The sequence below is a fragment of the Labrus bergylta genome, chromosome 9, assembly GCF_963930695.1.
Source record: "Labrus bergylta chromosome 9, fLabBer1.1, whole genome shotgun sequence".
Classification (NCBI taxonomy): domain Eukaryota; kingdom Metazoa; phylum Chordata; class Actinopteri; order Labriformes; family Labridae; genus Labrus; species Labrus bergylta.
In genome coordinates, this window is record NC_089203.1 from 15,232,358 (window position 1) to 15,356,209 (window position 123,852).

At 39.6% G+C, this 123,852-nt stretch overlaps 13 protein-coding genes across 21 annotated transcripts; 4 read left to right on the top strand and 9 right to left on the bottom strand.

Moving 5' to 3' along the window:
* Positions 1-5,505: 5,505 nt before the first annotated feature.
* On the bottom strand, positions 5,506-18,016 carry rnf38 (ring finger protein 38). Of its 3 annotated transcripts, none has more exons than XM_020645820.2 (12): positions 16,576-18,016; positions 12,444-12,496; positions 12,082-12,263; positions 10,837-11,278; positions 9,675-9,815; positions 9,328-9,564; positions 9,054-9,215; positions 8,840-8,943; positions 7,954-8,035; positions 7,731-7,852; positions 7,207-7,306; positions 5,506-6,565 (listed from the first exon to the last, which is right to left on the bottom strand). In XM_020645820.2, the coding sequence occupies exons 1-12, from the start codon at positions 16,868-16,870 to the stop codon at positions 6,503-6,505; spliced, it is 1,983 nt and encodes a 660-aa protein (XP_020501476.1). In that variant the 5' UTR covers positions 16,871-18,016; the 3' UTR covers positions 5,506-6,502. The 3 variants fall into 3 exon arrangements, with proteins under 3 accessions (XP_020501476.1, XP_020501477.1, XP_020501478.1); XM_020645821.2 differs by having other exon boundaries at positions 9,376-9,564; positions 16,576-18,014; XM_020645822.2 differs by having other exon boundaries at positions 17,904-17,992.
* A 768-nt stretch (positions 18,017-18,784) lies between these two features.
* LOC109993028 (zinc finger CCHC domain-containing protein 7) lies at positions 18,785-24,714 on the bottom strand. The gene is made up of 8 exons (XM_020645842.3): positions 23,904-24,714; positions 22,876-22,928; positions 22,349-22,459; positions 21,725-21,895; positions 21,418-21,453; positions 21,181-21,285; positions 20,716-20,833; positions 18,785-19,342 (listed from the first exon to the last, which is right to left on the bottom strand). The coding sequence occupies exons 1-8, from the start codon at positions 24,256-24,258 to the stop codon at positions 18,855-18,857; spliced, it is 1,437 nt and encodes a 478-aa protein (XP_020501498.2). The 5' UTR covers positions 24,259-24,714; the 3' UTR covers positions 18,785-18,854.
* Positions 24,715-25,491: 777 nt separating this feature from the next.
* Positions 25,492-28,638, top strand: LOC109993051 (paired box protein Pax-5-like). The gene is made up of 7 exons (XM_065958384.1): positions 25,492-25,633; positions 25,799-25,964; positions 26,317-26,514; positions 26,590-26,630; positions 26,712-26,810; positions 28,216-28,359; positions 28,461-28,638. Exons 1-6 carry the CDS (start codon positions 25,591-25,593, stop codon positions 28,356-28,358), a joined length of 690 nt encoding a protein of 229 aa, XP_065814456.1. The 5' UTR covers positions 25,492-25,590; the 3' UTR covers position 28,359; positions 28,461-28,638.
* A 1,801-nt stretch (positions 28,639-30,439) lies between these two features.
* On the top strand, positions 30,440-36,028 carry LOC109993010 (signal-transducing adaptor protein 1). The gene is made up of 10 exons (XM_020645816.3): positions 30,440-30,790; positions 30,903-30,974; positions 31,712-31,828; positions 32,017-32,073; positions 32,598-32,794; positions 33,038-33,169; positions 33,447-33,516; positions 33,784-33,886; positions 33,969-34,151; positions 34,292-36,028. Exons 1-10 carry the CDS (start codon positions 30,689-30,691, stop codon positions 34,447-34,449), a joined length of 1,191 nt encoding a protein of 396 aa, XP_020501472.1. The 5' UTR covers positions 30,440-30,688; the 3' UTR covers positions 34,450-36,028.
* Positions 36,023-45,796, bottom strand: ankrd13d (ankyrin repeat domain 13 family, member D). The gene is made up of 16 exons (XM_020645818.3): positions 44,893-45,796; positions 44,625-44,760; positions 44,407-44,531; positions 44,067-44,112; positions 41,727-41,870; positions 41,398-41,587; positions 41,165-41,231; positions 40,753-40,834; positions 40,550-40,611; positions 40,327-40,457; positions 40,074-40,231; positions 39,792-39,905; positions 39,332-39,504; positions 39,065-39,144; positions 38,033-38,257; positions 36,023-36,566 (listed from the first exon to the last, which is right to left on the bottom strand). The coding sequence occupies exons 1-16, from the start codon at positions 44,974-44,976 to the stop codon at positions 36,503-36,505; spliced, it is 1,881 nt and encodes a 626-aa protein (XP_020501474.1). The 5' UTR covers positions 44,977-45,796; the 3' UTR covers positions 36,023-36,502.
* A 484-nt stretch (positions 45,797-46,280) lies between these two features.
* On the bottom strand, positions 46,281-60,237 carry kdm2ab (lysine (K)-specific demethylase 2Ab). The gene is made up of 23 exons (XM_065959144.1): positions 60,036-60,237; positions 59,568-59,609; positions 57,125-57,263; positions 56,926-57,004; positions 56,767-56,817; positions 56,235-56,409; positions 55,884-55,990; positions 55,666-55,759; positions 55,287-55,440; positions 55,061-55,176; positions 54,057-54,183; positions 53,678-53,952; positions 53,462-53,539; positions 52,845-53,105; positions 52,570-52,698; positions 52,354-52,440; positions 51,943-52,164; positions 50,503-50,532; positions 49,194-50,248; positions 48,321-48,484; positions 48,022-48,168; positions 47,642-47,857; positions 46,281-47,548 (listed from the first exon to the last, which is right to left on the bottom strand). The coding sequence occupies exons 2-23, from the start codon at positions 59,601-59,603 to the stop codon at positions 47,367-47,369; spliced, it is 3,924 nt and encodes a 1,307-aa protein (XP_065815216.1). The 5' UTR covers positions 59,604-59,609; positions 60,036-60,237; the 3' UTR covers positions 46,281-47,366.
* Positions 60,238-62,327: 2,090 nt separating this feature from the next.
* stx3b (syntaxin 3b) lies at positions 62,328-77,371 on the bottom strand. 3 transcript variants are annotated; one of them, XM_065958701.1, is made up of 11 exons: positions 76,958-77,371; positions 71,375-71,449; positions 71,144-71,243; positions 70,776-70,850; positions 70,595-70,665; positions 69,974-70,082; positions 69,810-69,883; positions 68,500-68,634; positions 67,302-67,412; positions 63,094-63,185; positions 62,328-62,984 (listed from the first exon to the last, which is right to left on the bottom strand). In XM_065958701.1, exons 1-10 carry the CDS (start codon positions 76,985-76,987, stop codon positions 63,108-63,110), a joined length of 858 nt encoding a protein of 285 aa, XP_065814773.1. In that variant the 5' UTR covers positions 76,988-77,371; the 3' UTR covers positions 62,328-62,984; positions 63,094-63,107. The 3 variants fall into 3 exon arrangements, with proteins under 3 accessions (XP_065814773.1, XP_020501481.1, XP_020501480.1); XM_020645825.3 differs by lacking the exons at positions 62,328-62,984; positions 63,094-63,185; positions 67,302-67,412 and adding exons at positions 63,637-65,549; positions 65,955-66,071; positions 67,673-67,783 and having other exon boundaries at positions 76,958-77,370; XM_020645824.3 differs by lacking the exons at positions 62,328-62,984; positions 63,094-63,185; positions 67,302-67,412 and adding exons at positions 63,637-65,552; positions 65,955-66,071; positions 67,673-67,783 and having other exon boundaries at positions 76,958-77,369.
* Positions 77,372-79,259: 1,888 nt separating this feature from the next.
* Positions 79,260-82,498, bottom strand: ran (RAN, member RAS oncogene family). The gene is made up of 7 exons (XM_020627056.3): positions 82,397-82,498; positions 81,489-81,528; positions 81,215-81,299; positions 80,316-80,441; positions 79,993-80,180; positions 79,738-79,908; positions 79,260-79,632 (listed from the first exon to the last, which is right to left on the bottom strand). Exons 2-7 carry the CDS (start codon positions 81,519-81,521, stop codon positions 79,588-79,590), a joined length of 648 nt encoding a protein of 215 aa, XP_020482712.1. The 5' UTR covers positions 81,522-81,528; positions 82,397-82,498; the 3' UTR covers positions 79,260-79,587.
* Positions 82,499-84,318: 1,820 nt separating this feature from the next.
* ndufs8b (NADH:ubiquinone oxidoreductase core subunit S8b) lies at positions 84,319-88,710 on the bottom strand. The gene is made up of 7 exons (XM_020645832.3): positions 88,564-88,710; positions 87,792-87,840; positions 87,643-87,708; positions 87,440-87,529; positions 85,471-85,643; positions 85,131-85,259; positions 84,319-84,852 (listed from the first exon to the last, which is right to left on the bottom strand). The coding sequence occupies exons 2-7, from the start codon at positions 87,838-87,840 to the stop codon at positions 84,721-84,723; spliced, it is 639 nt and encodes a 212-aa protein (XP_020501488.1). The 5' UTR covers positions 88,564-88,710; the 3' UTR covers positions 84,319-84,720.
* A 137-nt stretch (positions 88,711-88,847) lies between these two features.
* On the top strand, positions 88,848-97,745 carry tbc1d10c (TBC1 domain family, member 10C). Of its 4 annotated transcripts, none has more exons than XM_065959138.1 (10): positions 88,848-88,972; positions 89,338-89,471; positions 91,315-91,414; positions 91,502-91,636; positions 92,055-92,161; positions 92,378-92,492; positions 92,720-92,785; positions 93,341-93,530; positions 93,715-93,872; positions 94,315-97,745. In XM_065959138.1, exons 2-10 carry the CDS (start codon positions 89,338-89,340, stop codon positions 97,276-97,278), a joined length of 3,969 nt encoding a protein of 1,322 aa, XP_065815210.1. In that variant the 5' UTR covers positions 88,848-88,972; the 3' UTR covers positions 97,279-97,745. The 4 variants fall into 4 exon arrangements, with proteins under 4 accessions (XP_065815210.1, XP_020501483.2, XP_065815211.1 ...); XM_020645827.3 differs by having other exon boundaries at positions 91,502-91,609; XM_065959139.1 differs by lacking the exon at positions 89,338-89,471 and having other exon boundaries at positions 88,931-88,972.
* On the bottom strand, positions 97,445-104,432 carry rad9a (RAD9 checkpoint clamp component A). Its single transcript, XM_065959142.1, has 12 exons — positions 104,179-104,432; positions 103,995-104,065; positions 103,797-103,870; positions 103,620-103,668; positions 102,469-102,583; positions 102,209-102,308; positions 101,553-101,659; positions 100,990-101,096; positions 100,694-100,758; positions 100,318-100,416; positions 99,293-99,536; positions 97,445-97,905 (listed from the first exon to the last, which is right to left on the bottom strand). Exons 1-12 carry the CDS (start codon positions 104,210-104,212, stop codon positions 97,789-97,791), a joined length of 1,182 nt encoding a protein of 393 aa, XP_065815214.1. The 5' UTR covers positions 104,213-104,432; the 3' UTR covers positions 97,445-97,788.
* Positions 103,918-113,093, top strand: zgc:113229 (uncharacterized protein LOC550612 homolog). Of its 2 annotated transcripts, XM_065959141.1 has the most exons (8): positions 103,918-104,072; positions 105,279-106,673; positions 106,753-106,904; positions 107,689-108,091; positions 108,254-108,389; positions 108,482-108,672; positions 109,443-109,693; positions 112,613-113,093. In XM_065959141.1, exons 2-7 carry the CDS (start codon positions 105,858-105,860, stop codon positions 109,686-109,688), a joined length of 1,944 nt encoding a protein of 647 aa, XP_065815213.1. In that variant the 5' UTR covers positions 103,918-104,072; positions 105,279-105,857; the 3' UTR covers positions 109,689-109,693; positions 112,613-113,093. The 2 variants fall into 2 exon arrangements, with proteins under 2 accessions (XP_065815213.1, XP_020501485.2); XM_020645829.3 differs by having other exon boundaries at positions 109,443-113,093.
* On the bottom strand, positions 112,182-119,348 carry p2rx3a (purinergic receptor P2X, ligand-gated ion channel, 3a). The gene is made up of 12 exons (XM_020645819.3): positions 118,922-119,348; positions 117,283-117,418; positions 116,750-116,821; positions 116,215-116,284; positions 115,942-116,038; positions 115,753-115,830; positions 115,480-115,621; positions 113,709-113,845; positions 113,514-113,607; positions 112,610-112,675; positions 112,434-112,511; positions 112,182-112,319 (listed from the first exon to the last, which is right to left on the bottom strand). The coding sequence occupies exons 1-12, from the start codon at positions 119,044-119,046 to the stop codon at positions 112,191-112,193; spliced, it is 1,224 nt and encodes a 407-aa protein (XP_020501475.2). The 5' UTR covers positions 119,047-119,348; the 3' UTR covers positions 112,182-112,190.
* Positions 119,349-123,852: the final 4,504 nt, after the last annotated feature.

Consider the following 123,852-nt stretch of genomic DNA (forward strand, 5'->3'; position numbering starts at 1 on the left):
ACAATCATGCATTTGCATATTAAAGGGGGGCTGTGGTTGAGATGTCAGAGATGTAAACGCCTTTCATCTCCCATTCAAACCAACCCCCATTTTCCACAGGCACTCCGTATGTGCACCGATTGGTGCCTGTTTTAACGTAATGTTGATGAATTTATGGAAAATACAATTGTGAGTCCGTATAATGTGTTTTAATTGAAAACTAACCGGACGCTCTGTGTGAGAAAGCCTGACTAGAGTTAACGAGCCTGCTTAGACTTAACGAGCTCAGACCGTATAAAGCACGTGGCTTCCATGCTGCAGAGCAGCTGCAGGAGCAGCCTGGACATTCAAGTTATATGTTTGTGCGTTAATGCAGAAAAGAGTACGTTTGTTCATATTTACTTGATGTAGTTTCATATATGTACTTAACTAAAGTTATTATCTTCATTGTATTCCAGTTAAATTGCATCAAGTTTTTATTTGATACATTTGCAAGATTGATGCTATTGCAAAAGGGACATCATATATTGTATATGTTATGATACACATTAGTAGGTGTAACCTACATATATATTTTTTGCTTCTTTCCTTTAGAACCACACACACACACGTATATAAACACACATACACATGAAGATACGTAGATTGATTCTCATAACTACACGAAGCCACGAATGAGACACGAGATATGCCAATCTCCCTTGTTCGAAGTGGCCTATGTAAATCTACATGTCTGTCACGGAATAAAACCCTTGAGCTGTGAATCCTCTCTCCTGTCCTGATTCTCTGACCGGAATCATTTTCCATATCTGCCGACCCAAACTGAAGAACTTTCTAAAGGTTCAATCTTTATTTCCCTCCGTGCGTTTTCGTGTCTGACTTCATGTCCGGGTTATTCTGATCTGTCCCGCTGGACACATACACATTGCGTATTTGGAAACGCAACAGAGCGTGTGGCGTTTCTGGCATGCTCCGCAGACGGACTCGCTCGCTGTGGAAACACAATCATTGACTAGAGTGGCAGCGAATGGTAGCGTAGTGCGAGTGCGACCGACAGCGTCGTGGAAATTTCTGTCAGGTCAGCAGTCAATTTTTTCCCAAAAAAAATTTCCATCAGCCCTGTTGTCAACGTTTTTTTTCATGTAAATTTGATTTATGTCCTCGGTCAACATTTTTCCATGAAAATTTTTGCCAGGTCAGAGGTCAATGTTTTTTCATACAAATATTCATCATGTCCACGGTCAACATTTTTTCATGTATAACGACATATAACTGCAAACAATTTGATAACACTTTGAATATATGTTGACAAAACCTAATGGTTAGATTATAAAGATTATAAAGATTATAAAGCATTGTGAAATGAAAGTTGTTTTATTGAAACATTTACGTTAAATCTACTGAAAATTGTGAATTCAAAGCAGTTTAACAACATTCAAAACTTCAAACTGCTGGCCTCATACAACCCTGGACATGAAATGAGTGAGTGAGAAAGTAAGTCACGAAAAATATTATTTGTTCCCTTACCCAAGTTAGAGGGCAGACAGTTTTAGGCAAAAAAAAAAAAAAAAAAAACATCACTTCCACTTCAATGATCAGCAGCAGAAGCAGGTTTAGGGAGTGGGTGGTTATCACAGCAGAGGCAAAGAAAAAGAAGAAGGGTGGAAGAGGAGATGCTTCAGAAACAAGACAAGATGAGAGTAAGAGAGTAAGCCGAGGAGAATGCTTGAAAAAGAAGGGGAGCAAAGTAGCAGAGGAGTGGGGAGGTGAAAGAGTGGAAGATAGAGAGGGTTGATGATGCAGTGAATTAGTAGAAGAGATAAAGGTGAAGAAACAAAGAGTTGGACTGAAGGATAAGAGGACAGTGAGTAGCCAGGCCTCAATTGTTTCTTATTTAATTAATTATAAACACAAAATGTGTACAGTATCAATCCGCAGCAGCTGACTTTGCTGAGTTATAGGTTGAAAACTTGCGTCATCTTTTGCTGTTCAACTACAGTATGTGCTGCCACTACACGATAAAATGAAATCTAACCAAACATTTTTGAGGTCTTTTCTTATAAATCTTTATGTTTAACCAAACCTCAAAATAAACAAACTCAGTATTCAAATATGTTGTTTATTTGAGTACAAACAGGCTCTTTAATAGCTCTGATCAATATGTTGCCTCTAACCTCTCACTCAAGATTTGACTAGAGCCAGAGAACTACCATAGAGTGAACAATGTCTCCTTCACAAGACTTAAAAGAAGTCATCGCAGAAACATCACCACAAACTCAGTAATAATGTAACTGAATGTAGAGAATCTGAAAACTGTTCCCAGGTACTTGTGTAAGCTTTGTCACATTCTCTGTAAGCTGCTTTGTCTCGGTGAAAAACAAAAAACAACAATGACATTTGTCGTTTTCTGAGCCTCAAGCAGCTGTGTGCACGAGGCTCACAAAACTGGAGACATTTGTGATGCAAAGCCTGGAGGAGACATCTGCCTTTTGGAATTAACCGTAGATACTGTATTAGAATTTACAGTAAGACAGTTTCAGTTTGTTAATCCACACAATGCATGAGCCAACGGGCGCTCTATCAGGGAAACAGCTGTGAGCAGTCGGAGGGAGAAAGAGGAGATGTGAACATCTACAGCGGGGAAACATGCGGGTGCTGACAGAGGGAGCTGAGATGTACTTTAATTGCATTGCAAGTTTAAAATTATAAGGAACTTTAAGTGGATAATACATTTCCTTTTTTTAAGTTATCTATAACTTCCTGTCTGTAAACAAGGCTCTGTTCCCATATCTTAACTTTGGGTTCTTCCTGTTGCTTCATGTCATGTATAGCAGGAGTGTTTCAATTCTGTTTTCCCCTGCTGGTCATTTGAAATAATTTAAGTTTTGCTCTTTATTTTTCACTGTATTTTCTGATTGGTCATTTTAAGTCATGAGAGTCTAGTTATGAGGGGCTCCATTTATTTTCCATGTGGTCGGCCTGCAGCACAAGCCAGCTTTTTCTTTCCTTCCTGCCTGTGTGCCTTGGAAAGCATCCCTTGTACGTTTAGTCGCAAGAACAGATGTTTATATCTATGCATACAAACTATTTGTTATATTTGATGCATTTTGTATAGTTTAAAGACAGATCATTTACAAGCTAAAATGCTAATGTTTAAGTAAGTATCCTTTAATTGGCGCTTGTTTTATTTTGTATTTTTCAGTTTTACAATGAAAGAAGCTTCATGAGTATGACGACAACAGTGAAGCATTTGAATTTACTCCAGCCTCTCATTTCTCGTGAAGTCTGTAAGCTATCTGTCAATCTGTGTAAAGACACACGTTGAGGACAGAATACTTCACATACAATTTTCTTAGTTTCCGCACTCATGACATCTAAACTAGACGTATTAGTAGCCTATGTAGGAATAATTCCACTGTGTCTTTTCAGACAGGTTACGATCATTAATGTGTCACGTGTCATAATTATTTCTAACATGCTCAACAATAATTATTACTTTTAAGCATAACAAATGATGTGCTCATTTGTTGACTCAGAGAATTTGGCACTTTTACCCACGTTCTCATTCAGTGAAAAGTTAAATGAATGACATTGTTGCATGTTAGCACTGATTCAAAATAAAATGAAGAAATGAATAGTGATGCACATCAGGGCTCTCATTTATCAACAGTGCATAGGCATGCATGTGGGATAATGGTAAGAATAGTAGAATTGATCAACTTGTACTTTTACTTAGGAATGTGTTTAAATATGAGCACAACTCTGATCATGCTTTCTCACAGAATCTAGTCGTAGACCATTCAAACTACAGAAAGCGTTATGAGTGTCAGAGCATGCATTACTCAATCTCAACATTCATGTAAGTTTCAGAGTTTTCTGAAATTAAAAACACTCAATAAGTCATTTTATCTAGTTTGAAACAGACAAGTTGCATAATTTGTCTCGAAACCTTAAAAAGACAGCTAAGACAAACATTTGAAATAATGTAACGAGTCTAATTTTGCATTATTAGAAGATTCAGCAAACCGTGCACTGCTGAGCCCGTTTCAACAGAGTACGCTGATCTGTCTGGGTGAGCTTGTTCTGTCGTCACTGTTTGATTTTTTTCTCGGACGGAGATGTTGAAAATGCGCTGTACAAGGGTGAAAATTGTTTGGTAGGCCTATGTTATCTTCTAGTTGCAGATACGTCTCTCCTTTGTGCTTAGGCCTATCTTTTTTTTGCACTTATCGTTTAATATCAAACCTCGTATTCTTAAAGGATGGTGCGACATTTTACACATACATACAGCAGAAATCAAGTATATCCTATATGTCTCTCTGAGTCACGACTGCCTACAGTGAGTGAGAAGTGTGAGTCCCGCCAGCTGTATTGTTGTCAGAGCCGTGTTTACGTCATGTTTACATGGACGGGAGGACTATAAGCCATTTAAGTCAAGTGCTACAGAAAAGAAGAATAACATACTCACTGCTTATTTGGATGCCACGTAGGCCTAAGTGTCTTTAGTATGGAAGTGGATTAGGGCTACTGAAAACAATTTTATGGTTCTGACTTCTTTTTTTTTAGGATTCTGATTTTAATCTGAGAATTCTGACTTTAGTCTGCCACTTGCGCTTAATGGTGCTTAATTATGGTGCATATAAATCAATAACTTCTTAGTGTGAATTCCGGGGGGGTGGGGGGGGGGGGGGGTGGAGGAGGAGGTGTGCCGCTGGAGGAGAGCAGAGAGCTTCAGAATAGTTTGTCTTTGTTTAATGCTGGTGCACAAGGGCGACATCTACTGGATCAAAAAGTCGCACATTATTCCTCTGAAGTGTTTTCTCATCTGATCAACAGAATATATACAGATGTCTTCTTTAGTTAGTAACTTGCCCACTAAGTGATACAAATAATTAATGTTTTTCCACTTTGCGCGAGAGTCACTAATCTTGTGTTTATTTTATTTATATAGCCTATTGACCGTTTTTTATTCAACCTGATCCTACTTCCATTTCTGTTGCTATGAACATCCTTTTCTCTGCTCTGTTTGTCATTATTATTCCAGGGAGGTAGGCTAAATATATTCCCGTGTTCATGTGTTATCACCACCGAGGCTATTGTTTATTGGAGGCGTTTTTGAATGCATGTTCTCTGACATGCATGAGCCTACTGGTTAAGAACACGTGGGATTTATCAACACTGATTCCGTTCTGATGTGCGTCTCCGCATGTTTGATAAATATGGATGTTTTTGTACATTATTGATAAATGAGGGTCCGGGAATTTAGGGCAACCCAAGAAATGGTTGTTAAGAAACCAAGACATGACACTTTGACCTCAACTGGGGCAGATGTGGAGTGATGATTGTCTGAAAGAGAATCAACGCCGCCCAGTGGCCGCTTGAAGTCATTACATCTCCAAACCAAAGAAGAGACCTTCAGTCAGTCTCTTTTTTTTTACATCACCACCACTTCAAATCTATTATTGGTCCTGCACAACCAAGAGGCCTAAAGTATACAGTTTAAAAAAAATAATCAAGTTTGCAAAATTTAAAAAGTTCATATCAAGCCTTTTATTTGGTATACAGATATTCATAGATTTATACAGTATATATAGATATATGTATATATGTAACATGTGCCACAGCAAAGTCATAGACAAACTTATATCTACTTATAAAAAGTAAGGAAAAGAAAAATATATCATGTGCTTTATTTCAAAGTAGTGCTGTGAAGCGTGTGTGATGAATGATGACCAAAACTGGAATGATGAGGTAACTGCCAGGCAGGAAAACAATCACTTATAATGGTTTTATTATAATAATAATAATAGTAATATTAAAAAATGATAAATTTAATTGTAATAATGATCATCAAAATATACTGAAACAAATGGATCAAATAGGAAACCAAAAAGTATAGTGGCAATATGGACCCTTAGTGTCAAACTAGAGAAAAGGATTTAAGTCTATAACACAAACACACACACGCACACACAGAGTATGCATACAGACAGTGCATTATCGTACAAACAGGAAGTAAAGTCACTCACTCAAGAGAGCAAAAACTCTTGGATGTCATTAACTCTCGTCTGGTATACAAAAAGGAACTCAGGCATGCTGGACATCTAAAAATTGCTCTCTAACACTGGCACACACACAGACACACACACACCACAGCACTGCATTACAGGGCTGACCAAACAACGCTTGTGGTGCCTTTACATGTACACACACACACACACACATACACCAAGGTAGTCAGGCTGAGTTTCATTTACTAAAAGATGTGAGGGCCTGCATCCATGTAAACAGGAAAAACGGACAGAAATGACATTGAGTAACATAACGAAAACAAATCAATATCAGGTTAATGTGAGGAAAAGTGTAAAGATTTAAAGCATAAAAAAAGCAGGAGGTGCTGCACAAAAACACAAGGAAGTGGTGTGTGTGTGTGTGTGTAAGCAAGTAAATGTGTCTCATTATAAATGGAGCAGGTAGTGCTGAATGTGACAATCTATTAGGAGTGTCTGGCGCCCTCGTGTGGTTACTCCGAGTCTCTCTGCACTTCAGAGGCGTCAGCCCGACAAATGGGACACGTCCTGTTGGCCTGAGGTCAGAGAAAGCGCACAGAAATGATTAGGTTTTGTTTTTGGAGGGAATTTTTCATTAATTACATTAAAACGTCCTTTCATAAAACTAACAGACTCATCGCTACACTCCCTAATAAAAGGCTTCAAAGACATTGTAATTTCTACCACAATATTCCCACTGACACTCAGAGTAATACCTCACGCCCTTAAATCATAACACTGTTTTGATTTACACAAGAACTTGTTGGTGTTCAAGAGCCAGCTTGAGCTGTTTCAGTGAGACATCATGTGTTGGTGTTTGTGTGCAGCATCTTCAGATGTTCTCGTCTGGAGGTGGAGTACTGTTTACAAATTGTCATGAATGTTATTGCTGAATTTAGGAACATTAAAAAAGGCACACACTATGCTCTATGCTTATATCTTTGTCTGTCTAAATCTAGTGTCACTAACTTATTGAATAAACTTGGAGTGTATTTCATGGCATTAAATAAATAAATAAAGGTTCTCTGTGGTGATCAAGATTAAATGATCCAATCTCTAAACAAAACATTTCATGAAACACATTTCTTCATCAAATAATGTGTGGAGAGCTTTGGGTGTATAATATACATTGAGTACATTGTGAGTGAGAGTTTTTTTGGGGGCGGTGAATGCTTACCCTAAGCCACTTGTCGACACACTTCCCGTGGAACTCGTGGCTGCAAGGCAGGACTCGCAGCAGTTGGCGGGACTCAAAATCACTCATGCACACCACACACCTGCAACACAACAGATGTTTACATGTCAAATACGGCAACACAACCAACCAGCTGATTGTTGAATGGGTAAGATTAAAGCATTTGACGGGAAAAGAGGGGAAACTTCATGACTTAAACTTTTGTTTTATTCTCTCAGGGGAAATCATCTCCTCTTAGTTTTTCTCATTCCTATCCTACATAACATGCATTGGGTTTGAAAATCTCAACTACGCTTCCAAACAGTTTAAGCTTACTGTACTCATCCAGAATAAACTCAATCATTTCATAAACTCTGTCACAAATACTTGTGAGCCTCTTTGTAAAATATGTAAATCAGCAAAAAGCATTGTTTTGGTGATCCCAAGGAGCTTACACGGTGCCTCGTGAGAATAATTCACGCAATTAACAAATGATGACCTGGTAGTTTCAAAATGGCTGCACTCACAGTGTTTGCTCAGACTGATGGTTATTTGGATTGAACCGGTAGGAAGGGAGCTGTTCAATGTCTCCCTTTGTCAATCCTCTGAGTTTGGCCTCTCCCAGACGCTCAGCCAGGTTTAGGAGGGCCTGTGAGGGAAATGAAACAGAAGAATCAGACACTTTCTCATTTAAAAAAATTCAATAAAAAACATACAAAAGAATAAAAGAAAGAGCAAATAAAGATTTACCTCGTAATTTTCCACTTCTCCATCGTCTACATCCAGCTCCAGACTGATTGCAGGACCTGTGGGCTGGACTGGCAGCATTGAACTACAGAGGCAGACATAAAACAGAGAGGAATTCAAGTTCTATTCTTCAAAGGAGACCAAAACCAGTCCTCTGTTATGTTTGCCTGAGTACCTTAGAAATTCATCATTCCTGTCTTAAATGATTTGTATGTTTGATGTTCCTCTTACCAATACTTGTACTCTTTAATAGACATCACTTTTATACGACACTTTTGAAATATTTCAAATTCTTTACACAATTTAGATAATACAATGGACTTATATGGTGCTTTTCTGAATACTCCAAGATGAAAAGAACAACAAAACAACGGAAACAATAAAAAGATGAAATAATATAAGAGAAGGAGGATGAGAACAGAGTTTTTTAGTGGCTGTAGGCCATGTTGGAGCAGGAGTGAGTTACAGTGGAGGAGGGACAGGGCCTTCCAGGGAGGGGGGTGGGTTAGGTGGTTTGCTTCAGCAGACCTGAGAGTGCGGGTGGGAGCAGGTAGGGGGGAGCAAGGTTATGGAGGGCTTTGTATGTGATAATAAGGATTTTTAAGTGGATATTCTGGGGGATGGGGAGCCAGTGGAATTTATGCAGGACGAGGGTGATGTGGTCAAGAGTGCAGGAGTGTGTGTGTAAAACTCATCAAATTGAGATGTCTAAAAAAAAAAAAAAGGCAGGTGGAAACTTAAAGCCTAAAGTGATGATTTGTTCTGTTGTATCTGAAGTTAAACGTAATGATCCACACCGTGCAACAGATGTCAAAAAGAAAAACAATCTAAGAAATCTAAGATTGTCTTCATTACTCTTGTGTAAGTGACAACATTTTGATCAACTTACAGGAAGTAAGGCAGGAGGCTTGGGTGGTAAGGCGAAGGTGGCAGTGGTTGTTGAGAGCGGTACCGTCGCCCTGGGAGACGCCGAGGAATAAAGTTTGGATAGGACTGAGGGGGAAAATGACAAAACATACATATCACTCATTTGTCTTTACTTCATACTTCAAAGTGATTTAAAAAAAAAAAAAAACACTAAATATAATCATTGTATAACTCACCACTCCGAAGAACTCCTGAGGCAGGGGGTCATGGGACAGGAAATGAAGCTGTGTGGAGTGTGGAGTGAGGGCCGGGTGGGTGGCAGGAGGATAGTGGAGCCCAGCACCCAGAGACAGGTGTTCTCCAAGCAGCTCCACATCATTCTCTATCCTCTGTAACGGCTGTGATTTTGGAGATAAATGTGAAAAATCAGAAGTTTAAATATACAATATTACCATCTCAGATGTGATCACAACAAATGGTGCAGTTCAAAACAATCAGAGCATTGCCTACCCGATCAACAAAGGGTAGGCAATGCATGACATATGCATCCCCACTCACCGATCGGGCCTGCTGTGTGGGATAGGGTCCAAACTGTCCAGGCTGGGGCAGGTGAGGTGGATGGTGGGACAAGTGTGTTGGGGGATGGGGAAGGTGAGGAGGGGGAATGAGGAAGGTTGGGTCACTGGACAGCAGTGATGGAAATGGGTAAGGCATAGGTAAGTGCTGAACAGAACATGTCTGAAGCACCTAGAAGAGACACAAAAGAAATAATACGTTACAAAAACTCATCAGTAGCAACATTCAACCAAAACTTACGCTGGAATCAATGTCTGGCTTAAAAACACCAACACACTCACAGGAGGAGGGACACTGCACACAGGATAATGCTGTCCACTGAAGACCACTGAGCATGCTGGGATCTGCTGAGGGGCAGAGCGAGGTGGCAGGCCTGGTGGAGCTCCCGGAGGAGACACAGGATACGATACTGGTACTGAGCCCTGAATATGGAGATTAAAGAGTCAGAGATCCTGCATTTAGTAAACAGTCTGTGAGTAAAAGCTAAGCAGCTGAAGTAAAAAAAAAAACAACAACAACCCAAAAACACATGTAACACCGTTTGGATACAAAATAAAGCATATCAAAACCAATTTGATCAGTGTCAACACAACATTTTTATCTCCAAAGTAACTTTTTTCTTAACAAAGGAATTTTGTTGATAACCTTTTTGGGGGTTTGGATCTTATTATGCTCACAGCAAAAGGTCTTTCAGTTTCAGTTCAGTTTTTAAACTATTACCTATCAGTAGATATTATTTCTGACATGTACATTATTCAATTATTTTTTGCCTCTAAAAGGCAAATAATGAATTGAGGTACACCTCATTTCACTTTCACCTGAAAAGGACCTGCAGATTGAAATTTACATTGTGACCAACTTCACAGTAAATTGTTCCTATCAAATCCAATTAGAAGTTAAAAGTGTGACATTGTAACTCAAGACATCACCAATCATTGATTTTCAACTTGTTGGTTATGATGCTTTGACATTATTTTACAGACTGGAAATCAGCCAAACACGCCAGGCAGGCGTATAGCATCAACCTGCATCTGTTTTTCATCTAAGATAAGAGGAAATTAACTTACTGCTTTCCAGAAGGAAAAAGGCCTAAGTATAACATTCATACCTTGCAAAAAAAAAAATACAACAAGGGCAAGAGATTTTTGTAATACAAGTCAACAGTCATGTTGCTTCTTTTTTTTTTTTTGCTAAAACAAAGGGCAGCATAGTGCATCTTCATACGGACACCCTGAAACAATCCAATGTTCATTTGCTTGCAGTGTCTCCAGAAGAAACCTCCGGAATCAGAGGGAGACAAAATGCACAAGTGCAAGAAAGTCTTTAAAAATCAAACTGTAAACATCCCATTGTGTTTTATGTTTTCAGAGGTCTACTGGAATAATGTCATTTCATTTTAACTGTAAATCCAGATTATCTCCCCCCCCAATAATATAAAATCACCTGCTCATGGAGGTCCAGCACCATACTGCTCTGCTGCTGAGATGGGTGGGGGTGTGGGTGTGGGTGCTGTGGATGGGCTGCAGGATGCAGCAGTCTGGGAGACAGGTTTGGTGACTGGTGGAGTGGCCTTGGGGACGGGTTTGGAGGATGGTGGCTTGGGCGCTCTTCAGGACCGAGCCCCGGCCCCGGTCCTGGCCCTCGGGGGGGTTGCTGGCTGTAGGGCAGGTAACCCTGGGGTGGAGCAGGGTGACGGTAGTTCTCATCCTGGTGGCCTGAAGACGGGACGTGGTGGGAGTGCAGGTGATGGTGGTGATGGTGGGCATTGGGGTGATTATGGTGGTGGTGGTTATTGTTGCTGTTGTAGTGGTGGTGGTTGTTGTGGGTGTGGTGGTGATGGCGTGTCAGACGGTCTCTCCGGCCTCGCTGGCGTCTCATTGGAGGGCTGATAAAGAGAAAAAAGAAATAAAGAAAACGCAGAAGGAGCTGTGTAGTCATTTGTATTACCTGAAATACTGGAGATGTTATCTCATGTAATTTATATAAAAGTGTTAACAGAATATCATACAGCGATGTTTTGGTGCTCTCCTATAACATCAACAAAATCATAATGAACAGTCTTTTTAAATAATCAACCAGAAAACTGTTTTTTTTTTAAATCATCCACACATATCAAATCCTTGTAATATCATCACCCACATTACAACTCGATCACAAACAATTAGATCGTTAATGTAGGTGTGTCAGTAGCAGTGAGTATGTTTATATGTAATAAGCCTGAAACATATTATTAAAGATAAGGAGCGGTACAGAGAGGAGCTGTGACTGGCGCTTTACTTCACATCAAATAGATAAAGACCCTGATTGAAAACAGACTCAAAGTTGGGCTGTAACAAATTATTATTACTTTTCCTATAAATGATTACAACAATCATGACTTGATGAGCCAGTTCATCATTGTAATATAAAATCACATCAAGTGACAAGTTGACATCTTGAAATGTCTTGTTATATTTTGTATACAGAAGATCTGAAGTGATTAATCTATTGCCTAATTGGATAACATCACCCAAAATCATCTATCCATCACATCAGTTTTTTGTACTACCCTCAGTACAATCCTTGTTTTGTTTTTCCATATATTAGATTTAGCACTTTTAGTATGTAGAATTCTGCAGACAGCATTAGTATATTATTGGATTAATTAATAATGAAAATATTTTTGACTTATAATTATGTCACACTCACCTGCGTCGGTTTCGAAGGGGAGTGTGGCATCTCTCTGGCATGTAGTGGGGGTGTGGTCTGCGACTGGGAGGCAGCTCCCAGGGACGAATGGGAGAGGAAGGGGTTGATGGAGGGGCGGAGTTTAGATCCAACATGGACTGCTGGGAAAGACGCTGCCTTTTTGGGCTTGGGCTGTCTTCCATCTGCACACAGAGGTAAAGGAGGAGGGGGACCAGAAGCAGGGGGAGGGTGGGTCAGGGAACAACCAAAAAGAGGATAGACAAAAGGGGAGAATGAATGAGAAAAGAAAACAATGACATTCAATCCTATTCAAAGCAGGAGCAGAGCAGACGTAACAGGCATGGGTCATGTTTCACACTTACTTTGTCCCGGTCGTCGCTGCACACATTATCCGGATGAAAGTGTAGCACTCCTCCTGCAGGCCACAGAGAAGAAAATGATATAATCAGATAAGTTAAGACTGAGAAAAACACATCACAAGACACATGGACCATGCTCTCCAGGCCAGCAGAAAATACACCACACAGGCTTTGTTTTCCCCCCCCCTCAATTTGAAGACCACTGGATGCCAAAACAGTTGTACTCTTGATGACGCCCGGATGATTTTATTTTACAGACTTTAAAATGAAAAAAATCCAACAGCAGTAACAAAAAAGTACATCTAACTTTTTTTTTTTTTTTTTTTTTACAAACAGAGCTGTGGTCCTCTGTGAGGCTTCTGAATTTCCTGCATTAAATGTGCAGACAAGAAAGGAAGCCATTTCTAGGAGATGTCACACTGGACCCTTCCTCTGTGGCTCTCACAGTACAAATCATTCCTTCTGATCTACCATGAAAAAAAATTGAGCACCGACTCTCAGAAACAGACACACAGACATCCACTTATCAAACGTGTACACAGAGCAGAGCATCTTGTTGGCTTTATACATGTAACATTGTCTGAGGCCAGAAAAAGGACTTTGGTCTCCAGTCATCAGCTCACCATGATTATTCTTTGTTAACAGAACGGATTGCCAAAATGTGATTAACAACTGAGCTAGCAACCAAAAGAAAACCAAAATTAAGATGTCTAGGTCACTATCCAAGACAAAGCTGTAACCTGGTTCAAGCGTGTCTGGTTGTTTTCTGACACTTTATAGAAATGATTCAAGCTGAATAAACACAGAAATATTGAAAAAATAAGAAAAACAGTTCCACAAACTGGAGTGGTCCCATAGAAATGATCCATAACTGAAAGCCTGGCTTTAAGTCTGCCTTTCTGAAGGCATCTGCCATGCTCAAGTCCCTGAGCAAGACACTGAACCATTATTAGCTCTGAAACAACAGCTTGGAGCCCTGTTTCTTTTCCATTTCATCTTGTATCTCCATGTGGTTAACTAGCAATACTAATATTTCTCCAAAGATCAATAAATCATCACAAAAAAAAGACTCCCCGATGATGTGAAAGATTTGTATGCCCTCAAAAAAAAAAAACACTGAAATGCTAGAAAAAAAAGGGAAAAATCTCTGAATAAAGATATAATAGCAGAAACATAATCTTGGACAAATGCAATGCTCTCTCAGCTGTATATCTGTCAGCCCACATGTGCAATCTGGATGCAGCATGTGCATGCAGACATTTCAGCAGCTTAAGAAGGATGTCCTTGAACTCAGCTGACAAGAGTTTCCACTGAGCAGTTCCCCAAAAACCTTTAATCACCAAAAAGAGGAGGGGGAATCTCTCCTCCCCTCATCTCTTTCTGCTGCTCCCTCCATGCCTTCCTCATCCACACAGCCCCCGTCTGACTCCTTAGAAACAACAGATCTGAAAGCAGCCCCCCCATCCCCTTTCTTGTCTTTGCGATGCCACTCCAGAGCCAAGTGAAGTCTGGCGATAGTGACAGCTCAAAGGCGCCCTGCTAGTGGCTGTGGAGAACAGAGGGACTGTCGCTTGACTCACTAGCCCACAGTATAGCCAACCCACTGGCTTGCATCTTAATTCATCTACTCTCCCTGGGGTTTTGTTCAGGCCTCACAGGGTCCTGGGCCTCAGTTATCCATGTGTTTTGAGGAGAACTAGGTCTGTTAATGCAGATTCACCCCAGGGAGCACCAGGAGAGAGGATGGTGAGAAAGCCTGGATCAATTCTGTTGGTGAGGCCCTGTTCCCTCAGAGCCTGGCTGCTGGGGGAGACTAACCATTTTTAACAAAGAACATCAATTCAGATCAATTCAGATGGGCCATATAGTGATGTTTAACATTATCAGCTGTTGTCATAAAGAAATGTCTCTTACATTGAGATACAAACACTTGTCATTTACAAGAAACAACCAGAAATAGAGAACATTAAAATATATTTTTCACTGATAATCTGTTGAGATCTCATGTGATAACTGGACTAGAGCTTTAAAACTTAGATGCTACTGTATTACATTAGAGCGTTAGCAGGTCGATGAATGCAACAAACACTAAAATAGATAAACTGGCTTTGACACCAGGGGTGGGAAAAGGGAAGAAAAATAGACGAGAAGGTGAGACATGGGGACACATTTTTAAACACAAACAATCCAACCCTGTCTCCTTCTATATACCGCGATGTCAAAGACGTTATATAGTGACGTAAAAAAAAAAAAAAAAAGGACAGGTAAACAAGACATCGGTAATGCAATCGAAAATGCAAAAACTTACTTAGCTAAACACAGAAAAACACACACATCCCAGTCATTCAGGAAGGTGATTTGCAGTTGTTTGGTAGAAGGATGTAGATCACACAGCTGGTCTCACATAAGACCCTCTGTGTTGTGGCCCAATTTGGGAAGTATGTGTTTTTGTGTTGTCCCCTCTTCAGGTTATTTTGGGTGTTTGGCAGAAGTGCTGCTATTACAAAAGAGGCCCATTAGAATCCTGCTTTCATTCATTCAGTGCACTGTTTCGCCTTTGAGGGAACTCAATCTGGTATTACAGAAGTCACTTTCCTTTAGTCAGCAGTGGAAACTTGCTAAACACAAAACACACTGATGTCACTGAGTGCATTTACACGGGCACAAGTATATAGTGAAAGTTCTGATTTAGAATTATTACGGGTATGTGCTTTGCATGCAAACAACGTATCATGCTTTTATAAACCTGGATTTTTCAACTGGAGTCAACGTTATAAACCATGATACTGCGGCATAAAAACACCCTTTTCTGGTTTCTGAATATTTTGAACATGTTAGTACAAAACAAGGTTGACGAGATGTTGAGAAATGAAACCACAGCTGCACATGTATGAACAGGAACCTTGCTATTGTCATGATCATGTGTACAGAGAGAGATGAATCAAACAGGATTTTTTTAAGTTTAAATCATCATACTTAGGATACGGCATAAATGAAGGGGCACAGGGTTCATGCAAACATTCATGCATTTTAAAATCGCCCAGGGCTTTATCGATGTTGTAGTTAAAATGTATTCTCAGGAAATTTGATTTGTGTTTTCTTAGTTTTTAATAGTCTGAATGAGTTTGGATCGGTGAAGGAGTAGTTAGTTTTGTTGGCACTAAAAGCCAATTGAAGTATTGGCCAATGGTTAAGGCAGAAACAAGGTAAGTAAAGTAATAGAGAAAAACTATTTTATACATTTACATATGTTGCTGTTTACACGCTGCTTTGAAACTGCACATTCTTAAGTTTTCCCAGACTGTTTTACTATAGAGTCAAACATACATGTTTGAACTCTGTAGGACAATACAGAGGTTTGCACAGACTTGAATATTAGTTGAAGCACGTTTAGGCTCATGGTTGACATGTTTGACGGTAAACTACAAGGAAGAATGCATCAAAGCACTGAGTGATCTGAAACAAATAGATATAATCTTTATCAAGACATTTAATTTCAAGGTTTGTTTCAAGTCTCCAAACTGAGAATGTGAGCCGCCTTAACCTCTAGACATTTTTTGTCCCCTGATCCGATAAAAAAGAAAATGTACTCTATAGCTCATATTAGTTAAAAAATGAAAATACTAATGAATAACCATAAGATTTTTTGTTTTAGAAGCATGTGTCTAAATTATTGTTTAACTCCAAGCAAAGCAATGTATTATTTACGTCACTGATAACCTATAATGTTATTTTGTCTGGGACACAAGAGTTATATGGCCAGCAGGCCTTCAGCATCACCATGTCTGGACTATCCACAGAAAAAAAAAAACATTAGTTTTTACTGAGGGCCTGTTTAAAGCTCAGCACTGACGTACTAAACAAAGTTCAGGAGCCTGGTTTGCTCTGTTAACTTGGGTAAATGTTATTCAAACCTCTACAGGAGAGACCCCACTACAACACCTGACATGACATATAGCTGGCCTTTCAAGCAACAGCTGGCGGTGAGAGCACCAAGCCTTTCAGGTAAATGTTTCAAAGCCTGTTAAACTGGTAGTGGTCTGCTTGCATCCCTCAGGAGGTGTGTACCCTGTATGTGTGTGTGATGGTGCATGTGGCAGGGCTGCAGGGCCCTGTTTACTGAAAGCCTGCTTACCGGCCCCTGGGTGTCTGTGAGCTCCGTGCGAGGAGTGGCGCTGCGCCCCCGCTGACAGGTAGCTCCCCTGGGTGTGCTGCTGCTGCTGCTGGGTCTCCGGGTAGCTGCGACCACCACCGTGGTGCGGCGCCCAGCCGGGAGTGCTCTGCTGCGGGTAGCTCACCCCTCCCCCGCTGGCGTTCATCATGCTCCCGTTTCCAACCGCGTTGATGCTGCCGTTGCTTCCGACGTTGCCGTTCAAGCCGAAATGATAGAAGCCAGACCGAGACCGAGACCGCGTCCTCGGGGGGTCCATGGCCGGGGAGGAAAAGGAGAAGAAGGAGGAGGAGGAGGAGGGCGGCGGTGGTGGTGGTAGATGATGAACGTGATGAAGGTAGGCTGAAGAGATGGACGTCCAGAAACGGGGAATAGCCTCCTTCTGTATCTACTCTGTTGCCTCTAAACACTACCAGCTGCTGAAATGTGCATTTTTAAAGCTTCAATGTAAAGAGAAGAGACACCTGGAAGCCCCTCATGTGTCGCACAAGCACCATCTGCATCCACCACATCCACCCCTCTTCTCTCCCTCTCTGTGTGTCTGTGTCTGTGTGTGTGTGTGTGTGTGTGTGTGTGCCAGGCAACTGCACGGAAATTATTTCAACACTTTCAAACGTGCAAAAAGTGTCCAAATGGTATCGCAGTTACATCAGCTGGTGATAAAACAAAACAACAACACTCAAAATGCTGTTTTCTCCAAGTTGGTTATGATTGGTTTCCGTCGTTTAAACAACACAAACAGCTGCGCGAGTCTCAGGTTCTCTATTGTCTTTTCACAGAGGATCACTCCGGCTCTCCCCCACGGCTCATTTAAATGTTTTTAAAGCGCAATTTGGGGGCCCACACTGACCTATGTGTTAACGAGCAACTTCAACTAAAGTAAATACAAGTCGCTCTTCCCAAGTTAAACACTTAAATCCCCCCCAAAACACAAGCAAGATGGCTAAATGTCGAAGCCTTAGCAAAACTACAGGAGCCCTGATGGCTGCCACCGAAAATAAGTTGTTAGATTATGATTAAATTGTCGGTAAAAATGCTACGGGTGTCGCGCTGTGAGTAATAAAGTTGCTCCCCTTCGCGATGCTTAACTATACCAACTCGTTCATTAGCATATTGTCTATTTTTTTCAGCTAGCCCCAAGGCTAACAGGAAGCGGATTCTAGAGGGGAAAACAAGTCCAACAGTGCCGACATTACAAGCTAGCAAACGTCGCACCGTGTCGAGGTTTGGATAGCCGCTACACACGGCTGAAAGCGGATTATGTTAGACCGCGTGAGAAAATAGATATCTACCTTATCCGTCAAGTGAGGTGGACAGTGTTTGTCCCATTTAAATCCCCTCTCGCGTTCGCTATCGAGTGTTTTCTCTGGTCAGCGGGGAGTGTAGGGGAAGATCAATCAATGGGAGTTTCACATCTCTCGTCAAGTCAACCCCAATCGATTGAAGATAAAGTGCAGTCCGTCACTGGTTTATTTCGCGCCGTGCTTGGAAAATCTATGGCGTGAACCCAAACGCCCCCTCCCAAAAAAAAAAAAAAGAGGGTGTAATGATTTCAATAACTATCAGAGCAATGTTTGTTAAATGAGAAGCATCAATGTCGATGTTTAAGTAGCAGCCTGTTTTCTGAGTTGACTACTCTAGTCTGGCAAACCCCGGGCAGCTGCTCCGTTCATTAATAATTCAGCAGCTTCATACCAGAAATACTATAAGACAAGGCTTTAAGAGCGATTGTGTTCACACAGCTTTTCAAATAGACCAGTCCTGCATGGGCGGATGCTTAAAGCCGTAACCGATGTACTAAGAAACTGCGAAACGCCAATTCCTGTGTCTTCACAATCTCGTATCACGCTATAAAAACGATCCTAGAGCAAGCAATAAGACAGGAAATTCATGTGTTTTGACTTTTTTTTTTTTTTTACATTATAAATACTTCTCTTAACAAATATCAGTCTGGGATCTGTTCCTTTGATGTGATAACAAATAATTATAATTAAAGAAAATGATGTTGCTGCAGAACTAGCCTTATTTTTAGCTGAAAAAGTGCAATACATCAGCCGTAAAGCAACACATTGAAAAAATGTTTTTTAGAGACTAGGTGAAAAAAAGAGTATAATTGTAGTAGATGTGAATACTAAAGTACAGTGATAGTGATAAATGAATGAACAAACAAAAGACAGGTACAAAATTGTTTACTATTATCCAGTCACATTCATTACCCTTAAACATGAAGAAATAGTCACACTTCATCGTCTTCTGTGACGTACTCTTTGTTTTGGGGAAAGAAAGTTTTCGCTACTGATATCTACATCACCATGGGGATATAAATCCCCATGTTTAAGCCCTCCTCTCTTCTTCCATCTCTCTGCCTCTCTGCTCTTCCTGCTCCTTCTGTCACCTGCCTCATCCCTCCTCTTCTTTTGTGGAGGGGATGGAGACTTCTGACCATGAAGAAGAGACCTGGAGGGGTCTGAAGGGCAAACTTCATCATCAAATTTTCCCTTGGATCTCCCCAACAGTCCTCCTTCTCGTCTTGCTTGAGCCTCTCTCCTCAGCTTTTTCACCTCCCGTCTCTCTCTGCGCCTCTCTGGCCACGTCTTCCTCCTGCAAGCCTGGCTACACGCCACCTGCTTTGTCTTGCTCCTCCCTTGAACAGCCAGATTCTCCTCACCACTCTCTTGTGTTAGTTCAGTCTGCTGATCTAAGAAAGGCAGGCATCCAGCACTTATGAGCTCTGCAAACACAGCATAGATAGAAAAAAATGAACTGGATAATCTCTCCAAACCTGAGGTTTGGCTGAACAATCAGTTAAAAGAACCTGTTGTTAACAAATGCATGAAGTAACGTTTATAATTAACAAGAGATCAAACATAACATGAAAGGGTTCGCTCAACTAGACAAACCAAAAAGAGGAGTCTTTGTGTTGGTTTTTACAGCCTGCAACTTTTCTGATTTGATTCTCTCTCATTGCTTTCTTTGACGGAGTTGTCAGTCGCAGTAGGCAGCTGTTTTTAGTGAAAAAAAAACTCTAATGAAGCCAAACACTTTACCTGCCCAACAACAAAGAGTAGACAGTCTATGTAAGCGAACAGCTGGTGAATATAATGATGCATTAAGTAAAAACAGACAAATCACAGCTTAAGGCAGATTGAATACTGATTATAAACTAACTGTCAAATCATTAGGTACATGTGGCTTAATCTAATGCAGCCTAGTACATACAGTATATCCTGAAATAAAGAACAAACGTGAACAACCTTTCCAAATCTTATTCCCACGAAGGCTGTCCTCAAAAAATCGATATTGCAATATATCGTCATGTGCTCCTTGCAAATACATGTATCGATTCAGATGTTACAGAATCGATACGGCTGCAGAGCTGTGATGACAGTTCAGAACAACAATTGACCTATAGCTCTGGGATTCAAATATTTGAATGTACATATTTCTAGGATCTCTGAGGACCTGAACTGAAGTGTTTTCAGTTGTAGGATCCTGATGCCTCCGCTGGTATTCTCAACGATAAAAAAAACAGCTGTTGTAGTAAATTCTGTGTAGGACGTGGTTATTATCCAAAATCAATGTATATCACGATATGTGTCGTATCGTGGCCTTTGTATCTTGATATTTATGGTATTGTGGGGTTGTAGGAAATACCCAGCCCTAATTCCCACTGCTGTCAGTAGGTTAAGGAATCTTCCCTTTTTTTCTTTGTTGCGTTCTGTTGTTTATTTATTCGTGTGGAACTTTTTGTGCAGCAGTCTTGGCCAGGACTCTTTTGTAAAAGAGGAATAATTCTGGTTGAATAAAAACACCATTGCCACCCCATCAACTGGAGGTTGTCATTATTTCAGGTCAAATCAGGCTATACACATCCAAACTAAAAGCTAAAGTTACTACATTAGGTAACCAGAGAGAGCAACAGCTGGTGTGCACTGCAATCAAACAGAATCATGAAAGAGGATGCTTGGACGGCCTGGTCTGTTTTCGTTTATATCAGATGAGATTAAAACCCTGAAATCCCCCCTTAAAAAAATAACTAACCACAATTAAAATGACACAATTTAAACAGTATCACTGCACATGAAACATTTTACGCTTTCTCACCTTTTGATCCTTCATGCATCCTTGAATTATGTTTCAGGATGTCGTTGATTGAGTCATAATGGATAACAAAGGGCAGTGAGGGAAACATCCCGCTGACCATCCTCCTTTTAGAGCACTCCTGATACAGACAGAAACACAGGCACAGATGGAGGGAGGGCCGACAAAAACAGTGCTTTCACTTTTAAAAAGTATTTAAAAGAGAGAGAGAAGATTACATTTAAAGTGAGGGAGCAGGAGGAACAAAGAAAGACAGGAACTAGTCCAATCCAAAAAAAAGATAGCGGACAAGAGACGGAGTGCATGCTGCACAGAGGTGTACACAGAGGTGGAGAAAATCGGGGGGAAAAACGACATTGTAACAAAAAAGAAAGAAATAAAAGGGATACACCTGAGGGCAGGGGAAGATTAAGCCAGGATACCAAAGAAGATGAGAAAAGTCAGAGTGAGATTTCTGTTGTGTCTTACATAACCATAATGTCCCATCTTGGAGCAGTTGTAACAAAAAGTCAGGTATTCCTTTTGTTCTGGGGTGTGGACTGTCGATGGCCTTACTGGAACCTCTAGTTGGATCTGCTCAAACAGACATTTTTAAATATGGAAATAGGTCAATAGTTGAGTTATTTTATTAATGCAAACCCATGCATGCCAACTCTAAGTCTCACCAATACTTTTCAGTGCAGTAAAGTACAAAATTTAACTCACAGTCAAGTGGTATTGTCTCCACAAATCAGGGCAGGCCTGAAGTCAACCCAGGAGACAAAAGGTAAAAGTTACTCATTTAAAACTACAAAAAAAAAAAACAACACTGTAGAACTGCAATGAAGAAGTGAAAACGAAAAACTGCTTGACGACGTCAAAAAACACTTCATACATTAGGCCCACACATGCCTGAGGCACAGTGTCAACACACCGCTGACAAATGCTTTCAAAGTTTCCTTTAACATGTAAACACTTTCTTTTTAACATAAACTGTGACAGGGGCCATATCCAGGTGCTAAAGGACGCTCACATCAGAGAGATGCCCTGCCATCCTGCAGCGCTTGCAGTGTTGATTCCAAACTGGGGGTCTTTCACAGGGTCTGAAGCAATGAGAAGGCAGTCCACAGCTGGAGCAGGGACGGCGCGGACAGTCCCTCAGGATATGGCCCTGGATGCCACAGAGGACACAGGTGGGACATTTCTGAAGGCAAATAGACAAAAAAAAGAGAGTTAAGATGGGATTTTGTTGATCAACCTCTAAAAGTACCTTGGACCCACACTGACAATCTGTTTGTGAAACAATAGAGACATATAGGGAAGGTAATACACAAGTTCATGGAGCTGTATATATGGGTCATCATTTAAAAAAAAAAAAAAGGACCACAGGATGAGTCTAGAGCAGCAGGGAACAAAGTTATGCATTAACCAAGATTAAATAAGCCATAATGGTAAGCATCTTACTTAGATACTATAATGTGCCCTGTCATTGAGTCTAGTAGGTTTTGTAAGCGGTTTGGGCATGGGCAGTATTTATATCAGAATCAGGGTCATCAAGCAACATCTGTATCAAACTCTTGCAATGAATTTTCTTCCACAGAGCTGTTATGGTAAAATTAATGAAAGAAAAGAAGGGCAGACATGGGCGTTTCTTTACCTTCTGATAATAGCAGCTTTTTGCGAGATGTCCCATCCTATTGCAGATGTTACAGGCCTGAAAGTTACCAGGCACCCAATAGCGGAAGGGCTGAGACTTCTCAGCACCACACTGTAAAGAAAAATGACAAATACTAATAAAAACCAGTCATTAAAACAAAGTACACACTGTTATATTAGACCACAGCCACCTTAAACAAACATGTATGGACTGTATTTCAGAAATTCACTGAGGACTTCATGACTCAGAATTTCATTAAAAAAAAAATTATATATATAAATAATGTTCAATAATATATACAATAAATACCTGCATCGCTGAAAGAAGTTGTTTTTTGTTTATTATAAAGTCTGTTTTCGTTTTCTTTATCTACTTTTTATACAAGCATAAGTTTGAGTTTATTTGAACACCATTTTATAAAGTTTGACCAAAAATACTGCTGCTCAGCAGAATACGAGAGTACCATGACTATCCTGAAAAACACGAGTTCCACAGAAACATGAAAGCTGACAGATATCAGTAGTTACCTTGTCCTTCTCTGATACTTGCCAAGTGTCCATCTCTGACTTCACATTCTGATCTATACAAGAAAAAAATACATGACACAAGATATAAGTTTCACTATAAATTGTATAATTATGTGGTTCGCAAGATGTCGCACAACTCCCCCCAAATTGCTTTTATAAATCAAGAATAAAACTCCATAAGGTGAAGTTAAAGGCTCTGCTCCAGTGGAGCTACTGGCTGACGTGATGAGATGATCTGGTAGAGCAACGAGGCTCCCTGCTGTGAGTATGAGTGTCTCGATTAATGTGAATCAGAGCATTTCTGAAAAATCTGAGTGAAAACTGAGCAAAAAGCCTTGTCAACATTAAAAAATAAATTGCAATCCTATATGTTAAAACAAATACATATGCAAGTCCCCTTTGTCAATTCATGTACTAAATGTATCTACAGAAATGTATTTAATCTCTATTCAAGCTGATGTTCATTTTTATGTCAGAATCTGCTGGTGTAAAACTTACATACAGAGAAACTATCATTACCGAACTGAAAACCCATTCAAAGCAGCATTAGGGGAGCCAAGGATTAGTCAAAGTGTGTTATCGAAAACCATGTAGGTCTATGTTATCGAAACCCTCAATTTAATAAAAAACAATAATTTAAACTGGGGGATGAAATTTAACAACGTCCATGTAAATACAATTCAACTGAAGAAGCTTTTCGGAGGAGATGTGAAACGTCTTTAAAGCTCATCCTATACCAATGAGTAAGCACAGCAGTGGTAAACAAATTTACTACACAAACAGTCATCCACGACTCCATGATGTGAACTGCTGATCTCCATCGGTTTACTTTAAATACATGATTTAGGGTATTTGGACGTTGATTGTTTCATATACAATAGCGTGCCAAAACAGATCATTCGGCATAAGTAGCTGGGCATTCTTGTTCATTTCCCTTTTCACCTGCAGTTTTACATGTTTGTCCCCAAAGGTTACAACCTTTGAAACAGCATTATAGACTTAAACACAAGTGCAAAACCAAGTCTAACCTTCATCTCCAGAGTCATCCGCAGAGTTGTCCCAGTAGCTCAGGTTAAGATGAATACTTGAGTCTCCCACCTGCTCCTCACTCCCTAGGATCATCCACTCCTCAACAGGCTGGTCTCTGTCCTCCTCCTGGTCTCTGTCCTCCTGGTCTCTGTCCTCCTCCCCCTGCAGGTCCAAACTGGAAACAGGACTCGGGTTGTTGTACACCAGTACGAGCGGAGGAGAGCTATCCATGCTCGGCCGAGGAGACTCTTTACAGATTTTGTGACGTCTCAGGCGACTAACCTTGATCTCATCTTCTCCTTCTGAACTACAAAACTCCTCAATGAAGAAACGATCTTTGTTTTCGTTGTCCATCGCGCAGCAGCAGCGCCACCCAACGACGACTCACTGAACTGCTTTAAGATAGCGGAAGGATAATTTAAAACAACACTAATTAAGGCAATTGCTAACGAGAAGAAGTGACTTGCCTGTCGGTTACATTACACTCTTGTATGTTTGTTGAAATTGAGTTATTAGGGGGGGGAAATCCGGGATGTATGACACGTGGGTTCACATCAGCCCAGCCGGTGCTATGCTAACCTCGACTCTTCAGCTAGTAGCTAACAAAACAAAGAGAAAGGAAGTCACTTATGGTAATCATTTGTGCGCTTATCCCTTCTAGTTTACCTTATCTCGGTGTCACCTTCACACAGCATACCATACTAAAAGTCCCTCTGTAAAACTACTTCCAATATGTTTACATGTTTGAAGCCCTTCGCCCGGCGTTTCCGGGAGTTTAAATGTTGGTCAACCAAAAACCAATCCCGGCGTTTGAACTCAAAGAGCTTGGCTGTTTTTTTTTTGTTTTTGTTTTTTTTTTTGTGTCTCCATGAAGATATGTTGTGAAAGTTTGCTGTGAAAACTCTTGCTTTAACAAAGTGAGTTCATTACACGCAGCCCTATTTCGTTTCACCTTTTGTGATGAGTTGATCAACACAATATGGGTTGATAACTATCTGGATAATTGTCTGACTTATTTTTCTTATAATTATGTTCAAGCGTGTCAAATTGTTTTTTGTTTTTTTTTGCTTCCTTTCTTTTTTATTATGTGCGTTATTTTAATTTATGTTTAATTTAATTGTTTTAATTTATTTTTGGATTATTCTGTGGTTGGATGTATTTTTTTTTAATTTATCAAGTATGCCTGTGCTATTTTTCTACACTTCCTGGCAGGTGGGGAAATATTTTAATGGGCTTCAATGGCAATGCGTTGCCATTTTCAGTGAAGCCTGTTGATAGGACCTCCTCTTGCTTTTTGTTTTTCATACTGAACAGGGAAATTAAAGGAAAATGCATGGACAATAGGATTTGGTCTTGGTCTAAAACCCTGGCAGCTATGTGATCACAAGAAGTGTCCAAAGAGCAAAATGACATAATAAAACCACTGAACCACTCAAGCAATTAAGACAGTAAAAAAAAACAAAAAAAACACATAGCCATCCACAAATACGCTCTCTTGAAGTCTGCCCCCCCCCCCCAAAAAAAAGCGCACGTAGTCTACACAAACACCAAAAACACACACCAACCCCAAGCCAAGTTTTCTTATTGAATTTCTTTGAAAGAATTCTAACCTCAGTCCAACTAAACTTTGCAACAGGCACCGTGTCAAAGTTAAGGAGGGCGACAGAGTTTTACAGGCAGTCTGTGATGGAGGCACACTTTGGACAGGTGCCGCTCATCGTCACTCACAGTAAGGATGTTTCTAGTTGAATTAAAGTTTTCTTGTGAGGTTAATATTTACAGTCTTATGGGTTGAACTCTGCAATGGTGGAGGTGCCTGATAACGGAATGCTGGTTGCAGCCGTGCGTCTTGGTGTGATGTGGGTGATGTCTCTGATCTTGCTCTGTTTCTCAGGACACGGCGGGATGAACCAGCTCGGCGGTGTCTTCATTAACGGGCGCCCGTTACCGCACGTAGTGAGACAGCGCATTGTGGAGCTCGCCCTGCGGGGTGTGCGTCCCTGTGAGATCTCCCGCCGCCTGCGCGTAAGTCACGGATGTGTCAGCAAAATACTGACCAGGTAAGTTACACAAACGTTTTTTTTCCACGTAAAATTAATTGTAAATCCTGCATTGTTGTCACTAATTTGCTTAATTTAGCCAAATATTTGATGTGCTGTCCTGTTGCCTACTATAATTAGGCCTAATTTGGGCCTATTTCTATTTATGGTTATCCATTACGCATGACAAATATTTCTTTCAAATATAAAATTAATCTAAAGACGTGGTTATTTCTCACTCTTTGAATCAATAGACAGGCTTACTTGCTTTATTACAACGTATAGCCAGCCTACATAAATCAAATCAGTATCCATATTTTACAAAGATCTGTTAAAATCATTTACAGATAGGCTATCACTACTTTGAATGTAGGTTCAATGAGACAGGAAGCATCAGACCAGGAGCTATCGGAGGCTCTAAGCCTAAAGTCGCCACTCCCAAAGTTGTGCAGACGATCCTGCATCTGAAGCACTCCGACCCCACTATGTTCGCCTGGGAGATCAGAGACAGGCTGCTGCTGGAGCGAGTGTGTGATCAGGACAGCGTGCCCAGTGTCAGCTCCATCAACAGGTAGATAACTGCGTTTGTGTGTCACACAGAGGTAATTAAAACAAGCATTGAGTGAGTTCCTTTATGTCTTTACAGGATAATCAGAAACAAAGTCCAGTTGCAGTCTTGTGAAACCGGTAAATTCTTCTTCTTTTCTTCTCTAATTTGGGCTTTCTGTCTCTGATGTTTCCTTTAACTGACCTCTACATTATCATCAGCATCGTCTGTTGCTAAGGGACCAGCTTATTCCTCAAAGCCTACCTATTCCATCGGTGGTACTCTGGGAATAAGGAAATGCAGCAGAAAATATAAAGAAGGTATTTATTTTATATATGAGTGTAATGTGGGTGTTTGTGTTTGAATGTGTATAGATATGAGCTATATTACATGTTGAGCTTTTTATACAAAGAGCACATGTCTCAGGTGGAAAGTAAGATAAACAATCAGGACAGCACTCCAAATTTGTATTTTTAATTGCCACAGGAACGTTTTGAGCAGACAGGGGGAAAGTACTCATTTAAATATGTAAAAAGTATGTACATTATCCTTTAGTCTTTTACATATAGTCTTTGCTTATTTTGTGTTTATTGTTGATATTTAATATTATACTTTTGTACATAGTGTTGGGGTTTTACAGAGCTGATACGTGGGCGACAGTTATGTTGGGTTTTATATATAAAGCAATATCAACTTTAGACATTACTTTATGTTGGTCTTACTTAGTCTTTGTAACTTCCTCTTTACAATTTGGAAGCATAACAAGCAATAATCAAAGTGTTTTCTGAGATCTAACTTGATTTTTTACGTTTATTTTTCTTCCAATTTGCCTTTATATTGTCCACAATTTGGTTTATTTGTTCACTGCAGTGAGCAGCTCTTTCAATTTTGTTGTACTGTGGAACCAGAGTGTCCCTCAATATCATCCTCAAACGTCTAGTAAAATGTGTCCTACATACTGACATCTTTGAGTGTGTTAGGATTTTTCTGACACTTTTCTACAAACTCAAATCAGGAAGTTGAAGAAGAATGTTTGTTCCATCTTATTTAACAATAACCTCATCTTTATATTCAGTCATCTCCTTTAATGTACTATTTGGGTTTTTTTTTTAATTGCCTGTTGTGAAGCACTTTGTTTCCTGTATTGAAAAGTGCTTTACAAATTAAATTGTTTTATTAAAGTATTATTATTATAGCTCAGTAAACTCTGTGAAAGTTGTTATTTTCTACACCCATTCTATTCAGTTTGGTTGTTTTCAAAAAACGATTTTAAGCAGAAGAAAAGTAAGAAAAATGACATAAAACACATTGTTTCAGAAAAAGAATGTTACACTTTATACAACATGTTGTTCAGATGGATGCAGAGCAGAGATCACAGAGGCTTCTCATCAGTGGTTTCAGACCACACAGTAGACCGATGAGTGAAGCTGGTGGTCTTGTGTTAATATTATTCTCCTTATAACAACCTCCGCAGCAGGAGATCCACCTCAGCGCTCCATGCTCCTGTCCTCCCTCTCACCTCAGCCTCTCATTACAGGCTTGCTTACACCTTCACTCCTCCATCACTGCATCCATTAGAAAAGGAGAGTGAGGAGATACATGAGCACTTAGAGATACGTGTGTTTTATCATTCCACTAATAAGAACACGTGATGATTGCAGTGAGAGGATGGATGTAGGAAGATATAAAAGTGTGAACCTGGACAAAAGATGTTTTGTTTTACAGATGGTGATGTCTCCTGCAGTGTTTATGGCATTCAGCCATGTTCCTGTAAAGACACCTTTAGGTGGTCGGACCCCTGCCTGACCACTTTCTCCAGCCTGGCCTTTAACTCAAACCTGCCAGCTAATCATCATCAAAACCTCTAAGGTCAGTCTCCATTTTAATATCAGCATATATATATTTAATATATATATATATATATATACATGAAAAAATAAAGGTTGTCTCTTGTCTGTCCTCCTCTTCAGGGCTTCCATGTTTTTATAGCTCAACAGGGCTGCTAAAGACAACAAAAGGAAGAAAATCATCTCCTTAAATTCTGCAAAAAGATCTTAAAAGTAATGGATTAAATAAATAACAATTATCACAACATGACTGACATCAAGGTCAACCTATGTTTAAATAAAACTGAAATGCCATACTTTACTTTTTGTGTTTTATTTGCATTATTTGGAAACAAACAACAGAGCTACATATTAGTGCCGCCCCTGTCACCCTTGTGGCCATTACCTCCTCAGCCAGCGGTTGAGAGGGACCATCATTAGGGGCCCCGTGATAGATGACAGGGACTGTTTTCTCTACTTATTGTACATTTCCCCACCCCGCATGAGAGATTAGAGGTGGAGATAGGAGATCCCAGAGGGACCAGCAGGGTCAGCAAACACAGCGGAGAAAGAAATCTGTGGCCAACAGTGGGCATCAGTCTGTGGGAGACATGTAGAGAACAGACATAAATCTGCTAACATTTCTACAGCACATGCACATTGCACTTTTGTGTTTCATAAGATCGACAGCTTAAGGTAGAGTGTAAAATTGTTTATGTTACTGGAAAAAAAAAAAATCTTAAACACATGTAGCCACTCCCTAAATAGAAAGCAAACATACACTACACATTTAAAAATTATCCTGCATGCCTATCCTACATTCTTATTGAATTAAGCTACTAGCTCTCAGAAGGAAAAAGAAAAAAACAAATAAATCATTCACATTTATGATGATCAAAAATAGCTTTGCGAAGCATTTTTTGGAAACAAAATGTATACAACAAACTTACAAACACCTCTTTAATCATTATCTAAATGGCCAAAAGGGTCTAAACATGTTCTCAGGTGCATACAGTAGCAGGAACAAAAAATGAAAATGAAATCAAAAGTCCATGGCACACTGAAAATAACTCTGCTATATATTTTATAGTGTGCGAACAACGTGTTTCGCCTGTAGCTTCCTCAGGTTCGCCCAGCACCAGTTCAGCCTGGGCGAACCTGATTGAAACTTTTGACCGCTTACATCATGTTTGCTCTCCAATTGTAAAGAACCTTTGTATAGAGTCTGGGTGTGACTTTGACTTTGCTCTAAACAACCTTTTCAAGTCATTCTGGAGAATGTTCCATGAAGAGGGGGGGCAGCAAAACTAAACACTCTTTTCCCGAGTTCTGTGATAATGATGTTTGATTCTAAAATCCAACTACTTTGTAAAATACTGGACATGATATCATGTTCCTCCTTTTAAGTCAAATAAATGTATGTAAAATGTTACAAGAGAGTATGTGTTCATGTGTCATATTTGTAGATGTATTATGTTTAATTCCTGTATACAGATGAAGAAATGCACATCATGTTAGCACCATGTTTATACTAAAGCCTCGCAGGTCTACCTGATACACATTCAACTTTATTTCTAAATCACATTTGTCTTTGTTTTTTTATAAAGGGAAGTAATTTTAGTAGTATATTAAAATAGCACAAATATGGGCAATGATAGTATAGATCTTGAATGAAATAAAACATTTTGATATTAAATTAAAATTTTCAAATTTATCCAACTACTCAACTCATGATTTATAGCTTGAACAGTGATGGTTGAGTCCTTGTGTGTGTACAATATACTTTTTTTCAGTTTGAATACTGACGGCATGAAAAAAAAAAAAACATTTCACTGACTCACAAGTTCAAATGTTTGGTAAATTTTGCTGATTTCATCGGCGCAATAGAGAGATACACATTAACTACACTCATCTGGCAATAATTCATCTGGCTTGTACATTAAGAATAAGTTCTGGGATCGCTGGGTGTGTGTGTGTGTGTGCTTGCTTTATATTTGTCTGAGTGTAAAGCTGTTTTGCTTGTTCAGCTAGGTTCAAAGTACAAAAGTTGATTTTTATTTGGGATTTGTTCACTGACTACTTCCTTCTTTATAAATCACTGCAGCATTTCCTCATTCCCATAATGAAGACAGCTCAGCCACCAAAGGAACGGGGAGTATAAACTCACCAGGGCAGATTTATTGACCAATAATCACATCAAATAAACTGAAGACTGAGCTAGAGTTCATTACTGCCCTGAGAGCTGGTCGAGTAAACACAAAGGAGTCAATCTTTCACTGGAACCACCTGAGGAGAACATTTAAGACTGCACAGTGACGGAGGCCGTTGAACGAAACCAGACCAGAAGAACTTATAAGAACAAGTGCTGTAAGATGTCATTGCACCCCAGAATGGTCTTCAAGCGGAGAGAGACCATCACAGATCTGCCTCTCTACTACTCTGGATGCCTGCAGAAGAAAAGCTCCAAAGAGAAGGTGAGGAAACCGACTGCTAAAGACAACTGTCATGGTTCAGTGACAGTGTTACATTTGGAAATTAGAAAGTGGCAACAAGTGCAGACATTAAATTGACGGATGTGATTTTCAGGATTTCAAGAAATTTTTCGGAGAGCTCCGAGGAACCACACTGTTTCTGTATAAAGATGACACACAGGCTACAGTAAGCAGTTTTATTTATTTTTATTCACTGAGTTTTAGCAAGAGTGTGATTTACAAAATACCATTATTAAATGATCAATTTAACAATTCATTTAAGAGCTGTTTTCCCCCCTTTTTTAAAAACGTTGCTGTACATATATAAACAACACAACTTCAGAAGGTCAACACTTTTTTATTTAGATTTTTTATATTCAGGTCTAATTACAGATTTTTTCCTCACCTGTTTATAGGTTCTTGTTTAAATTTCACATATATTTTTATCCCTGCACAGGTTATGTACATTTCTTGTAAACGTCTATTTTTTTTAATTGCACAGTTTAAGTTTGATTCATCTAGGGGGATTCTTTAAATCTTGTTTTCAGGTTAATATATTTGTATGGGAGTGGGGCGTCGGTTTTGTGGTTAATTTGTAACAAATGTTTCATGTCATGTACGTCTTTGTAACCTGCTACTGGATGCTTTGAATCTCCCTCGGGATCAATAAAGTATCTATCTATCTATCTATCTATCTATCTATCTAAGATGTATGGTGTTAAGCCTTTTAAATCAGGGCGATTCCGTGGAAGGGCTTTTACAAGTGGGTGATATACTAACAGAAAAGGTGCATTCAAGAACAGATTTGTTCTACTTAGATCACAGAAGAAGTTACTTAGTTCTCACATTATGTGATGCATATTTCAATATTTCTTTTTGAAGTGTTGATTTGTACTTGTTTTAGTTGAAATGTTTGCTCTCCAGTACACAGACAAGATGGACCTGGAGAAGTTGAAGTCCATGGAGCTGGAGAATGCCTTTCAGAAGAAGGTGCCGCCAATCTTCACTCTCTTCCTACACTCAGAGGAGGTGCAGCTTAAGGTGTGTTGAAGCTCAATTTTCTCCTTTTTTCAGCCTGTAGTTGGTCTTGGGTTTACAAAGAAATTTGAAATCATATGGGCATTGGTTTTAATTTGTCGGCTAACTTATATCTGACCCCGTCCAGTTGTTAAGTTTTCTTTCTTTTGTGAGCAGCTAAAAGAAATAAAGTCTGCTGTGTTACGGTACAGATGGACAATCTTGACGCAGGAATGGAGTGGAGGGGCTACATCCTGACTGTCACCAAAGTAAGCAGCACACCTATAAAACCATAAAAACACAGTAGCTGCTGATGCTACAGAATATGCTAAGTGTGCAGAAAAAAAGCAATAACAAATCCTTAATGTCTGACCTTCTCCACAGAGAGACATTGACCGTTCATACAATACATCCTTTTACTGACTTTTCTTTTCTTTTCTTTTTTAATATTACATTCTGTGTGTGCTGTATGAGCAAAAAAAAGAGCAAACAGGGAAAATAGCAGAGTCTGGTTAATTATTATGCAATTATATGGCTCATGGAGCTTCAGGGGACAAACTTCCTCTATGGACTAATTATTAAAATGATAATGGCACAAAGGAAACAACAAGGAAGCTGACATTTGATAATGCAGATCCAGATACGCAAAGTTTCTGTTGTATAATAGGGATTATATAATAGGGATATTATTCATGATTCATTATTAAGATTCAACTGTCTTTATTTTTAGGATTATTTCTACAATTAAGAGAGAAAAATTCAGGTTTTGACCTTGAACTCTGTCTTCCCGTAGAAAGAGATTCCCAATAAGATGCAGCTTCTGCCCGGTCAGAAACTGCAGCTTGAGGAGGTTATGGCTAAGGAGAGGAAAAGAAACAACCCAACACAGCGTCCACCCCTTCCACCCCGACCCGCCTTCCTGCAGTCGGCCTCTCCCTCCCCTCCACCACCCAAAGACGAGCCTGACCTCACCTCTTCAGAGATGCCTGTGTATGTTAGAAAAGACTGTCTCCATGAGTTTTTCTGATCAGATTCTTCCCTCTGGGTTCATCATTATTCTGACTAACTTCAGAATTTACAGTCTCTTCAGCCTTTTCAGAAAACAAATACATATAAGCCTGTTCTCCCTACACTCACCACCATGTGATGTGTACTTCATCTCTGCTGTCTTGACCAATAGAACGGCACCTTTATGACCTCCACAGGTGATGAGGAAGTGTTTCTTTATTGCAGCTGTTTCTTTAACGTGTCTCGAAGCAAGGCTGAGCAGATGTTGGAGGAGAACCCTGAATGTGGAAGCATTATCCTCCGCCCATCAGCTCTGGCCAACAACTACGCCCTCACCCTCAGGCAGCAGAAGCAAAGGTCTGACCCTACATCTTTGTCTCAGAAAAAAGGAGGAAGAATGAGTGAGGATGGATGGAAGAGAGGGAGGGAGGGAGGGAGGGAGGGAGGAATGAGAAAAGGAAGGTCGATGGATGGATGGATTGATGGATGGATACCTGACAGACAGACAGACAGATAGATACTAAACATGATGTTTGTTTCTGTCTGTCTCGTAAAATGTAAAAAAAAAAAAACGTTGCTTATGAAAGGCCCACTCAGCAGAAGGTAAATGATCCTCGTCTTTCCTGTGTTTCAGTGAAGGTATCATGAAGAACTACAGAGTGACCTCCACAAACTCAGGCTTTGTCATTGAGCTGGATGATCCTGTAAGTTGCATAGAGAAATGGTTGTTTAAGAAGCTTCCATATCCGCTGATAAAAAAAAAAAAGTGTTAAATTTTTGTATTAATTTGTGTGAGACTAAGAGTGGATCAGGCTCCTTTTATCTTACAATGTTTTTTTATGCTTGAGTGGCTAAAAAAACGTGAACCTAAACATATTCAAGTACAAATCAAATAAATCCTGCCTTCTCACAAACATCAACAAACCTGCTCTTTCTCTTGACATTTCTTCCATGTGTCCTCCTCTCTGTAGGTGACAGTCTTCTCCCTGAATGATGTGGTTGACTACTTCCTTGAGAAGACAGCGTATCGTCTGCAGCCCTACAGAGCATTTCAGCCCTATGACACTCGAATTGGTGAGAAGAGTCACAACTGTTTAACAGAGTTCTAATCCCCTGACATGTACACAACTCCTAAAACTGTTCATGTGTTCATCAGATGTTTCGTATGCTCCAAAGTGTATCAGCACCACTTCAACTCATCCTAAAGAGGTACCAAAGGCCCAGGTGGCCCCTATGCAACGTTCAGAGACCAAAGAAGAGTTTTCTCCCCGTCAGAGCGAACCAGAGGAGGGGGATTACATGGTTCCAGATGACAGCAGACCTGATGACATAAAGATAGGTGAGAATGAGTGTGAATATTTGTATTAAAAAAGCAGCTTAGTTTTTTTTTTGTTTTTTTTTTATCCTATGGGTTTAGGTAGTATGATTAAATAAAGTCTGTCTAAATGAATGACAAGTGTATGCTTTTGTCCAAACTAGTTGAAATGGATGGAGAGCTACGGAAAGCTTTGAAACTACGGAGGGAAAACATCTATGCTGGAAATAACGAGGAGGAAGTTGTGACTAGTGGAAATCAAACCACCAAAAACGCCTCCCCAAGAACAGCAACCTGGAGTAAAAACAGTTCTGTAGTGTAAGCTCTGTGCGGTCTCTCACAGATCTGCTGATTTCATGTTTTTTAGTTTTAATATCTTTTACAGAGTTAGAATTGTGCGGTGGTTTCATTCAAATGGGAGAGGTTGTTATTTCCAAAGCAGGGGTAAAAAGCAACTGGGGAACGCTGGACAGGCTTTTCTCTCTTTACACCTGGGACACACCTAATCACAGGAGCTCGTCTTTTCAACTCGAAACTGTCCCCGTTTCAGATTTCCGTTGTTTATACGTATATACCTGACATAGCCTGTGTTAAAAGTTCAAAATAACTCTACATACTGGCGGCAGTAGCTCAGTCGGTAGGGACTTGGGTGGGGAACTGGAGGGTCACCGGCTCAAGTCCTGGTGCGGACCAAATATGAAAGTTGGTCTGGTAACTGGAGAGGTGCTAGATCACTTCCTGAGCACTGCCGAGGGGCTGTGGTAGGTACCCCCTACCCACCACCAGCTCAGGATCGCCCGCTGTGGGCTGCTCCATCACTCTGACATCTCTCCATTAGTGCATGTCCATATGATCCTGTTTGTGCATTTGTATATTTCAGCCTGTGTGTGTGTGTTGAATGAATTACAGAGTGTAAAAACAGAAATCAATAAAGTAAATCTTAATCATAATCTTAATATAGCAGCAGAGGAAAAGCGACAGGATCTCAAAAGTAATTGTTTAATCTTTGGCTATAGTTTTATATTTCAGTGTGGAACAATCTTGCCATCATTATGTTGCTGTTTAAAAAAAAGTAAAGCAGCTGATTTAACAAATGAGCACACTTTGAGGTGAAGGGAGGTATAGAGCAGTGATGCATGCTCACAAAGAGATCTATAAATCTCTGAACGGAAATGGCAACTACAAGATTAATTAAAAAAAAAGGTGATTCTACACTTACTACGTTTTACCACGTTGCTGGGAAAAATAGTAGGTTTTATTGGCTAACTTGGGTTAGATGGATCTTTGCCCTGACACAGTAGCATAAAAGTTTTTATACTCCAGTTTTGCTAAAGAAAAAATGGAAAAATTAGTTTAATAAAATAAAATTAATATTAATTGTTTTAAAGTTATTTAAAAAAAAAAGAAGAGAAAAACGTACAGAGACTTAAGTCACAGCCATAAGACTGCATGAGCAAATGGTTTGATTAAGCTGTCATGTTGATTTATATTTTCTCATTGCAGCAGCCTAACAGTAAAACACGTCATCTTATTGATGAACAATTCTTTACAAACGATTATGCTGTTATTGTTGTAATCATGGCAGATGGTTTCGTTTTATTATTTGGTTGTTACAAAATGAAGAGTGTAATGATATTTATCATGCACGAGAAAACGACATTGCCGACATTTGAGAGGCAGAAGCTAGCAGGATCGTCCAAACAGCTTCACACTAGGTCACGAGTTCAATCATTAAAGCTCTGGGTTTCAATAGCACCACGTTCTAAGCTTGTTTTGTCCAATAATTGTCTTAAAATTATTTCACACAGAAATTGCACGTGAGTGTGAATGTATGGAGCAGATTAATAATTTGTATACTAAAACACCTTTGTTCAGATAAATAAAACAAGAGCTCATTCCAGGATGGTCATTCTTTATTTATTTTTTTACACAGGAGGAAGCCAACAAAATGATTCAAATGTTATAATCATGTATTTATAAGTTATTCCATTAAGACTGTTTTTTTTTTAAATATCGTTATCACGGATCATGTTATAGGTTTAAAGTTTAAGGATCATTCACCACTCAAAGACAGCAAGACTGCAACGAATGTTCAATCAAAATAAGAAAAACAAAGACTATCCCTTTTGTCTGCTCCTTCAGTGCAGTGTGTTTCACAGTTACTGAGTCCATCTCTTCTTAGTTTAACTTGCTCCCACACACACACCTGTTTCACACACACTTCTTATAATCTGGTCCTTCACACTGTGTTATAGCAGCCTTCGCGTAAAGAATACAAATAAAATATCTGAAATAAGTTAATAAAAATAAAAATGAATAAATAAAGAGGATCGCTCCCCAATGAAGGCGGTTGCTCCATTGCTGTTGTTATGACATTACTTCTCGGTGAGTGAGAGCTGCAGGATCCTCTCCAGCTCATCCTCTTCCTCCTTCTGCTTCCTACAACACACACAACAAAAAGCAAAAAAAACAATAACAGTTATAACAGGAATAAGTTGATCTTTTATTAAAACACCAGGGCGTCCTTACCATAACTGAGGTTGAATTTTAAGCCAAGAAATGGAAATATTGCTTATTCTAATGTTCTTCTTTCTCTTATCAGTTGGATGGTGTAGCTCCTTTTTTCTTCTTTTATAGAAAAACCTTCCTCAACGTACTCTACATTCACTGTGCCAACCCTAAAAAATGGTTAGAATTCACAAAATGTCCTAATTTGAGTTGATCATTTATTACATCTTCATAGCTATCCTCGGTGTGTTGTTTTAATGTAATAAAGTGTAAGAATTATTTGTAGTTATCGGTATCTATGGGTTATAAATGTAAGCCGTATAGTGTTATTCAGTCAATTTTAAGCCCTTGTTGAAAAAAAAAAATGGTTTGCTGGTCTAGTCTTCATACCCCTTCTGAAAAGACAGCTAGAAGTGTTAGCTGCCATATTGGAATCATTTCAAAGGAGAAAAGATCACTGCAGGTCAAAAGTCGTTGATCATTTGTGTGTCACAAACGCAGTGCTGCATTAGAAAAAGTGAAAAATTAACTGCACCAAGTAAATCAATCTCTCTCCTTTTCTCAAAACTGACATTAATCAGTCAGCTATTACATATCTCGCAAACAACCCACTGGAAGTTCCATTTTAACAACCCAGGTGATGTCATCAGTCGACATGCTTGAGTTGAGGGGGAAGGACCAGAAGAAGGACCATGCAGTAGGGTAGATAGTATTGCTGTTGTCACTACCTGGTTTAGCTCGTATAAACAGAGCCTGGGTGTGTGGAAGGTGGCAAAGCTGTTTTGGTTGCAGGGGCATAAGGGCCATAGGTTAAGTCATGTAACTTAACTGTAGGGCATAGGGGCATCATTGGGATGAGGGGTTTGTTCACTGAGTGATTATCTTTTCATTAGGACACAAGTACCTTGTGTTCATTTCAAATGTCTCTCAGACAACCCAGACTTCAGGACTACTCAGCGCGTCTGAACCATGACTTTATTATTCTGTCTGTGCAGTAAAGTGCTCAACAAATAACATGAATCAGACACACAAGAGTTTCTTTCTTTCTCCTTTGATTTTGATGTTGTGAGATTTTGACAGAGTCACCAAGTCATCAAGTGTCACTCGACTCATTGAGAGCTGCAGTCTACTCTTTCATCTCTGACAATGCACAGAACCTCAGTAAATATATACACACAAATGAGGAGGCAGAAAAGAGGGGAACCACATGCAGTGTTGGTGCAGTGGGGAAAAGTGGGCAGATTAAAACTCTGGATGTCAGAAATAGCTCCTTATTCTGAGTCATTCACCTCCTGGCTTAACAGCGCCAAGCTGAGGCCGAGCTGTATCAACAATGACCATTTTGCCTCAGTTAATTTCACTGATGTCACATTGTCCCAAGTATTCCTCCCCCTTACCTGTCCAGCTCCTCCTGCTCTCGACACGACATTTCCATGGCGATGCGCAGCTGTTCATCAAAGTTCGAAGCCAGGCCTAAGTTTCCTGACAACCGTGGATCCGTCACGGCGCTGAAGGAGAGCGGGGAGTTGGCGACGGGGTCCAAGGGGGAGACGGAGGAGGGGTCCGCTGTGTCTTCTTCCTCTCTGCTGGCCAATGAGATGGACAGAGACTCCTGGATTGCCCTGAGAGACGACACAAATAAGAATATTGAGACTTAATCTGAAGTATCATTACATCTTCCTTAACAGGAGAGCAAATTGCTTCACTTCATTAGAGGATGCTTGGGAGCTGCAGATCTCTAGAGAGGGCGGAGAGAAAAGGCTAATCACTGAACTCTATTTAGAGATGTTTAATTAAATGAATTCTAAAGCCAGTGCATTCCCTGCATAGGGGAAAATCATGAGTTAAACCACATTCACAGAAGAAAATACAACTCCCCATTTTACAACTTCAGAAACTAATCTGACACTGAACAAAATCATTTCTATAAACAGATGACATTTAAAAATGAATCCAGAATATTTACCTGCCTGTCTTTGCTATTAGGGGAACATTAAGGATGACTCAACATGGCCTAGAGCAGGGGTGGGCAACTGGCGGCCCTGGGGCCACATGTGGCCCCCATCAACCCTCAACGTGGCCCTCAGGTCAATTTTTACAAATCAATTAATTGGAAACATGACAAAATCTGCCATGAAATCATGAAAACTTGAAATATGTCCACAATAATATTTGATCACTAGTATATGTTGAGTTAAATTTGAGACATAATTGACTGTAATCGTTTTTGTATTCTACAATTTGGTCCCCTGGCAGTGAGAATTAAACAAATGTGGCCCTCGCTGTGACCTAAGTTGCCCACCCCTGGCCTAGAGAATAACTAATATGATTATTAAACTGGATTTCACCAAGAAACTTCTCTCCCGCTTGAGCAGTTTGAACATGCCTTTGAAAGGAACAAAAGAGGTAAAGTATGAAGGTCAGGTCACCTCTCCAGCTGAGAGTCTTCCTCGTACAGTGGACTCTGGGGCACTGGGCGACTGTTGGTCAGGGCCTCCCAGATGGTAACCTAAAATAAGTGTGAAAAAGGAGAGTAGCATTATTTACCTGTACTGACAAACATTGTCCAGTACTGTTTGTTAACTTGTCCTGTCATTTCATAAGCTTGCAAATAACCAGCCAATAATCTTCTGATGCGTTACAGAGTAAAAGAAAAGGCCAAAAAAAACACATCATTTCTCATGTCCGAGTCTGACCTGGTCACTCTCTGTGCCCGCGTCCAGCAGGCTCTGCTGGATAGCGAACTGCAGCAAGTTGTCATCTTCGTCCCTCATGGGCTCGCTGCGGCCTGGACCGAGGGTGGTGTACTCTGCAGGGGGCTCGAACACTGAGGGGTCCACTTCACAGTGGAAGAGAGCAGGAGACTGACCTGATGGGTGGTTACAACATTAATGTTACAGCAAGTACGGTTTTATTGATGGCAAACAATTACTTTCAGTTTTGAAATGGAAAAAAAAGAAAAACATGTCTGCCTTACTTGATATTTTGAAAACTACAGACTAAAGTAAGTGCCTACTAGAGATGAAACTACCTTCTCACTCCTGTTCTGCTGTAAAAATGTGGGTTTCACAACCAGGCAAAGTTGTAATGCTATTATTGAAATAATTCAGGTATGTGTGTCTTATTTACAGAGTTCAAAATAAAGTATATATTTACCAGCTTCCTCTGGGCTCTCAGGTTCGTTAACCGTCACAGAGCTGACTGGCTCGTCACAGCCACAAAGGTTACTGAACGTCACTCTGGCATTCAACACGTGAAACAAAGGAATCTCTGGAGGAAAGACAGGCGTTATAGAAAGATTTTGAAATGGCTGATTTTCTTGAAAGTCTCAACATTGAGTAAAAATCATTGATCATAAAAAGCTGGTAGGGGAATCAATAGGCTAACTGCATTTAGAAAAAACATGGCGCCACACACAGCCAAATCTCTAACACCAACCTATCTTGACAGGGAAGCCTGGCGGTAGGCGGAGAGTGATGAAGTCACGCAGTTTGGCAAAGTGGGCGTTGGAGATGGCCATGAGGTCGATGATGGGTGTCACCTGCTCAGCTAGAGACAGAGGGTGACTTTCACTTAGCCACAGTGTGGCTTTAAACCTGCAGATTACAAAGAGACAAGAGGTTAAGATAAAGAACTGATCAATAAAGAAATGTTTAAACAGATAAACAGTGTTTCCACCACTGCATCTCACTTCTGGACTTTGCTTGTGAGCTCAACGGGACGTCCGATGTCCCGCCCATTCAGGTTGAACTCTGGGTCGAAGTATTCCTCAGCTGTGATGGCTGTCGGGTTGTGAGGACTGGCACACTGGGACACGTTACTCTGATAAAAAAAATATGGCGAGGGAGTTACAAGTGACGAGTTCATCGATGAAAGCTGCAGGTAGTGTGGGTGGTGTGTGTGGAGACTCTTACCCCGTTGTGAGCTGTGTGCTGTTCAGCAATCCCCAGGAAGGACTGCAGGGGAGTCTTAGAGCCTGAGTGGGAATAAGACAGACAGATCATAGTCATCTGCTGTGAAAATGTGCCAGTACTCGAACTCAAAACGAAGAAAAGAGATTCATAATCAAATGAAGAGAAACTGACTTTGTACTATGAGTCAGAGGCTCTGTGTTTACCTTTGCTCCTTGACTTGTCCTGGTCTGATAGATGCTCTGTTCTTGACCGAGTCACCAGCTCCACATTGGTGGCACTGTAAACCTGCACATAAAAGTTTTTTGTTTTTTTAAACATGATGTTTTTTTTGGTCCAGTCCATTGTGTACAGTAAACCGATCTAGTGCTATTCTTGGTTAATTGGTTAGCGCTTGTTAAGCCTTCACTTCTCTCCAGCTTCACTCCCAAATATGGTCACTTCTAGCTTCAAAAAACATTAACTGCCTAAATGTCTACTTAAAGCTTCAAAATGGTACATAAAAATGTCATTTGCAAAAAATATATATATATATAACTTATATTTAGAAATTGTAAGCTTGTGAAAAATGTGTATGGTGAGTACGTGATTAACTAACTTTGATCAGCAGTCAATTACCTTGGCTTCATACCCACTGACCACTTCACTCTTTTCTGAACGCCAGCCCCAAATACCAGACTTGTTCCTGATGAAGCAAAGAGATAAAGTACAGCACAGAGATGATCAATTCAAAGCCTTTTAAGAAAAAAGAAGAACCTGAACCCGAAACACTTAAAGCAGATATCAGCATATACCTTGCACAATCACAAATAATTCAAATGTTATATCAATGAACTTTTTGGGTTTGTTACCGTTCAAAGGCAATGTTTCGTGTGTTGAGGTGCGTGGAGACAATGGGTGATGTGATTCTCTGTGCTGTGTTCTCCTGCGAAGGCTGCATGGCTGCCAGAAGGGAAGGTGCATCGCGGGGAGACAACACAAGAGGCTCTGTGTACACCACCTGCTTCTCGTGGTCCACCTCCATCACCACTGCACCGTCATCTAAGAAGAAACGCACAAAGATTTTAAAAACAAAAAAAACAAAAAAACGTGATTTGTTTTGCTTGATATGAGGCTCAAATGGTCTTTCAAGGCATTTCTCTCCATCTATTAATATCATGCGTTTAGGGAGCACACACACCTCCACCCTTGAAGATGTAGCTGCGTCGTCCTTTCAGCCAGGTCATGTGTTCAAAGCCCAGGAGGGTGGTATCCACGCGGAGACACGAGCCACTCTTCCACACCCGGTAGACGTCACTGGGACACACCTTCGAAACCAAGGGCACTGAAAAGAAGAATAAATAAAAGACACATTTTCAAACAAAAGGCAAAGAGCGTGAGGGAGCCAAACAGCAAAAGGGCAAAGATAGGAGAAATAAAAAGGGAGATTTTCATTGGAAGATGAAACATTTTTAAGAACCAATTATTTAGCTAATTAGCACCTTAGCTGATATAAACCCTCAGGATTAACTAGCTGACACTAGTTTCAGAAATACAAATGGCCTCTATCAGTAAGGAAGTATTATATCTAAGATTATCTAAGATATCCAAAGTTTTCAAAAACAATAAAGAGGCAATGCTACACAGTCAAAAAGTAGACAATAAAGTTTAGTAACAAACCCCAAAGCGTTTGTTCAAAATGTCCCCAGGGAACTCACTACGCTCCCGACAAAGCACTAAAACAGCTCTAGTCAAGGTTTCCACTGTTTGGCCCCTTGCTGCTGACTGTGGGTTGTACTATTTTAATTCTCGCCTTCAGCTCAGCCTCTGATACAATTGACCGTGATGTCATAATTAGCTGCAGCTGAAGTACACTCTTGGCATCAGTGGTGTGGCGCTGGACTAGTTTGTTTCCGATCTGTAGAAGGTCTTTTCCTGTAATGCTTAGAGATGCTTCTTCCTCTTGTGTTCTTCTTCTTTCTTGTGGGATCCCCCAGGGGTCTATTTTGGGTACCCTCCTATTCACATGCTGCCCCTGGGAAAATCCTTCGTAGGCCTGGCACAAACTTTTATTGTTATGCAGATGACACTCACTCTACGCCTTGTTAAAACCTGGCACCTCTGATCTCACACAAATCATGTCCTGTCTGGCAGATATTGAAAATCGAAAAATGTTCTACAGCTCAACCTCAAAATCTGAAGTGTCTGAAGTGCATTTTATTAACCCCTCTGACCCCAGTATGAGCTTAATTAATAATCTCTCCTCCAGTCTGGGTGCCGTATCTTATAATGTTTGACCAAGGGGTCATTTTTGACACAGAACTATCTTTTGATAACCAGGTGGCAAAAGTGATGCAGTCCTGCTTCGCTCAGTTAAGAGCGAACCCTAACCTAACCCTAACTAATCAAAATCAGGTCATTCCTTTCTCCTGGTGGATTACAAAAGTCATCCATGCATTTATCTCTTCCAAACTTGACTATTGTGATGCTTTTTATTCTGGCATTACCAAACGTAGCATCTAAAGACTGTAGTTGATTCAAAATACTGCTGCCAAACTTTTAACGTACACTTAGAGAAATTACTCCATTCCACCTGTCCATACTGCCCTTTACGGGCTACCTGTGATTTTTATAATTGTTTCTAAGATTTAATTTATTGTTTATAAAGCCTTAAATGGTCAAGCCCCACCCTATCTATGTGACCTGCTAACTCCCTGTGAGCCGGACGGCTGCTTGAGATCCTCTCCGCCGTTCCTAAAACCTCGACTGGTCACAAAAGGTGAACAAGGTTTTGCAGTTCGGCCCACCAGTTGTGGAACTACCTGCCTGGAGATGTCAAGAAGGCAAATTTCATGTCCTCTTATAAATCACTTCTTAAATCTCACTTTTATTGGTTGGCTTTTTTTAACTGCTGACGTTGTTGTGTACTTCTTTAAAAGGGTTTTAGTGATATAAATGTTTAACTGATGTTTGGGTCTTTTTTTAACCATAGGGAGCGTAAGAGCGTAGAGCAGCAAGCATAAACCAGCGAGTCTCATGAGAGTGGATGAGGGCATGGGGAGCTCTAACCTTAGAGCTGGATTCTCACCCTGGCTCTGCCTAATTATTTGTTGCATTATTCATCGATTTGTGTATTTTTTTTTAAATTATTTACTGCTTTTTAAATTGTAAAGCACTCTGTAACATTGTTTTCAAAAAGTGGCAAATAAATGAAATTATAATTATTACATTGAAAACCTATCAACATTTCTTTCTCTTATTCAACAGCATTGTATAGAAAATACATTAGAGACAATATTCTACTGAGATATAATCTTTATTGTGAATATTAGTTGATGATGAAAGTAATGTTTAAACTACTATTATGCAGATTAAAGTAGGCAAAGTAATCCAAAACAAGAAACTACATTAAAACTATGTAACTTATTAGAGTAAATAGTCACATCACTCAAATCTTCCATCTAACTGCAAGTGGAGCTGACCAACTACTACTGGAGCAGAAACTAACCTCTGGGAAAACACATACATGACCCACACTCACCCCAACTGGTAAACTCCCACTTCATCTCCACATAGAAGTCCCGTGCCTGACGAAGAACAAGGAACATTTGATCAAAATAAACAAAACAAAATATCCAGCCATGTGATGTCTGACTAGATCAGGCTTGGGATTGTGCACAGTTTTAGATCAAACAGTTGCTAAAATGAAGAGATGAATTAGGGACAATGTCTATGAAAACTATGTCTTCTTGCGAAAAGCCTTTCAACAAATATTTACCAAAAGTCTGAGGCGTGGCAGAGGTTCGGGTGTAGTGCTTTGGGAAACAGGAGAGTTGAAGAACTGGAGGCTTAAAGTTTTAATCAAACTGAGGCAGTTCTACCTGTCTTAGTTTGCTGAGCAGCTCTGGGATGCCTGACAGTCTCTCTGTGGCACGTTTGAAGTCTCTGTACTGAAGCACTAGCTGAACCAGCTCAGGGTCTCCTGTGCTCACCGCCTCCTGCAAGACTGAAACATGCATCCACGTTAAATGACAGTGGGGGGTGCTACTTATCTCCATCTGAACAAATGCAAACTGGGAGCAGCAACGGGAGCACTCACTGGTCCATCCCTGTGCGTTGCTGTGTGTGGGGTCTGCAGTGTGCCTGAGCAGCACCCGGGTGGACTCCAGGTAGCCCAGACACACAGCCAGCTCCAGCGGGGTGCGCCCCCTCGGATCCAGGCGCTCAACATCCTGCTGCAGAACCAAAATTATAAGCAGCATCAGCGCAATGCAGTGCGACCTACCGAAAGCAATTTGTAAAAAAATAAAAATTTAAAAAATTTAAAAAACAACCATCAGCTGCTCCATAGCCCCCCTTTTACTCACCTCTTTCTTCTGCAGCTCTCGATCAAGCTCCAGGTACTGATTGTTCCAGACCAGAAAATGCAGGGGAAACGCTTCTTGAGCCATTGCTTGTCGTGCACTTGGCAGTTTTAGCAGCAGTAAAAGCTATATTTACAATATGACTTGTGCAACCAGCAGATTGCACTGACACCACAGCAGACAGGAGGAGCAGCAGCAGCTCAACCAACACAGCTGCTTAGCAGGCTAGCGGAGTTAACACCAGAAAAAAATAGGTAAACTGGGTTCCACTGGGGGAAAAAAACAACAACTTGTCAGTCAAAAAAAATAAATCTAAGCAAATAGAAAAGTTTAGTCGCCAACAATATTTGTGTGATTATTTTCCGTGCCTATTTAAAATTAGTGGGCTGAGTTAACCCAGCTAACCCAGCCCACTAATTTGATGTAGTTAACCTTAACTAACAGCTAGCTGAGCTACCGTGAGCTAACTTGCTAATAACAACACTGTTTCCTGATCTTCCTGGCACCTGATTTCCATTATTCACAAAGCAAGGTAATTAATAAATCCGGCCAACACATGTATTTCCAAGTTCCTCCATTATTATCACGAATAGTTCAGATTATTTAAGGACCGCCGTGTAATAAAGTCAGCTAGCTACCCCGCTGCTACCGCGTCCATCCACACTGTTTACATCTCAGTGTTGTTACGGTCTGTCAAAATATAGCGAGATACGGCCTTTATTCCAGTTTCACATCCAGGTCGCACTCGTACGTGGCATCTGGTGAAATGTTGGTAATGAGCTGCTACCAATAGTACCCAGTCATACCTGTGAATAGATAATAAAAACCCATCCACATCTGCCTTACTGTGCCAAGCGCAGCGTCTCTGTGGTCGACAACACACGGAACAGCTGTAGCAGAGTTATTTGTTTATTTATTTATTTATTGGGCGTCGCTTTATTTCCAGGTTATGGAGAACAGCAGGGTGGCGCCAGGGAGGAGCAGATATCTGATGTGATCCTTCAGTGGAAATAAACTATTAGAAAAAAAAGCAAAGCAGATATCAAGAGCTTTGTTTATCATTTTTTTTATTTTTCTTGAAAAAGAACACAAACAACTTAAGTGGAAAAAAAAAAAAAAAAAAAAAAGGCTACTGAAAATACTTACAGTGCAACAGGATTCCCGTTTTGATAATCGAAAAAAAAGGGGAAAAAAAACATTTACACAAAAGTATATTTTTAATATACTTATTATCATTTGAAGGGATATGACCGGGAGAGCCTGTCTGGGAGGAAATCTTTGATACAGAACCAGTACACTAAAAGGTAACAAAGACATGAGCAACGCCCCCTGCCCCCAAAAACAAAATTATACATCTCTACATTGAATCATATAGGTCATGAAATTCAGTGAAAAGTTCCAACGTTTTTTTTTTTTCACCCATGAAAATAAACCAGAATTTATGAAAGAGGGGTGGGGAGCAGTTTCATCTAGAATAATAACATGTTTACTCTAAATGTATTCTCTGTACAAAAACAAAGCAAAAAGAGTTTGGAAATAATAGCACCTGAAGACTAACATTTGTTTGAAGATGCACCATTTATCTGACACCTAATCCTTGGTTTACCCCGAACACTTAATGCAACCTGCCCTTCTGCCGGGGTGAGGTCTTGTTGCCACATTGATTGCTTTCTCACAGTCTTCTGCTATTCCATTGCTCCCACTCAGTATTTGTGTTTACTATTCAATTCTACCATATGACTACTATAGCACCCAAGTGCCTTTTTATACCGACAATACAGGCCACTCCAGTCCCTCAACATGCAGGTTGTGATGAGAGACATGTGACCTTCAGTCATCTGTAAAAAATAAACCTAAACACTTAGATGTTGTGCAGATAGCATCCAACAACATAACGCTTGCTTTCTTGAATCTGACAAAGATATTCATTAATTTGGAGCTGCCAAAAGTAGCCAAAATAAAATTAGTCAGCTAATAATAAATAAGACTTTATGGGGCTCAGCTAAACAAAAGAATGCAGGAAACTTAGTATTTTCTTATCTCTCTTTGTCAAGGCTTGAGTTTATGACAGAGTCAAGACTGGCATCTCTCCAAAGAAGAAGCGATCCCCTTGGTTATCCCAAGGATGTGAAGATTATTACAGTTTATTAATTGCCCATGTTGTCCCACTTCTGCTGGCAATGGAAAAAAGGTTTTCTTCTCCACATCGCAGTAATCCCAAAAGAACATAAAAAATAAAGCTCCTTAGTCTCTTTATTGGTACACGGGGAAACATGTATGCAATGCTGGTCCAGCTGTGAGGACCCCCTTTAACACCATTTCAACACCACTTAATGAGTGAGTTAGCATTCGCAGTTTAGACCCCACCCTTCCGTTTACATGATACAGGCCGATGTTAACTTCCTTGCCCACCTGTGTCGTTTGTGTCACACAGGATCCACTCTCTTGCCATTGCATTCCTGCAGTCAGAGGAGAATTTAGGATATCCTCTGAATCAGTTTTTCATCTGACAGGCAGTAGAGCGTGTTGACGGACAGCTCAGAGATGAAGGCCTCGCAGGCCATGCGTGAGACACCTTTGCAGCCTCGCAGGTCGAGCAGAGAGATGCAAGAGAGACGTCGGAGATACTTTAGACATGTGTCTGTCAGTTTACTACAGCCTGGGAGAGAGAAAGACATAAAGAGACATCAGAGCCTGTGCAATAAAAATAATCCAACATTTGTTGTATTAGATGTTACAGAAAATATCTCACCTCCCAGGTTGAGTTCTGTGAGAGTATTGCGAGTGGATGAGCCCACTGCAGTCAGCAGGTTGATGGAGTGGTCTGTAAGGCTGTTGCAGTGGGAGAGGTCTAGTTTTGTTAATTGGGGCATGTGGCGGATCACCAGGCGCACAGTGGAGTCGCTAATGTCCAGGCCCGCTAGTCGCAAACACTGCATGGTCCGCAACTGACTGCGATTGTCACAGCCTGGAACATAGAGATTATTTGGGAGGTGAAGAAAAAAAGAAGAGTTTGTGTAAAAAATAGAGACAAAAAGAGGCTTCAGAGGTCACTACTGAAAAAAATGGAAAGCTGAATTAGATGGACATCTAGCTATTAACAAGCACACTGGGAGGCATCTCTTTCCTCACCTGGAGGGCTGACTAGATCCCTGATCTGAGTGTCTTTGATCCCGTCTGCGTACCGCAGATCCAGAGAGCGAAGGAGAGGGCAACCAGAGGAACAGAGAGCTGAAATAGATGACCAGGAACAACCTGCGAGCATCAGATCCTTCAGCCCTGTGAAATCAACAACACAGAACTTACCAGTGCGAACATGTCTCTTCAAAACGATATACAATACAAATATTTTGCTTCATTATGTCATTTATTAAATAGCATTGAACATATATTTTATGAAAAATGTGTTGGTGTTGTTTGTGATAACATACCAGGCAGCCGGCCAACAAGCCAGTTTAGCTGCTTTTTAGAGATATTGGTCCAAGAGAGATCGAGTGTGATTGGCTGTCTCTTTATGATGCCTGTTAGGGCCTGAGGAGTGATGGTGCGTTTGATGCTCAGGTCGATCCGTGACCAAAGCCGCTTGTCTAAACACCTGAGCAAGAGCAGGCTGATTAAAAACACGTTCATTTATCCTGTCAGCTATACATACAGCCATGTTACACTGACAGAACTTTACACAACCTGACACTTTTTAGTTTGCAATAAGAAAAAGACAAACATTTTTTTTTAAATACTAAACTTTAGTAAGTTATGATGGCTTTTTATTGTGTTCACATCCTCAAAATTATTTTTGACTTTTATTAAATTTACTTCTCAACACTTGCAAAAAACAATAAAGGGAAAAATACACAACTATTTCTAGTTATTTTCAATAGCTGAGATGGCATCATTACTGTATTTTGATGGTAGCCTATTTAATTATCAAAATCAGACATTTTAATCAATTATAAAAAAATGATACAACCGATACAGTTGGTTAACTGGCTAGCAGAGTTAACAGCAGAAATAGGTAAACGTTGAATGGAAGTGTTTCACTGGGAAAAAAGCTACTTCCTTAAAAGAATGAAGGTCCTGATCAAAAGCTATGAAGCTGATCCAATCAAAATAATGAGAATTAACACAAAAAGTTAAAGTGGAATTAATACATTTTTTTTCTATTGCCATAGGAGTCAGATTTTTTAAAGGGCAAAAGTTACTGTGACCCTTCTTTTCCCTTCTCTCTCTTAAATAAAAGTCAGCAAGGAGAAAGGTTTGAGTAGACCATTCTTCCCTTATTACAATTATATTAAAAAAGGTCTTACCATTTGTACCAGTTTTTGCAGACAGCCATGCAGACACAGAGGTCTGCTCGACTTAAGTAGCGGAAGACAGATACCCACACCTCCCTCTCGCAGCCTGGCCCGCTCCCACTGCTCTCCCTGTCTGCCTCGCCCCCTCCTTCCTGTAGTGCGGACAGAGGGACGCGGTGATGAGGAAGCTCAGAGGAAGAGGAACAGGAGGCTCCATTGCTCAGTTTAGCCGGTCTGCTCAGCTTGGTTCTTTTAGAGGTGTCCAGCCTCTCTGGGTGGGAGCTATGAGTGTCTGTGTGCCCACTGCGAGTGAGTGGGGGTGTGTGCCTGTTGGAGTGTTGTTCAGGACAGGGCCTGCGATTTCTGATTGGGGGTCTCGCAAGGGCCCTGGTCTGGTTGTGTATTGCTGAAGTGGTAGTTTGAGGGGCAATAGCTTCTAATTTAGGGACAATAGCTGATGGATCCTGCTTGGCCCTGGTTGGTCTTTGAAGTGTCACTTTAAGATTGGAGCCATCGTTCCCCCCTGTTTGACTGTCCTGTTTCATCTCCTCCTCCTCATCTTCCTCCACAACATTTTGGTAAGCCACCTTGCTCCCTTCCACCTCCTTTTCTTTGGCTGCTCGTCCCTCTCGCCTTGACTGTGGCTGGTTCTCTTTATCCAAACCCTTCACACTTGTCTGTCCCCTGTCCTCATCATCATCGCTGCTGCTGCTGCTGCTGCTGTTGCTGTTGCTGTTGCTGCTGCTGCTACTGCTGTCCTCACTCTCCTCCTGCAGCTCTCCATAGCTTCTACCACTTCTCATGCCTCTCCCTGCTCCTCCTCCCCGCAGCCTCACCCCTCTTCCTCTTCCTCGGCGAGGCTCTCCTTTGGGTTCAAGAACCAGACCGAAGGAAGACGGCTGCTGCTGGATGGGCGCAGTCCCTCTTGGAGAGCTGTTTAAGGAAGAGCCACTGGGCCAGGTGGTGCCCCGGCCTCTGCCCTGAGATTCTCTGCTGGTTGGAGAACGTAGTCTGGACAGCATCCTGGAGCCAAGCAGCCTAGGAGAACGATCTAAAGCTGCCTGTCTCTGTTGGAAGGAAAGTGCAAAAACGATGGCAAGTGTGAACAAAGTATTGCATCTTCCAAACAAAATCTAAAGCTCAAATGTGCTCTGAACACCTGAAACAGAACTTGAACGTTTTTCTAAAATAATGAAATGCTGCCACATCAGCACTTCAGGGTTCTCTAACAAACAGTACTCACTGTATTTGGCACACAAAAAAAATGAAGATATATTTATTATCAGTACAGAGTCATTACAGAAATAAGTGCATTTCTTACCGATAACAGTTTGCTCCGCTCCAGTTTTATCTGCAAAAGACAGACAAGTGGTTGAGGGATTGAGATAAATGTCACTCACAAAGACAGGATTCTTTTATGAACATCTAACTTAGTTTTGCTTTTTTGAAAGACAACTTGTTTTATCACTTATTTTTCCTTCTAGTTATTATTGTTTATTTATTGATGCTTATCTCAACCTTTGCTGTATTTTTTCCTTTACTGCTGTAACAATGAAGATTCTCCTATTGTGGGACTAAGAGGATTATCTTATCCTGTCTTATTATTAGGCCTATATAAATATACTTTAAGTTCATTAGACTGGCTAATGTAAATGATTTCCTATGATAAAAAGCCCTCAACTTAAAATTCCTATCCTGCCGCTGTGTCACCATAAAGGAGACGTGTGTCAGTCAGTGAAACTTACAGATGCTCATGCTCTGTTGAAATAAAATGACAGTACATGATCTATGTATATTCTAAATATAAAGTATGTTGGGCCTTTCGACAGTGCGCTCTACAGTAGTCCGGATTTAAATATGGCTCGAGGCATTTAGAAATCCAGTTACTCGATTGATTCAAATGTGCAGTTTGTCGATTTGTTTGTCAATCTTAGACAACATTTTAGATGGCAATTATAGATTGGATGAAAAAAAAAAAAAAAAGAGAAAAATACCTGGGTGGCACATCCTGGTATAGTGTATGGTTGAAAAACACTTTCATGGACAATTAAAGTTGCATGGGATGATCTGGAATTCCAGATAAATCCAGATACATCACTGTTTAAGTTTAAGGTATAAATGGAAAGTTTCTGACTAAACTCATCTCATGATTGCTGTAAAGGCTTTATATGCGATTTTTTTGATCCTGCAGATGTCGCCCTTGAGCACCAGCATGAAACCAAAACAACTCGCGCTACATTGTTGTGTTAGCACGCTAATGCTAGTGATCTTTATTATGCTCGTATCTTCACACTGCATGTAAATTTACCCGAAATGAGCGTGATCTAGAAACACATTTAAGCAGTAAGTACAGTATGTTATTCTTCTTTTCCCTAGTCTCTCAATTAAACAACTTTTATAGGTAAGGGGATGAGCTGGCTGGCCGTCCTGGCGATGTAAACAAACTGAAGATAGGACTCAGAAAACTCGGAGAGCATCACAGACAGTGGGACTCGGGTGTTACACCCATTGTAGACAGTCATGACTCACGGAGTTATTTTTAGAGGATATACTTCATTTCTATTACATTTAAGTGTGAAAAATCGAATATAAAGACCCAAACAAAGAAAAACAAATGAATCCTTTTATGACTTTCTAATTAAAACCTAAACATCTGCAGGAACCCTGATTTCTTTCAATCAAAAGATTGTTTACACTACTTTTCTTAAATCGTGAATGGGAAAGTGAAAAATTGCATCTCCTGTTTGGATCTTAACTTTACCCTTTTCTTAAGTCTGAGCTCCAGTGCACTTGCTCTCTTGCGATTCTGTTGATGCTGTAGTAGCAGTTTCTGAGAAGGAGGTGGTGCTGTGGGTCTGGTAGGTCTACTACGTCTCCCTCGTCTCACACCTTCTCCTACACCTATTCCCTCCCGGTATGCAAGTTTGGATGGCGGCAAGGAGGTGAAGCCCTCCGACTCTCCACTTTCTTCATCGCTAAAAGACTGGTACGAGAGGACAAGAAGAGTTGATCAGTGGGGTTTAAGAAGAAAGGGCGTTATTGTAACATAGAGTTACAAAACTTAGAGCATTTCAATATCAAGCAAAGGGTAGCTGGAGTAAGTTACTGAAGAAGGTAAATGTTGTAAAGTGTTGATTTAATGACATTAAAACAAAGAGAGAAAGTTTTGTACCTCTGATTCTGAGCCTTTGTTTTGGTAACATTTGGGACATTCCCAGCAGCTGGGCAAATCCTTATTGATCTTCCCCTCACCAGGTTCCTGAAACAGGATAAAGTAAATAGCTTGAAAAATCACCTTCAAGGTTTGACCAAGAAATGCAGCTTTATCAAGAGGAAAGCAATAGCACACTCAATTACCAGCCTTCACACTGTGTCGTTAGCAGCTCACCTTCATGCAATGATGATGGGTAATCTGTGAGCAGACAGAGCACTCCATGAGTGAGTGAGTGCTTGGATCTGATTCCTCTGATTCTCCTTCTCCACATATGGCACAGCGTGCTGTGTTTGGCAAGGCAGGCTGTAGGAATACATGAATGTGATTTTAAACTCTATTCCTTATCAAAATCCAGAGATCTTAAGCTGCAAAAGATTTATAAAAATCCTAGAAACATTTCATTTCTGATATGTAGAGATTTGGAGCATCATTGGTGCTATGGGTCTCACCGTTAGACACTGTCTCATGACACAGCCCTTCTTCATGCGTCCAGGCCCACCAAACTTCCTCATGTCATGGCAGTACTGGCAGGTGCCACACTCCTTCCTGCAACAGCCAGCACAGCGCTTACACCTCACCCGTCTGCGCCTCAAGGCAGAGATGGAGGAGCGTTTGGTGGGCCTCTGTCCCAGAGGCTTGTGGAGGGTGGGGCCCAAGCGGGGGCGGTAAATGACGGGTGGAGGGGGAGTGGGGGGCTGGTACCATGACGGCTGTTTCAGGAACATAAGCAGGGATAAGACAAAAAAAGTTAAAAGAGTGTCCTGTAAATAATTCCCCACAATGACAGGCTTTGTTTTTTTGATCATTTAATTTCAAAAGGTAATTATTTTCAAGGTATTTAATTTGCAGTTTATTCTAAAAGGTACATTCTTTTCTACTGATCCTGACAGTGTATTTTAGTATGAATTATATGTAACAAAAGAAGCTTGAAACTATTTGAAACACATATTTTTAATATACCATGTGTGCTCAATGACTAACATCATCATCTTTACACACTATAATGTTGCTACTTGCTCCCAGCTTGCAGGAGGGGTTAAAATGTATCTAACATTTCTCTACTCACCCTTTCTGGCCACTTGACAATGGGCTCTCCAGTGTAGGAGAGCTTAGGGTTCTCATTAACATGATTCTGCAGAACAGCCTGGACAAGCGGAGAAGAAAAAGAAGAAGAAATAAGAACAACAATTTTATATATCTGGACATCTCCAAAAAACATTAGGCGCCAACTGTCTTTGAAAATGATATCTAAGCCAGTGTTTATTGAGAGATGGACACCTACCCTCATGTCCTCAAGCAGGGCTACAGCGTTCCTGATGCCTGCAGGGACACATTTTTTGTGGGCAGGAAGTTCCTCCAGCTTCCCTAAAAGGTTAAACAAGCCCTCAAGCTCAAAGGGAGTCAGCATCTGCTTCGGTTTGGGAAATTGAGCTGCCTTTTCTTTGTGGTCATCCTCTTCCTTCACCTTTATCTCAACATGTTCAGTGTCACTGTCTACCCCATTTGGGGCGCCATTCCCAGTGTGATCCATGGTTTCGAGGTCAGCCTGTGTCAGCCCTGAAAAAGATTAAGTTTGTGTCAGCAAATCATTATTTTGTGTTTCTGTGTAATAAAGAAAAAAAAAAAAAACGGCCAGAATTCTTGTGTTCATTGCTTCTCACCTATGCCGAGGGAGTATTTTTGGAACTCAGGGGTGAGATGGGAGATATTGGTGAGACAGTAAAGATATCTCTCCAGCACATACCAGCACATCTCATAATAGAACGGGTAGCGAAACTTTGCTGGCACCTAGAGGACGACAGAAACATATCAGAAAAGGGATGCTTTTTGTACCCTCATTATCATATTTATTTAAACACCACACTAAGACACCATACAATGCATAGTTTGTTCCTTTGAGTTGATTTATACTAACTACCAGGGATGTAATGATTTACTCAACTCACGATATGATACAATTCATGATACTGGGTTCACGATACGATTCTCTCACGATTAAATTGAGACTGAAGACCAAGTATGATATGACTGAAAAAGATTCCTGTCATTTTTTCAAGAAAACACCAATGCACCTCGTAATCTCTTTGGCTCTTGCACTAGTCTGGGAAAAAGGTCATATGGCACTTGCCACCCACGCGCCTCCTGATCCTCTACAACTAAGCAGTGTCAGTCTGTGCAGAGCTGCCAAGCACAACTACGGTAAACTTTTACAAGAATTCAAACAAAATGCTTTGAATTGTCCCACCAAGGAAGACTGTGTTTGCTGAAGAGGACTCAACTTCTTGTGACTGAAAAAGACAGACTGAAGTGTCCACATGTTGCACCATTGAAGTAGAACACATTCATGTGACTACGGCTTTATTATATGACTCTTCTGTTTATTTAAACTGATCAATATAAAGATGCACTAATTACAAAGTCGAGGTCTGTAACAAAATGGTCAGCTACCAGTTTACGTGCCCACTGCAGAAGTGTAATGATTTATGTCCTCAAAATAAAAGTCAAAATGATACTCTCACCAGTTTTTCTATCGTGAGTAATACCCACAGAAAAATAATCATGCCTTGCATCATCTCAAAATGTAAAGCAATCATCAGTGCGTCAGGAGGACAGCTACTTTCAAACAGCAGAAAAAAATGAATAGTGAATGCGAGGTGCTACTTACCCGTGTGCGATCCTCAATACTGTAGATGTTAAGCTGCATGGGGATGTTAAAGCTGTGGAGGAAATTTCCCCCAAACACCAATGTGTCCTCTGGGGTGTACACAGCATGGATCCACCCTACAACATACAAGGCACAGGATGATAAACTCATGTAGAAGTAGAGACAATGCATGTAACTTTGTAGACTTCATACCAGTGTGTGTCACTATTGTGTGACAGTTACAAACCTGATGGGATGATGAAGGTATTGCCCTGCTTCAGCTCTATCCTCTGGCAGTCATGACACTTGTCCCCCAAGAAGATGTCTCCCTGTTTTCCTGATAAAACCCAGTTCTCATACATCTCCAGGTTCTGTGGTGAAGGTGGAATCAGCCAGAACACCTGCAGGGGTCACAGGTTAAAGGTCATTTATGTCTATGTATGGGATATTATCATAATAAATAATAAAAATGTCAAAATACAGTAGAAAAGTTAGATGGATGACTTTCACATTCATTCTGAGATGTAACTGAATAAATGGCTGTCCCTTATTACAACTTGTGTCCACTGGGTCAGTACAGGTAGCATGAATCTACAATTCTTTTGTGAATGGACACCTAGACTGACCTTTCCTCCTCGCAAGATGTGGTACCAGACCGAGGTGCCTCCAAAGTCAATGTGGAAATCAGTGAAGCAGCCCTGCACACTCATGAGACAGTACCTGAGAGGAACAAAGTGAGGAGGAAAAACATGATTTAGATTTCAGATGGAAAAACATATATTAATCAATTCTCCTGACTACAGTAGAGTTAATAGTATATATGTATTTACTCTTGATTACTTACTTCTGTACTTTGGGATAATGCATGTCTATGATGGCATTAGTGGAGTCTCTCTGTCGTTCCTTGAGATGGCGAGGCCACATGTTGTCCACCCAATCAATGAGATCCACCTGAGTATTAAGGAAGTGGTATAAACGTAAAACACTCTTTCAAAACAAACACAACTTTCTGTTGGTACTTTTAACAAACCTAAGCTATTTCAACATCAAAGCAGCAGACAAATACAGATAACTTTTCAGTCTCTTTACTGACTTTCCTGGTTTTTCCTTTTTTGTTGCACACAGGTGTGAGTTCTAAAATGTTTCATTTTAATGTGCCAATCTGGGATTTTTTGACACCCTGAGGTGTTCTCACCGAAGCTGGTCGTTTCACCAGATTCTCCAGTCTGGTGTGGCTGAACTCCAGGCTAATAACATTGTAGAGTTTTTCTCTTTCTGACGGTGGCGTCTCATAGTAGCGTCGCCACTGAGCCATCGACATCTCAATTCCTTTCTGGGTGTTCACGTCCATCACGTCTACAATGCGTCGACTACCTGTAAGAGAAAGAAAAAGGGGTTCAACAACAAGTGAGACCAGTGTAATACAATTACCCTACAACTGTTGTTTTGTGTATTGCCCATTGATTACTTTAATGTTACAGTGCAGTTAGATCAACTTCTCAGTTCTCTCTGGTGGACAAACAATGCGCAGGAAAAAAACTCAAATCATCTTTAGTATTTCATATCAGCAACACCTTAGAATTATTGTCCCAAGTAATCCCATACATACCTTGGAATCAACAACAATAGAACCCTAAAATGCATCATCCTGGCATATGTATTGGTCTGGCTCTACAAGCAGCAAAAACAGTAATGCCATTTATTCTGAGAGGTCAGGAAAAAGAAACCTACCAACAAACAGCTTGACGTCACTCACACTGAACTCAGGGTCTGGCATTCTGCAAGAGAAAAGACAAAGATTTCTTGGCTTTTGCTTTTAAATGATTTTCATTGTGTGTTTAGCAAACAAATAGTAATCCGGGCTAAATGATGAGAATCTGACTTACTGTATTCCAAGGCCATCAGCTGTCTCAAAGATAATGGGGTCCCTGAGCCCTTCTCTCTGGATGTATTCAAATGTGAAATCTAGAAAGGAGACATACACAGCATATAGAACAGGCAGCTTTATTACATTTACATGAAATATGATATGATTTTGTTAAGATTTAACTAAAACATTTTTAGTGAACTTTTTCAATCTCTCACCTTTACCCTCCATGTGTTTGATCAATTCAGAGTTGAATCTGACGCACTGTAACTTTTCATCCAGGTCGAACATTCGTTTCCCCTCAATTTCATCATCTGAGATTCCATCATCCTGATAGCGCCGCCGCGTGCCTGTACGCTGAGGACAAAAGAAGGATTCTTTTCACTTCTTAGTTCAACGTTACCTTTTCATTTTTGCAGTGAGCAACAGAAAGTGTTGGCGAATAGTGCAAGACAGTTAGTCTCTCTGACAGTTAGTCAGAGAGAAATATGGGATGCCTTACTGCAATGAAGAGATCAAGTGCAATGACAAAGCTGGGCTACAGCAGCTAACGAGACATGCAGCAATGCTAATGTCAAGATTATACTTGTAAAAAGTTATAATAAAAAAAGCAGTTTTGGGATTTGCTTGTGAGATAAATAATGTAAGATGAGCATTGTAAGGGATGGTGGCATTTCTTAACAATGAGCACTGAATACTTCACCAAACTTGTCTAGGTGAGAAAACTTGACTTAGTGGCTTGTTCTGATGCACGACCCGAAGCTGGTGCTTTCCAATCTACCTTCAATAACCCTCTACAACCATTGCTAGAAGTATTTTAGGAATATACCTTGTAGAGTCTAAAGGCAAAGAAATGGAGTGATGCCAAGATTGAAAAGTGGCCTGTGGCATTTTAGTTTAGCAACATGGCGTAATAAGTTCTGTGGAATCTGTCGTAGTTAATGGAATCGCCATGTACCACTCCATTCTCACACCAGTGTGGCATCTCTTCAAATTAATTGCATGATCTAGCTTTACAACATTTACGACCATAAATGTGTAAAAAAAAAAGTCTTAATTGACAACGTGAGTGCAACAAAGTTATGTTATCAAACGAATGTAAACATGTCTTTCTCATGTATATAGAACATTTGTAGTTTGGAGGGGCACTATAATTACATTTAGTAACGTCTTCTCATTCACAGCTTTTAACTGCCACGTAATGAAGACAGAACAGTTTTATTAAGAAACGGCACATGGTGCTGGACCTGAAACTACTTGACTGTCATCATGGAAATACCAAACTAAAAATGTGAAACATGTACAGTCATTTGATAACATCTCTTTGTTGCACTCACAATGTCAATGAAGACAAAAAATGTACACAATTACAACAGTGAATGTCATAAAGCAATACTTCTGGTATTAATTAAACAAATGCATGATGGTGGTGGAAGATGGGCAATACTGGTACGAGAGAGTGGTACGCTGCGCTGGCCCCCTGTTGGATAACCACAGCAGATGCCGCAGAATTTATGATGCCATGTCACCAAACGAAGTGTACGGGCAGATGTCGCTGGAAAACTCGCATGCCATGAACGACACCGGTATGCTGGTGCTCCCAAAGTGGCAAGCATGTTGGTGCTGTTGAAGAAATTAGTTAAAAACCACAGTAGCTGTATTTTATATCTATATATTAAAGAGTTAATAGTGACAAACGTATGCCTGAAAGCACCAATACAAGGATCAAGGATATTACAATAAATCAACCCAAACTAATCAGTCAGCCGACTATCAAATCACTTCATGTGGGAACCAAACAATATGGCATTACAATAGCAGGGGTTAATCTTCCACAGACTGCCCCCTCCTCTAACTCCCCCTCTGCCATTCACTCGATGCACAACTGCTCGGCTAGACAGATGGATAAAGAACAACACCCCCCCCCCACTCACACACACACTTACATCTCCCCCACCCCCATCGCTTTACTACAAATGTGGTATTATCTAAACTCTGGTCCTCCTCCTCCTTTCTATCACTAGAGAATGCACAGTATCACGTAAAATCGCTAATGCACAATATTTAATATAACAGAAACCACCCAGTGTGTTGTTTTCACAGAGTGTCACTACAATGAGAAGGCAATCAATCACTTACAATAAGGCAACACTTCACACAGAGTTTCAAGTTTTAGTGTGAACAGCAATGTTTAAACTAGTTTATAAGGTTGTTGTTGTTGTTTTTTACACACATATCTATACAATCAGAAAGGTTAAATTTGATCTCATTTCCACACTATATTGATAATATTTATCAGATTTTTTGGGGGGCAAAAAGGTGAGTAATATAAGTACTTAACAACTAGCTGCTAAGATTGTAAAGGGGTAAAGCAAGGTCACAGTACAGATGCTGTCAGGTTAGGAGGCGAACTTGACCCTTTGGTGAACTTTAAGTCTTTAGACAGGTTCATTACCGTCATAAAAAAAAAAAAAAACACTCACAACTATCACACAATGTGCACAAGAACGGACTACTCCACATGCAGTGATTGACAAATATAAAAGAATACAGTCGCAGTTACATTAGGCCACCTTGCGAAGAAAGATAAGACAACTAAGAGATGTATTGTTATGATGTAAAACAGAAAGTGTCCCGGGATGCTAACAGTGTGTTACTCACCAGGCGTTTGCTGTACCGTGTGTGAGGATCCTCCATGGCTCCCTGGAAGAGACGCACAAAGTTTCAAAGAGTGGCCTTCAATTACACCTGATTAAAATAAAGAGTGGGGCTACAGTGTTAGGAGTGTGTTTTTACATTCTGTCGGACAGAAACACACACACACACCCCTCTTTTTGGAGCTGAGGCTAGCCGTAGCTTCCTTTAGCCTACAAAAAGCTAAGGCTAGCAACACAATATTACAAACATTTAATGCTGAACATGCGTCGCTGAATAATGACAAGAGCTGAGCAGAGCAGGAATCTAACAATGTGCACATTTTAAGCGAGTGTGTCATTTTAAGGTGGCGTTAAAACGTAAACATTAGGCTCACTTGGCAATCCCTTTTATAAAAATCGTCGGCTAAGCTAACTAGCCGGCTAGTTGACATTAGCCTGTAGACCGCAGGTGTAAGCTTCTTTATCGTTTTACCTTTCGCGTTTTAACTCCTTCTTCTAGCCGCGGTGCTCAGAGTAATGTCTCCCGACTAGAGCGCCCGGGGCCCCGCGGTGAAGTTTCTCCCCATGGTTGTGTGATATAACAGCTGTGTGTATTGTTGTGTTTATTATTGTGCGATAAAGTTAGGACGAGTCGACGCTTCGAGCCGCCATTTTCAGCTGGTCAGAAAACACACACACACACACACGCACGCACACGCGCACACACACATACATTCACACACATTAGAATAAGAAAAAAAAAAAAGAAGCACACTACCCACCCCCTATTTAGTCTACCGCTCCGTGAATAATCACAGATCCCTCATTGGACACAGTAAATGCCATTTAAACATGATTATAATATTATATCATGTTGCGTGTGTTACTTTTTCTTTACATTTTATTTTATTTTGTTTACCATTTTGTACCTTTTGCACAATTTAGAATTTATTACTGTAAATATTATTTATCTTATTTTTACCTTTATTTTATTTTATATATTTTACCTTATCTTATTTTACCTAATTTCATTTTATCTATTTTACCTTATCTTATTTTACCTTATTTTATTTTATTTATTTTACCTTATCTTATTTTACCTTATTCTGGTTGTATTGCACCGTGGGACGGAGACAAACGCAATTTCGATTCCACTGTATGTCTGGCATATTTTGAAATTGACAATAAAGTTGACTTTGACTTTGACTTTGACTTTGACTTAAACATGATTATAATATTATATCATGTTGTGTATGTTAAACATGATTACAATATTATATCATGTTGTGTATGTTAAACATGATTACAATATTATATCATGTTGTGTATGTTAAACATGATTACAATATTATATCATGTTGTGTATGTTAAAGGTAGAGTCAGTGTAATAACATTTCTTCAGTACACTTTCTTCTCTCTTGCAGATTATGTATAGAGCCACGTTGGCAGCAAATTGCATTATTATTATTATTATACCATAATGTAGACGTAATCCTGACCTATTGTTTTACAATGAATGCCTACTGTAGCCTACAGTTTCCATAATTTATTTTCTGCTATTTCTATACTAACACTGCTAGGACTGATTTGTTAACTAATGTAGGCCAACAGATACTAAAAAAAAAAGCTGTGCTTAATTGATATGCTTTTATATAGGCTACCGCTGATATTATATTTTAGATATAGGCTATTATCTGTTATTATGATAATATCTGTCTCTCCTTACTGTAATCTGTTCTGCACATGTTAAATTTACAAATTGTCCCTGCACTCATGCTCACTTCATTTGGCTTCACTCATGTACTTTAACTTATGTCAATACTGTCCATTTGCAACTCTGTTTTTGCACATTTACATTTAATCTTTCATATTTAATTTACAACCCTTTACGACTCTGTTTTTGCACATTTGCATTCAATCTTCCATATTGAATCTTCCTATTTAAGACTAGTAATGCTAAGTTAAATCCTGGTTGTATATATTCACATTCTTAGTTTTGATATTTTTAGTGCTTATTTACTTTGTATTTAATATTATATTATGTTTAGATTTGCTAACATTGTGTTTTTTACTCATATTGTGTGTTGTATAACCTGCTGCTGTAACACCACAATTTCCCAGTTTGGGATCAATAAAGTAATTCTATTCTATTCTATGAATATGTCGATATTTTCATACATTTTACACAATGATAAAAATGGCATAATTACTTTTTTGAGAACTGAAAGCATTATTACACTTTGGTGTGAATTGCCAGAAACATGCAGTTTGCTTGTGGATTCAATTTATGCACACACATCACTATGATGTATAAATCTCAGTTTATCATATTGTATCGTATTTTCATGTCCAAACTTTCGACTAACCTAAATACAAAACATCTAGTCTGTGCTGCTTCTTGGCCACATCTCATTGGGCAACAATAATCATCATTTTCTCTCATCTTTGCAACTAAATTCAGAGTTCTGATTCGCCATTGCACACCAGGCAGCTAAAACGAACGCACCCTTGTATAGACCCCGCCCATCGGGATGTCGTTGCGTTGTGCCTGCCTCTGGTTTAGATGAACAGCGAGATGGATGAAATGAGGTCACGGAAGCCTTTATCACACGGACGTCCTGTCGTGCATCGTCATACTAATGCTGTAGTTTTCACATAAAGAGATTAAAACACCCTTTACTTGGACTACATAGCCTCCTCCGTGTTAAGTAGAAGAATGGCCATAAGGGGTCTCCCCATGTACACTGTCGAGTACAAGGGGCGAAGGACAGACACCAACACTTGGTACAACGCACAGAAATCTTTTATTACATAACAGCTTTGCTGGGTTTACACAGCGAGTGATTCACATTAAGACCATCGATACATGCGTTTCTGCAGCAAGGAAGCAAACAGATCACACACACACACACACAACCAAAATCACACACAATGTAATCAAATTATGACAACATGCAATTCAGAAAATACTACTTCAATGGTTATTTTATACCAGAGCATAAAAACGTGTAAGCTCATGAATGTTCAGGGGGGAGGGGGGTTACTTAATGCACAAACATTTTCTCCATGCATTCTTACTACTTTCACTTTCAATAAATCCCTAAAAATGATCTCCTGATTATTAATATTATACTGGCTGTTCCCTTTATGCACCGCCAGAAAGCAGTAAACTACACTCGAAAAAAAAAAAAAAAAAGTTCAGTTCACACGTTAAATCATGTGGTTGGAAACACTATACATTTCTAACACGTTTTCAAACACTTCATACATAAAGTAAATTAATCAAATCCAAATGATAAAATGTAGGGGATTACAGGACTGATAATGGTTCTTTTTTTTAAGACTTTGTAAGATTTCATTGCAGATTCAAAGATGGGTAGGGTAATAAAATAGGAGAAGCACCTCAGGGAATGTAGTCTTTTTTTTTTTAAACCAGGCTTTCCTAGAAACACAACACGAAGACAGAAAAAAAAAAAAAGGAGTCATCATTTTTAACATTCCTCGGGAGATCAGAGTTCATAGAGTTAATAAGATGAAGCAGGTGTTGTTACCTGAGTAAAACCATTTATGAGAAGAAGCTGTAGAGATAGGAGAACCCAACGATCCCAATGATGGCACAGCACAAAGTAATCATCATCTTTTTCTGTTGGTTTGATTAAAAAAATAAAACTGTTATCAGAAAGCAGCCACTGAAAAATAAGACATCAAGTCACACGAAGCAGGAAATCACATCACATAATAACTCACATTTATGAATCACTTCTTTTTTTTTGATGGAGTAGATTATGAGAGGTGGGTCACATATGTTAGGATATGTGTGTATTTGTGTGTAAAGAGAAATAAAAGGGTGTGTAAAAGGGACAAACCTACCTCCTTTGACACTCGTGAAAGCTCTTAAAAAAAACTGTACTTTGCAACACAGTGGTTAACAAGCTGTATCAACAATCTGCTGACGACAGCTACACACATCCCATTAAAGCAGTCACACAGTTCTTCCTTAACAAGCTACATCATCAAAAGTGTAAAAATTCAGTTACATATTTAGAATCCGTCAGTAGCAGCAAAGAAGTGCAGAAAAAAGTACAAGTCAGTGGTTAAAAAACATAGCATCTTTATTTTTTCTTTAAAATCATCTTAATTTAACATTTACACTGTACAACATCTTCAGCTTCCCATTGTGTTACTGCAGCACGTGCTCACTGCTAAAGTGGTGTGAAGAAAAAAATAAAAGGAGGTGAATAGAAACATTAGGACTGAATGGTTAAGAACAGGAGCCAAAAGAGCAGACTGTGTGGTCAAAAGAGCAAGCTGAGGGAGGCCTCTCACTTTCAAGTGCTCCCCAAACAAGCAGCGTTAAAAGCCCCATTCAAACTGGGATCTGACAGAAACAAAGACTTCTCTCAGTGGAGGTGCAAATCATTTAACCCCTTCTTGACTGACAATAATGGACTGTAAGGCAGTGAAAGATGATCAACCAGAAGGAACCGTTTTGCATTTGCAGTCTGAAACAAAAGCCATACGTCAATTTTGCCATACATGATAGACTCTGCCTGACTTTAACAGAGATGGTTATTATGTTCAGGTTTTACTACTTAAAAGTGCTGTTTAAAATTCATGGTCTTTTTACGGGGTTATACTTTTTTTCTATTTCTATGGGAGCATTGTTCTGTTCATATCAGTATAAGTGGTGAAAAACTATTTGACACCTCTTTGTTATTATGCAACACAATTCAAAAGCATCACAAACTGCTGCCTCTAAAGTGTCCATGAAGTGTTGCCAACATATCTCCACAGCAACATATCTCAAAAAAAATAACTTTATAACCTTCATGAACATGCAGACTTAACGCAAGGCAGTTCGATTAGACTGTATGTACTCGAAATATGGCAGGAAAAATACTCCAGTATTTAAGAGCAATGGAAGACGTTGCTGTATTTTGGAATGTCCATTTACACTTTTTATTGTATGTGCACCTTTATTTGCAAAACCTCATTAGCATTTAAATAAATGCAAAGACTAATGTGGCACTGGAAGGAAAAAGGTTGAGTGTTACTTCACACCATCTGGCTTTAGAATGCTTTTTACAGCCTTTTATGTGTAAAAAGTTCAGATGGCTGACATTATAGGACGTGAGCAAAGCTACAAAAACGGAAAATCTGGCATTTCTCTCAGATGATGTAGTGGTTAGATAAATCATAAAGCAAGACATGCGTGTTCATCCCCCCACACCTGGATTTTGTGTGATTTTTGCTCATCTTAGCTCCACCTGTCTATGAAATGTTTCCATCATTGTAGTCACACCCTCAGAAACAATAAAAAAAAAAAAAAGTGAGCACAGCGGTATTCTTCAAGTTTAAAAACTGATATAATTTACATCATAATCTAAACGTAATTACAGGAATAAGATTTATTTTGAAACGTGAAAGTGCTGGAACTTCCCAAAACTAACAAAATCCAGATACAGTGAACATACAGTAGCTAGCTTTTCAATCACACAATGTTTCAAGGCTCATTAAGGCATGAAATGACGATGAAGGAGGTTCTTTGACAATGAAATGTTTAGGGAGAGTGGAGAGACATTCAATCAGTTATTTTCAATTCCCTTTTCCCCTCCGCAGAGATATAATAGGTTTTTTTCTACTTCACGTCAGCTTCACTCTCGTTTTTCTCTTCTGCAGCAGAGCATCCTCAAACTGTCCGAGTCACTTAAAGGGAGTCAAACAGAAACTCAAAGGCCCCCGAAGGACTGTTCTGATTGGCCAAAGGTCAAAAAGTTTTAAAGTCGAGTCAGGCCTCGTAAGTATTCTGTTACAGCAGAGGTCATATGAAGCCCTAGACCTCCAGAAGGAAGAGATCAGAATCATTTGGTTTGCTATTTGGTCAGCTGGCTGATGGACGGCAGGATTGAGTGCATGACGAACTAACTGAGGTGGGTTGGAGGGTGAGGTTGGTGAGAATGAAGATGACGAGAATATCCACAGCACAGGATTCTCCAATAATGATCTTCTTCTAAACAGACAGAGAGAGAGAGAGAGAGAGAGAGAGAGAGAGAGAGAGAGAGACAGATGTGGAGAAAAAAAGTGAAAATGAGGATGGTGAACATGAGAACTGAAATGAGGCGGCAAACCAAACACCAGTTAAACATTTGTACCACTACCTCACCACTAGCACTGCTTTGTTTGTCCAGCAGTAACCAGAGGCAAGAGAAGGAGAATAGGAAAAAAAAAACACACACACACACCTAAGAACTTCAAATACACTAAACACACCTCTCTTCAGCCCTCAGAGAGGAAGACACAAACATTCAGAGCCTGGAGATAAAGAGCGTGCAAAGCCGTTTCCAAAGCAAGCCTCACACCCACACCCACCCATTGTCGCATTACGGAGGTTATTTACACCGGAGTTACTCACCTTTAGCTCTCCTGTTCAACTAGCTCATCAGCTTCACTATAATCCCACTGACAACCCGATAATGAGAGCTAGTACGGCCAGTAAGATCACCACAACCACCACTATTATCACAGTTTTCTGTTGGGAACAACAAAGTGCACACAGACTCATCAGGGTCATTGTTGGTGGGAAACATGAACAAAATTGTATCCTTCATTAATGCGTTCATTATGAAATCAAGTACAGCATGTCACATACTGTAACTAGTAGTTTTGTATGAGGGAACATGTGCAAAATACAAAAACAATGGCTATATCAAATATCAAGAACTAGTTTGGTAGCTTGGTAACTTGCACAAACTCAGTGTTTCATTATTTCAATGAAGTAACAATCCAGTAAGGATAGTCCAGTTAAATGTTGGCCTAGCAGTGTTGACCCGATGCTAATCTGGAAATACAAAAGTTATTTTCACAGACATGCGTGTAACAGGCGTGAGCTAACCTGTGATATCGTCAAACACATTCACAAAAAAAAAAAGAAATATGCAGTCGTCATGAGCTAGCTGTAAAATAAAGAAAAAGTTAAGACTGAAGAGAAGAGGCAGAGAGAAAAAGAGTGTGTGTATGCTGTTGTTGTGTGTGTATGTCTAAGTGTAAGTTGGTGGGAGGGTGTTATGGTGATGGTCAGGTCAGTGGGTTTTAAAGCACGGGGGGGGGGTCCAACAGGCCACAGAGCGGAGGACACTCAGGAACAGAGGAGCCAAGAGGGATTTGGGGCCACGTGGTGATGATCAGGGTTTTGATGATGTCAACAGTCTTCTTGTTGTCAGGCAAGTTTCCCAAAAGCCTTTTATCCACCTTTAACAAACAAGGGTGGACACTGTGCTGTCGTCAGTCCTGGTGAAACTAGGACATGCGATGTAGCAAGACTAGGTTGGGTTGCAGATGCAATGAGTCTGAAGGCTGAATAGATGCTACAATATTTCACAGCGGGGCAGATTTCCACCTCCATTTGATCTTTTCCCATAGATATAGGAATCCTGTGTTCCAAAATGATCCACTTTGAAAGTGTGCTCAGCTGACACATTGCCTTACCTAATATGTCACATTGTGTTGTGGCTAAAGACTTGGATTGTTTAACTTTATGATACTCTACCACTGTGTCAGACTTGTGACCTTGAGTCTTTCTCAGTCTTTGCCCTCGGTATGAACTTTCTTTCTACCACCGATTAAACCTCACACAATCTGAATGTAAATTAGAAAAGTATCCATCTCAAGGCCATCACGGTTTTGTTTCTGTAAACTATAATAAATATTTCTGCTGCTTTTGGGAAACAGGCCTGCTCTTTTCCCTGCTGTGTTCACTCACACGGCGAGCCTCCTGCTGAAACTTTGCGGCTTTTTTAGTGTCCGCTACAGCACGCTCCACGAAGCCCACCGATTGGTCCATGTTGCTCTCGATCCTTTCAATCATTCCACCCTAACATGGGGTTTGTGGTGTTGGAGGAAGTTGTAACAAATTGAAGAGCACAGAGAGAGGAAAGACAAAGCGAATCACACGGCATGCAACAGTTGACAGTGACTGGCATTGTGTCTGCTTTGGGAGGGAGTGTTATCCGTGCACAAACTGTGCGGCTTCAATGTGACAAACTGTGAAAACAATGTGCGTAGGAAGTAGGCAGAAAAATAAGGGAAGAGGTCAAGAGCCGGCGGGTGCAGCAGTCGGTTCACTGACGTTACCTTTCGTGCTTTGGTCTGGTACCTTACAGCTTTTTTGGTCTGCTCCTTTGCCACCGTTATGTGGTCCACTGATTTGGATACATTCTGCTCTATGTTGTCTACTATTTCTCCCTGAAAAACAACATGAAAAACAATGAGATACAGAGCTGATTAAGTTAAAGTACAAACATTTTCAGATGTGATGAAAATTAAAAGACCAACACTTTAGGAGTTTCTGATAGTTGTGTAGTAAACACTTTGTGTTTTGTTTTCAGTGTCAGACTAGATTTCACATTTATGATCCTGCTGAACATCTTTTCTGTCCAAACTAAGAACATGGAATAAAATGCTGAAGAAAAACAGGTGTCCTGGGATAATCAAATAAGACACACAGCAGGACTGTTGCACTTACCTCAAACAAACGTTTCCCTCAGGAAAGCATGGTGCAAGCAGCAAGAAATATGTGGTTAGACTTTGGATATTTATTCCTAAGTGTGTGGCAAGTTAGCTCTAATATGTACACAAAGGCTTTAAGTACATCTTACTGAACGCTTTCACGATGGTTCAACCATGTTAGGTAATGAGATGATGAAGGTGGCAGAAGCAAAGGAGTGTGAAGAGAGGAATAAGAAAGGCATGGAGCTGAAAAAAGAGGAAACAGATGGATGCAGATTTTCGGTCAAAGCACACCGGAGACAAGGAGACAGAAGAACTAGAGACTAAGGTGAATGCAGGTAGAAAAGAACAAAGGGGTTAAGAATACATGAAAGGAATGGATACATGAATGAAGTAGATACAAAGCTCATGAGAACGAGAAGTGATAGGCAGGTGGATGTAAATCACTGTACCTGGCTCTCCACAAGCATGGCAATGTCTACAAACATATCATGGAGCTCCTTGATGCTGCTCTCCAGGCGCACAATGTCTTTGTGCCTGGCTTCAATCTCACTTAGGGCTTGTTTAGAGATGCCAGAGTCGACAATCTGTGAAGAGGAGATGTTTATTGATACACAAACAACCAGCAAAGTCAGATATCTGTTTGTAGATCAAAATCTGTCGGTGGCCTGGGTCTTATTTAATATATCTAAAAAGAGAAACATGTGTACAGTTCTCTGCTCCTGCTGGTTTAACAGTAAACAAAAGTTCATAAAACATCGCAACCACAGTTAGCCTTACTGGATAAAAGGGGAAGGTCATGGTTTTGTTGGCAGTTGAGAAAGGCTCAAACTTCTCCGAACAGTCCTGCTCATGTATCACACTTTAAGTGAGAACTGAAAAGCAGCATTACATGATTACAAAAGTGAGAAAGGTTTCAGTAACGTTTTTTTTTTCCCACAAATAAAATGTTTAAATAAGTGAACGAAGGTTTTCAGGATTATGCATATCATTACTTATTAATCTGTTTTTGTTTGACCTGCGTTTTGATTGTTGCATAGTACTGTTTTATTACTTGTTGTTTACATTTTTAAAAAGTTAATAAATGACCTTTGAAAAGAGGAACTGGAAACATTGGTGGGGTATGTTCACTGTTTGGACAAGCCATCTCATAGACACGAAACACACGCTTTTTAATTATTATACATTTCATTTGTAATTTGTCATTATTGAAATTTATCAACCCCCACACATCTATCTTTATGTCAAGCATGAGACCTTTTGTTGTGATCATATCTGTGAATATGAAGACAAGTTGTGTTTCCCTTGTGCAAGGAATTTTTCTCTCATGTTTGGAAAATAGAAACGATCAGGGAAGCACAGTGAGGCTTTCTCACCAGTTTTAAATGCTTGTTCACATGTGGTTGTTTGATGATTGTAAACTGTTTCAAGCAGATCCAAACTAAACATTACAACAACCTCTGTCACAATGTGCAGGGATTTAATGAATCCTGAAAAAATAACAAACCCTCAAATCAATAGTTATAGTTATGTCCTTTTTTTTTTTTTAAAAAAGAATGTCACATTGTTTATTAGTTAGATTGTCTAAAGAAGTTTAAAGCGCTCAGCAAGGAAGAAAAAAGGCAACTGGCCCTTTTAAGCCCAACAAGCTAAATCATGAACAAAGCTAATCTTTAAGCAGCTGAGACGAGGAGTTTGAACTTTTACTGAGCAACTAACTACCTGGCCTTCCTCTCACAAACACACACACACACACACTTACCCCTGCAGTAAACACTGCTGCATTGCCACTCTCCAACATCTCCTCCAGTTCATCATCTGTTGTTGCTTTCCCAGCTGGATAAGGAAAGGAAAGGAAATGTATAGTGTTAATGACTTGAGCGAGCGTGAGACTCTCTGGTCACATGTGTAAAAGAGATAACTCACTGATTTCTAGCTGTCTCTGAATACGTCCTTTACTCCTCTCTCTGAAGTCCACCTGGGCTTCATTATACTTTGTCATTACCTCCACAAACTTCCTTGACAGCACTGCATGCTGGGCGAAAAAAAAAAAAACGAAAAAAGAACAAATTAGTACAGAGGTAATCCGGATGAGATACTGGTAGAGATATGAACATACTTTTAAAGGCTGTCAAATGTCAAAGATACAATCTCGAGCGAAAAATAAATGTTTCTAATAATGATGAAAAGATGTTTAAAAGATGTTACATTTGAAGATGCAGTGTGGTTTTAAAGGTGCACTGTTTCATTATCAGAATAAAAAACATTACATACACATGCGCTTTTACATTTTCATCCAGTCCTCTTTTTATTAACCTTCACAGTATCATGAACATAGTGCAGATCTCTAGTATTCATACAGAGCTTTTTTGCAGTTCCTTTATCAGAACATGATCATTCCAATCATTCCAATGAACACTGCCCTTTGAGTTTCAGGAAAATGGAAAATGTTTTCCCAGAATAATAACTCATGAGAGCGCACACTCATTCTCCTTTAAAAGGTATTCTAATGAAAGCGGACTGAAACGTCACATCAATATGATTTACCTGTGATTTACGTATCCGCATGTCAGCAGACACCCTCTCCTGCTCCTCAGACTCCAGATTCCTCTCGATGGCTGGGGAGAAATCGAAACCAATGATTTAATATTCAGCTCCAAACCAAGAGCAAATAACATACAGTAGTGGTTCAAAATGTGTTTTGTGGGATAGTGGCAGGCGGACTCACTCTTGAGTTTGTTTCTTGCATTGTTGGCCATCTTCTTTATGTCATTGGTGATTGCTTCCAAGTCATCCTGTGTTTCTGAGAAGACAGACACATGGGAATAAACAAACAAAAAAAACAACAACCTGATATCTCAAATCAAGACATCATTTTATAGAAGCAGAGAAAGATGTGCCTTCCTAAACGTGCAGCTGCTTTAAATGACAGGTTTCAAAGTGATGCTTTAAGACTATGGTATGTTTGTGACTGGGTAAAACAATGCTTAGCATAAAGTTCCACTTTTTAAGGAAACCTCATCAGTGGAGTTTTTCGTTTCTCTATGTAGGTCAGTCAGTCATGATATAAAAGCAGGAAGTGATTAAGCATCTTACTCTGATCTGATGTGGGAGCAGACAGGATGATGGAGTAAAGCTTTTTGACTTCAGCGACATTCTCGTCAATTTTATCAATACTGTTCCTGATGTCCTCGATCTGAAACAAATACACAAAACATACACCTCATGTATTAAAAAAAAACAAAAACAAACAGCAATCACTCATATTGTGGAGTGTATTCCCTCGTGAAAGACGAGTGCCGCAATGCACCGATCGTGGCCGCTGACCTGAGAGAAGAACTCGTCCATGAAGGCAGCGTTGTCCACAGCGATCTCCACCTCGTCGTCATCTTGATCACACGTCTAACAGGACGAAAGCAAAGGCTGCGTCAAAGGAGCATGAGCAGGTCAAGCTATACTCAGTGGTCATGTGAAGAGTGTTAAATGTTCTTATAACGCTCATCAAAACATCGGGATTCAAAAATCACTCAGATGTTAATGGGATTCATCTGATCAAAAAAACAAACACCTCTTCTGTAAGATTTCTGTAAGTCGGTAAGTGTAATATGTTATTTGTCTCTTGATGCTTTGTGAATGCTCTCTTTCCTCCATGAGGATCGGTCATATTTAAGTTTTGAAACTGGAGGTCGCATGAAACCTTAGATTCAGTAGAGATACCACAGTAATACCTTTCTTCAGTGTGTGAATTGAAGGCTAGCATTGTGTTGGGAAACAAAGACATTACAAATGAAGACACATTTTCTACATGTGGTAGGAAGTAGGGGTGGAAATCACGATCCGATATTATCGCGATACTTGAGACACGATTTGATTCGACTGCGATTTTTAACATTTTGCGATATGCTGAGAATTGCTTTTTAAACGCATTTTATGTCCACTACACTAAACTAAATCAAGAACTGTTTAGTCAAATAAGATAAAATTCTCAGTCTGTTCATCTCACTTCAGTCTTTTTATTTGTATTTCAGTCTAATCCAACTTGAACATGAATTCTTAACAATGCAACTTGTTCGAAATGAATTGTACAAACCCCTTAAGCAGTTAAAAATTGAAAAAGAATATTAAAAATATCGATACTTGGCCGCCATACTATACTGTATCGATGTTTTACCCCACCTCTAGTAGGAAGACTTCCAGGAGAGTCTCTGTCATCATTGTACGGTCATAAGGAACCTCACACTCAAGTTCTACCTGTGAAAGCACAACCTTTAGTTTTTACTTGATCCTTTTTGGTAAAACAAACAAGAAATGGTGTTCATGAGAAGCTCTAAAGGTGCTGGTGGAACTTGTTACCTGTGGACACAGTTACCTATGTCACCTATGGCTATTTGTTTCCACACAGTGTTCATTCTTTAAGCCAACATGTGCTCTCCAGCAGGGCTTTGTATTTATCGAACAGACACGAGGGTCAAAGACGAGACAGATTGTTGACTTAGTGGACCAATCAGAGAGCCAACAAAGGGTTAATTGATATATTGCAGTACAGTGATACTCATGATAACTGATGAGCGGCATGCTTCACATACACATATTCTCATGCATGCACACACACACACACACACACACAAACAACGCACTGTTCCGCCCTGCCGGCTCAGACGTTACATTGCAGACGAGTCGTAAAGTCGAGTATCCCGCCATGACTGGAAATATGTAAGGACAATGAACCAGCAACAAAGTAAGTCAAAGTTACAGTGACTTTTATCTTTTAATCACAAATGTCAATATTAGCCATCAATTAGATCATTGTATCACATGAGCCAGGATGACGATATATTGCTATAATGATTTATTGTCTCACCTGCATCTGTAACCGAGTGGAAATGAACAAACACAAATCTCCTCGTGGATATCAGCATAGTGTGTCATATGATACGAGTCTGTGATATCGGCTCAGTCCACACCCATTACATTTCCATCAGGAAGCTTCACAGCTCTGAAGTCATAAGTATGTCACACGGGACACTCAGTAAACACAGCACTGTGCCTCAGGTCGGCCACAAAGACTTCAGAGCCGCCAGTGAATATTGACATGGTGAGGGATGAGGGCCAGGCACCAGGAACTCAACATGTTCCCAACTGTCTACAAGAAACCACAGCTAAAGTGCTCCGTGTGTGAACAGACATCACAGGGCCGTGCTGTGACGGTATTCGGAGAAACTTTGTTCCCTCCTTTTTTTAATCACTTCTGCAATTCACTGACGAACTCAAGTCTGTACATCAAGCACCTGAGGAGTGAAGCACAGAAGACTTAACAAATGTCAGGTCAACACACCTGCAACAGACCTGCTTCTTCTGATCACCTGACACTGCCTCTTTCTCTGAACCAGAAGTCTCAATTCACATCTTCATCACAGTTCTTTTACAAGAGCTCTGTGAAGCTCCCAAATAGAGTTACATTGTTTTCTGGTGTATTGTTGGGTTATTTTAAATTAGTTCTTTTTTTTTTTGGTTTGTTAACGTCTAAGCTGCTGGAATAAATCCATTAATCGAGTAGACATTTTTCTGAATATTTATCCCCATACAATTGATCATTGATTAATGGAGTGAGTCTGACTGTTATCAAGTAAAACTGATAAACATTTGGCTGTTCCAGTATATCAAATAAGACTTTTTTTTGCCTTAATTGGAAACATTTGGTAGTAACAGGATTTTTTCCTGGTACACAGAGCCAGAATTATTCATTACCTTGAGATGAAAAAATATGAGTGTTTGCATATATTTTCTTGTCAAAGTTGACAATATGAAACGTAAGTGTCTGCCCTACTGAGGAATGACATCTTCTGCAATGTCACTAAGGTGTTTTAAATGTTATATATACCTTCTTCTCTCTCATCTGAAATTTGAATTGCAAATGTAGTCAAGACTAGTTCAGTAACTAACAACAGGTTTGAAAACAGAGTTCCCTGCAAACACCGACACATTGCTTGTTACTTTTTATACCTCTGTGAATAATTCACTGAACACACAGCTGTATCACTCCGGTCTGCATGTTTTGTTCCCTCTCAGAGCACTTCTGAAGCAGCGAGATAAGAACAGGCGCTCACTTCCTTCCAGTGTGTCATATTCAGCAAAAATAGGGGGGGGGGGCAAGGGACTGATGGGAGTAACAGACAGACTAACGGCCACACACACACACACACCACACCACAAATACACACACACACACACACACACACACACACACACACACACACACACACACACACACACACACACACACACACACACACACACACACACACACACACACACACACACACACACACACACACACACACACACACACACACACACACACACACACACACACACACACACACACACACACACACACACAGTCGGAGGGAATCTTTTTACAAAAGTATTTTTCAAGTATTCTGCAGCCTTTTTCTTCATGACGGTCCAGTCATAAGAAAACATGCATTCATACCCTCAAACCATTGTTTCATAAATAATTAAGGTATTGACTGCTTAATGTTGACTGGCAGAGAACACCTTGAAGCAGCAATTTATATTTCCTCTTTTTTTTTTTTTTTAAACCTAAATCAAAAAATGAAGTAGTTATCCCATACTACATGAAGATTGTAAATCTAAGATTACACACCAGAGAACAGCTGGACATCGACATTACAAAATAACAGCACACACGCTGGACATTGGTACACATCGGATTGATGTTAGCATGTATGCTGGTTTGTTCTCTTTATTCAAATCGACCTCTTACTCTTGCTTTGCATGCAAAGCACCACATGTCAAGTTGCATAATTCACAAGGCAAAAGCAGAGATCCTCAGCCTCTCCTATGCAGCGCACTGACTAGCTCCTTTATCACACAGTATTAGAGTCAAGTTTTAATGTGGAATACAATAGAGTGATCAAAACCACCGCTAGATGAAAAATAAAAATGCAAAGACTGAGCTAATCCTATTGGTCTCATACTTTGGCAAAAAAAAAAAAAAAACATCTACAAAATGAAGTACAAACAATCCAGCAAGTTTGACTCCAATCACATGGCATGCTTCACGTCGCCCTCCTCATCCATATGTTTCCAGTGACTCTTAAAGAAGGAGGTGGTTTTAGACTTTGTCTCCAGGGGTCAAAAATGACAAAACCACAGCCCACAATAAACGGTTTGCAATGGTGTATGAACACTGCAAAAAGAAGGTCGTTGAGAGTAAAACGAAGCATTTATCAAAGCTTATAGAGCTGAAACAACAGGCACACATTTTGAAGGACTTAAGTGTTTTCCTTGCCATATGACTCAATGTTAATAAACTGGAAGGACACAACAAGGGGCTATCCATCAAATAAACTGAATTTCTCACATCATCTTTTGGCTGAGGTATGTCTTGATGCACTACATTTTCCCACAGCATGTTTTAGAAAATTAGCAGACACCAGCAGGGTGCAGACCTAGGGGTCAGATTTTACAGCAACATGCTGACAGAAGCCAAATACGCCCATCACGACTTGTGTTAATGCAATTCTAAAATCTGACAAGGGATTTAAAAAAAAAAACTCCATATGCCAGTGCACACAGATGAAGCCACAGTAGCTCTGTTACACTTTTCTACAAGCTAATACCTGAGCTATTCAGACAGGTGATGGACAGCATGAAAGATTAAAGACTGAAATCAAACAGAAAGCCTCAACACCCACCCTCAAAAACACACACAAACTAACGTACAGTCTAGATCTCTGCCAGATAGTTAAACATTTGATAGGAAACCTTAAGGAAGACAATAAAGGAGACGTGAGCGTGGATTAAAGAGGTAAAGAAGGAGGACTTTCAAATGTAGAAGGAGGCAAACAGGACAAGAAAATCTAGTTTTGACAGGTGTTTACATGTGCACCGTCAACTTCCCAACAAATGACTGGCCACCCTCAGTGTCATTTTGTAGGCCTACTTCCTTTCCCTGCAAAGAAACCAGCTATGTGAGATACAGACGCCTTGAGGGAAAGCCTACTGCAGTTCAGCAACTTTAAACACAGCAAATATTTGTGCCAGCAGTTTCAGGGAGCTATGGCAACACATCTTGACTCAGGTTTCGACCAGAGACTGTAAATATTACCAACTTTTCAACTGAATCAAAGCGTTACCCCAGCTCAGGTTTTCACTTTTAACAGTAATATGAGTAATCGACTTTCTTATCGTGGTAAACGATTTGTGATCACACGGTTGAGTCCAAGTGCAAAACGTGAGAGAGGATTATGGGTGGAAATATCCAAGACGAGGATACTGAACCTTTTTTTTTTTTTTACAATTAGTATACTTTCAGTGAGACTTCATGTGTTTATACTACTACTAAGGAACAATATTTGTATCTACAAAAAATCCAACTGAATCTTTATTTATAAATTTATATCAAATTCATACAAACTGTAAAGTCAGTGAAATTGAAAACAGAATCCATCATGTTTAAATGTCACACTGAGGGAAGCCCAAAATACATCATATTGAACTAATCCAAAACCTTATTAAAAGGCGACTCTTTTTAAATATTAATATCAAAACTGTTAATTTAATAGGGTTAATAATCACACATTTATTTTTGCTGCATTACAGAAGGCCTACATCTCTGACACTGTAAAGAAAAAGGTGACTGATGTCTGAATCACTTTGACCTTACGCCCCCATTTTTAATCATTTTCTAACCTTCTGTGCAGACACCTCCATCAAATCATCACATGATACACCAGTGGTTTGATTAATAGGCTGTGTTACGTCTCAGGTATTAAAACGTGTTTTAATTCTCATAATCTTTCATGTATTCCTCTGAAAATGTTTTTAAAGGGCATTAACTGGGTCCATTGAGACCATATTTCACATTTCCTGTAGACTACTTACCGCTTTAAGTTGCTCCAATCGGTCCTTCATCTTTACACTGTTAGTTTTGCACCTTTGGACCAAGACAGATCACTACAATAATGTGCAAAATAGCTTTTTTAAATTAAAAAAAACCCCAGTCCCAATCTCTGAAGTCCTCAGCCAGCTGGCAGGCTCGCTGTCCGGTAGAAACAAACAGCCAGTAAAAAAGAAAAAGAAATTAACTTCCCAAAAGTCCTGACAGAGATGTCCGAGAAAACGACTTTTTATGAAATAGATGAGTCTTTCCGTCGTTTTTTCCATGCAATATGGCTGCTGGGTTTAAAACCAGTGTTTTTTCTTTGCTAAATCTCCTCGCCCGGGGGATTAAAACAACAGTTGTGTAGAGCTGTATAATCTGTCTCTCCGCTGGCCACCAGTAATCATTCTAAAACGCACTTTTCTGCCTCACGCATGCGCAGAAAAGTCCTTCTCCATTGAGACGAAGCCACGCCTGTGCCACCTGCACCAGTGATGCATTCAGGTGTTTGTAGGAATAACAACTATTTGAATACTAAACTGAATCGAGCAACTTTGAGAGTGACCTGCCAATGCACCGGATCAATGTGGTGCCAATAATCATACACTGCAGCTGAAATCCATAATAACTTATGTAGGCCTTACTATAAACAGTCATTTAAAAAATACTATTAACAACTGGACATTTGAAATAGAAATACCGATGCACAATTATTTGCAAAAGTGACATCACAAGTACACTTTTTACTATTGAGAATTTGAGAAATGCTAATATTGATATCTGAAATAGTATTAGTAATAGGTAGGTGTTTACTTCAAATGTTAAAACGGCTTGCCATGGGGACTTTAGTGACTCCACATATTTCCAAATTCCATTCTGACGAGTAAAAAAAGTATTTTAACCAGGAAAAATATGCTCATGCATATCTAAAATAGCCTATAATAGTTAATATTAAATGATCTATATCATGTAAATAAAACAGATATCCACATATACTGTATTTACAATACTTTTTTGGATATCTGAAATTGAAGTTTTTAAGTCATGAATCCTATTTTAGACATGGAAAATGTCCTTTGCCTGATAGGTAAGTGTGACAGCTAGTCACCATGTATTTTGTATTTTCTAAATTAGGCTACATTATGTATGGATGGCCTTTTTTTATCTTCCTAATTTAGAATAGAATTAAAGGATGACTAGTAACAATTGGATTGTAGATGTCTGAAATTGAAGATTTTCCTGTTCTAAAGCAGATATTTGACAATGTTCATTCTGGATAGAAAGAATGCCTTTGTGGATATCTGAAATTGAAACCCCAATGCACATGCCTGTCAAATTGACAGATAGTCAATGAGCTATTAAAAAGCTAAAATTATACAGAATTTAGCCCCAATCGGATCATTTCAAGTGATAATTCTAATTGTAGAGCTAGATATCTAAAATTGAACTTGCCCTGGTCATAATGCAATATATTGATACCCATTAACACGTTTTGACTAGTCACCATGTCATTTTACATATTCAATATATTATATTATTGTTTTCATTCTGCACATTTAAATTGGCTATGACTAGCATTTATATTGTAGAAATATGAAGAAACATATGAATATGAATTATTTCAGATATTTATCATGCTCATTTCAACTTGGAAGAATTTAACAAATATCTGCAATGCATATCCCCTTGTTGAAACTACTTAACATAAGTTTACAAACTAGTAGAAACACGTCACAAGGAATGTGCAACATAAAACTGTTACGTAATGTTGTTGCCAACGGCTAAAGCAATTAGAATAGAAGAACATGGCTGACATCTGGTGGTAAACAGCAAGATGAACATACGTGTGTTGATACTTGCGTTGTATCCGTCTCTGCCATCTACCAAGAACAATGGTGCAAGGCAAACTACACACATTTTATTCCAGTTCACAAGGTGTGCAAATTAGTGTCGTTTGGCGATGAAGCATTTTTTGTTTTTGGCCTGTTCAATATAAAACAAGGCCCCATTAGAGCATAGAAGACAGCAATTGAGATATGTTATTGGCACAGACATAAATAGTCCTAAACATAAACAAAAGCTAAGAAAGACACAGGACCTGAGCCCCTGATTTCAGGGTATGTACTGTAATCTACAGACGAAGGCCTATTTAAAGTATTTATCAACCGACATCAGTGGATTTATTTTTTAGGAGGATAGTCAGAAATTGTGTAGAAAGACAGAGGGGGGCATAACATGCAGGAAACAAGCCACAGGCCCCAAAGGATTTTTTAAAGCGTTTAAAAAAAAAAAAAAAAACAGACATTTTAAATTGAGAATGTTTTTATTCAAAGTTTTCTTCACTTAGTGCCTCCATTACACCATACAACAGCATTATGTGAGCTGGGTAAGTGCAGTGGTGGTTGCTTGACGATGAAGAGTAGCACATTGCCGTGCCAACGACAACACTAGGGTGGGTGCGTCTTTAACAGTGAAATTAGAACAACAACCATTTCACCAAGTTTTTCTTAGCTTTAAAACAGAAAAAAATGTCAAATAAAAAATCTGAAAAGGGATTTTACAGTAAGGGGGAAAATTCCAACAGCTTCCTGTCCACGGTGTAGAGGGATAGAGGGACAATGCAAGTAACAGGTTAAAGGTCATCTTCTTCATCAGGGAGTGCGGTTTGTGATGCAACCTACAAGAACAACAACAAAAAAAAAAAAGAATCATGTCTGTCCCAATGCAAATTGATACCCCGATAAGTGTAAAAAAAAAATGACACCTTCATTGTCATACTCACTTGAAGTTCTTCCTCATATCTTGCTGCAAGAACAGGGTCCATCTGGACCTCTGGGGGAGCAAGTGCGGGCATAGCCACAAACTCCAGATTAGGATCGCCAACCAACTTCCTTGCTAGCCACAGGAAAGGCTTCTCAAAGTTGTAGTTACTCTTTGCAGAAATGTCATAGTACTGGGGAAAGCACAGTAAAACAGGAATTAGAGATTCAGACTTAAATCAATGCTTTCTATAACTTGGAAACAGAGCAGTTGTTACCTGCAGGTTCTTTTTGCGGTGAAACACAATGCTCTTGGCTTTGACTTTTCTGTCTTTGATGTCAACTTTGTTTCCGCAAAGGACAATGGGAATGTTCTCACAGACACGGACCAGGTCACGATGCCAGTTCGGTACGTTCTTATAGGTGACTCTTGAGGTGACGTCAAACATGATGATAGCACACTGAGCTGTAGGGGCAGGAGTAAAGATTTAACACTTTTAAAAAAAGGTAGAAGATTAAAAATGTTTATAGCATGCAATCAGACTTAAGGTTTAAAAAAAAAAAGAGAAAAGAATAGCATGTTCATTATTTTGAATTGTACCTTGAATGTAGTAGCCATCTCTCAGCCCTCCGAACTTCTCCTGTCCGGCTGTGTCCCAAACATTGTACTTGACCGCTCCTCTGTTGGTATGGAAAATCAGCGGGTGCACCTCTACACCAAGAGTAGCTGAAAGTACAGACAAAGACAATTTGTTTAACAGCTGGAGATACAGTAGATGATGATGGATGATTTATTGATAGGAACAAAGGTCAAGGGACATAGATGTTTAAAAAAAAAAAAAGATATCGGCAAAAAGATATTGCCGATAATCCCACTGCATTTATTATAATGAGTTATCTCCTTTGTTTTTTCTTTTGAAATGATCTCGTTTAAGGGCAACAAATACATCCTGGTGGATGAACAAAACCTCAAACACAAAAAGTAAATGCAGCATTTAGTTTATGCCAAACTGTTACTGGATTTTCTTTAGGTGGAAGAAACTGACATTTTGAGTGGGGGGGGGGGGGGGGGGGGATATGCATCTCAAAACATGATTTAAAAAAATAAAATAGATAAATTGATGTTGTCTTTGGTTTCAGTCATTAAAGCTCAGGTGTATAAGCATCTTATGTATAATTTCAATAAAAAGTTGATCACCCCCCCCCCCCCGGAAAAAGGTAAATAAAAAATTATATATAACTTCACATTAACTTCTACGTTCTTCTAAGTATAAACCCCTAGTTTGGCCTTTTTTTTTTTACTTGTTACAAGTTAAAAATTCAAGGGCTTGATGGTGATGTGATGAATACATCACTACCAATACACAAAGATGGGCAGGTAAGTAAGTTTACTCAGCTCTGGCACAGCTCATGTACAATTTAACTTAACATGTGATTATGGTAGATGTACTTCATTACACATCATACCCATGAGTCAGTCATTCCTACAGAGATACTCACCAACATATTTCTTCTCAAACTCTCCTGTGATGTGCCTCTTCACAAAAGTCGTCTTCCCGGTGCCTCCATCTCCAACTAACACCAGCTGAAAGAAAACACCAGTTAGTTTGAACTGGTTGATACTGGTTCAAAAAAATAAAAAAAACACACACACCAACCGTTAGCACGATTTAGCGCCAGTAATACAAAATCTAAAAGACTACGCGGTTACTATGACGACACATTTCTTGATTTAAAACACACACACACACACACACACACATTAAATGCATACCTTGAACTGTGCCACCCACGTTTGTTCGGTCATGATTCACCTGCGTCGGAAAGAACGAGACAGAATGGTTAGCATAGCAACACAAAGCATCAGCCACTACAAGACAACAGATCAACCAAAAAAAAAAAAAGCAGCCCTGACTTTGAATCACCGCAAAAGGTTCAGCAGAAAAAACGGATCAACTACGATGTTCGGATTCTAGAATCCACGTTCTAGAATTTTCTACCAAAGCGAGCGTTCGAAAGCCCCCTTTGGTGCTAGCATCAGTGCGTTGTCCCCCCTCCTGGACGAACGATCACACTGTATGTGGCACCACCTAATGATGAGATCGTCGTTTATTGATAAGCGTGCAGTCCTGGGCAAAACCGACTGCTAGCTATTAACGTAAGTAACGTAAGTGCGCCATACTCCGGAGCGACCGCACTTTTCCAGTCTCCTGCAACAAACAGAACATTTGAAGAATGTGTTCCGCGATGCAGTGAAAAAAAACAAAAGCTGCTTCTTAAGGAATCAAGTCGACTGCACGTGTTTTCACATTCTTTTTAAAAAACAACAACTCATTCCTCTTGTGAGTAAAAAAAAAATAACAGCTATTCACGAGAACAAAGCAGTGGAAGGAGGGAGAGCCGTGCTTGCTAACCTGTTAGCTAACGCGGCATGGACGCAACTCTCCGCGTAAGAGCTAGCGGCTAAAGCTAGCTAGGGTGGTTAGCACAGAGAAATCACAGGCCTTGATCCAAGTTGTTCAACCTGCTCGTTTGTTACTCTTGAACCACCGCTTGTAGTTTTAAGTATACCTCAATGCTGCGTCTTATTTTCCAGGATTGCCCCCGAAAAGCAAGAACTTATAAAAAAATAAAAAATAAAAACAGGATGTCCCGCTGAGAGAGAATAATAAAGAGACTCACCGGTGTTGCTGCGACGAGAGGGAAGAAGTAAATGGCTGCGTTCGCGGGAGATTCAGCGTGGCCTATGAGTCAGTTTCCGCCCTTATCACGTGATCACCGCAGCGGTAAAAATGCAATTTATGTCATTGCATTCACTAAGGCCTGCATAGGACATGATTCAGCATGTGTGCATAACACCAAAAAAACACTATTAGAAACACAAAATGTCCATTATTACACAATCACGCTACTCTTAAGTGCTCAAGTATAATTTTATACCATCACTGTATTTGTACGATGTATTAAAATAGAGCAAATGCACTACCTTCCCCCCCCCCCTTATAATGTATCTCAGAAAATTGAGTCATTATGGGGATTATTTATCACAAATATGCAGATTATTTTTTGGACAGATACATTAATTCTGGATATTTATCACAACAGAAAATCGTGAAAAATCATCAGAGGCCATCTTGAGTTTAAACATACAAGAAAATCATCAGTTTTGCTTGATAAATGTGTTAATTCAATTCAATTCAATTTATTTTTGTATAGCATCAACTCATAACAAGTGTTATCTCAAGACACTTTACAAAAAGCAGGTAAAATACCTTACTCTTTGTCTGTTAACATTACGAAAGAGCAGGTAAAAAGACCTTACTCATTGTTATGTTACACAAAGCAGGTAAAAGACCTTACTTATTGCTATGTTATAAAGATCCGGCCTATCCATCATGAGCACTTTAGCAAAGCAGCAAAAGTTACAGTGGTAAGAAAAAACTGCCTTATTAAAAGGCAGAAATCTTCGGGCCAGCTTGGAAAGGGATAGGGGGAGAGATGGGATAAGATGCAGGAAGAGGGATAGGGAGCAAGGGGGTGGGGGGAGGCAAACCGTCCATCAACAATCTGGTGGGGAGGGGGGGTTGTTCTGGCAGGCCGTCAACCAACGATCTTGAGGAGCCTAAGAGAGCTCAAGAGCTCTCAGGAAAGTAGGTGGTTGGTGACTGAGATTTACAGATAGATACATGCAGTAATATGATGTACTGTATATGCACAGAGAGCGAGAGAGAGAGAGAGAGGAGCTCAAGGTGCCAGTTCCCCCGGTAGTCTAAGCCTATAGCAGCATAACTAAGAGCTTGGCTACACCAGCACTAACTATAAGATTTATCAAAAAGGAAAGTTTTAAGTCTATTCTTAAAAATACAGACTGTGTCTGCCTCCCGGACCCCGGCTGGAAGGCGGTTCCAGAGGAGAGGAGCCCGATAACTGAAGGCTTTACCCCCCATAGTACACTTAGAGACTGTAGGTACCACCAGCAGGCCTGCACTCCGGGACCGCAACGCTCTCGAGGGACAGTACGGCACTAGTAGCTCCTTAAGATAAGATGGTGCCTGGCCATTTAGAGCTTTGTAAGTGAGAAGAAGGATCTTGAATTCTATTCTAGACTGTATAAGGAGCCAGTGCAGAGAAGCCAAGACAGGAGTAATGTGGTCCCTTTTCCTGGTTCTGGTCAGTACACGAGCTGCAGTGTTCTGGACCAGTTGAAGAGTCTTTAGAGACTTGCCAGAGCACCCTGACAAAAGAGAGTTACAATAATCCAATCTGGAGGTAACAAATGCATGAACTAGTTTTTCTGCATCATTTTGCGACAGGTTATTCCTGATCTTGGATATATTACGAAGGTGAAAATAGGCTGTTCTTGAAACTTGCCTGATGTGAGAGCTAAAAGACATATCTTGATCAAAAAGAACTCCTAGATTCCTAACAGTGGTGCTAGATGCCAGGCTGATGTCACTAAGGACAGTCAAATCACTAGAAAAAGTCTCTCTGAGGTTCTTAGCACAATAACTAGGTTAGAAGCTGAATTCTCAATTTTTTTGAAAAAGTCTTGAATTAAGCAACTTGTTTACAACATTTTAAACTTCACAAGCAATGCAACAAGATTGAACTTTGAAGGTTTGAAAACATCATTTATTATAGTATTTTAGAAGCCTTTGCAACATTACATGTGAATATTCATTGATTGCCTAACCGCTATATTGAGGCATAACAGGCTTTTAAAGTGCAGCTGAAAATACACCACAACATACAGTGCATTTGCTTCATGGGTTAACAGACTTTAAGGTCAACATCATTTATTTTGACTCCAGAAGAAGTTAGAATTGTGCGTTAATTAATAAGTTTGACAACAGAATCTGAGGCTTCAAGGTGCTTTACTTTTTATAAGCAAGTCTCTTGAATATCCTTAAAGCTACAAATAATCTCTTTAATGCATAGCAGCATGATAAGATATATATTTATGTACGACACATCTTTGGTGGCAGTGTAAACATAAAATAGTGACTCTATCTGTACAGGTAGTCTGCCTGTATGTTGGCTGCTATCTCAGCCTCCCAACGGTCTCCATTGTTGAGCAACTTCTCTTTGTTGTACAGCAGCTCCTCGTGAGTCTCTGTGGAAAACTCGAAGTTTGGACCCTGAGGGAGGGATTCGGGAAAAATACAAATTCAGCATCTAAATCCTCATAGATGATATAAAATATTCAGTTTTGATAGCAAGCAAAATGCATAATGCCCATTTATAAGTCTCAAAAGGACAATTTCCCCTTTGAAAACTTAGGAAATTAAATTGAGGTGAGCAATCTGTATGATCAACCGTTTGTATTTCCTAGGAAATTAAAAGAAACACAAGCTGACTCTTCTTAATTTACATATTTTTCAGCTCCATTGAGTATTTAGAATTATCCCATTTTTACCTCGACAATGGCATCAACAGGACAGGCCTCCTGGCAAAAGCCACAGTAGATACATTTGGTCATATCGATGTCATAGCGTGTAGTTCTCCTGCTGCCATCAGCACGAGTCTCAGCTTCAATTGTAATGGCCTGGTGCAGAGGAGACAAAAACAAAGTCAGAGGACAGACACAACTTCTTCATATTACCATGTATCCGTCTGAACTGTATCTGTAAAGAAGAAACAAGGAAAGAGACGCTATGATTTTAAAGAGATAGCACTCAAATAATAGTACAAGGAGTCTATCTGATTACCACAAACAATGGCTCCATCTTTATTGAAAAAATACAGTTTTTGTTTACCTGAGCGGGGCAAATGGCCTCACACAGCTTACAAGCAATGCAGCGCTCCTCTCCGCTAGGGTAACGACGGAGGGCGTGCTCTCCACGGAAGCGAGGAGACAGAGGACCCTTCTCAAACGGGTAGTTGATGGTGGCAGGTTCACGGAACAGGTAGCTCAATGTCATCCCCAAACCTGCAGAGAGGTGTGGTCGCAGAGCCCAATATGTTAAGACTCACTTTAAAGACACCAGCTGTGTTATTCAACATATTCACAAAGTGTTTGTTTTTCTGACGTCTCAACTGTGGTCCAGGTTTGGCCCAAGCTTGTTCAAAGCTAATATTACAATGAGCTAGGAATTTACGCCTTTCCTATTGTAACCTGTAACATGATTAAATGCTTAAGTTAGCTTGGAAGTGGTTACATAAGGTGATATCTAACAGCGGCTAACAAGTTATCAAGTATGTTTTAACATAGCCCAGTGTTCCATGTTTGCCACAAAAACAGTTTCTTCCCCTCTGCTGTCAGCCTAATGAACAATGTCCCTGCCCTCCCCCGTCCTCCCACATAACCCAGAGTCTCATCAGCCCTACAGTCAGTAAAACATCAAAGTAATGTGAATGCTGAAACTGTTCTTTATTCGTTACATTAACACCCACTGGACTTTACATTTATTTTCCTTACATGCACTCTGTGAGTAGTTACACACACTAAGATTTTTTCTCATAGTTCACTGCACAGCTCCTACATTGCACCTTTTGTACATTTTGTGTTTTTTATTTTTTATATTTAACATTTTCAAATTCTATTTTATATATTGTAATAGCTTCTTATACTGTATTATTTAAGTTGTTGCTATTCTGCTTTATTTCCTTGTTAATTGTTTAGCACCAATACACCAAGTCAAATTCCTTGTATGTGTAAATGTAATTGGCAATAAAACCCGATTCTGATTCTGATTCTGATTCTGATTCTGATTCTGATTGTCTTTCTGAACATGCCAACATAATAAGAACACTTAACGTAATGTTAGATTCCCTACTTTGACAGTACAACATTATAACAGCATTTGAGCATTAGGTCTGAGAAAATCTGCCATCCTGAAAATATTTGGCACATTTTTATTGTCATCAATTGTAAAGGAACAAAAACAACAATGCAATGAGTAGACTTTTGATGCGCTTCCTTCTCTACACTGTCTGAGACACAGCCTTAAGCTTTCATATTTACAATCAAGACTAAATCTCAAAAACAGGTTGATTGATTGATTGATTGATTGATTAATTGTTTGATTGATTGATTGATTGATTGTTTGATTGATTGATTGATTGATTGATTGATTGTTTGATTGATTGATTGATTGATTGATTGTATTTTATTTAGGGATCATGCCCAACCCTCATAGGTTGATAAGACACCACAAATACAGTGTTTCAACAATTCATAACATTACAAAGTTGCATGCTCATTTTACAGCTCATAGATATATTTGGTAACTTTAAAAAAAAAGGGAGTCACTTGTGTCATGATGTTGTGCATAGAGCATAGACTTTTGACTTTTTTTGGAGGGAATACTGGAGTATTATTTAAAATGGAAAAATAAGGATATTAAATGCATTGGCTTGTTTGTATTGTGCTGCTGCTGCTACCTGATCACTATGAGATTTGAATCTTCTCTCTCTTTACAAAAAGGGCAACAATATAAAGTGTTCGTCTGATGCTTTGTGATTTCCTCCCTCTCATAATATTAAACTAAGTCAGGACAACTATTTTCAGCTTATCTGGCGTACTATTGAGTACTCATCAAAAGGAACCTGCAACAATTTGACAAATGTTTATGTTTTATTATTTTCTGGAGTTCCAAGGAGGGATATATATCAGACACAGATGCCACTTGTTTGTATGGCAAATAAGTTGCCCTCTTCTTTCTTTTCACCAAATTTGTTCACAACAACAAAAACTTTATCATATGTATGTATGCGATGTGTGACCTCTAAAGAGTTCAGTCCAGAGGAGGGTTGTTGCAGCCCTGTCAGTGATGGATTTCATATCTGTTGGCACCTCCAGGGCATTTACATACTCTGCAAGGGGAGCATAAGAGAGGAGCCAATAGTTAGACAATGTCAAACATGTGGTCAATCTACCGAGGATGCCTCATATGAACATCACTGAATAGTTTAAAAGCAAAACTTACTGTAGCCATGTTTCTGCACACTGATACTGAAAGACCTTATGACGCCGGGACCGTATCCAAAAGTTCCTGAAAATACATTCAAATATGAATTGACAAATACTCCTTTTGTGCATACAGAGAGTATTGTGTGATATCTGCTTCAGGAGTACCTGGATTTGAGTAGCAGTGGAGCAAACGCAGACTCAGAGCAGCAGACATCTGAGCAGAGAGAAGAGTTTAAGTCGTATACGAACCAAGCGAAAACTTTTTTGACGAACTAAAACGCATACAGAAGTTAGGGGAAATCTCTATTGTTGTTACACATAAATCTCTCATCACTGAAACAAGAGTAGAATTAGGGAGGTGGCACCTGTATCCATTAGGCCTAACAATGTGCCCTAAATCCCTCTTGCGTCAGCGGTATGCTACATTCACGGCGTGCCGGCAGAAAGGGAAAAACGGAATAACATAACATCCCGGACCAAACAAGTAGCCTGCCGTGTGACATATGACGCAAGATTGAAATAGCTACCAGGCTGAAGAACCGAAATAATAAGTGTGTAAGGTAGCAAGTGTTTCCTCGGAAAAACGGTAACCGGCTTAAAGGCAAGTTGGCAACCACTTCGGCTAAACATGCCAACCTATATTTACGATCTTTCAGATACCACGTAAACGCCTCTTTAAAAAATGAAATAACAGTCGCTCACCAAGTTTAACCAAAAAAGTTTTCAATTTAGGACAGTTTAATAACCGATAGAATAAACTAAATTTACTAAGGCTAAATTGTCGTATATCCGAGTTAAAAAAAAAAAAATATTTCCGAGGATGGCGAAGTTATCCTGAGAAACTCTTCCTGATATAGCCCTAACCCCATGACAAGAGTGTCTCCTGCTCATTTATTATTAATGACTACTTAATCCCTACAATTTCTACAACACTTACCTCTTTCACACACTTTGATGAGAGATACGACCACAGACTGACAACCTGCAGTCTAAGCTGACAACACGCAGATATCGGTCCCTGAACTGCGCAATTGAATTAAATTGCGTTCAAGTGCCGCTCGTAATTTCGCAATCTCAGTAAGGTGATCGCAAAAATAAAAAAGCGCTCTTTTTTTTTTTATTTGTAAATTAGTCGTTTACATTGTCCAGGCAAGAGCAAATTCTTTAAAGGACAAATGAGCGGATATTATTATTTGTCGCCCTCTCTGATGACATTCATCTCTGATTAATCAGATTTGAGAGAGAGAGAGAGAGAGAGAGAGAGAGCGAGAGAGAGGAAGTTCATCGCTGGAGGATCTCACACTTCTCCCCGCAACCAGAGATCAAACATGACGGAAATGTAAAAGGTAACTAGTCTTTAACTATTTTAACTTAAGTTTTAACATGTTGAAAAACTGTCCTGTTCTTTGTTTCTGGAAAGGATAAGTTGGCACTGTTATGTTAAAAAATAGCCAACAAACTTGACCTCACTCAACCAAGACAGAGAAGACTTTATATTGATAATGTCGTAAAGTATCCTATAGCCTAACAACGTTTTTATTCAGCAATATATTCATTCAGCAGTAGGACCTAATACTTTGTTTTCCGCCACTTGCTCCATTTTGAGCGGTGTTTTTGTTAAGTCACATCAGTAGCCTGCCCGAGAAAGGACTGCATTTCTGCTTAACATCATAATGGTAGATCACACAGCCCCCTCCTCTCTTTTATTAAGATGTTCAGTCCATCCAGTCCAACCCAGAAGATCAGTGTAGAGGCCAGCTCTGGATCTGATGAAGGATCAGAGGTTAGCCTGGAACCTGAGACAGACCGGTTTGGATTCATTTTGACCAATGGATCCACAGCTGGGTGAGCAGTTCCACATTTGTGCTTGTGAACCGTTTCTGTTCCCTTATTAAACTTGTCACTGGGACCAAAACCAGGTAGGCCTATACTGTGTCTTAGTTTTAATGCTTTAAAACAAGTATCTATTAGAGACAAGTTTAGTAAAAGACGAATGAGTTGTGAGTTATTTGTTGGGATTAATGAGCTACACCCAAAGCTCTGAAAATCATAGGTTTATATTTGCTTTATCCAGAGAAACAGAAAATGCCTGATTTAGGTTTACAGCACAAAAAAAATCACAGAGGTCCTTAACTGTTTGTTAATAACAGAGACTTTGATATTTCCTTTAATTAATAAAACAAACACACACAGACACACATATAGTGTACATTATTAAGTTATACATTTACCCATTTTAGTCAATATTAAGCCTACAAATTTGATTGTATTGTGTAAAGATTTTTTCAGTGTATGTTTATATGTATGGCTTCCGACCCCATAGAATTAAGTCATGTTTGTGAGCCTTTATCACCTACCATCACAGTCTTACAGACGACATGAGCGTCTTAGCCAAAGAGTGAGTTTTCGTCCTTAAGGTTAAAGTTAAAATATTCAGCATTTTTAAGGGATGGTAAATGGTAAATTAACTTGAGCTTATAAAGCGCTTTTCTAGTCTTCCGACTACTCAAAGCACATTTACACTGCATGTCCCACCCACCCTTTCAAACACTGATGATAGTGATCGCTATGTAGTATCATCCATCAGAAGTAACTAATCCCATTCACTGTAGCAGCGGGAGCAATTCGGCGTTAAGTGTCCCAAGGACACATCGGACATGTTGCCCAGGTGGGGATCGAACCCTGACCTTCCGGTTGAGACTCTACCAACTGACCACAGCCGCCCTGGGATAAAAACAACATACCAGTAGTTATTAAAGGACAATGTCTCTGAGGAGTCGGACCACTTTTTTACAAGCTTTATGAGGCCAAAAAAGAGGTTGGCAGCTAACAAATTACTGTCAAAAGACTGTAAGTACATAGCGCTTGTGCTGCAGCTTCCAAACCATTTGAGAATAAACGACACAGTTTAAATCTACCGCATGGGAAAAACAAGAGAAACATAGTAAACAACAAATCTTTGTTTGCAAAGACAATAACATTTGTACGTCAGAGTGAGAGCTCACATGGCGTAACATCAAACAAAATCTCCTTAAACCATGTGCATAAAATGTATTAACATGTAGGCAGAGATATTCAAGTGCACTATCTTTCAAGGGTCCTCATCAAAACTACTTCTCTGTTGTAAAGAGATATTCTTTGTGAATGGATCTAAATGAAGAATGAGAAAGAGCTTTAGGCACTGTTAGGTCAGTTTAAAGTCCCAAATTAACTCTACTGTTCAAGATACAAAACACACTATATGACATTAATAGACACAGTGTGCACAGTCATAATGGGGATGTTATAATGATGTAGAAATGATAAAACATAAACATGAATTAACTATAACATTATATTTATCACAATGACACAAAAAGGCAGTTAAATAAATCAACTGGTTGATATTCAGCACAAGACCAGCAACACTTACTTCTACCTGCCTTCTTTAACCTCTCCCCATTGATAACATCCTGACCTGTTGCCATGGAGACTAAACTGCTAGCGTGTGGTTTTCCTGTTTCCTGTCTTGAATTTCAGAGCACTGCATTATACAATGAAAACACACACATGTGCATGTATCAACTCTGCATAGCAACTTGAAGGTCTTATTTTAACCACAGTTATGTACTGTACAGTGTCCACTGAACACAAATTTGTCTTATTTTTTAAACTAACCTGGTGTTTTGTTTGTTGTTTTATGTGTCAGGTGTGTGGGCCCACCTCCTGGGCTGGTCAGGCAGAGGGAGGCCAAATGGATAAGCATCATCAGCCAATGGGATCACATCTTGTTGAAGAAGACTAATAAGGTGTTTTTTTTAAGCAGAAATACACATTTAAGCTAAATGAAGGATGAAGTATCTTTTCTGTGACGTGATTCTGTGTCATCACATTAGGTCAGAGTGCAGTGTCAGAAAGGCATCCCGGCCTCTCTCCGAGCAAAGTGCTGGCCTCTACTGTGTGGAGCAACTGACATGATGAAACAAAATGAAACTCTCTACAAGGCAAGAAACCTGCACGCTGTCACTGTGGTGAATGTTTTCAGATCAGCAACTACGACCACAGATGTGCAGTCCAACGATGTTGTTTCTCTTTCTTACTCAGTGTAAAGAAAGTGTTGTCATTGGTATCATGTTCACTTGTAATGAGTCACTTTTATGTCTCAGGTATCCAGCAAATCTGATTAACAATGTGCTCAAGCTTCTGAACTGTGAATACTTTTCCCTTTCTGTTTAGCTAATCATTTCATCTTTTTTTACACCTTTTATACATACTTCCTGTCTAAACAACAAATACATTAAAATACTGAAATGAAGCACTAAGCCTAAATCAGCTTATCTTTGTGCAATATGGCAGAGTGGATTACTGATCCTAGCACAGATAGGTCATGAGAAAAATGGGTAAAGCTGCATATAACCGATTTAAACCTTGTTTTTGTGTCTGTGTTAGTCTTTGGACTCACAGCCTGCTCTGCAGAGCTGGGTGGATGTGATCGAGAGAGACCTGGACCGACAGTTTCCTTTCCATGAAATGTTCCTCTCTAAGGATGGACATGGGTAGGAAACCCTGTTTTTTCCTCAAACAAGCTGAAGGCCACAGAAAAGTCCTGATGCTTCTTTATGCTTTAGTGTACCTGAACCACTAAATCATCATATTCCTACTGTCTTTATGTTTTTGTTGGCAAGGATTTTAAATCAAATTACAATGAAAAGGCTGTTTTTATCTAAACATCCTGATGTTTAAAGGTGTGGTTTGTGTTTGTGTGTCTGCAGGCAGCGTGGTTTATTTCGGGTGTTGAAAGCTTACACTCAGTACCAACCAGAGGAGGGTTACTGCCAGGCACAGGGGCCTGTGGCTGCCGTGCTGCTCATGAACATGCCAGCTGAGGTAGAGACCAATAACACAGTGCAGCTTTCTGTCCAATAAAAAAGCTGCAACCCATTTCAAAATCTCTTTTCACAAACTTTGCTTGAGAGGCATAATAACAAGGGTTAACTGACATAATTTGATATACTTCTATTAGTCTGAAAAATAAATGTGCTGTTGTTGTTGTTTTTGTTGTTGACGACCAAGTGTCAGTTTGTAATGCATCTCATCTCATGTGACCCTGGCAGGAGGCATTCTGGTGTTTGGTGCAGATCAGTGAGCGGTACCTGCCGGGGTACTACAGCCCGCTGCTGGTGAGGACCGACACATACTGTATGTCGAATGCAGGCACAATGTCGATGACATAGCACTTACATGTATACCCCTGTCATACACAGGTTATATACATGGAGGCTTGACATTGGACCCTAGTATCTTTTAATTTGTGATATGAATTTCACCAAGAACTTGCCTTAAGGCAAAAAGCGTCACCCACTCAAACAAGCCTATTTCACAGCGTGGACCTCAGTAATCCTTCTTTTCACAGAGCTTTAACTTTCTAAACTTTTCTCAGAAGTTTATAGAAATGTAATTTATTCATGATTAAGAAAAGAAGCTCTCAAAATAATAAAGTCAATGCAGAATAAAGCTTCTAAAAATAAATGCATTATTGGTTCATATCTTTATAGTTTTTAAAACATCTGTCATTAAAACATCATACATCAGGGAAAGACCTGTTTATCCTGTTTCAAGTGCGAGAGTGCTGCATATCATTTATTAAAGGGAACTTTATTCATTATAAAACGACAGATCAGCGAAGCACAATAATGTCTGAAGCTGTGTTTTTTTTGACATTTGCACTTCTATAGGAGGGAGTCCTGTTTGACGCTGCCATGCTAACCTGGGTCTTGAAAAGGACGTGTCCAGCTGCACATAAACACCTGCAGCAGCACGGCGTGGAGCCGCTCATGTTCACCACAGATTGGCTGATGTGTCTCTTCACACGCCACCTGCCCTTCAACACGCTGCTGCGAGTTTGGGACCTCTTCTTCTGCTTTGGTAAGTCACTGATATGTTTCCCTAAAACAAAGGAACAAAATCTTTCAAGTGCATATTTAAGTTTAACTTAAAGGAATTGAGTTGATTTTAGAGCAGCAATTTAAATATATGAATGATTTTGAAGTCATTTACATAATTTGATGATGTGAAACACCTGGCACCTGTTGTCTCCTGGTCTCTGCAGGCGTGCGGGTGCTGCTCCAAGTGGCGGTGGTGCTAGTGCGTCGGGTGCTGGGCCGGGCCGAGCAGAGAAGGCAATGTGATGGCCAGATGGAGACTCTGGAGAGGCTGAGGGGAGTCAGGGATCAGATCCAGGAGGAAGATGACACCTTTATAGCAGAGGTAAGAACTTAACTAGCTAGCTACTGCAGGGCAAACATCTTTTCTCATGTTACTAAGGATAAACACTAAATTGATTTTTAAATACATGACTATTAAAGGTTTAGTTACTGTCTGTGCCTGAACATTACATAATAGTAGACTTCAGTAGGTAGTGTTGTTATGGAGATACTGTTATTCTGTTGACATGCAGGCAAAGGAGATTTGTATAATTCCATGCACAACAATTACACTTTTTCTTGATGTTTATATGACAGATATCACATCAAAAAATCCCGATCAAACAATACAACTTGTGTTTTTTACTGAACCCCGAGTAGTAGTAGTAGTACACATGGGAAAAACTCAAATTTGGTGACACACAATAATGTGAACATGTCTGTGTGGATGAGACAGTTTTTTTAATATAACATAAGTGAAATCAGTGTTTTTCTTTCCTTCTCAGGTGTGCTCAGTGCAGCTATCAGCCAAAGATCTGGAGAAACAAACTGAGAAGCAGTTAGTAAAGTGGAGGAAGGACAGACCCTCATCATCCTTCGACCCCAGGGGTCGCTGCCACGGATACCGTATGGCGTGGGCTCAGGCTCAACACACAGAGGAAGAACAGGACAAGAGAGAGAGAGAGAAAGGGAACCTGTCTCTCCCTCTGGCTCGCTCGGCCTCCACTCTCTCCCTGTCTCCTTCTTTGCTTCAGAAGTGGAAGAAAGGCGGGAAAGGCAACACAAGAGAGTGGGAAGGCGGTGCTAAAGTTGTGAGGCATCTCTCGATGGGAGCAAAGGAGGACTGCAGGAGCTGGTCTGAGTTACATTTCAAGAAAGTGAAAGAGGTTCAGGAGGAGGAGGACGAAGACATAGTTCCAGCTGAATGCAAAAAACAAAGCGAGTCCAATCTAAGAGGACAAACTGCACAAAAAGAACTTTTGGAAGTACCTGAAAAAATTGACATAATCCAAAACATACCAGCCGAGCATGAAGAAGAAACAGTGATATTTAAAGAACAGGCTGAACACTCGGGAGAGAGAATCAATGAAGAGGAGAAAAGTCACGTCAGAGAGACAGAGCAAAGCAAACAGCTTCTAGAACAAACAGGAGCACCACCAAGAAGTCCAGCAAAACACCAGAGTGCTGGAAATATTCTTAACCCCTCTGAAGACAGGCCCCACGATCAGCAGTGTCACAGAAGCGCACACCAAGAAACTGAAGTAAAAGAGGAAAACAATGAGACAGCAAAACAAACAGCAGAGAGTGAACAACCAGCTGCTGTGGAAGATAATAAGACGGAGATACAGAAAGATGATGTTGCAGAGTCAAACACAGAGGTGGAGTCAGGAGGAAGTGCAGATCTAAGTGAAGAACAGATGATTCAGTCTGACATGAAACCAGAGGAGAGCTCAGAAACTGAAGATGTGCAACAGATGAAGGCGGGAAGAGTCACAGAAGTTTCTGAAACAACAAATGAGACAAGCCCAGGCTCGGAGACAGACAGTGGAGACGAAGCTCAAACTGTTAAGGATCCTGTTTTTGAGACGGAGATACATCAACAACAAGAGGGAATCACAGAGAAGGAAAACAGCTCGCAGGAAGATGCATTTCAAGGAAAACACCTCTGCATTGAGTTATTAGCAGAAGAAGACGTAAACGAAGAGTCCTGCTCTCATGCAGAGACAGAAACTGGTGGGCTAGCATATAATCCAGAAAGAGTAGAAACAACAAATTCAGAACAAATAGATTCAGAAACAGAAACAGCATCATTAATTCTGTGTTTACCTGAATGCATCGATTCAAAAGAAGGCACTGAGTTAGAGGCTAATTCAGACACTGAAGAGAAAACAGCAGCCAATAATGACACAGTGACAGACACAGGTGAAGCATTTGCTGATAGTTCAGAGAAAGAGTGTGACCCTATTGCGTGTGAACATACAAAAGAAGAAATTTCCGCTTCAGACTCGGAGGAAAAGCTTGATAACGATCAAACACAAGCAGAGGAAACAACAGCAGACAGTCGAATGAATGAGGAGTGTGCTGACTTCTTAAGAGCTCAAACAAATGCTGAAAAGGTTCATCTCACAGTTGAGGTTGATGAGAAAACAAGTCCATCGGACAATAAATCTTTGGAGGAACCTTCACCTGAAGAACCAGTCTGTGTCTCTAAGGAGGAAGAAAGTATAGAAAATCCTCAAACAAATGCTGAAAAGGTTCATCTCACAGTTGAGGTCGATGAGAAAACAAGTCCATCGGACAATAAATCTTTGGAGGAACCTTCACCTGAAGAACCAGTCTGTGTCTCTAAGGAGGAAGAAAGTATAGAAAATCCTCAAACAAATGCTGAAAAGGTTCATCTCACAGTTGAGGTCGATGAGAAAACAAGTCCATCGGACAATAAATCTTTGGAGGAACCTTCACCTGAAGAACCAGTCTGTGTCTCTAAGGAGGAAGAAAGTATAGAAAATCCTCAAACAAATGCTGAAAAGGTTCATCTCACAGTTGAGGTTGATGAGAAAACAAGTCCATCGGACAATAAATCTTTGGAGGAACCTGCACCTGAAGAACCAGTCTGTGTCTCTATGGAGGAAGAAAGTATAGAAAATGTTGAGGAAAACACAGCAGGAGGGGACGATGTCTTTGGTTCTACAGACTCTGGTAGGAACCTTCAAATCCAAGACAGAGATGTTGCCAAAGACGAGACTGAGCCGAGTCACAGCGGCCAGACACAAGCCTGTGAGCGTCACAACAGTAAGTCTTCTGGTGATTTAAACGTCTTCAAGTCATCTGTCTCGCGTAGGTCCTGGTTGGGGCGTAGGCTGTCTGAAGATCTCTTCGTCATGCCACAGAAAACCAACCAGTCACAATCAATAACCAATCACCAAGAAGTCCAACCCGCTGAATCAAAACCCAATCCGATAGCTGTAAACCCAACACAACCCCAAGAAGTCACCTCGTCACTGCCTGCAGAAGTTTCTAAGGGGGCTTTCGCCCAGGAGGGACGGCAGCCGTCCGACCCCCCTAAACGTTTTGGTCTCTTCCGCAGACTTAAAGGAGAGCAGTCAAACAAGGCCAAGGCAAAAAGGACACCAAAAATACAAGTGCCCAAAATCCTAATTCAGGACTTCAGCGATGGCACAGAGATGGGGAAACTGGTTAAAGATGAGGATCTGGAGAATCTAAGCTCCAGGGAAAGGAGGAGGCGGCGGAGGGAGCAGGAGAGGAAGGAGAAAGAGGAGGAAAGGCTGAGAAAGAAGAGAGAGAGGGAGCTGGAAAAAGAGAGGGAGCGAGAAAGGAGGAGACCAAAGACGAGTGGAAAAAGTTCCCAGGTTCACAGAAAAAAGGGGAGCACTGATGAAGCTCAACCTGCAAAGACTGGATCAGAGGCGCTCGGATGTACTTCTCCTTACGCTCAATCTTACTTCTGACAGGACATTTTTTAAAGTTTATTTTCAAATCTGAAGTGACGAGAAAGTTTTCTTTGTTTTTTTTTGCAGAATGGACGACACATTGATTAATGTTCAGAGATTCATCATCCTAATTCTTTGATACTTGAACTTCTTGACATGTAAATAAATAAATAAGTTTTAAAACTTTGAAAGTTATGTTTTCTCTTTATTTGTAGGAGGCACGTTGATCACTTCTGAACAAACTCTAAATGAAAATAAACAGGAAGTGCTTCGTTTCCAGTTTCACATAATCCACCTGAAACATTATAGTCCAATAAAAAGTGGTGAGCTTCCTGTTCTCTGTTTTGTGATTTATCCCCCATGTAAAAGAACGAGAACCATGCACTCGTTTGTACAGGCCTGTAAAGATGGAAAATAATGTTTGGGCATGTCCTTTTCCTTCCTGGTGCTGCAGGTATGAACACATTCACTCTTTTTTTTTTTTTTTTACAAAAGTCCATCTCTGTCCTCTCATTCTTCAGTCCACTGTCACTCTGCATGAGAGTCATCTTCACTGTCACTGGCTAACACTTCCTGACTCGACACCGGTTGAGTCGTCATCTGAGAAGATGGGGGAAGCACCGATCCAAAGAACAGGGAACAGAACTGGAAGAGAAAACACAGACGAAGCGTGAGAGTATATTTTAACAACTGATGACGCTTTTTTATATATCTGGCTACTCAAACCTTCGAAAAGCATTCTAAATACAAAAGATCAGGTTTATCATCTTCTTGTAATTATTGGAGGTGTAACAATCTGTAGCGAAAACTTATGTAATAAAAAAAATGTTTTGGCCAATTTAAAAAACGATCCAATCCACAACAAATCAGAGCTCCGACAGAACTTTGACATTTGTGATGTGTTGCACCACTAATCAATGTGAAACTAATATTGTCTGACAGCCACTGTTCTCAACTGCCAGTATTGAAGGAGCTGAAGTGTGAGCTGCTTTGAGGTATTTCATGAACAAGTTCTACAGCTACTTTAACTCTCTGCATAGCTGCTACGTCTTCTTCTTTTACAAAGCTACTCAAGTGTTGTTTGTGAAAGTCTGATGTTACTTTTCACAATACAGAATGATCCTTGTTTCCTCCATACAGATTTGAAATTAAACTGAAGTATTTAAAGGGTAAAAGAAAAGACAAATGAAGACATGACTGTTATATTGGATAACATAAGACACAGAAAAACAAGAAAACTGACTACAGACGAATGCATGGAGCTACCTATGTTTTTAAACTGAAACACTGTATAAGCTGATACCAACATTGGGATCTCCAGTTTGAAATGAAAACACACAAAAAACAAAAACGTAATTTATTTAGTTATCTGCTGCCAGTTGTTTACTTCAGATTAGTCCTGATATAATGTTCCAGAAGAACACAAATATTTGAGATTTGATATGCAATCCCTTTACTTCTGGACTCACGTAGCGAGCGTTTTCACAATTAGATAAAAAGTTAGGAGACGACTCTCAAATCTCAGACTGTGTTACATAAGAGGTCAATATTTTTTTTGAATATATCTTCTAATCATTTTCAATATATCATTTAATATCATGACATGCAAACACACAATGCAGTCGTTTATAAGCCCTGGAGGTGAGTCTTCAATAGGAAATATGTGTTGATTAAGATCAAAACAGGAAACCAGGGGTGGAGAAGGGGCGGGGCTAATAAAAAAAACCCACTCATTTAAACACAGTGATTTCTTGGGTGACATGTGTTTTTGAGAAAAAAATCCAACCATTCTCTTTAGTCACAGATCTCAGATGGACTTGTCTTTTGATCAGTATGTCTTGTGTTAAGATTTTTAAATCATGGTTGGGTGTTTTATAATGTATTGTAATCTGTCACGTGTCCATGAACAGAGGATGAATCATTCTCTTGGTTAATAAAGATTTGAAACTACTTAAAAAAAACAATGACATATGATGCTACTGATATCTGTTAATCTGGAAATATATCTAATTTATGAATATGTTAACTGTACCTTCTTATTTGGCGGTCTGTCCAGATCTTCTGTTTCTTCTTCTTCCTCCTCCTCCTCACTGTGTAGTCTCGGCCTGTGATTAGCTGCCGCCAACTGTTTTGAACATGTGGACTTGTGGAAGGGGGCAGTGGGTGGACCTGTAGTTGAGGGACCTGGCGCCATGCTGGTATCCATGGCGATGATATACGAGTCCATGTCGTCATTCATGAAGTCATCAGGAGGGGGCGGCGGCTGTGTGTGCGCTCTGAGTAGTGGCACGGATAGTTGGAAGACAAAGGTCAAAAGAATGAGGAAGTCAAAGGGGAACAAATGTCTCTCCACCTGCATGATGAGATTCACTGACAGCACACTATCATTTAAGTTCCTTCAACCCCCCCCCCCCCCCCCCCCCGCCTGCCTTTCAGTAATATGAATTCAATATCAGTGTGACTTTGTTGCTCCTCTTCATACATTCAACATTATAATGAAAACATTCATGATGATTGGAAATGTCAAAGGTTCAGGATAATTAAAAAAAAACACTCTGTTGCTGTTAAGATTTAGAGGTTTTACAGATGTAGTTTTGCAGCACTTTCTATCAACACCATCGCTTGATCTATTCCTAAACCTGTGCTGCATTGATGTAAAGTGAGAAGATTGAAAAAGTGCTGAAAATAAAAAAAATCATATTGTTATGGAAAACTAGATCATCATTTGTCTCAATATAATGACTTCATAAATAGTCCTGCACCTTGCAGTCAGCTACATTTGCACTCAAACTTATTAACTTATTTCGTCCACCAGGTGGCCTCGCTGCAGTGAAAATGATTGGGATTTCCTGTGTGAAGTCGTGAGAGGTGAAGAAACCTTAAGTAAGGAAGTCAAAATACTTGAGGTTTGCTTTGCCAGTGCTCACAGCTCCTGCTAACCCTAAAGTCTGGCTGACAACTGACCTAAAAATAAATACTTTAATACCATCCCGCATAAGGCAAATGTCAGCTTTTTTCATGCGTTGTTTACACATTTAATTGTGTTTTGAGTGTTACCTTCTCGTGTTGTTTTTACAATGGTTGGAGTCCTCAGAAAGTGTTGCCAACACAAAGTTTCCCTCCAGGACGTTGTCTGTTACTGAAAGCACCACAGGGCTGACACAAACACACACAGACACACACAATTATCAAACATTTTTGATAATACATTTATATATGAGCTATAACTTTTTTTTTGTTTTTAACTTTTTTTCACAGTTGGTTGGACAATAAGATCAATCTGAGGATGTTGCTTTAGGCTCAAGTCATGTTGTTGCTTTAGGCTCAACATATATTTAATTAATCTTGAGCATAATTGGAAGATTTATGGATAGTGAAAATAACACTGAATGAAGCATGTGATGACCTGACATTTGTATATAGGCTTGCTTACCTGCCTGGCTCATCAAAGTACATAGAAATAGGGAGACCAGTCGACTCTGCAAACACCAACAAACCCTGAGAGGGAAATGACAATATGAAACCTCCTTGTTGAGTGTTTCAAAGCAAGACATTTTGTTCTAAAGAAAACCTTAACCACTTCAACTGTGCCTGTCAGTGCAGTCTGTCTCTTTCCCCTCAAATACCTTCTCTCCCTCTCTAGTACCTCTCCCCCATCTGGACTAATTCTCTAGAATTTTGTTGTTGTTGTTGTTGCCCGGTTCTCCCTCCCTTCATTATCCGTCTTACCCGCAACTCCTTCAGACAAAAGGTGACGCTGTTGTGAGCTTTAACAGCAAAATGGTCAAACTCGTCTGAAGCCAAACACAGCTCTGTCAGCATGGCCTTGGACTGTTCTGAGAGTGACACGGGAAGAAAACAAAGACAAGTGTCAACTCGTGTTTTTGAATCGACTTTGTAAATAATATGGCTGCCAGCTTGCAGGGTTTGAGAAACGTCCTATATATTTAACAGTAGCAATAACAGTACAGTGATATTTACCACACAGAGGCACCACTGGGCACCATTCAGTCCTTTTTCTTATTTTGCACAACTTATTACAAAACTTTACTTTTGCTATAAAAAGCCAAGTCAGGGGGGTTAAATAAAGAACTTTACATTTTTACCCTTAAGAAGTGACTATTGTCCATCTAACTGACTGTAATATTGCTAACTTGATTAAGACTTGTATGAATAAAAAGAGGGTTAAAACATTGCAAAAAAGGGTTCACTGGTTTCACAAATCCATTTGCATTAATAACTGCAAGAACAACTGACTGTGCTACTGTGAAAATCACAGACTACTAAGTCACCTGCTTCTTCCTCCACGTGGTTCCTGACCCACATACGTTCATCGCTCACTGAAACAGTCACTTCATCCACAGACTGAGGGAAGTGAACCACCGTGTCCACCAGCAGCCTGAGAACAAAGGAAAATGCAAAATGATCGAGGAAGGACAGAACACAGTGAAGCCAAAAAAAAAGTAGTACTGTGACAATGTGACAGTTTACCAAAGTTGTGAGTCAACTCTGGCCTCAATGCATAATCCTCTTTTATAACACCAGCTACATGTTGCTTTAAACAGCCTTTTTATTTTTCCCTTCATTAGAAATGTATTACTTAACACACTGTTGTCCAAAATACCTGCATGAGCAATATAAATCACTTACTTTTTTTTAACACAATAACAGGACAATAATAATAATAATAATAATAATAATAATAATAATAATAACTTTATTTATATAGCACCTTTTAAAAACACAGGTTTACAAAGTGCTTTGACAAACAGCAAAAACAAGAACAAAGCAAACTAAACCAAACACAGAAGAACATAAACAACAGTAAGAACAGAACAAATGGTACCCATAGTGCACAATAGAAACCAGTACAAATATTTGTAAGTTATCAAGGCTGAAAGAAGACTGTATCTCTCTTTTAAAGTAGAATGAAGAAATATTTACAGACCTGGGATGGGACCTGAATTCATTGGCATAGCTGTCTTTATCAAACACTGCTTGTAAGCTTTCGCTGTCCTGGAAAGACAGGTTATGTGTCTTCAGGAGACCTGCAGAGAAAAATACCAACACTAAAGCACATGGAATAAAATGCAATGAATGTACGATGTGCTACGCTAAAATAAAGTGTGTCATTGTAGAAAAATGTTATCCTCTGTGATCCTTGTAAAACATTGTGAACCGTCTAGAAAGGAAGTGGAACACGTATACCATGTTTGCAGTGCAGAGTGAAGGTGAGGCGGTTCTTCTGCTCATCCAGCTCGATGTGACACTTTTCCACTGTCTTCTCCAGAGACGCCAGAGACCTGAACACGGCCTGCACGCTCTGGCTCACGCCAAGAGGAACATGGGAAGGGGAAAAACCCCACAAGTACCATGACTATGTTGATATGATCTAAAAATATATATTCACACTGAATATATCGCTAATATAATACAATGAAACTGCTATGAGAAAAACTTTTTTTTTTTCAAATCTAAGTCAAATAAAAAATACTTCTAAACTCTCATATTTACACCTTCAACGTTTCCAATCGCACTTACAGGTAATCATAAAACTGCTCTACCTCCTGAAATTATGACTGAGCACAAAATACTTTTTACAATAAAGTTTGCTAAATGAATATAAAGATAAAAACAAGGTAATTTTTTGTAAATTGTTGCGCTTCAGATCTCTAATATATTGTATATCACTGTAACCACAAACCTAACACTTGACCTTATTTAGTTGTTAACCTAATATCATATACTGCTGTGACTGAGACTTTTGGAAAACTAGTGAGCACATAACCATAAAGGTAAAGGTCCTGTTGTTTCTTATCCATCATTGCACTACGGTCACTTTATTTATCTCATTTTTACCTTTACAGCTATATTGTATATATTAGTTTCTGTTGTTCCATTATTCACCATGCACCTTAATAACTTAGAATTTAGTATTTGCCTACTTGCACATAGCGCTGTATATATATATTTATTTCTCGTTTACTGCACATAGTTCTGTTTACATCTGTTTACATCTGTTAGTCCGATCACTGTCCACTTATATCTACTCCTTTATATTTTGTATTCTTAAGTTAAGTCTAAGCTTTAAGTTGTATTTAAATTGAAACTTTATATTTAGGTTAAAAAGTTTCATTTACTTGCACTGTTGTTAATTTACTGCTCTGTGTGCCTTTGAATTGCCCCCCGGGGACAAATAAAGTTTTTTGAATTGAATTGAATTGAACAAATAAGTAATTAATACATGCAGAACATATTAATATAATGTATGTAATTTGTAATGACGGCTAATTAACTTTCATGTGAATGCACTGAGTATGAGACATGAACTATTTTATAATCTCCTCCTCTTCGTGTACCTTTATTGCCATCTTGCAGCGGAAGGCAGGCCCACTTGGGATAGAGTACCTGCATCAGAATGACAAAGCCAAGTTTGAGTTTCAGCTCAACAAGCACGCAAAAAAAATGTGTTGCTCAGCGCACACGCACACACACACACACACTGTGCCATTTAAACACACGCACACTTTTCGCACCTGCTGAAGAAGAGAGGTGCAAACAGGAAGCATGCATATGCCGACCGAGAAGAGTTCACAGACCGCAGGGCCAGCTACAAGAGAGATACAAAAAAAAAAAGAGTATTTATCATTGACGCAAAGACTGAACTGACAGGAAGCAACAAGTCTGCACGCATGGCAGGAAGAAATGTGTGTGCATTTGACAAAGCAGCTCACCCCATCCTCCTGAGGCTCCACATACAGCTCATCACCGATACGAGACAGAGACTGGATGGCTTTGGCCAGTACTGGACGGTACGTACAGAAACAGAAACAACATTATTAATGTTATCAGCTTAGCCTTTTGATACTCATGTTCTTGTTAAAGACGAGCCCGGTTCAGCACAACACGTTTAGATACCTTTCACGTTTCCTCCCGTAACGACGCAATCCATTTCTCCTGATACTTGTTTTAGTTAGCAGACTTAAACCAGCGGCTTACTGCACCAAGAAAACCAGGGGATGTAATACTTCAAACGCCGAGAGATCGGTCTTGTACTTAAAATATTTTCTGTTTGAGTTTCATGTGTATTTTAGTTTTGATTTCCATATCGGCTCGGTAGAAGGAGCTTCTCTTTCGAACCTTAGTGTTGTTTACGCCGCCATTACCCGCTTCCGCGGTGCTGACGAATCAGAGGGGCAGAAACTAAGAAGGGGTGTGGTTTTGACTCAACGCATGCGCAATGGCCACATACGTTGACATGTTTACAGCTGCATGTTAGACACATTTAATAACAATATTTGTTTTTTCTAAATAAGCTGAGCAAGTAGAAGTTGTTGTTTCGTATAATAATAATAATAATAAATAATAATGCATTTGTTTACAAAATCATGTTGTATTTGGAAATAACAAAGCTTAAAATCAGAAACTAATGATTAAAAATAACTGCAGAGAAGCATTATTAAGTCTCCAGAACAGTGCCAGTGTCAAAGTCAAAGTCAAAGTCCACTTTATTGTTAATTTCAAAATATGCCAGACATACAGTGGAATCGAAATTGCGTTTGTCTCCGTCCCGCGTTGCAATACAACCAGAATAAGGTAAAATAAGATAAACTAAAATGAGGTAAAAATAAGATAAATAATATTTACAGTAATAAACTCTAGTGTCATACTAGAAGTTAATTATATTATATTCCTACACCAATGATAAGGAGCTGTCCATACATAAAACCCTATAAAGAATCTAAAAGACTGGTTGTTTCAAAGGTCATCCCTGGGGTTTTCCTTTTTCTTTCATTCGAGGGACATATATAGAAGCTGTGCACTAAAAATGCCCCGTAATTACCACTCATGGGTCATGGTGGGAAGAAAGAGGGCGTGTGTGCACATGTGTAAGTCAGGGAGATGGAGAGAGAGAAACAGGAAGGAAGGGAGGGCAAAACGAAAAAAAATGGGCAGACAGAAAGAGTCAGTTCACAATTATCTCACCTCACTGGTCTTTCTCGTTTGGTCTGCTTCAGGGTGTAAGGTCTGAGGAACGTCACACCGTCTTTCCTCCTTTCACCATTGATAGAAGTGTCTGTAACCAAAGGGGAGTGACTCAAACGACCTTTGTGCACTGAAACTTTCGGATATCACAAGAGAGAGAGAGAGAGTTTGAAAGAACACGACAAGAGAAAAGTCCCATTTCTGTGAAGAATAGAGAGAGACTGCTGCTGAATGTTTTGAGGTTAGGGAGGAGAGGAAGACGTGTGAGAGTGAGACATCCGTCCAACACAGAAAAGAAGAAACAGAGGAATATAAACCTTAAGAGATGGATCCGTCTTGATAAGAAACTATGGAAAGAATCATGGCAAACGATTGGAGAAATAAAAGAGGAGGGAACATCCACCACAGGGAAATAAACATCAAAAGGACAAAATGGTGATGTTATCTACACACAGATGATTTCTTCTTCTTCGAGGTCTCTTTTTTAAAGCAACTCTTTGCAAATGTCTGCAAGGAATCCACCACTGTTCATAGGACTATATTGTTATGTTTCCGCACAGTCATCGTTGTCATGCTCTTCTGGATTAAATACGCAGCAGATCTCTTCCTAGATGTCTCAGTCACCTAATCCGAAAGACAGTCAGGCTCTGCTGCAGTCCATGCTGCAGAGACTGAAGCTCCAGCCGGGGAGAGAGGGCCAGGTGTACCTGAATGCACCTGCACCCAACACAGCTGTTCACACATGGGTGCAGGATGGAGAGAGGGGAGCCTCTGACTTCCAGGGAGTGAACCGCAGCCCTGGTAATGGCTTTGAGTTTGGTTCTAATGATCTCCCCTCAAAAGAGTTTGGGATGTCTTCTGTGGAGATACATCAGCCAGGTCATGCCTATGAAGTGGACCGGGGTCTTATTTCCTTCTCCACCCACAAAGAAAACACTGACAGAGACACGGGTGAGAACAGGGTGATGAGGCAGAACACACATATCCCAACTGGAACAGAGCAGCTGTTTCCTGCTAAATCACTCAAAGATGTGGATATCTCTTCCTCTGAGAGAACAGATGGGGGGAATTTTGTCAGTTCTGCAATGATAAGTCACACCCCTGATGATAAAGATGCTGCAACAAGTACAGGACAGGGTCAAGGTTTCACACCCAGAGTCTACATGTGGTCTTTGAAGCCGACAGAAAGTAAAGAGGACCAACTGTTGCACATGGGGAATGGAGGTTTTGGAGCTAAAGATATGCAGGTTGGCTCACCGGGGAAAACAGACAGCATCTCCAGAAGACAACAGCGACCAGCTGGGAATAAAACGAGAAGATGGACTCAGAAGATAAAGGAGAGATGGAGAGACAGGCAGGGCAGTTTTGGCAAAAAGGGAAAAGAGGAAGGCGGGGGAGAAGACCAGAAGAGAGAGCAAGGAACTGGAGTGAGTAAAGTTTTTTTTCTATTGTCAAAACTTTAAAAGGAAAACATGTAAGTGATACTGACGCTTGTTTACTGCACAGATTTTACCTCAAAACCAGCCGATGACAGCAGAAACTCTCATCAACACGCCAAATAAGGAAGATGAAAGACCGGCCCCTTCACTGGACAGCAGTGACCCCAGTAAAACCACCCCTGCTCAGACAGAGGATGGCATCAATGAAGGATACATGAGGTAAGCTACTTACAGGTCCTACAAACAGTACTTCATTTACCAAAGGGTCACGCATGCTAAAAGTTCTCCGGCTGGTTTTGGTGTTTCGTCTCTCGGGCCAAAAGCAACATGATTGAAATATGTGAAGTATTTCTGAGACGTCTCAAAGCTCAGCTGTGATATTAGTTTGGTCTCATGTTTTTTTTTTTTTCCCTCTAGTGTGCCAAACACACCTCTGTCACTGACAGCATCTGTCATTACAACATGTACCACACACTTCAGCATTGAGAACAGTCTCGTGGGGATGTTTTACACATGTTTGATAAGAAAACATCATCAGTGAAATATTCAGATGCTTTTTAACAAAGGGCAATAAAGAAACAACGTACATGAAGTCACAAAGGAAAAAAAAGAACGATTCATGCATACAGAATGACCCTCGCCAGTGTTGTTAGATTATACTTCATATCATTAGCACTGATGTTTTAAATGATACATTTCACTGATAGTACTGTGGGTACAATGAGCGACTTACTGAGTGACTTGTTAGGCAGTTTACATTACTGAGACTATTTGAACACAAGCTGTTCTCTTAAAGTACCTACTATAGATGTCAAACAACAGCAGTGCAATAAATAATTGTGCTTGTACACGTTTTTGAATTAATTCGTTTATTTTTTGTTGTTGTATTTTTAATCTCCTCTTTTTTTTTATTTTTTTTTTTACTATTAATCATATTTACTTTTTCTGTGTATGAAATGTAAAAATACAATGATTAGAACTGATTTGAATTCTCTCATGGTAGGTCAACAGGGGACTTTCAGTTGGGTCTGGGCTCCTTCAGTCTACTGGAGGAGATCGTCACAGGTCAAGAGTGGGCAAAGTTCCTAAAACCACAACTCTCCGCCACCTCAGCCAATCAGAGACCTTTAGAAGGATTACAAATCGCACAGAATCCTCACCGTACCCTGATTTTCAGCCAGCCTGGAGGTCAGAACAAGCAGTGGTCAACACCTGCCTCAGACTTTAGCATGGGGCAAACATCATCAGAAGGTGTCCTGCCCGTCGGCATGGATGTTTCAGGAGGAAAACCAAAGCAGGATGTTCACTCTGAGGCTGACCATTCAGAACCAATGGAGCATGGGAGCAACCAATCAGATCTGCAGTCAGAAGAGAGTGGACAGCTACAAAAAGCTACCTTTCTTAGGGTCAGTTTTCACAACATACTACAGTAATGTACTATTTTAACAGAAATAATTTGTTCTATATCAATTGAAAATACTAATCCCTTTTTTTTTTTTTTTTTCCATTTTGTGTATTTAAGTTTTAATGTTAAATGTGTGCTCTCCACTCTATCCTGCTGTCTGCAGCCTGCTGATCTTCTTGACAACTCGGCGTTGAAGAGCAGAGTCCAGCTCCACAGAAAGAGGCAGCATCAGTCAGCTGAGAGGAGAGACCAGAGGCTCCAAAGACCGAAAATAAATGATGGGAATACGATAGGCAGAGGTCAGAATAATTTCATATCCTGGTTTTAGTTTACACAGTTTGAGATGTTGTCTTGTTGCTGAAATGATGTTCTCTTGTCTCTCGTCTCACAGAGGGGTCCATATCTTCAAGAAGCGAGTCGATGAAGGAGACAGGAGAGGACTCACGACATGTCGTCCTGCCTTTATACATCCTAAACTCTCCTCAACCTCTCTCTCCTTCTTCTTCTGCTCCACCAAAGGGTGTCCTCAAACACTCCATATCCCAGGATTCAGAGTCCTCAATGGAAGTTCAGACAAAAAGAGTACGTTTCAAAACAGAAAAGTTGTGAAGGCAACGCCTCCCTGTGGCACAAGAATGTCAGGTCAGGTCTGCGTCACACATCAATTCAACAAGTTCAATCGAGGCAGGCGAGAGTTTGCAGACAGTTTTAGACACTTAATGACTCGAGAAAAACAACAAAGTCATGAGACTTTCTTGAATTCTGACATCTCTACCACAACGCAGAAAAAAATTATACAAATTATTTGAGAAACAACTATAAGAAAAAATAATTACAGTGTGTAAGAAACGTGTATAATGCTAAAAACAAAGAGTTTTGATATCTTTTTAAGTGAACTTACATTTCACTTAAGTTTTCAGTTTGGTATGACCTCAACAATTTCCTCAATCATTTCAAAAAAGTATCATCTAAATAAAATGTTTTGATGATAATAATAAGGGAACAAGATACAATCGGAACATAGATTAAGTTAAACCCATTGAAAATATATATTCATTGTTTTTGTTCATAAATGGTGAATATACTTTTTTGTGTTTAGCTGTATAAATTGAAAATACTCTTTAGGTTACGCTTGCGACTTATGATTTGCGCCAAGTTACATACAGTAGTTTGTTCCGAATTACATTGTTCAGAAATAAACGACTCATAAAATAAGTTCGGCGGCAATATTGAATAATCCATGTTACATAGACAGATGAAACCACTTCAAATGACACAGGTTTCTACTGTTTATGATGTTTTTCTTAACTGCTGTCTTTTCTTTTTTTTTTGTTTAACCCACTCTCTATCAGAGACGAGTTGAGGAGAACCGGCGTGTTCGCTTTTCAGAGGAGGTGCAGACAATACCACTTCCAGATCTGGATCTGGAGGATTTGGACTCAGAGGAGGACTCTGAAGCAGAGGAGGACTCTGTCACCGAGCAAGACTTTGAGGTGGAGCAGGTAACTATGGAGGAGGTGGCACCGGCTCGGCGGCCTGCTCTACCTGCCTGGATTCTGGCTCTGAAGAGGAGGAACACTGGGAGGAAGCCCAGATAGTCAAGGTGCAACAAAACAGGCACTTCATCTGGTTTGAACATGTTTCAGAATAAGGACCGAAAGTTTAGCAGTTATTCAACATTACAATATATTAATTCATGCATCTCAGGAGTGTTTTGGATTTCTGTTTGGGCGCTACAAGCACCTCTTTGCGACTTCTTGCCCTCTCCTTACCACCAACTGTGACCAGCTCCTGGTGCTGATCTGTACTACTTTCTAGTTTCTAGTTTTTCTGTCCATGCTGTCTGCTCACTCCCTCTAGAATGGATTATATACCAGCAGTGTTGCACATTCTGAAAAAAGTATGATGATCAAATTGGTGTCTGGAGTAAAGTTTCTAGCAGAAATGAAACAATGCCTCCTCCTTCATATTCAGACTCCTCTCTGTCCTGCTGTCTGTGACACTTAGCCGCTCTGTCTCCTCTTAATGGCTCCTTGTCCATTTGTCCAGGAAATTAACCCCTGAGGAGGAAAGACATATGAGACTATAGAGCTGAAGCAGAGGCTGCAGATTCCACTGGTTACTTATCCCTAGATATTATATCATAAAAATGTATTCATAGACTCTATAGTATTATTTTTTACAGAACAAGCTTGTTCAATGTATGTCTATATCAGCTGAGAGTTAAGAGAAACGTCAAAGAAATAATTTATTATTTGGGGAAATCGTCGTATGTACTTTTGTTTTTGTAGTTTTTTTTTGTAGTTTTGTTTGTGAAGAAGATTAAAACCACTCTCAGTAAGAGTTTGTGCTTGCTTCCAGGGAAAGTACTGCAACCCGCCAAAAAGCAGACTGATCCACAAACCCTCATTAATCTTTATTAAAAAACAAAATGTGCAAAATGTGAGAGTGTGTGTTTGCCTTTAGAAAAAGTAAGCTGAAGATGGTCACACAACTTTATACTTTAACCAATACTACTTTTGTTTTTTTTTACTTTACTACTGTTATTTACAACTGTAGTTGCCAGCTACTTCACAGACTTTAAGAGAATTCAGTTATATTTGGACAGAGTCTGGCAGCGCTCTCTGAGTCTTAGTTTAAGCTAAGATAACCCAAATGTAGGTGAAGCTTAAGCTTATTGATGAAACATGAGGGGTTTCCTTCTACTCTTTTATTTAAAGTCATTATCCTTATAGTCATTATCCTCCATGTTGTTCTCCTCTAGCAGAGCTGGAATATGTATAAAAACCTACATCTATTGTCCCTTCTAAATTTTTCCTGTGGGGACAACATCCTTCAACTCCACAATTTGTCTAACATTAATGAATCTCTCCATCCAGGGGATCCATGTTTTCTGCTCCTATTCATTCTGCCCAGGGCAGAGACATCATTCAGAGAGATGGAGTACTTTCTTGCACTGTGTATCGTGTTCTGATATTCCCATTACATGCATTATTTCGATTAGTGTGATCAAATTAGTTCATCAAACTTTATGGCTAACTGCTGTCAATTCCTCTGTGGCCTCCCTTCATAGCTATCATCTCTCGTAAATCACTGTCAGAGCCATTAAGAGGCTCTTTAGCTTTTCTTTTTTTAGTGCTCTGGTCACACTTTACAGCATAACAAGGGTGAGAATAGAGAGGAGGAGGATGGGAGGAAGGAGGTAATATGTGTGCGACAGAGGGATAAAGAAACAGAGAATTGTTCATGTCTGATATAGAAAGAGAAAGTATAAACGAGGGTAAACAGAAAATATTTGGGATCATTTGGAATAGTCTGGACTATTCTACTAAAACAAACACGAGTCCATTAGTCTGTACAGTAACATATTTTACTGTACGTCATCGCCCGGAAGTGGACTAATAATGGCCCATTTATAAACCACAAGCCACACACACATACATTTAAACTACGCCAGCCGTCTCCAAAAAACAAACACACACTGTCATTAACCATGTCTTTACACCATTGGGAGACCCTTTAGTGCTTTTATTTGTACAGGATGGAGTGCAGTTGGTGAGTGTGTGAATATGACAAGGAAGATAATTTCTCTAAAATGTTACACAGTTAGTTAATTCTCGAAGAAGATTTATTCAGCTTTAAGATTGTACAAACAGGAAAATGCAAGCAATCACAGTTAAAAAGCATTCAAATTAGTACTTGGATTAAAATGATGGCTGCTTTATAAGCGTTTTTTTTTTTTTTCTGAGTATGACTGTAATTGTAAGTAAGCGTAATCTAAGTAGTTAGGAGTCAGCCATTCGTTGAGTTTCATTGTAAGTCTTTCTCAGGGGAACTTTGATTGAGTGTATGACACCAGGAGAACACAGTGTGAAGTTATTTTGCATCTTCCTTTCATCTAACACTTCCAGTTGAAGAAATGAAAACATTGCAACAAAGTAGTCTTTTTTTTTTTCTCCACAGTTCATTGACTTACCAAACTGAAAAAGACAACAGGGTATAGAAAACCAGAAAAAGCATAATGTATCTCTTATGGAGAGGTAACAAGTGAAAGAGAAGGAGAGTTCATGTCTTCAGGTTGTTGTTATTGTTTTTGTCAGTCAAAGTTGTTGGTCAGAGGCGGCGAGGGAAATGGCTCCGGAGTCATAGGAGCTCTTGATGCCTCCTTTCAGTGACAGTGGGCTGCCGGGGCTCTGAGCAAGTTCTGCTTCTATTTGAGCGTCCGACACCTGGAGGGACAAAGTAGTGAAGCATTATCAGCAACGCTCTAACAGAAAAGTGTAAGTGGATTGGATATTGCAGTCAAAGTCACTCTGCAGTCAATGTAAGTGTAAGTTCAATACCTCTTCAAACTTCTTGGCTTTGTACTGCTTCGCCCCTTTCAAGAAGTTCAGCAGGATAAGATCACAGAGAACTGCACCCTGTCAAAACAAAATAAAAATGTAAATACAGCTGACAGCAACAAGAACAATACATCTTAAATATTTGTTTCCTGATCAGAGTTTTTTTTTTTTTTTACCAGTCCAATAGAAGTGAAGGCAGCAACCAAGTTGATCAGTGTTGGGACTGTGGCAAACTTTCCTGCCTGGAAGAGACGAACATCCAGAAATGAAGCCAGTTTGATATCAAACAGTTCAAGTATCAATATGTTAAAGAAATATTTACTACTACTTCTACTACTGCTGCTACTACTACTGCATTTTACATTTAATCTTTCATATTTAATTTATAACCATCTACGACTCTGTTTTTGCACATTTACATTCAATCTTCCATATTTAATCTTCCTATTTAAGACTAGTAATGCTTAGTTAAATCCTGGTTGTATATATTCACATTCTTATTTTTGATATATTTTAGTACTTATTTACTTCGTAGTTAATATTATATTGTGTTTAGATTTGCTAACATTGTGTTTTTTTTACTCAAATTGTGTGTTGGATAACCTGCTGCTGTAACGCCACAATTTCCCAGTTTGGGATCAATAAAGTAATTCTATTCTATTCTATTCTACTTACTTACTGATTCATACTATTAAAACTTTAACTACGAATAGAAACTTCTTAGCTTAGCTCTAGCTTAAGAGACTGGAAAAAGGGAAACAGTCTTCAAAGTATTTCAAAACACACCTTCTAGTCACTGCTTCGTTCTACAGGCTACACTTTGAAGGATATTCCGCACAGAAACATTTGGATGTAATAATCAAGTTCTCATCCACAACTCTGCAGGAAAGAAAATCAATGTGTTTCCCCAAATTATAGGGCTTTCATTTTAAGAGGCATATTCTCTCTGCACACTTGAATAACATTATGAACAGTTTTAAGAACTTAAACAGCAACAATTTTCTGCCTAACTGACACATTTTTCATTAGCAATTTTCTAAAAATAATTGTTAGTTAGCTTGTAAAATTCACATGACTTACATTGCCAGTGACCATTACATCAAAGCGGATAGCATATGCTTTGTGAAGGGTCCGAAATTCAGTCCCATCCTGTGTCTTGAAATATTTGGCAAATCTGCATTCAAAGAGTCAAAGATTGGAAGAAAAAGTGACCAAGAATGAGAAGTAATTAAAATAGTGAGTAGATGTTGAGAGGGAAAGAAACAGCCTCACTACCTGAAGTTGTAGCCTTTGGAGACGGCATTCTTTGAAAATGGTTCATCCAGTCGAGTGAAAGAGTACTTAGGTTCACAATACTCAATGTTTAGGTCCAGGTTACACTTCCATTCAATGTTTATTCCTATTTCTCCACCCTGAAAGAGAATGATAAGGAAAAACAGAACACACTTTGAGGCACTACCCATGTACATAACTGGTGGAGGGATATGAACAGCGGAGTGAAATGTGCTGTTTTGGGTTGGTTTAACCTGCACACTGCTGCGTTTGGATCATCAGCAGAGCTTTGATTGTGCAAGCAGGAAGACCTGACAGGAACTGTCAGAGCATGCTATTCTGATGTCAGAAGTCTGATCTTCCTGATGTTGTATAGGAGAAATTGACAAGAGTGGGCAATCGAGGCCCGGTGAGCCTTAAATGTTAGCTTATCATCAATCATGACATCTTGGTAGACTTTCTCAGCATGAGTTTGGTTGTTCCAAGCTGGGTATTGATCCATGATTGCACTGAGGGAGGGGTTGGGATGTCAAGGAGTTCAGTCTTTGTTAGGTTGAGTTGAAGGTGGCATTCATTCATTGATTGAGAGACATCAGCAAGGCATGACAAAATTTTTGCAGAAACTGTAATGTCATCTGGTGGATTGACAGTAAGAGTTGGGTATCGACAGCATAGCAATGGTATGAGAAACCATGAGAGCGGATGATTGTGAGGTGGTGCATATTAAGAATAGAAGGAGACCCAGCACTTGCCCTTGAGGCATCCCGTTTGGTGGGATATAAGCTTAAGGGACCTAGGACCTGGCATTTAATTGGCTAAATCCCTGCAAAGGAAATACCTCATTAAACAATCAAAGATTTATAAAGTGTACAGAAAGTATACACAAAAACTGTCTTGTGCAAAATCCAAATACTGGTCAAAATGAACCCTTTTCATCATATAGGTTACACAGAGGTTGTTTAAATGTAACCACAGGGATATAGTGGACAGAATGAGAACTCCATCTGAAATCGGGACAATGGCAGGCTAATGTGAAAAGTTAACATTTGGTGATTCTCTCTGATGACGGCATAGCCTCTTATTTAGAATGAATGTTTGCTAAACCTACAGCTTTAAAAACTCAGGGATAAGTCACAGTGTAAGTGGTAAAGGGAAGGTGTTCTGCAAATCTTTGCATAACATTTTAAGCAAGAAGCTCAGTGGTGTTATGAATACTATATAGATGATTGATAAAGAAACATTTTTATCTACTGTTCTTAACTCCTTATTACATTTTGTGCAACAATAAACCCTGTTTTGTTTCGTGAAAAACACAAATGAAGCCTGAAAAAAGCTATCCAAGTTAACAAACTTGCTAACCATCAGTAAGTACACCTATTTGCGTGTTTGTTCCGATTCACAGAGTATATAAAAAATGTGATTCTTGTCTCTCGACTTACCACGAACCATTCTTGTTGTTGGGGAGAATGAATGGCGCAAGACAGCTAAGAGCTACAAAAGCTTTTTCAAGTTTGAAGGTGTCTACTCACAAAAAGAAAGGCATGCATTGGCAAACTGCACAAACAGGCTAGTCAAAGTGCAGGTCCTTGTTATATTGTCATTTGTATAATGGAGTCTAGTTACTCTGTTGTTTATGTAAAGTGAAATTAAACTTCAAGGCAGTTAAACCTCAAACTGTCTCTTTGTGTGTAGTCCTGAGCAGGTATAAAACATTTTAATTGAAGATGAAGAGTTAGGGATATCTTAAGGAAAGAATGGACAACGAGGACAACACCTGATCTGTCAGATTTGTGATTTCCTGTCCAGTGTAGTTCAGCACGTCCCCCACACGAAAGATGGGGCAGAAGGGATTCTTCTGAGGGTGGTAGGTGCATTTCTTGATATCATCAGACTTCATGGTGGAAGGAAAATTCCCTCTATTAGAGAATAATTAAAAACAATGTTTTTCTTTCTCTCTTCACATTTTTCATGCATTTGTTGTAACCATAAAGACATTTGAAGCTGTAATGTGAGAATATGTGTGTAAGCCCTCTTGTGCGTTACCCACCTGGTGACATTGAAAAGTGGAAATCGAATACTGTTTTTGATGAAGATGGTGAAGTTGTTCACATCCAGCATCGGTGTGCTGAGGAAGATGTTGAGAAAAAAAGGAGGTGTGAGGATAGCTGAGGAGGATTAAATGAGGAAAAAGTTGTTGCCTATCTGTGTGTATTTCTTTTGTGTGTGTAAATCTTACACACTGACGCTGTCGTTCTCAGCAGGACACCATCCTTCAATCTCACACATGCCTTGGGAATTGTTGGAGGATTTCAGGCAATCACCTGTTATAATACCTGATGTGTAACACAGAAATAATGGATAGTTTTTTGTAGACAGACCTCAACAGTATTTTTAATAATCTTCTGCTAAAAAAAATAAAAAAAATGGCAGCCATCAGAGTGCAGACTGAAATTATCTCAACTCTGGAAAGGCAAGTCACTGATTGTTTTTTAAGACTGGTAAGACTCACCATTGGAGAGGATAGAACCCAAATGCTTGTTGCAGTCTTCATTTGTTTTACAACTAAACTTCTTCCCAGTCTAAAACACAGAAACATGAGAATTTTCTTCTTTTTTTTTTTGCAGTAATTTATGATTAAGCAAGATTGTTTTTGGATAACTATGAAACATTTCAATGGTACACAGGGTATCAGGAATCAAGCGAGTTTGCACCTCTTGAGCCATTATTACTTTGTGGTTTTGTAAAGTATGTGTTTTTGGGTCTTGAGAGCTCTGATTTGAGACTCTTTCCTGGTCAGAATAAATTATATTTAGAATGAAAGATGTGTTGTTGTGTGATGTTATATTAAGAAATGACTGGTTATGTGGAATTTTTCTTTGATAACCAAATAGTACTTAACATTAGACAAGTAAAACAGGGTATAATGAAGTGAACAACAGTTTACAAATACAGCTGAGAGAAATGCCGTCAGGTGCTCAATGAGGAATAGGTGAAACTAAAACATTAAGACTAATAAGTGATGAGTGATTTGAATGTGTCCTCACCTCTGAACATCTTCCTTGGAACTGGTTTTCGGTGATGATGATTTTGGTTATGATGCAGAACACACCTGCACCCTGAAACACATCAGGAAATACTGTAAACTGTGTACTCAAGTCTTGTGTGATAGGATACAATGGTCAAACTGGGATGGGAAAAACGATCAACTTGTAAAGTGACAGACTACTGCTGTGTACTATACAATTAATTAAAAAAAGAAGCTGTGATATAGCCAGGTTGTAGGTTGCTGTTTTGGAGCAGCGAGAATGAAATGATTTCTTATGGATTTTTTTTCTATCTAATAAATGTTGGTATTGGAGTGGTGCTCAGAGATAATTGCAGGAACCTGATCCTGTATTTGTTCGTACTGGTATCAGATAAACTCTCTCTAAGCCTGTGACCGTAAAGCCTGTCTGAGAGGGAACCTCAGAGATGATGTTATTGTTCAAGGAAATAGTTATTCAAAGCCATGTGTGTGCACCAAAAGTCAAAGGTCATACGTATGCTTGGGTGGGTTTAAACACATATTTTTACACACCTGTGGTGGGAGAACATAGTCGGCCACATCCATCACATGATTGTTTTGGTACCCAAAGCCTTTCACTTTGGTCATCACGGAGGACTCGATGCCGGTGTCAGTCACCTGATAAGCTTTCTCGTGGATGAAGACCCAGCTGCAGGACGGAGGACACATCATTTAACAGCACTTGAAGATTGGAATTGTTTTGATTTCATCTCCAGATCAAATTATACTCTACATTTTATTTCAGAGACAGCAAATAGGTAATCAGCTACAAATCACAGAACTGAGTTATTTTTGGTTTCATTCTTTCCCTTTTTAGACATTAACATATTGTCTGATTCACAGAACTTAGAACTAGATTTTCCCCAAAATAAATAAATAAGCAGCATTTGGGAAACCCCATTAAGGGTATTATATTCGGTTCAGATACAAATTGAGCATGGTGATGTGTCATTTCTAGTTTGGATAAGAACTCTTAAAACTGTTCTTAATATCTTTTTTAACCTTTCAACTGATTGAATATTTAGAACATCCAGAAAGTGAAATGATTCAGAAAACAGAATCAAGCAGAGTAACAGTAAGTGTTGTTCAACATCTTTTGAAACAGGCATCCAAACTACGTAGCTAGTGGGTATAGAGCAGGCACCCCATGCACAGAGTCTACAGTCCTCCATACAACTCCACATCTTCCTCTATTCTCCTTTGCCCAGGTTGCATGTTGAACTCCTGGTCCTGATCCTTTTTAGTTCATGTCACCCCTACTCTCTCTGTTCCTCTCAAGCTCTCCTATCAAAAAACGGCAAGAAGACCAGAAAACTCTTAAATGACGTGCTATAACGTTTGTTCTCCAAAAATAATTTGAATTGCAACTATTATGCTGCTTTTTAATTCTTGATATAAAATAATGAAACACCCCCATGCCCCTCTGCTGAACAATGAGTACTTATACAAGTCTGAAAAACTGGACTTTAACTTTTCTTAGACTTCTCAAACAGTGACTACTACATTGCAAATATTGCTGTTGATAAATGTTCTAAATTGTAAAGTTCTGATTAAGACGTGGGATGTTGAGCACATGAGGTGAGCTTCTCACTTTGACTCTATAGTCTCTAAATCTAAAGGGAAATGGAGAATATTTGAAAATCTAACACGAGGGATATAAAACTGCAGACAAATGATCTCTTCCTGGCACTCTTTAAGGCACTCTCTTCTTAGTTCAGAGGAGTTTCTTGTTGTCTCTCGTGATTTATGGGTTCATGTACCCTAATCCAAAGACCATCTCTAAACTAACACGTGTTTGTTGGAGCCCAGAAGCACTCCTGTCTTTACTTCTTTTTCTTTTCTACAAGTAGGATTAATTACAATTGCACGAGAAAATACGTTCTTCTTCAGGTAGTTGAGGGTAAAACTGGGGACACTTTGTCTGAAAATGTACACTAATATTGATTTTTTTAAAGAAGCAATCTTCTTCTCTTTCATTTTTATGGTGTGGCTGCAATAATCTCAGGGGAAGATTTCTCATATCCTGTGTAAGTGAATCAAAAACAATCTGCAATGCATGGCTAGAAATGAAGGTTGAGAAAGTCTACATTTAAATGTATTTATACACAGAATACCATAGATTGGAAGAAATCACAAAAAAAGTAACACTGACCCGACAAAATATGTGACGATGAGCAGTTGTACGACCCGGTTGATGATGCCCACAGTCCAGCTCTTGACCACCACAGACTTGGTTGTCTCATAGGTGAAGAAGTCAGTAATGAAGCCCCACACCATGTCTTCTTGTCAGTGCGAGTCAGGACCTCCTGAATCTGAAGAAAAGTGAAGCTCCTGTAGAGCACCTGCAGGTTCTTCCAGACAAGCCTGAAGATCAAGTGTTTGAATAAAAGCGACGCTCCTGATTCTAATGACAGTAATATTATCTAAAGCCTCACACTGGTCCTGTCTTTTACTCGTTGTATTCTGTGTTCATCTGCCTCATGGCATATTTGATTTGCCTCTGTCCTCTCCCTCACTGTCTTGGTTTCACTGGTTTATGTCATTAACTGGACCTCCCCTTCCTTTTTAATTAGCCAGGGGAATATATGGAAGTGTCTGTCCATTCCATCCCCTTTTATCTTTCTGTCCTGACCACAAATCCCCATCAGCCAATACCTCTTTTCTCTCTCTTCAGTTTAGTGTGAGTCAGATTCAATTCACATTTTCCTCAAACATCCTTTCAGTGGGGTTTCTTTCATTTCTTGCATGCTTTTTTTTAACTCCAAACCCCAAACCTGCCCATTTCATGTAACCATAAATATAACAATATCTAAGACTGTTTAATAGCAGAAAACTAAATAAAGATGACTACTATGGTTGTGTCATCACATGTTTGTTTACTCTTTATAAGTCACAGGGAGGCTCTTTTTAAAAGTTTTAACTATTAATGGGAAAAAGACAATAATGATGTTGTTTTTATCTGTTCACTCGATTATTTTAAAAAGTAGTTTAGTTGACTGCTACATAAGCCGCCCTGTATTCGATTGTCATCTCAGATCGAGCTGTTCTTTTTTTCAAGGATATTACATTTTAATTTCTTTGTCCAAATCAAATAAAAAACCCTGTTCTTTCACCGGTTTAGAAATACAAAAAGTACAGCTAGAGAAAGATAAAAGGGTAGAAGTAGTATTACCACAATATGCACATAAAAGTAAAACTCCTGCTTTCAAATCTTGAACATGAGAGTAAAGAGCACATGTTTTGATCATCAAAGTTGAGTTAAAGTACAAAAAGCAAACATTTTATGAAGCCAGAATAGCCATTTTAAAAACACACACAAAACACAATTGTTTTTCTACCATGCCTTCATGTGTACTTTAAGAAGGAACTCATTTAAGTAACTTTCATAATTGCTGATTAACCTTTACATTTTCTCTAACCGTATTTATTAAAATAAATGATCATTTATTAAAATAAATGATCATTTATTGATTGATCCAACATTGTAATAATTATGTGAATGCCTTAGTAAATGAAATACATGTAGTGGAGTAAGATCTACAATATTTGGCTGTTCAATCCAGTTGAGTGAAAGGGTGAATCAATAGAAAATAGAAGGCAGTACTTGTCAGAAGATTCTTTAGTGAAGATATTCTGTCCAAAAATGTGCTGCTTTTTCAAGTTACTGTGAGGAACTTTTATTGTGTCCATGCTGATGACCTCTAATCTCATGCTGATCATGTTCTGGATATGGGGAAGTAGAGTTTTCTCACAAAATCTCATCCTGCTTTTTTTTTTACAGTCAAATATGTAACACACCTTACAAGTCCAATGCATTCAAATGTATATACTGTATATTAAAATGATCAATCACCACATAATGATTAAAATATTAATAATACATCAAACTAGCTAAGTCAACCTACTGTATATCAACAGATTTTATAGCTCTGAATAAGTCAACATTTTACTCATAGACATGTTTGCAAAACGCTCAATCTGGTTGAAAAAATGTAGAAACAGTAACATGATGATCATTTAGCTTACTAACAACCACTGACAAGTTAGTCTATCACCTGTAAAATGTCTCTCTCGGCATAAATCTGTCACAAGCAGAGGGGTTCTTATCTGAAAAGTTCTCTGAATGTAGAAAGGAGAAGAGTCCAACTTATCTTTACTTTTATGACTCCTGACAAAATTCACACAGGACCGAGAAAGAGTTTGAATTATTATGAAGTTATTGCCCATCATAATTTCAGACTTTACTTCTTTTTTTTTTTTTTTTTTTACTTATACAGTACAAAAAATAATCAGATTATATACTTACAGGCTTCAATAAGAGGGTTGAATCTAAATGTGCTGTTATAAATGAGAAACTGTGGCATTATTGACAACTGTGCAATAATGTGACATGTGATACGACCACTTCTCAATACACTTACAAGCACTGACAGCGTTATTGCCTCTCACATCAGGGAGATAATGTAATGATGATGTGACAGTGTGTGTGTGTGTAGATGTATGTGCATGGAGACTTTGTCATTTCTTAAGTGGCTCCATAATGTTTGTGGTCAATTAATGGTAATCTAATACAAGGCAAGACACACATGGGCACACATGCATGCCTTAGATGTGCAAACGATCGCTTCCAGGCTGCATATGACTGTAATGTTTATCACACCGATGTATTGAAAGCTTTCCTGTAATGGTGGCTTGAAACTATGAAACCTATACGATTACAGATATGAGACACTATTTGTCTGATCGTAGGAAAAGGATGGAGTAGGATGGATTTCATGGTGAAAGAGGAAACCCTCATGAAAGTGACCATCATGTCATGGGAAGTAGTCTTTGTAAACACATTTACACCCGATCCGTCCTAGGCCGCTACATTTAGAACATGCCAGCACACAAAGATCCCGAGATCACGTGGACAAAACCTCACACATAAACACAGCACATGAAGGACAGATTCACAATCGCCCTCAGGTATTTCAAGCAGGTTTTTGTTGTTGTTGTTGTTGCCAATGATGGTAGGTTTATCACTTATGATGCAAACTGAAATATATATTTGTCAAATATTTTCAAAATGTATTTATATGAAAGTTTGTACAACATATCCCAGAGGACTTTGCATAGTTATTATTTCTTGTCAGATCACACACACGTCTCAAAATTTACTTCATGGGTTTGTTTGCCATTCACCATTTTAAAAGGTGGACATCTTCCTCTGACGTCATGCTCATGGTGGGAACGTCAAAGAGTGTTACAATATCATGCTGATACTTTACAGATACGCAAGTTGTATAAACAGGGAATCCCATAAATCTTTATCAATTTGCCGCTTATTGATTGGTCAGCAACAGAATAGACAATTGATAGAAATCAGAGAGTGAAATCTGGAGGGAACTAGAGACGTTTCAAATGTAACAAGACACCACAGAAAACCACGAGTCCTCGCTAAAGACGCAAGCTGAAGAACATTAAAAATAGGAATTGGTTGAATGCTTGTGTTAGATGTTGTGATCAAGTTGTCACTATGCGTTTACAAATGTGGTTTTTTTTGATAGAAGATGAGCTCACATCTAAGTGAAAATAGGTAACGTTGCATTCAATCACACCAGAAACTTAAGCTCCCTCTCATCATTAGCGAGGTATTTACGCTACTCTTCTAGTAGCATGTAACACAAACAGCAGGGGTAACTAAGCAGCCATTTTATGCTAGCTTTGTTCTGACTGTAGCTACTTAGTTATCACATGCATTGTGTTAAGATGACATTTGATCTGACCACTCCACCCAGATTTCACTAAACATTAACTTCTCTGTTGCTGATAATAGCTCAGTTTGACAAGGATTTAGGTTGAGCATTGTAGATGAGATGTCCCTTCAAGTAAATATGAGCGGTCACTTTCAGTACATCCAGTCAGTGTTACTGTGTGAAGAGGTTTCAACATCAAACCAACGCTGTCCAAGTGGGACTGAACCACACATCCGGGAGTGTTGAGCTCTTAAAAACCACTCTCTTCGACCCTGATAAGACCTTTTACAAACCGTTGTACTTAGGCCTCGTACTCCTGTTAGAAACCACTGTCTCTTCAACAGTGACCAGCGTCCCCATCTAACTTGCCGTAATAACGCGCACTCCAAAACCGCCCTGCCTGGTTAAAAGGGCCAACTGCACCACCAGTGTGGATGTAAGTCCTATAGGCTCTAGTTGAAGAAAATGACCTCAGAATGTATAAATATATAACTAGACCCACAAAATGTGAAATAATCCCATAGAGTCCTTTGCTTGTGGTCTGCATAAGTGCTCTGTTTCAAATGTGCTCTCCTTGTGATGTCACAGAGGGATTCATGTAAAGAAATTCCTCATGGACTGACTCCACGCCCAGCCTAGAACAAAACATTTGCGCAGGTTCGCCATTTTTATTCTCGCTACAGAGGAGTGATGTCTATCGTGAAAACTCAGGGGGGGGCTCATTGCATTTAAAGAGACACACACACCAAAACGGAGCATTCTGAGAGAGCTGGTTTATACAGGGTCACAAACCTCCTCTGGTGCTTGATTCATGTTGTATGTTGACCACAGCACAGATGTTTCATTGAGACCACAGGGGGACTGTTTGAAAATGAAGCAAAGGGCTGTATGTCATCTTTAAGTTAAACACATTAATAACAGAGTCAGTTCCGAGTTTTAATTTCTGATCTTATTGATTTTAACATTTTAATTGTTATTATTTTAACTTTATTTAATTGTATTTTCTAGCCTTTTCACCGCATGTACTTCCTGTTCTCCCGTTTTATTTCTATCTTGCCTCTTTTCTATGCACCATTGCAAATGAGGGTTCTCTCTCAATGTTTTTTTTTTTAAATGTTTTACGATTCAACTGTTTGCAGTGCAGGCCTCTTGTTTGTGAAGCTCTATGAAGATTACTGACCTACAACTTCAGGATCCTCTAAATCTGTCTCAATGTTTTTTTATTTTTATTTGTTTAACTGGTGCTGGGCAATTTCTGTTTCACTTCAGTTCCTTTTACCATTTTTCATTCTGCCAATGCTTTACAATAAGATGTGTAACCTTCTATTTACTGTTTTAAATAGCT

Bases quoted from the DNA above. Each gene is read 5' to 3' on its own strand.
- rnf38 (XM_020645820.2), bottom strand. From the start codon at position 16,870: ATGGACCCCCCGAGGACGCGGTCTCGGTCTCGGTCTGGCTTCTATCAT. The intron at 12,264-12,443 runs GTAAGTGTGAAA...CTCTGTGTGCAG, and splicing joins GCAGCGACGACCGGGACAAA to ATGGAAGACAGCCCAAGCCC. The intron at 6,566-7,206 runs GTAAGCATTCAC...CTCTGACCTCAG, and splicing joins GTGTCGACAAGTGGCTTAGG to GCCAACAGGACGTGTCCCAT.
- LOC109993028 (XM_020645842.3), bottom strand. From the start codon at position 24,258: ATGGACAACGAAAACAAAGATCGTTTCTTCATTGAGGAGTTTTGTAGT. The intron at 22,460-22,875 runs GTAACTACTGAT...TTTTCTTTACAG, and splicing joins AAGTATCAGAGAAGGACAAG to TGTGGTGCTGAGAAGTCTCA. The intron at 19,343-20,715 runs GTGAGAAAGCGT...CTGTGTTTGCAG, and splicing joins GATGCATGAAGGATCAAAAG to AGCTCATAAGTGCTGGATGC.
- LOC109993051 (XM_065958384.1), top strand. From the start codon at position 25,591: ATGGAGGCACACTTTGGACAGGTGCCGCTCATCGTCACTCACA. The intron at 26,515-26,589 runs GTAGATAACTGC...ATGTCTTTACAG, and splicing joins AGTGTCAGCTCCATCAACAG to GATAATCAGAAACAAAGTCC. The intron at 26,631-26,711 runs GTAAATTCTTCT...CATTATCATCAG, and splicing joins GTTGCAGTCTTGTGAAACCG to CATCGTCTGTTGCTAAGGGA.
- LOC109993010 (XM_020645816.3), top strand. From the start codon at position 30,689: ATGTCATTGCACCCCAGAATGGTCTTCAAGCGGAGAGAGACCATCACA. The intron at 30,975-31,711 runs GTAAGCAGTTTT...TTTGCTCTCCAG, and splicing joins AAGATGACACACAGGCTACA to TACACAGACAAGATGGACCT. The intron at 33,887-33,968 runs GTGAGAAGAGTC...TGTGTTCATCAG, and splicing joins GCCCTATGACACTCGAATTG to ATGTTTCGTATGCTCCAAAG.
- ankrd13d (XM_020645818.3), bottom strand. From the start codon at position 44,976: ATGGCTCAAGAAGCGTTTCCCCTGCATTTTCTGGTCTGGAACAATCAG. The intron at 41,871-44,066 runs GTGAGTGTGGGT...TCTTCTTTTCAG, and splicing joins GTGGGAGTTTACCAGTTGGG to TGCCCTTGGTTTCGAAGGTG. The intron at 41,588-41,726 runs GTGTGTGTGCTC...GTTTCTTCTTAG, and splicing joins CTACATCTTCAAGGGTGGAG to ATGACGGTGCAGTGGTGATG.
- kdm2ab (XM_065959144.1), bottom strand. From the start codon at position 59,603: ATGGAGGATCCTCACACACGGTACAGCAAACGCCTG. The intron at 55,441-55,665 runs GTCAGTCTAGGT...TGACCCCTGCAG, and splicing joins ACATCTTGCGAGGAGGAAAG to GTGTTCTGGCTGATTCCACC. The intron at 48,169-48,320 runs GTATGTTATCAC...TTGATTTCACAG, and splicing joins GCTTGTTGGCCGGCTGCCTG to GGCTGAAGGATCTGATGCTC.
- stx3b (XM_020645825.3), bottom strand. From the start codon at position 76,987: ATGAAGGACCGATTGGAGCAACTTAAAGCG. The intron at 70,083-70,594 runs GTAAATCATATT...TTTTTCGCCCAG, and splicing joins TGCGGATACGTAAATCACAG to CATGCAGTGCTGTCAAGGAA. The intron at 67,784-68,499 runs GTACAGTGATTT...GTTGTTTTTCAG, and splicing joins CCATGCTTGTGGAGAGCCAG to GGAGAAATAGTAGACAACAT.
- ran (XM_020627056.3), bottom strand. From the start codon at position 81,521: ATGACCGAACAAACGTGGGTGGCACAGTTCAAG. The intron at 81,300-81,488 runs GTATGCATTTAA...GTTTTCTTTCAG, and splicing joins CGTGGGTGGCACAGTTCAAG to CTGGTGTTAGTTGGAGATGG. The intron at 79,909-79,992 runs GTAACAACTGCT...TGCTTTCCCCAG, and splicing joins ACCGCAAAAAGAACCTGCAG to TACTATGACATTTCTGCAAA.
- ndufs8b (XM_020645832.3), bottom strand. From the start codon at position 87,840: ATGTCTGCTGCTCTGAGTCTGCGTTTGCTCCACTGCTACTCAAATCCA. The intron at 85,644-87,439 runs GTCACACATCGC...ACCTCTCTGCAG, and splicing joins CTGGACTGAACTCTTTAGAG to GTTTGGGGATGACATTGAGC. The intron at 84,853-85,130 runs GTAAAAATGGGA...TCCCTCCCTCAG, and splicing joins CTGTTGATGCCATTGTCGAG to GGTCCAAACTTCGAGTTTTC.
- tbc1d10c (XM_065959138.1), top strand. From the start codon at position 89,338: ATGTTCAGTCCATCCAGTCCAACCCAGAAGATCAGTGTAGAGGCCAGC. The intron at 89,472-91,314 runs GTGAGCAGTTCC...TTTATGTGTCAG, and splicing joins ACCAATGGATCCACAGCTGG to GTGTGTGGGCCCACCTCCTG. The intron at 93,873-94,314 runs GTAAGAACTTAA...TTTCCTTCTCAG, and splicing joins ATGACACCTTTATAGCAGAG to GTGTGCTCAGTGCAGCTATC.
- rad9a (XM_065959142.1), bottom strand. From the start codon at position 104,212: ATGGATTGCGTCGTTACGGGAGGAAACGTGAAAG. The intron at 104,066-104,178 runs GTATCTAAACGT...CGTACCGTCCAG, and splicing joins TACGGGAGGAAACGTGAAAG to TACTGGCCAAAGCCATCCAG. The intron at 103,669-103,796 runs GTGCGAAAAGTG...ATTCTGATGCAG, and splicing joins GCACCTCTCTTCTTCAGCAG to GTACTCTATCCCAAGTGGGC.
- zgc:113229 (XM_020645829.3), top strand. From the start codon at position 105,858: ATGTCTCAGTCACCTAATCCGAAAGACAGTCAGGCTCTGCTGCAGTCC. The intron at 106,674-106,752 runs GTGAGTAAAGTT...TTTACTGCACAG, and splicing joins AGAGAGAGCAAGGAACTGGA to ATTTTACCTCAAAACCAGCC. The intron at 106,905-107,688 runs GTAAGCTACTTA...CTCTCATGGTAG, and splicing joins ATCAATGAAGGATACATGAG to GTCAACAGGGGACTTTCAGT.
- p2rx3a (XM_020645819.3), bottom strand. From the start codon at position 119,046: ATGGTGTGGGGCTTCATTACTGACTTCTTCACCTATGAGACAACCAAG. The intron at 116,822-117,282 runs GTGTGTAAAAAT...GATGTGTTTCAG, and splicing joins ACTATGTTCTCCCACCACAG to GGTGCAGGTGTGTTCTGCAT. The intron at 116,039-116,214 runs GTGAGTCTTACC...GTTACACATCAG, and splicing joins GGGTTCTATCCTCTCCAATG to GTATTATAACAGGTGATTGC.